The 127,035-nt window shown below is 40.1% G+C and overlaps 2 protein-coding genes across 2 annotated transcripts; both read right to left on the bottom strand.

The window, feature by feature from the left end:
* Window positions 1-8,556: 8,556 nt before the first annotated feature.
* Window positions 8,557-9,333, bottom strand: LOC149068342 (uncharacterized). The gene has a single exon (XM_089251927.1). The coding sequence runs from the start codon at window positions 9,331-9,333 to the stop codon at window positions 8,557-8,559; it is 777 nt and encodes a 258-aa protein (XP_089108053.1).
* A 3,211-nt stretch (window positions 9,334-12,544) lies between these two features.
* LOC149068341 (apolipophorins-like) lies at window positions 12,545-125,298 on the bottom strand. The gene is made up of 34 exons (XM_089251851.1): window positions 125,197-125,298; window positions 115,247-115,303; window positions 111,121-111,272; window positions 101,209-101,436; window positions 97,407-97,565; window positions 89,940-90,144; window positions 86,670-86,916; window positions 81,931-82,096; window positions 79,848-80,030; window positions 75,853-76,002; window positions 68,286-68,433; window positions 65,881-66,164; window positions 62,325-62,477; window positions 60,908-61,054; window positions 58,747-58,943; window positions 53,358-53,546; window positions 52,080-52,332; window positions 50,527-50,695; window positions 44,420-44,683; window positions 41,411-44,283; window positions 41,117-41,288; window positions 39,066-39,226; window positions 37,396-37,576; window positions 35,182-35,372; window positions 33,689-33,912; window positions 30,234-30,514; window positions 27,746-28,026; window positions 25,569-25,899; window positions 23,179-23,411; window positions 22,662-23,063; window positions 21,260-21,413; window positions 18,811-19,265; window positions 16,756-16,864; window positions 12,545-13,370 (listed from the first exon to the last, which is right to left on the bottom strand). The coding sequence occupies exons 1-34, from the start codon at window positions 125,261-125,263 to the stop codon at window positions 12,982-12,984; spliced, it is 9,855 nt and encodes a 3,284-aa protein (XP_089107977.1). The 5' UTR covers window positions 125,264-125,298; the 3' UTR covers window positions 12,545-12,981.
* Window positions 125,299-127,035: the final 1,737 nt, after the last annotated feature.

Raw genomic sequence — 127,035 nt, 5'->3', positions numbered from 1 at the left:
GCTCGGTTTTGGCGATAATTGGCAATGTCCCGTATTTTCCCGTATTTTAAATCTCAATGTCCCGTATTTCTCTCGAGGAAATATGGTCAGCCTAACAATGATGCAAAAGTGAGCAAAGTTGCCAACTAGTGGGGGGTGGGGGGGACCTAAACGAGGGTGCAAGGGGTTTGGTGCATCCTGGCAGCAGCTTATGCTTAGGTCAGACACAAAATTATTTTAAAAATTTCCCAGTAGACAAAATTGTACTTCGCTTCAGCAGTACATATACTAATATTGGAATGATACAGAGCAGTAAAAATTCACATATCACGCTTTTGAGCCATACCTTTAGCAACGAACATGTTACGAAAATTTTTCTGTATATCTTGCATGTTACGAAAACTTGAGGGATCAGACAGTGCCTATGACCGTAATACTAGAAACAAGAAGGTCAACTGAAATCGAAAGTGCTCATAAAGGCATTTCAAACTGACTGGAACAAATTGTCTCTAAATTTCAGCCCAAAATATTGCCATCGTGAGGTTGCACACCTTAAGTGAATATTTACTATGGGGTCCCTTGTCTGATAAAGAACTTTGGTGAAATGAATTAAGTTCGGTTCTACTAACGTCCGGAGTGAAATCTAATATTTAAATGTAATTGCAGTACATTGCGTTCTTGACCTTGAAATATAAACTATACTATCATGAATTTTTCAGCCGATTAAATTAACTAAAAAAATGATATATAAAATCAATCGAAATGCCACCCTGAGCCGATCACCTCATCTCTATGACGGTAGTGACCTCAAATGCTGTTAAACATGCAAACAATCAATTACCGGTTGAAGGTCTGTAGAGTCACTAATGATGATCACATCGAACTTAATTGACCTGAAAATGAACTTATGGGATTGCTCCCTTAAATCGATAAGTAATTATTTTCAATTCTCTCACGATAAGCTGTTTCTTTTGGGCACTTTTAGTCCAGACAACTTGTATTTCCCAAGGCCGCTATTGTGAATCGGCCATCGACTTGCATACTTACCAACCGATACCGTCAGGGCTGCAACTAGATGTTTGGTCAGACGTGTGGCGCTGCTTGTCTTGTACAATTTTTATATTTTTATTATATTTTTTATGCCATTCACTAGCTAGGCATTATCTAGTGTGTTCTTGGATTGGTGTTCAGTCTGGCTCCAACTGTCGACCGAACATGTCGTAAAAGTCTCTCCCTCTTCTATTAAATAACTAAAAAAAGAAAGGAGTCATGACTGTATGTTTCCGAAATAACAACCAGGCACATCCACCAGCACTAGCATCACCACAGTACTGGTGACCCGCGTAAAGCAGATGTTTGACAGCCACGAATGCGCAGACGAAACTACTCTTTCTCGCTTCGTAATATGCGACTTGCTGCATTTTTTTCCCCCTGTGTGTGGTGTGTTTGCTGACTGATTGAGGGGGCATCTCCTTAATTCTCTTCCTGGATTGTGCTGAACTTTTTTTGGATATGCCGAACGCTACCGAAGAAACAGGTATGTCTTCTGAATTAGAACTTTCGCGTGTTTCTTTTCGCGCGCCTTCGATTTGGAAATCCGATGTCGATCTTTGGTTTCTTCAGATTGAATCGAACTTTAAAATTGCCGGAATTACTGATCCTAAAACGCAATTTCACTGTGTTGTGACAGCTCTCGATGTTGAAGTGTTATCATATGTTAGCGATTTGATCAGAGCTCCTGTTACAGACGATTCTTACAACCAGTTAAAAACACGCATTTGTCAATAGTTTTCACTGTCGGAAACTTCCCGCTTACGAGTTCTACTGCAAGAGCTCACTCTTGGGGATAAGCGAACTTCTCAGTTGTTGCATGAGATGCATACATTAGCTGACAAGAAAATTTCAGATGAAGTGCTGCAACAGAAGAAGAACATCTTAGAGATCTAGAATTAGTTTTTGAACGTTTAAACAGTTTTGGTATAATTCTTAACCTTGATAAATGCATATTTGGGAAATCTGAGATAGAGTTCTTAGGATTTTTGGTTAACAGCAACGGCATTTCTCCTTTGCCAGAAAAAGTTGGCATTCTTCGTAATTATCCGCAACCAAAAACGGTTGATGAACTTCGAAGATTTCTAGCAATTCTTAACTTTTACCACCGTTTCTTAAAAAATGCAGCATCTGACCAGGCTCCCTTACACGATTTGTGCAAAGGAAAGAAGAAAAAACATAAATCTCTCATCGCCTGGTCGGGGGAAACTATTGCTGCTTTCGAAACGTGTAAACATGCTATTACCAATGTCATGCTTTTGGCTCATCCTAAACACGATGCTCATCTTTCGTTGACAGTCGACGCATCAGATTTCGCTCTCGGAGCTGTTTTACAACAAACTTCCGATGGTGTCGTCGAACCACTCTCATTTTTTTCTCGAAAGTTAACGACAACTGAAAATAATTATAGTACTTATGATCGCGAGTTGCTTGCGGTTTATAGTTCTATTAAACATTTCAGACACATGTTAGACGGCAGACCATTCACGATCTACAGTGATCATAGGCCTCTAATTTACGCTTTTCGCAAAGTCAATGATAACAGCTCACCCAGACAACGTCGTCATTTAGAATATATATCTCAATTTTTCCACGGACATTCGTTACATTCAGGGTGAGCGAAATATTGTAGCGGATGCTTTTTCCAGATTGTCCGAAATAAATTTACCTGCCTCGATTGATTACGCAGCTATTGCTACTTCACAGAGTACAGACGCCGAATTAACGGCCCTCCAACAACCTGGTGGGGTACTCGATATAAAGCCTATCAAATTCGGTCCTCAGGGTACAGAACTTTTTTGTGATTTATCCACTGGAATTATCCGCCGTCCCTACGTACCAGAAAAACACCGATATCACGTATTTACGGTTCTTCATAACCTCGCCCATCCAGGCGTTAAATCAACTGTAGACCTTATTCGTCAACGATTTGTGTGGAGTTCAATGTGCAAGGATGCCACACGATGGGCCAAGGCGTGCATCGAGTGTCAACGTTCAAAAGTGCATCGCCACACTCGATCTTCCATCGGTGCATACCCTTTGCCTCAATGCAGATTCTCGCACATTAACATCGACATTGTTGGTCCTCTTCCTCCTTCTCGGGGTTTCACCTACTGCCTTACCTGTGTGGATCGATACACCAGGTGGGTAGCTTCTTTCCCGATGGAAAACCAAAAAGCAGAGACATTCTACTCTGGCTGGATCAGCAGATTCGGAGTTCCGGAATCGGTTATCACCGATCAAGGGAGACCATTCGAAAGTGATTTGTTTCGCGCATTCGTTCGTTTTCTTGGAACTCAGAAAACACGCACGACAGCGTATCATCCGCTCTCCAATGGCATCGTTGAAAGGTTCCACCGGCAGCTCAAATGTGCCACACGCTGCCATGCCACGGAACGTTGGACTGAAGCGTTACCTACCATACTTATGTTCATCCGAGCCAGCATCAAACCGAACATCAACACTTCTGCTGCTGAGATGGTTTATGGATCACTATTGCGCTTACCTGGTGAATTCTTCCGTAGTTCCGATCCTCAGCCAACACAGCCGGAATTTCTACGGGCTCTACGAGATCACATAAACACTTTACGTCCGATCCAAACTACAAGGCATGGGACTCACAACGTTTTCGTTCATAAAGAACTAGCTGTTTCTTCCCATGTGTTCGTGCGGCTGGACACCGTACGAAAGCCCCTTCAACAACCATATTTGGGGCCATATGAAGTGATTGAACGATCTCCAAAAGTATATATTGGTGAACATGAAAGGCAAACTAGCGAATATCTCAATAGACAGATTGAAACCATCATTTTTGCTTGATTGCACTTTTAATGTGCAATCACCGTTCACTGAACCGAAACAGCCTTATGTAACTCGATCAGGGCGTACGGTTCGTATAAGAATTCCTTGATATTATTCTCATTTACATATTTTTTGAAATTAACAATATTATTGTTTTTTGCAACATTTTTTGAAATTAATATTATGTTTTGCAACATTTTTTGAAATTAATATTATGTTTTGCAACATTTTTTGAAATTAATATTATGTTTTGCAAAATTTTCATTTTTCAATTTTCTCACATGTATATATGTCTATTATCTATTCTAGTAATCGTTTTTGCATATACGTACATTTACTAATTTTTTATCATTTGCAATTTATTTTCTGCTCGACTATTAATTTGTGCATATGAATATTTCATTACTTTTGAAAAAAATTTTCGTATTGCGTATTTTTTGAATTTTTCGAACAAATTTTTTTGTACTTGTCAATACTATATTAGTTGCCGTAACTATATTGTCAAATCGTCGTACCTATATTGTCATTTTTTTTTTGTTTGTATTGTGCCATATGCCGTCCTTCAGACTCGTGGGGGAGTATTGTGGCGCTGCTTGTCTTGTACAATTTTTATATTTTTATTATATTTTTTATGCCATTCACTAGCTAGGCATTATCTAGTGTGTTCTTGTATTGGAGTTCAGTCTGGCTCCAACTGTTGACCGAACATGTCGTAAAAGTCTCTCTCTCTCTTCTATTAAATAACTAAGAAAAGAAAGGAGTCATGACTGTATGTTTCCGAAATAACAACCAGACACATCCACCAGCACTAGCATCACCACAGACGAAACAAGAGCTCATTTTGGCACCCCATTTATAATGCTGAAGGAGGGGTTGATTGGTGAAATATACGTCCCCTCTGGTTCGGCGCCCAGAGCATCAGACGCCTGCACCCCCGTAGTTGCGGCCCTGCATATCGTGGCTCAGTCTATATTTAGAGGAATTTCTGACTGGCAGGTCGTGTATATCAAAACAAAATTGTATAGGGGCAGACAGCGCCTAGATCATGCGACAGTACCAAAGTATTGATGCAAACAAGAGTTTTAGAAAAGTAATATGCACATTGCTTACAATATCCATGGAAGTGCGCCTGACACCACGATTGATGACGGGTAAATGTTCATTCAGAATATATAGGGTGTTCTGTTAATGGACCGACAAACTCAGAGGGTTGTTAGTAAGCATCAAGATTAACAAAAATTTCAATGGAGCATGGTGTCGCAAACCTCGTTGAAAGGGTGAAAATCACGAAAAACGCATGCAGGCTCTGAGTCCAGAGGAGACGAAAGGTGGATGTCAGTTGATCGGTGAATGCGTTCGTGGGTTCGATCACTATACCTGGCGTAAGCACCTTCGCGAAACGCATGCTCTGGGGTAGGATCACGCGCTGCGGACGACGTAAATTAGCGCTATCGTGGTAGTAAGTGTTTTGTGATGCGACTACATCCATTACGAACGAGAACATAACTGACACTTTAATAATAAACATCCGGCCTACACATATGTTGCCATAACAACCAAAACGATATTCGAATGCCATACTGTTGCCATTCCGCGACTCGTTATAATAATAATGATGATGGTACATTAATAACATCTTAAACATCTTCCTCCCTTTAGGAGAAAACCATAAGTTTCTTACAATTTATGAGAATAAGTCAGCCTGGATGGAGGCTTTACCAGGCGACCCGATCTTGAGACCGTGTAAGATCCATTATCCCGGGTTGTCTGTGATGACGGGCTTTGGCATTGGGGTGATACCTCATCCTTGGTTGCTGGAGATTTAGGACCACTTCTGTCTGGCTTGTACTCAGGCTCTTGAATCTCAGGTAGGGATGTCATATTGTCTTGGTGGGGACAGGCTGGCTGAGAAGCTGTTTGCTTAATTTCCATATCTTATTGGACACGTGGTTTAATGAATTGTCTGCTTCTTCTCAACGTGGAGCCCTCATTTGTAAGGATCTCATACGTGCGCGGACTGATCTGTTTTGTTACGCAGGCTTCTTCCCAAATCGGTCTCTGGTGTAGAGGGTTCCGGTGCCACACTGAAGCTCCAGGATGCAATGGCGCAAGGTCTTGTGATGCTCTATTATGTCACTGAGCCATCTCATTTTGCCTTTCTAGCAACTTTGCATGGACTTCAGGAACCTGCGGTAGAGTGAATTGTAGACGCTGGCTACTGGTCGGCAGGCTCGTCCGTGTAGGTCTTCCAAAGATCCTTTGCGCAGGACTGCACCTCAGTTGATCATCTGGCGTGTTACGTTGAGCTAATAAGCCCAGGTATGGGTCCTCTCCTGAGCGAGCACACTTTTTGAAGATATATTTCGCAATTTTAACAGCAGATTCCGCCTGTCCATTGGAGCGGCTGTTCCCTGGGCTCGACATGACATGACGGAAGCCCCAGCCATTGGCAAAATCTAGGAACTGTTTATTCTTGAATTGCAGACCACCGTCTGTGATGAGCGTGCAAGGAATTCCGTGCCGAGCAAAATGATGCTTCAATTTGTGGATTACTGTGCTAGCTAGAGTATTTTGCAAGAAGTCTACTTCTATGAACTTGCTGAAGTAATCCAACCAGGACCAAATAATTTCGCTCTTTCAACTGAAAAATATCAGCACCCAGTTTAAGCCACGGGCCCGGAGGAATATCATGAGCTATCATCGTTGGAGTTGACTGGGCTGGAGCGAAGGCAGCGCATGTGCTACATGACTCGACATACTGCCGAATATTTCCTGACATGTTCGGCCAGAAAACAACTTCTCTCGCTCGTCTGAGACATGCATTTATGCCTTGATGTCCGGCATGTATTTTTTTCTTCATTTCAGCTCGAAGTGTTGTTGGCACTACAATGCGGTCTCCTCTGACAATAATGCCATTGGAGATAGCCAATTCATCTCGATATGGAAAATATGCCGCCGCCATGGCACTGATATTCGTGTTAGTCTCTGGCCAACCTTCCAATATAAGACGTTTAACTTCCTGCAAAGTAGAACCACTCCGCGTATGCTGTTGCATGATAGGTAGGTAATGGTCAGACACTGGTAAGAAGCTGATGTTCATAGTCGAATCCACCACATCTGCCGTATGATGGAGTTGAGGGAGTGAGTCCCTTGAAGGAGCTCGTGAAAGAGCATCTGCCACAGGAATTTGCTTTCCGGGAACGAACCTCAAGTTGAAGTCATAGTGTCTTGCTCTTAGCAACAGAGATTGTAAACGCCTTGGTGCTTTGAACAAAGGCTTAGACACAATAGCCACCAGGGGTTTGTGGTCGGTGTTAACGGTGATATTCCGTCCATAAATGTAATGGTGGAATTTCTTAAGAGTCACAACAACTGCTAGCAGTTCTTTTTCAATCTGTGCGTACCGGCGCTCGGTCTCCGACAGAGATCTGCTTGCGAATGCAATTGGTTTATCCATCTGGAACATTGCAGCTCCTATTCCATAATCACTTGCATCACATTCCAGCGTGACATGTAAGTTTTCATCGAAGGTTGCCAGCGTTGTATGATCAACTACTCTTGCCTTAATCGCATTAAAGGCTGCTTTTTGTGATGGACCCCAGTTGAACATAGTCTCAGACTTCAGAAGGTTGTGCAGTGGTTCAGCAATATCAGCGAGGTTAGGTATGTACCTTCCTAAAAAATTCACCATACCCAGAAATCTCCTTAGCTCGGTGATTGAGGTTGGGTCTGGAAAGTTTTCTATAGCTTCTATCTTGCTTGGATCAGGAGAGATGCCATCTTTCGACAACCGATGTCCTAAAAATGTTAGCTGGGGTGCTTTGTACTCTAACTTGTTCTTGTTAAGTTTAATTCCGTTTTCTATGCATCTGTGTAGAAAAGATTTAAATCTTCGGTCATGTTCTGCTTCTCCTCTGCCATGTACGATGATATCATCAGCTACTGCTATGACACCTTCCAAGCCCATCAAGAGTTCGTGTATACGTCTCTGAAAGATTTCTGGAGCCACCTTGATGCCAAATGGGAGTCTGCACCAACGGAAGCGTCCCAATGGAGTCTGAAATGTTGTTAACAGTGATGACTCTTCGTCTAGCACTACATGCAGAAAACCCCATTGCAGATCACATTTTGTGAATGTGTCGGACCCTGCCAGTTCATGCAACACGTCATCTATGGTTGGAAGGGTGTAATGTTCTCTTTGAAGAGCCTTGTTGAGGGGGAGAAGGTCAATGCAAAGTCTCAGTGATCCATCTCGTTTAGGAACTATCACGAACTGATTCACCCAGCTGGTTGGCTCTACTACTCGCTTGATGATTCCTTGCTCCATGAGTCGGTGCAGCTCTTGCCTGAGTTTTTCTCTGAGAGCGATAGGCGGCTTTCGAGGAGGGGAGACCACGGGGACAACTTCCGGATTCACTTTGAGCTTGACTTGTCCCGGAAATTTGCCGACTCCTTCAGAAAAAACGCTTTCCAGTTCTGGCTCCAATATCACATTGCCAACTCTGATGACATTGCTGTGTTGTACAGATATCAAATTCATGGCTTCACATGTGGGAAGCCCCAGGAGTGGTGACAGTTCTTGGTCGACTATAACAAAGTCCACGGTGTGTCGCAACCCAGTCTTAGGGTTATGTATCTCAGCTTTACATGACCCGCTTGTGATAAGCTCCGAATTATTCCACATTTTCAGTTTGCGACGACACGGCAAAAAATTTGTATTCGGTGCTACTTTTGATCTGGGTAATAGGTTGATGGACGCCCTGTGTCTAACTGGAACACCACTCTTCGTCCGTTGACATGGAGAACACACTTTGCAGAATGTGTATTTACCGAAGACACACATTCTACATACTCCTCTTCCAGTTCAGGATAAGTCTCATCCGGGTCGTGTCCGATTTGTCGGATCTGCCTAGCTTTGGATGATCGCCTTGCTTGTATCTGACCCTTCGCTATAGACATACACATGGTCTCAAAATGATTAGCTCTTTTGCATTTTTTGCACACGTGCTTCCATGCGGGACAAGATTCTTTTCTCAACGGATGCTCAAGACCGCAATATTTGCATTCATAGCTTTTATGATTTTGCGAAACTCTGATGGGTTTTTTGACTGCATGTACCTCAGTAAGTGAACGCAGGACTGTACTCTCATGTGTGGCTTTGTATGCTGTCCTACAAACATCAATGCATTTCTCAAGCGATAGAGACCTGTGCTTAACGAGCTCTGCATAAGTATTCGAATCGCGGATTCCGACAACAATTCTATCTCTGAGTAGCGAGTTCATATATTTGTCGTAATAACCGCATACTTTAATCTGGCTTCTAAGAGCCGCCAAGAAGTTATCGAACGACTCACGTTCGTTTTGGCTTCTTTTATTGAAGAGAGCTCTCTCATAAGTCTTGTTCGTCTGGCCGATCGCGAAAGCTTCGAACTTCTCGAAGATCTCGGACACCTTTCGATCATCTTCGTCGGACGCGATATCCAGACCATCGTAGAGTCGCATGGCGTCGTCATCTAAGCACGAGAGAAAAAGCGCTACTCGATATGGTTCCGGCTGGTCGTCCAGTTGACAGAGGGTGAGGTAATTGTTCCATCTCCGGTGAAATAACTTCCAATTCGCTGCAGGTTCTTCTCCGAATGCGAGACTTGGTAGCTGCAAACCATGGAAAGGCGGCGGCCGTCAGCTGATGGTTTCACGCTGTGCTACTTCGTTCATGCTGCGGCAATTCGGCTTCTTCCTTGCTCTGAGATGGAGTTACAACACCGCTGCCACCATGTTTCGTGATGCGACTACATCCATTACGAACGAGAACATAACTGACACTTTAATAATAAACATCCGGCCTACACATATGTTGCCATAACAACCGAAACGACATTCGAATGCCATACTGTTGCCATTCCGCGACTCGTTATAATAATAATGATGGTACATTAATAACATTTTAAACAGTAAGCACATGTAGCATTTAGTTGTCTGTTTCAATGAATATCGTGATGGCTGAGTACAAGAACGAGGAATACGCTGATATGCATCTGATTTACTGTCGAGCAGATGGAAATGGACGCTTAGTACAGCGGATGCACCAACAGCAATATCCCATGAGGCGTTGTCCACACCATATTACCTTCGCCACGATCGATCGACTACTACGGGAGACAGAGACCCTCCACCCAATACGGAATGATGCAAGGAGACCGCGCAATGTGCGAACTCCTCAAATGGAAGAAACCGTGCTGCAACGGTTTGCCGATTCCCCGTCGACAAGTACACGAGCGGTTGCAGCTGAACTCCATGTTCAGCACACGGCGGTCTGATATCATACGTGGTATCTTCGAGTGCGTCCGGGAATCATTTTTACGTCGTTGTAAAATATCATTGTTACGGCCGTTAGCGGCCGCCACTTCCAACAACTCTTGTAATAACTAATCAAGTAAGAGGCCTTTCACACGGAGCGGATGCGGACGTGGGTCCGGAAGAAGTTTTAACAATTGGAATGTACTGCGCCTTTCAGACGAGCCGAAATATCTCCACACTTAGGAAATGTTCATGCGGGTCCGAACGTCGTCCGCATGTGTCAAAACCTAAGCGCGGGCTCCGCATCCGCACATAGAAGTTTTGACAATAGGTTTATTCGGGGCTATTCACACGATGCGGATCGAATTCGTCCGCATCTTTGGCTACTTTTTAACGGAATTTTTTTAATTATTTTGCCATAAATACCCTTAAAAACACTATATGAGGGTCCCTGTTCATCAAATATGATGTACCCACATACGTCTATCCCTCCGTTTCCTTCTGAGATTGAGAAATAGCAACTTTAACTGCCTTTTGTCCATATTTCACAATTTTATACAATAAAACCTGCGAACAACTGACGGGACCAAAATTATAAGCCGTTCTGTTCATTACGAATATTTAATTGACTACATACTTTAATAACTTTGAAATTTAATTTAAAAATTTTCATTTTTTCTTTTTTTAAAATTTTTAAAATTATTTAAAAACTATAAATATTTGAAATTATTTTAAATATTTATTATTTTTTTAAATTTTTAATATTTAAATTTTTTAAATTTTTAATATTTAAATTTTTTAAAAATTTAAAAAAATACTTTTATTAAACAACATTATCCACGTACGGTGTTCACTCAGGGCCTATTGGATTAAGACGTTTGAAGACCCTAGTACTTGAATATTTTTGGTGGTTTCCCCCGATACCTACAAGTTTATTTTACTCGATATTCAGTCTATAAACTTAAAAAAATGAAATTTTATATTTCAGAAATGACTAATCTAAGGATGGGATTTCACTATAAAAGGTTTATGAAAGTTATTTTATAAAACTTGAAAAAAGCAACCAATAAATTTATCGATTGCATTCGAGCAAATGCAACCGATTAGCTGATTGGTTGCATTTTTAAAAGAATTATTATAAAATTTTTATAGGGAATCTTATCTGGGCTTAAGGCCGGGATCACACTATAAAATTTTATAAAAGATCTTTTATAAAAGTTTAAAAACTCAAAAAAACCGGGGATCTTATGGGGTGAATTTTTCACGTTCTATCAAAGAGCTTTTACAAAACTTTTATAGTGTAATCCCGGCCTAAGGCTGGTATTACCCTATAAAACTTTGATTAAAATTTCTTTTACAAAATTTGAAAAATGCAATCAATAAACACATCTGTTACATTCGGGCGAACTTACCTGATCCGCCTATTGGTTGCATTTTTCAAGTTTTATAAACAAACTTTTATCAAACTTCTATAGTGTAATCCCGGCCTAAGACAGAATTGTGATGTGTATTTCTAAGCACAGACATTTTGAAAGTCTCCACCTCTTCTCCTTTTTTCATACTTGCAAATTCTTTGACGTCTCCTGAAGAATTTTTGGAACATCGAATGTTTTGGATTGGATTTTTCGAACATTGCATGTTTTGGGAATTTTTCCGAAAAGACAGATTTTTTTTTTTTTCAAAATCTTTTGAAAATATTTTAAGATATTTTCTCCCATCGACTGTTTGTGAGGATCAGAATGAACGCATCTTTATACCCATATTCTATGGGGCTCTAGATTAAACCACCAAAGAATGCCTCTAGGCTGCCTATGGGCACTGAATCAGGGGTAAAGGAGAAAAATAATCACAAAAATTGCGAAAAAATAGTTTTTATGCACGAATTTCTGCTCTTGTGAAAGTGTATGCGGATCCGCATCCGCACCGTGTGAAAGGGGCCTTAATCTTTTTGTAGTTATTATTGTACTTTTTGTCTGTCTAGCGTGACGTCGAAACCTGCATGCGCTTTCCGCGATTTTCACACTCTCAACGTGGTTCGTGACCCCATGTTCCAGTGCAATTTTTGTTTCTCTTGATGTCTACTAACAACCCTCTGAGTTTGTCGGTCCATTAACAAAACTCTCTGTATAAATTGCGTTAAGAAGAGATGCTATTGTGTACTAACGAAGGGGATATAAAATTAGTGACTAGAAGAAGTGTGCGCATACTAGTCCGTTGCATTCCAAAATCTTACGATACAAGATGTTAGGTGAATAAACAATTCAGTTACAACTTGGTATAAAATGTGAAATACGTAAACAGTGCATACATAATCGTATTATTTGTTATGAAGTCCCTTTTGTTTGGTCCTCAGAGGTGACGCTATACCGACGTCTTACTGTGTAAATTCATGTCTTCCTTATCAAGAAACACCAGGTAGTAGAAAATTTGTTTTTATTCATTCCCATTTACATTGTTTTTACAAAAATATTCATTATATAATTTTTTTGCCATCAAAAGACAAGCAGATTTGATCCTTTAATAAAGTTCATCGAAGCTCTTTATCTTTTGCTCCGTAGAATGTATGAATACTGTATATGAATATGACGATGTAAAATAACAAATGTGGAAATGAATCATGATTTTTTTTTTTTGAAACACGGTCAGTAAAAAAACACACAAAGAAGAAAAAAACATTAAATGTATCAAACTGAAACGAAAAACGCACTCACATACAGTTCTAAAACACTTACACATCCATCGTGAAACTTATTTCTTTATAACGTTTACGACTCAAATAAAGGTAGGGGGGGTTCTTGCTAAATAAGCACTTTCTCAGAATCCATTGTGGGTAAAAGTCCATGAAACTCAAATTCAAAGTACCATATTCAAAATATAAGAATAGAACGGTGTGAGAGGCGTGCGAAATTTGCACGATTTACAAACGGAAAAAGGAATTCTTGGTTCTCTGATAGTACATGGTTCACATATCGTTTTCGCCGTATGATCAGATGTGGATGTGCAATCACACAACTGGCAGGGTGAAACATTAGCAGATTTTGCTACGCGACGAGCGAAAATTTTCTTCCAGGCGTTCGTCTCCTTTTCCAACAATTCGCTGGAAAAGAAGCTGCCATCCACATCTTGAGCTAGAGCTACGCACGAATCTTTAGGCACATTCACAAACGGTCTCATACTCGGCTCCCCAGTCAGGTTCTTTTGCGATACATCCTTAACGTGATACACAGTGTCAGCGTCAACACCTGGAAAGGACAAAAGTAAAGTTGTTCACCAACAAAATACAGAGAGATCAGAAACTCCTTAAAAACTTTGAAAGTTAATGAAACAACAGCAGGTTTCCTGAAACTTGTTATTACGTAGTTTGAAGAATACGGGAGAAATGGAGAAACAGGAAAAATTCTTCAATCAAATAGTTGTGATCTGATCCAAACTGAACCGATCACGAATGACGTTGCTGTTACGTTGCTAGACATTATAGCACCAGTATATGATATAAATTGAGTGCACACCGTTGTGAGCTCGCTCTTATCTTGTTACCGATTCATTTACTAACACACAATCGTTCGGTAATCAAAGCTGTATATATTCAATTTCTTCTGGCTGTGCATTCTCGGCCAAATCTCGACACAAATCACTTTAAACAATTAAATTGTGACTTGGGCATTCATAATACTTAATCAATTCAAACAAGAAAAACAAAAGTATATTTTTAAATTACGAAAAAAATCAACTTATAAGCCACTGAAAATAGAAATTGAAATAAAAGTTGATTAAATAAAACAAAAGCATAATCCAACCAAAAGCAGAAAACTCTCTCAACCATCCCCTAAGGCAGAGGTTCCCAACTTTTTCAGTCCGCGTACCCCGAGCTGGCTCGGTTCCTTTCCGCGTACCCCCAACCCCGAATCGTCCAGACTCCCCCCCCCCCTTTTTTTTTGCCGATTACAGTTTTCTAGAAACTTCAGTCAACCTTGACCGCTTCATCAAGAACGTTTCGCAAATTTGGAGACAACGGTTTCGATGCTGGAATCTGTCTGTGAATATAACAGCCCATTTCATTTTGGGAGCGACTTCTGCCACGCGTGCACGACGGCCTGAGTAGCAACCTTCCGTGGATTTTCCCCTATCTGTTGTGAGCCCGATGCATTTTGACCATTGAATTCTTTTTTCAACGAAATAATGATTAATTGCTTCAAGTAAGTCTTTAACAGTCGTACGACCCCTTCAATGGGTGACCAAAAAGATTTACTTCAAATTCTCTTTCAAGTACTTAGCAATTACAAGTAACGCAGAATATTGCGCAACGTCGGTACTTTCATTGACTTGGATATAAAAAAAAAAAAATTCACAACTTTTCACGGGACTTATGACTGTGCTCTCAATATCGTCTGGCATGTCCTGTATTCTTCGAGACATTGCATTATTTGACAGAGACATTGAACTCATTATAAGAGCACTTTCCCCTGCAAACATGCATCTGACAGCATATTTTCACCAATAGTGTGATTTTTTTTCCTCGTCTCGCAATACGATAGCTAATGCAGTAAGAGGTCTCAGTAGCTTTGGTAGAATCACTTTTGGAAGATTCAAAATATGTATTTCATTTCGGTGCTTTAGTCCGCTTCCGCACAGATCTAGTATTTAGCCACTGATCCATAGCGCAAATCGCACGAGTAGCAGGTGCTTGGTAGAAAAGTTGAAGTAGAAAATTGTGGGAATAACACACACGCGCCTCTATACAAACGCCCATAACAAAAGTTAGATGCAACACGAATTAATTCTTTGCTTTTATGCAAAGCCCGACATTGCCAACAAATGCAAAACGCCGAAGAAAAGTGAGCCGAGAGGAAGGAGTTCACGAATTCCGATCATAGGTTGGGAGGAGGGAAGGCCAATCCTTCCAGCGGGCGCAACCCCCTCTGTTATAGAAGATTTTATTGATAGGGAAAGTCAATATACTGTATATTACAACTGACAATATTAGTAAAAACCTTTACCTACCTTTTTAAAATTATTTTTAATCTTTTTTTAATTATTTTGTTCTTTTTTTAGATGGTTGGCCGCCATTACCATTTTCTTTTCGCGTACCCCCTAACGGCCTCTCGCGTACCCCCATTTGGGAACCGCTGTCCTAAGGCCTCTGCGGTGGGGTGTACCATATTATATATATATATATATAATTTTTTTTTATTCCACATTTTTAGTTCATTTTTAAAACAAAGAAAGATTAAACTTTAATGAGGAGATTACCCTACTGTGATCCTAACCCAATTAAAAGCATACCACAAAGAATAAAGAACTACACCTAAAGATGTTCTTTATTCGGGGATGTCTATTGGCTAAAGGTGATCACATGCAAATACCAAGGCCACAACAGCCAAATTGCCCAAAAGAGATGTCTGAAAACAAGATGCCCATAAAAATTTTTAGATAAAAGATTTTATAGTGACGGACTCGCGATGCGAGGATCCGGGTTCGAACCCCACAGTGGTGGTCGGCTGAAGTTGGTTTTCTGTGGTTCCCAACTTCAAGGCTCAAATGCGAGCCGATCTCCCCGTTAAAAAGTCTCGCCACAGACAGCAACAGTCCTACGACGATAAATCATTCAATCATAACACTTCACTCATAGTTAGAAAAACTGGTGTAATCCTGGCGATCCTGGTCGTCAGTTCGTACGTCGGACAGCACTTTGATGACCGCCATTGAAATATAATTGAGAGAGGTTGTATCAGGGATCGCTTCAATGCTTCATTTATCGTTTGGATATGCTCGTTAAGGATTACCACCAGAACGATTTGATGAACACCATCTTGCTTACGTGTGTGACGCCTCACAAGGAGCACCTCGTTGGTACATCGTCACATCTTGACTGCGCTGACGCTAGGTGCCCGGTTTCTCTCAACATTTTCACACCTTGGCGATGACGAGCTCGCCAAGTGTACATGAGTGAGCTCGCCGCTGGTGTACATGACTGTCCTTTTGTACTGTAGCGGTCACTGTAATCGGTGCTTTCTGGTTCTTAACGTGCATGTACAAAGGACGTGGCGTTGAATCAATGACGATAGTGCGCCCTCAGTTCGCAACCCCTATTTGCTGCAGCGACATACAATCTCATCGATTGTTGAAAGTTTGAGAGCGATGTATTCAGCAGAATGACGTTTCGCCGACAAAAGGTACCGCTCGTTCTCTGTAGCTACAACACACACATTCTTGGGGGAGGTGTATGAGTCAATTTTGCGATCGGGGTCGAGTACGAAAAAAAGTAAAAAAATGCAAATTCATGCCTGTGATGGCATGACATATGCTACAAATGAAATTTTTTTTTACCTTACCTGGGGTGGAAAAATGTGCTAAAAAACTTGCACTTCCTTATGTGGTAAAAATTTTCTTCAACCCCCGAGCCGATAGCTAAGGTGTGTTGCAACATTGCCTAAGCATTTCGGCCCGACATGATTTACTTTAAAGACAGTGAAAATGATGTTATCGTATATGCAGTTAATAATTTCTATTTTACCAAAATTATCAACCTGAGAGAATTATTTGGAAGATTTCAAGGTTAAAAAGTTATCTTGGAGTGTATGTCATGTGTGGTTACCTCAAGTATTAATAAATATATCGCTAACTTACCAATTATCATTTCTTTTGAGGATTTTTTTGAACGAAGCTCTCGGCCACTGATAACGTGTAGCGTTATCTCGTGCTTTAGCATAATCTCTTCCAGAATAGGGTAGTATAGCTGAGAAAGAGAGGAAATAAAAGGTGAATTGCATTGACAGTAAAATTTGCAAGTTTATACATTTTTTTTAATTACACAAATACAAAAATGTGTACATACACATATCTACAATATGCAAACATATAATACACACACTCTATTGACCTCGATGGAAATGTCCTTTCCGCACGTAATTCGGATTATGCTTAGTGATATTAGTTCAGCAACAGCCTTATCATTATCGTTTGTACAGGTTCGTTATTGCTTCAGAAAGTATTATTTAAGGTTTATACAGGGTAGTTATAAATAAACTGACACTACTCAAACGTACGTAGCGCCCATTTTTTTTTTTTTTTGGTACCCAGGTCGATAAGGTACTCGCCTAAAGTACCAAAGGATGTTTAGAGGTTAGAGGTGTCGCGAGTTCGATACACGGTTCGTCCTTGTTGGAAAACATTCCTGGCACAGCATGGGTGGAGATACGGGGGGCGGGGGCGTGGAGGGGCATTGCCCCCCCCCCCCAACGTCAAAGGTGGAGTCGACTGATCTAATGTATATATGTATATATGAGCTGACATCATCATCATCATCGTGCCCTCCGAGCAATAATGACCTTGCCCCCCCAGACTTCCAAATCAATCTCTATCAATCTCAGTCTATGTGGCACAGGGGTACAACAGAAACGACGACATGACCACAGAAAGGATTGCTACCGCAGGGAGTCCCACATCGATGGGTTAGCGCACCAACCCCTCGATGAGTATAAAAATAAGCCTGCCGTTCAGAATCGGCAATAAATTGTAGGTCGCGGTCTAATTAGCCCTCGTGTGCAGAAGATGACCGTGGTGCGGCAAAAAATAGTCAAATTCTTTTTTGGTGAATTTTGATGAAACAATTTGATGATTTTTCAGGTATTTTGATGAAACTTCGTATATAGGATATATAGGAAATGGGAAAAATAAAGATTCAATATAAAAAAATAGTTCAATTTTTGACCACCAGGTGAAAAAGTAGTACATTTTTTTTTTTTTTATCACAGTTATCTTTTTCCCATGTTCCAAATAACGTATATACCAAATTTCAATGAACTACGTCCATCGAAAAGGGTGATACACAGGTCGGAGTAGTGTCAGTATAAATAACCTGAGAAGTGTCAGTTGAATTATACTGATACTACTCCGACCTGTGTTGTGCCCGTTGTGGTGGACGTAGTTCATTCAAACTTGGTATATACAGAGCCGTATTTATGTTTTTGCCGCCTGTGGGCTATTCATGCTGTGGGTTTTTCTCTGTGAATGGCCCACATATGTATACAGGATGATTCAGAAAAGATGGGAAAAGCTTTAGGCGGTGATATTACACACTAATACAAACCACTGCCATCAAAGAATGAATGCGCGCGTTTCGAAACAGACGCTCCGCAAACGTTAAAGGTAGCATTCCCCCTATTGAAATTTATCGAGAGGAAAAAGAACACCAGGCATGCAAATGTAACCTGGAGAAGAAGAAGAAACCGCATGCAAATCTGCGCAAAAAGTGAACGAAAAGGTGCGGACGCGAGCCTTGTGAAGTTACTCCAGCGTGCAAAACCGTTCCAACAGTTGTAACGAACGGGATAATGGCGCACTTTAGTAATACTGAAACAGCAGACATGCATTTCAGTATGAAAATACTTAGCGTATTTACCCAGGTTACATTTGCATGCATGGTGTTCTTTTCCCCCGATAAATTTCAACAGGAATGCCATTTTAACGTTAGCGTTTCATGTAAGACCACGCATTCTTTGATGACAATTGTTTGTATTAGTGTGTATTACCACCTCTTTTCCCATCTTTTCTGAATACCCTGTATACAAGTATATTGTATAGGAAATATCTATTTATGCCTATTCTGGGACACCGTGGAGTCCAAGTATGCTAATAAACTTAGAAAATGTTAACTAAATTCAGAAAAAGAATTTTACTTACCGATTTGAAATCGTACCCACATGGTGAACATCCAAGCAGTATTACAGACTTTGCAGCACCACTTCTGAATGGATATTTAACAGCGAGATCAAGAGCTTTCAGTGCGATTGATTTTTCTAACGCCGGCTTTTGCAACAACAACTTGACTCTTCTCGCAACTTTTTCCACGTCATCGACACCAAACAGCACTTTGCCTTCAGATGTAAAAATACGACTAAAGGAATTTCCTTCAACGTTGTTGAAGACAACAACGCCGTATAAATTATCTGCCAGCCTCTCATGTTTCAGCTCTTTATCGATCGTCCTAACCAAATCGCCAATATATTCGGCCAACATGTTATTACAAGCTGAAGCCTCTATCACAAATATGATGTCTGACGAAGACGGAGTGATATTTACGAATTCTTTTCGACTCCCGTACGCCATTTTCGATCCAGTTGGTGCGTCACAAGTAACTGTAAATAAATAAAATAGATTCTTTCTTAGAAGAGAAAAATTCTAAAACAAAGTGTTCACACCATAGAGTTATAATAGTATATAGAGAGAGAGAGCGCGAGGGGTTACAATGTGAAGAAAGGATTGGAGTCACTTGACTCCGGTCAAAATTCTGGTCAGGGAATCTCGCTGGCAATGCTTTCCTTATGGCTGTTCATACGACGATCTCCACGTGCTGTCTTATTTTTTGATTAGAATGGTCAACACTTGCGCAGCTTTCGGATGTTCTGAATGGTTTAGGAAAGGGGAACCAGTATCCTTTCACAAGCGAATACTTTTTTGCTTATTTCCCTTATTATAAATTAAAAATTGGAATATTAAATTGACGATTCAATGGATTTCTGGCGTAATCTCAGTTTTTTACGATTCCATTTTGGATTTAATTCAATTAAAGTTCCAAGTTTTGGTAAAATTCAAACGTCATGAGTCATTATTAAATGTTTTAATAGAATTTTTGGTAATAAATGATTGAAGTAATGAGTTTTATTAAGTTTTAACTGAAATATACGTCTTCGCAAGATTTGGCGAAATTTGGCGAGCTAGTGAGTAGTTCATTCGAGTTTCGCTCAACTTGAAGAAAATATGCTTTTCAGAATGAGGAATTTATGACAAATATTTTATTTAAATAAAATGTAAGGAAAAACTCACCCCCACCCTCTAAACAATGGCAGTTTTGCATAAAAATGTATAACTACCTCTAAAAATAGTAGTATTTTTACCCCTCTTCACGCCTGAGATAAAACTGTTAGAGAATAAATTAATGAAAATTATAGCGTTCGAGAACAAAAATGTCAACACATGAGTTTACTTTTTTCATTTAAATATAACATAGCTGCCAACTTTTGAAAATGGAAATTCGGGAGATTTTCGCGCAAATCCGTATTTTATGTTAAAACCACTCCCTAATAAATACAATAGGGATTTTTCCAAATAAAATAGGGATTTTCAAAACATAGAAGTTGAAGCATAGGGAATAAAATTTCTACTCAAAAACTGAAGTCAAATTAAAATACGGATTTTACACACATGGAAGTTAAACCCTTGGGAATAAAATTCCTACGCGAAAAAAAAAAGTGAAATTGGAGGCAAAACTTCAATGATGTAAAAATAAATATTGCGTTCCATCAGAAACGCTGCGAACAAACATTCTGCGCGAATGACCCCAAAATCATCGGAAGATGAAGGAAAACACCGTCAATTTTTGAAGAACACTGACTTTTTGTGACACTTGCTTGATGTTTTTTTTTTCATTTCACATGAGTGATGATGTCACTCTTTCCACCATGACTGATGTTTATGTCCGTAACACAACTTGTACAAAAAGGAAAAGTCGGCCCTCTTCTGGAACATTTGATGAAAGGAAATTCATCGGAATAAGTATCTTTAAAATTGATTAAATATGTTTTTGCTTATTGTTCATGTTTTGCTTTTGCTTTAATTCATGCTTTGTTATATCGCACGTACGTAACTTCAACAGAAGAAATTTTGACCATATACGCGTCACTATAATCTTCAATTATTATCCAGGACTATTGGCTGCTAAGCCATTTCCCTGCACGATAAGACAAACAACTTTCTTGTTACCATCAGAGGGTTTGTAAAACTTCCTTAAAAAGGGAATTCCCCCATTTACGACGTGTGACGTCATTCCGAAAGGGGAAAAAAAAGAGATTTCATACCCCACAAGAAATTCCTTAGGGATTGTTTTCATAAGCGGGGATTTTTTTTAATGAAGTAGGGAATTTTTAGGGACAATTAGGAATTTTTTGTGATTTTTTGTAAAAATTCGGGAGATTTAAGAACTTTTCGGGAGGTCGGGCGATGAAGCTAAAATTCGGGAGACTTGGCAGCTATGATATAAGATATCAATATACATTCAAATATCTCTCTGCGAATACTGCAATTACTAAGATTGAAAGAAAATTTTTAATTAAAAAAAGATGTTTATACTAACGACATTGCGATGGTAAAGAATTGATGTCGACATAGTTTTTCTCACACTCCATTACATAAGCTACCGCAACGTTACACAAGGCTTTATCTTTGTCTGTGTGCATTTGTGACTCAAGATGTCGGTAACATAATGCGAGATAATCTTCTGGATTTACCTGCGAAATAAAAAAGGAAAATATTTAAATCCTTCCGGTAGTATGTTTTCCTTGCCTAACACAATGAAGGGGATGATCGATGATTTAAAACAACGGATTAAAGTTTTGTTATAGTGACCTGTCATTTATACTTTTCTTCCAGCTATACGACGATATTTTGCGCTTCCAGAAAAAGGAGGGTAGGGAAACTATGCTATTTCATTTTTATTTGTACGACTAATTTTGCGAGTCGAGTTACCTCTCAGCTATGAGTCGCAGGAAGTTTCAATTTATTTGCTTCCCCCCCCCCCGAAAATGACGTTGAAAGTGATCTAGACCGGGGCAGGGGGTGTCCAACTACTCACTGTTCAAGGGCCAACACAATAGTAAGCGGCAGCGTCGCGGGCCGCACCAGGGACGACATTCCGGTGTATTGGCAGCACCAGTAAAAATGGCCCAGAAGACCCGCAGATTTGTATCCGCTATAAATAACATGGTAAAAAAAACGAGCAAATCAGTCATTAAAATTTACCCTGAGCTCCACCCCTTCATAAACTGATACATATTCATTGTTTATCTGGCTCTCGGCTAGTAGATGCAACACATGAAAAATTACCGTTTATTTTTTCAAACTAGTCCACTCAATTGAATCTGTAGTTTGAAAATTTTACAAAGAATTTTTTCCATATTTTTTCTGCACAATTATTCTTATCCATTACTCCTGTTATGGTAACCGTAGTGGATCCGCACGGGTCGAATAGACGCTCGAGGAATTGATTCATGCACCGGTAGACTTCGAGAGAGGAGTTCCATTATTGGGAATGGAAAACGTGCCAAAAGCCAGTCGTATGGGCAGTATTGACTATCATGGGGTAAATCCGTGATGGTACCAAAATAAAATGAACAAGCTTCGCATGGACCAGACAGACTACCTGTAGATGTAAAAGGATGCACGCACATGCACCACAATAAGCACGACTGTTATCTGCTCTAGCTGGTATCAGTTTATATCGCGGATCGTATCGTTGTAGTATCGATCCAGTGTGAGCCTGGCCTCAAGTGTTGCCCCGCAAGCCACTCGTTTGTATCGTAGATCTAAAGACTATGGTTAGGCTTTATAAATTGGTTCTAATTCCACTGATATGAGACCTCAGAAATTTTGTTACGCGTTTTACTCTAAATTGATGGGGTCGTAGATGAAGTTATTACGAGGCATCATGTGTATTGTGATATTGTCAATGCAAGAGAGAAGAAGAAACAACTTATTACTTCACTAAAGCAGGCACTCAGAGACGAAGAGGAATTGCCAAAAACTTCTTTGCAGGCCTTATAGCTAGGGCTATTTTCGTCGAGTTTTACGTCTCGGACCAAGTTTTTCGTCTTGCAAGCTTTGCTTATATCGTAACTTTTGGCAAACGTTGTTACTGAATTCGGTATCTGACCTTTGGGCCTCCTAAAGTCATCGGAAGGCTCGTAATTGTAGGTACCAAACATGCCCGCCGTTTTTCCATAGTAAAATCCTGACATCGTGGTTACACAGATTTCATAATGTATATGACACTTGATTTGATTTCCATGACGATCATCGATTACAATTTCGTTTTTTTCTCTTCTTACAGCAATATCTTCAGTTTCGTAAGGCAAATCAACTGTTTTCTCTCCTGCTTTTACCTGTGAAGCGAATAATAAAATTATTTAGTCGATATACGCCGATAGAATAAGCTTATTTTGAACTTTACAACAATACATAATAATAGTAATATTTCGTTATAAAAATACAACTCACTATTTTGTCTCCTAAATTTACCAATACAGCTGTGCGTTTCGAAAACACTCCCACAGAAATACTAGATCTTTCATCAGATTCGTCCGTTGAGAGAGAGAATATTGGAGTTGTCACCAGTGAAAAATCCCCATCTTCAAGATCACTTGCCAAGAGGTAAGCACATTGACCATGGAAATCATAAAATGTTTTGTCGAATGTAATGTAATGTACTTTTCCGACAATCATTGCGGTTTCTAGAAGTAAATCAAATCGAATCGTCAGTTTTATTTGAGGAACCATCTATTATAGTCAAAAACAAAGTGATAGCAAAATGAAAATATACATATAATAATCATCAACACAAATAAAAACTAGTAAATTAATGTACCAAATATGGTACACCGGAAAAAGTGTAACCTATCATGATCTATGAAGTTCAGTTAGCTTCTGGGAAACGGCGCCTGGCAGAGTTTTCTTTTATACACGTCCTTTAAAAAAATTAGAACACCCCCCCCCCCCCCGAGAAATTTACGAGAGCAGTTAATGAAATGCTCAAGCTAGAAAGCCGAAATTAAGGTTACGGTTGTAATTTGTATTTTCATCTTCAAAAAGTTCTTCTTGAGTATACCTGCGGCAAAGCATTTGCATAAAGTAGATTGAATGTTTCTAAAAGTGTCAAATTACTTTCTCTTTGTTTCAAAAAAATTAGAACATCTGACTTGGAACGGATTATTACATGAATATTTTCATGCAAATCTACATCAACTTGACTGAGTTCGTGTTTTATGTCTTTCCTCGTAAACGCAGAATCGTTCAAACTTCGCAATACGGATAGAAAAACCGGGCATTTCTATAAACGCAAAATTACATGTGTATTTGGTAGGTTAGTATGAGGAAACGTGCTGATATCGTACAAATGCACTGTAGTGTGGCTATCTTTGGCCTTAAACATGCATCAAGACATTGAATTGATAAGTCTCCAGCACAGATCTGGATCGTGTCTCAACCACGAATCCCATCGTCGCTATTTTAGAGCGCTGCCGGTTTGCAATTGATCAACTTTTTTTGTAGCTCGACTCCACAATCACTTGATAATATCAGCATCAGGTACAATCATCATATATCACGGAACCACCGAAGTATCGATAATGTTTGATGGACATTGCTGAATTCTAGATCCAATCTGCGTTTTCCATCTTCATACGAAGTCTTCGGCTTCTAGAACCAAAAAATAGAGACCAGTGAATCAGTAGACTTCTCTGTATGGAGGTGTACAATTACATTAGGCTCTCTACCTTTGGATTGCAGAAGTTGAAGACTTGCATGGAGATAGAAATTTCATTTTGTTATCAAGATTTTGACCATGTCCAAGAAGCTGTATCGATGCTGCGGTAATTTACACTGGAAAAATCTTGATGACAAAATGAAATTTCTATCTCCCTACAAGTCTTCATCTTCTGCAATCCAAAGGTAGAGAGCCTAATGTAATTGTACACCTTCATACAGAGAAGTCTACTGATTCATTGGTCTCTATTTTTTGGTTCTAGAAGCCGAAGACTTCTTTTGAAGATGGAAAACGCAGATTGGATCTAGAATTCTGCAATGTCCATCAAACATTATCGATACTTCGGTGGTTTCGTGATATATGATGATTTGTACCTGATCCTACCTAGAGATTATGGAGCCGTACTAAAAAATGCTAATCAAGCCCAGGAAAGTACCTTTACTGACCTCTCGTCATTAACATGAGAAACGCGACCATTCTACAGTGGGACCTCCCATAATGGACACTCCCGTTAGCGACACCTCTACTGACGGACACAATTTTGAATTACATCGACGGGACTCCTTGTTAGCGGGAAAAAATTATCGGTCCCATGGATGTCCGTTATCGAGAGATTGAAAATACCGCAGTATACGAAAAGGTGGATAGATGTTCCATTTTGATAGAAACGACTGACTTCACATAGTAATTCCTACGAAAAACATTCCCGTTTGAATAATCCCGGTTGAATTGACAGAGCTTATAGCAAAGATTTATAAACCGTTAAAAAATGCATTTCAGGAAGAAAGTGGAAATGTTTCCTTTTGAAAATGAGCTCCTCATTCGTGCCTAAATATGTGAAATAGGCCTACCTTACTTACATACATTTCAATGAGCTCAGCGTAATCGATCATGATTTTTGCGATCTGATATCTGTCTTATGGGTTTTTTTTATATTGAAATTTGAAAGATTTTAACTACACAAGTTCTTTAGTTTTCGAAGATAACCAAATTTTCACACGTTGTGTCTATTCTTTCGAAAGATACTGCACTATATAAAGTTCAAATGATAGATTTAATCGACAGAACTGTTCAGTACGAGTTAGTTTCGATTTCAGAGGATATAGTTGCAATTTCCCATTCTTACCTTTGAATGGAGGTAAAAGATTTCGAAAGTCCATTGCTCGCTTCAGTTTGACTAACGCTGATTTCAATGAACACGTTTCGGAAACCTTCTGTAACTTGTACATATTCGTAGAAGCTATACTGAAAATCTCATGCGATGCATCTATTAATATCGGAGCCACGAGCAAGTCAATATCGAAAATCCCTCGCTCAATATCGAAAGCGTTGATCTCGAAAAACTTTGGTTTTTGTTTTTCTACGAGTAAATAGGCCTCTTGCATATATTCTTTTACAATCGATCTGAACTTCAAGTACTTCTCCACGTAATCAAATGTGAAAACATCATTCAGAACCTACAAAAATCATTTTTAAAAACAGTATACATATAAAATTTGAATAAATTGAGCTAAACTGCTGAAAAACGTAATACGGCATTTAAACCTCATTAGCTACAGGAAAAAAGACCATGAAAATATGCTCTGTAATTCAAAAACATTTTCTCTAAAAAAATAAGAAAATATACTTTTTAAACAAATCTAAAAACTATGCATGTATTTGGAATTTAGTACAGACATTGTATTGAACTGCCAAAGCCCGAAGTGCAGCCGATTCGCGACGGGACTGGTGACTTCACGAATTGGCTAAGAGTTTTGGCCCAAGTCTGAATTGCAGAAATGATTCGGACTTTGGCCCGACATTTCGCGAAGTGGCCGGAGATCCTTAGCCAAAGCTCGATGTGCTGATGTAAGACAGCCAGGTAGGAGCCAAATCCATTTAATTCATCGCCAACGAGTGATATATATAGCAGCTGTGTGTTGGATAGTGACGAGAAAAAAAAAGAGTGAAATTTGAGAAAAAAATCTATAAAAATAATTATATAAACATATAGTTTTTCCTGCCAAATTTTGGAGGAAAAAACTGATTACCGCATCGTGATTGAGGTTTGATGGGTTGCCATAACTGCCGTGGACATAATTATCACGGAAAAATACGCCAACCTGACGATGATCCCGAATCATGTGTTTTGTTATCGGACTTCAGACCGGGATCATCGACCACTTCACGAGCTTCGCGAACTGGCCGGCCCCGTTGCGAATTAGAAAATTTCGGGCTTTGACACTAACATTTATACTTACACTGGATGGATACTATCGATCGCCCAATCGACCCGACACACGTGAAAAACCAACATAACAAGTTATTTTCCATTTTATGATTATACATTATTGACGAATATTTAGGGAGTTATAACGTTTTGAGGTTTTGTGACGTGTCACTTTTTTAACTGTCAGTTACGCGCCAAGCACCTAACGAAAATAAATTTGTTCCCAGCGAAGGCTTGTAGTTTTTTGAAAGAGAATTGAAATGTTAAATCCTGTTAGAAGGCAATTTAGGCTTCATTCTTTCACGATTGGCGCTTTTCTGTTGCCATGTAGCGAGATGTTATAACCTTGTTATTACGTGTTAGGTTCCCCGGAGGCACCCGAGTCCACTGGGACAATGTGATTACATCACCGAGTGTGACAGAGCACGGGTGTCTCTCGGCTCCTATCGCTATCATTATCCTTATCTTTGTCTCACTGCTCGAGTATGTGAGGTGTAGAATGCAATGTAGAATTGTATTGTAGAAAACAATACAATTGTTTTCGTCACTAGTCTCTATTATGCACTCCCGTACCTCGTGGTCGCCTTAGTCTGACTATGTATGCGTTCGATCTAAGAGCGATGGCAAGTTGCCTAACAAGTCGCTTATATGCGCAAGACCAGTATAGTAGTCCCGCGCATACACGCGCCTTGTTATCGCTCGACAAGACTGTAGCTTCCAGTGGATGACAAGCCATAATACTATTCAACAGCAGATGCATGCAAAACATCGAGGTACGTTTCATTTCCCAAATACATCATATCACAATAAGCTTCGTTGACATTCGATTAAGAAACACACAGTTGGACTGCCAATAAGCATTATCCTTTGCCGTTACTCGGTCAGAAGCCATGTTCAGCTACAGAAGAACAAAAACTATTTGCTGAGTGTAAAAAAAAACAATAATCGTAGAATAAAAGCCAGTGGTTTCAAATTGGCGACATGAGCTAAAACTAATTTTTAATTGTTAGTCTGTAGTCACATTTATGTGACTCAACTGTGCATTTTAATATCTAATTCATATCTAATACGTAGTATTTTTTAGTTTTACTTACCGCATTGTATTCTCTGTTGAAAAATGAGCGGATTTGTTTTAAATTTTCATTTCGTACAAGTTGGCTTCTTGTTCGGATACCGAACTGAACTGCTTCTTTGACATATTCCACATATTTTCCTTTCAGACTTTCACACACGTCCGAGAAGAACTCTTTCACATCTTGCATGAACGGCGATTTAAATATTTCATGTGATCTTATGCGTTCAATGTAATTAGTAATTTTCTCTTTCAAAGAACGGCTCAACTCCAAAATCTTTTCAATATATCCTCGGATGCTTTCTGTGAAGAAATATTACTACAAATAATGAGAATCTATAATGTGCGAAGAAAGATATGCCTAGAAATACAGATCATTTTAATTTTTGTATGCATTACTTGAAATGGATTTCAAAACCTGATATGGATAATTATTTTATTGTTATATCAGATCATAAAAATGAAATAAAATTATGAAAACAGCAGAAAATCATAAAGAGAAAATCGTGAGAAATGTAAAAAAGGAGAAAATCATGAGAAAATGAGAAAAGTAAAAACGGAGAAAATCATGAGAAAGTGAGAAAAGGAGAAAATCATGAGAAAGTGAGAAAAGGAGAAACTCATGAGAAAGTGAGAAAAGGAGAAAATCATGAGAAAGTGAGAAAAGGAGAAAATCATGAGAAAGTGAGAAAAGGAGAAACTCATGAGAAAGTGAGAAAAGGAGAAAATCATGAGAAAGTGAGAAAAGGAGAAAATCATGAGAAAGTGAGAAAAGGAGAAAATCATGAGAAAGTGAGAAAAGGAGAAAATCATGAGAAAGTGAGAAAAGGAGAAAATCATGAAAAAAGTTAAAAAAGGAGAAAATCATGAAAAAAGTTAAAAAAGGTGAAAACCATGAGAAAGTGAGAAAAGGAGAAAATCATGAGAAAGTGAGAAAAGGAGAAAATCATGAGAAAGTGAGAAAAGGAGAAAATCATGAGAAAGTGAGAAAAGGAGGAAAACATGAGAAAGTGAGAAAAGGAGAAAATCATGAGAAAGTGAGAAAAGGAGAAAATCATGAAAAAAGTTAAAAAAGGTGAAAACCATGAGAATGAAATCAGAACAGAAAATCATCATACTTAATTAGGAAATAATTATGAATATTTATAATTCCACGTATAAAGCCATAAAAGTCATGTTATCATGAAAATATCCAATTAAAAGTAATTACTTTTTTTAACATACATATACCGTGGCGTCGGAGCCGGTGGTGCTGTGGGTGCTCGAGCACCCACGGTAATTTTTGTCATGGGTCGCGGCACCCTCAGAAAAAAGATTCAGAAATGAAAATTTTGTATGTAAAGGCTCAACCCACGGATATACCTTTGCATAAGAATGACCAAAAGAAATAAACTGGGGACAGTGGCTTTGGGTCTGGGGGTGCTGCAGCACCCACGGTAATTTATGGCATGGGTTGATGGGATAGCACCTTGAATTGATTGCGAAGTCAAAATTTCCTATTTAAAGATCAAGACGAGCATCCACAAGTTCCGAAGATTTCCCCGACACCCTTGTACATATGTACATATATGCATTATGAAAGAGGCGCAAAAATAAAATGGTGGATCAAATGAAACTCGTCTTGGTAGATTTACAAGGCAAAGAAAAAAAAAATTGGGGTAGGCGGTGTCACAGACACGGCCGCAGGTTCTCACTTGGATACGTTTTTTGTGCCTTGAATCGCGTGTTAGGCCGGCTTTGTCTTTGGAATAGATAACAAACGATACCAGTGTCGTTTATTTTCGTTGTGAACTGCTCGAGATATAGTGGGGGAAAAAATTGTCTCGAATCAGGGCCGTGGGCCTGATGCCCAGACGGGAAGTGATATCAAAACCACCGAACTGATATCATTGGGTGCATTTTTGCCATGTGAATCTGAGAATACCATTGCTGTTGACGTAAGTTGCGTACTTTTTTGAGATATATCTGGAACTTTGGCTCCTGAGGAAAAAACTGTTTAGTTCATAAAAAAACGCTGGGATATACTATAAAAATTTGATAAAAACACTTTTATAAAACTTGAAAAATACCAGCAATAAGCTCGGACAATAAGATTGGCACCATCTTATATATAAATGTGAAAGTATGTATGTCTGTTCTTTATACAAATCTACAATTTTAGACTACAATCGTCGCCAAATTTAGCATATATATACCAAACATGGCCTGGATTGAACCATAGGCTGCTTTAAAAGTTCGTCAGAGCTGGGCAAAAAACTGTCGGGCAAACAATGGTTTCTGGGGCTCAACAATCCCTTTCGGAATGTTTACTTTGGTTACCGTGGTTTCTTAACAATCCGTTTCACACATGTATATGCCTTTACAATGGTTTGGCACTTCTTTTATGCTGCCAGTATTATGTATAATAGTTCATTATAATGGTCTGTCACGTTTTCAATCCTCCTAGGAATTGAAGAAAAACCCGGGAAGCGCCGGGTATTTTTGCTGGTCTATACATAATTGATACTCACCTGGAAGGTACAAGCGATTGAATGTAGCTTTGGACGCTTCAATAACTTTGCCGAAACCACCGTTTCTCGTTAAAGCTTCCATGAGAAGATCACATTCTTTTATTGAATTTTCACAATGAGTTTGGAGTTTCTCCATTTTTTCTTTCGCCGCTGCCAAGAACAGTTTGAAGAGCCTTTGAATTTCATCTTTCACTTCGAGCAGATATTCATTAACTCCATTCATTACTTCATCAAATGGTTTCTTGAATGTTTTCAAAAATCGTTTGATGTAGCCTAAAGACCTAGAAGAGAATGGCAAATGGCGAACATCATCGAAATGTCTTAAATCAAATAAATTCTAAGGACACGGGGGAATCTTTCCAGAAACTAACACACTTGATGCAAATACATACACAGTAGAGTAGTCTGGACTCTTCGGGACCTACAATATATATGTATAACAGACGTAATAACAGATGATTTAATTTTAATCTAATGGTTTTCCAAGACTTTATGTTTATCCCTCCTCCCCTCACGCCCAAGAATTTTTTCAGCGATCCCACGGTACCCCATGTTGAATCCATAACTATTACCGCCTTCCTGGTATGTTTATTATCCTCTTCTGGAAACATTTATTTACTGGGGGCCGTTCAAGCATTACAGTCAGTAGATTTTTAGCCATTTCTGATCCCTCCTCTGTCAGCAAAACTCTTAACACCCCATGCTTGTCAGCAAAATTTCAACAGCTCTGATGCCTCTCCTCACGCATATTGGGATCAGAGACAAACGTGAGGAAAGCGGCATGAGTCCCCTCCCCCTCAGACGATCAAAAATTAATTTTTGATTTAAATTTTTTTTAAATTAGAATATCGGAAGAAAATACCTTTGTGCATATATGTTGTTATGTTGTAGTCCCCCATTTCTGTTAATTTCAATGCTATTCCTACGGACTTTTTGCCCACCCTGTATCTGTAAATCACTTGTCATGACATGTTCATCCTTGTCAGAAAAATACGGATAGTGTATTACCACGTGCGGACAGAACACTGATAAGTGGTTCGATGATAATTATTTCGATGAATAAAGATAATACATACGTGAATAAAACTTATACACTCGTGTCAAGCCTAGCCCAATACGTTCCAAGGTTGGTCATGGGCGAGTAGTGTGGCCGGCAATGATCGCCAAATGTTGGAGGTTGGAGGGCGGGTCGAAGAATGACCAGGATTGTGGCCCCACATTTTGGATATAAGGGCCACATTTGGATTTAGGTATAACAGGGGCCCCTAGGCTGGGAGCTTTAGCGGGCCCCTCTATAATGAATTTTTTCGCGAAAAAACAAAAAATGACGAGAATCGTCCCGGGCTCCAGCCATGGAGCCCTGTCAGCCCTACCTTTGTGGGGACCATGACCAGGAACGCCGAAAGTCAAAAATGTTTGGTATTGCTCGAGTAATGAACATAATGTTCACTTGGATATGTATGAAGACCATATGTCACACATTCAACAAAAATGTCCCGTTTTTGGTAAATATCCCATCGCCCAAACTGGGGGGGGGGGGGGAGTGGGCTATATTTGAAGGATGATTGGTGTTGCTTTAGCAACACGAGCATATATGTTCCGGCGTTCCTGACCAGGACCTTCGAGCAACCACCCCAAGTCAAAGGATCCACGTTCTTTCTCTATCAAGTAACGCTATGCCAGTGTGTGGCAGAGTTGCTAGGTCATTAAAAAATTCCCAGCCAAAATCCTCTTCAAATGTAGCCAAAAAGTGGCCCAAAATACTTGAGCCTGTGCTGCCATCTATGAAACAGTAGGCTTGACGACAACACCTACAAAAGTGTGGCTTATATTTTTCTTGTTATAGTCAGTAACTCCCCCCCCCCCCCCCCAACCCAACTTTTCACTTTTACGAAAAAATATTTTTTTACCGAATAAATTGATTTCTTTGAAATGTTGAGAAAGTCAGGGCTACACATTCTCTCTCTCCTGGAAAAACGACTCAAAGATGGCCTGGAGTCGAGGCCATCTTAAAAGCATCATGGGCCCCCGGGCAAATTGATTTTGCTCAGCTGTCTATCCAGACCACAAATGCCTACTTACAAATTCACATGCTTAATCTCGCAAATCTTAACCGTATCTCTGACGTGCCCGTGTTGGCCCATGCGTTAAGACGGCACTGGTTCCTGGGCTTGAGCTCTGCCAGCTCCACGCTTGTGGAGGCTACGGTTTCTTTCACAGGCTTCTGCGGTCTAGATACTATGTTTCCCAACCGTCGGACCGGAGCTACACCTTCTATAGCAGAAAGCCTCAGCGCGAAGCTCGTGACGTCACAGAAGTCGCCTATTTCCCTTATAGTCATTGGATATACTGCAAAAAAAAGATAGATTTCGCATACGTCAGGCTCCTATATCCAATGGCTACAGGTGAAATGGGTGACTTCAGTGACGTCAAAGCTTTGCGCGGAGGCTTTCTGGGATCGGGGCCAGGTATGACAGCAATCCTACCACTGGTGTCGTCTAACGCATTGGGCCATACCCGGGGAGCCTTATGCGCAGAGGGGCCTCATGACACTAAGATCTGATCAAAATTTTCGAGCGTGAGCATGTAAAGTGGAAGGAGAAAAAATTTATAGCTAGAAAAGGGCCTAAAAAAATTACTTTACCTGAGCTGCGTACCGCATGATAATCATTCATACCTAAGAAATCTTGAAGACTAAGATCTCCGTGATACTTGCCCATTTTTAATTGGTTAATTAATGCGATATTAGGTAATTATAAATGGTGTGTAATTAAGAAGAAATCATGTCATTAAAGAAATCATGTCTTATTTTTATTAACCGACCGGCCGCGGTATCATTACCGCCCCTTAAATTATTGGGTGGCAAAGGCATTGTGGTTGAAAGTTCTGGCTTTCCCTAGTTGGGGTGAGATGCCCCCCCCCCCTCTGCCTTATCAGGAAGAAAATACAACATGAGGTGGAGACTGAAGTAAAAAAAAAAAAAAAATAGGGAGAAATTCGCCATGAGAGAACACAATTTTGGAAAAACCGCCCAAAAAACTGCCACCCGCCAAAGCCAAATTTCCCGCTGAACCGTTTTCAAACCAGCCCAATTTGGCGGGAAAACCACCAATCTGGCAACTCTGGTGTGTGGTTACTGTCGATTCCTCATTGCAGCAGTGGGGCGGGGGGGGGGCGAGCATTGGAAGCAAATACTCTCGAATGACTATTGGACTAGGCTGGACACGAGAGGATGGCCCTAGTAACATACTATGTTAGGAATAAAAAAAAGCAACGGGTTACGATTATTTCTACATTTTTAGCAATATGTGAGCGATTTTACGCACATATTTCTCTGAAATCAAAAATGCATTTTACTTCCAATTTTTGAAATAGGAAACTCAGCAACACTAATTTTGGAAATTATTAAACAGTTAAAAGCGGTTGAAAATGTTTTGAACGGGGACCATACTTACGGAAGTGTATCGTAATATTTCAAAATCATATTGTGAAGCAATTCCGTTGTTTCGTTTGTTTCGTCGTAGAGTTTCTTTATTTCGTCAGTGAAAAACGTTCTCAAAGGATCCAAGATCTTCTGTCTAAAGGCAGTGAACATGGATTTGTACTTTTCTGATAAGGATTGTGGCAAGTAAACAAAGCCAGCATCTGTGAGCTCATCGGCTAGACGATTGTATTTGAACTGAAAGTAACAAAATAAAACGATAACCATTGGAATGAAAGTGTATGCATGCTATGGTAAAAGTGATAAATGTGGTTACTATACATAATAACCGGTTATTATGAGTACTACCAACCGTCATTGGTAAATTTGATGAATTTCTCCAAATCTATCACTTATCACGATTATGCATAGTGCCTTAGCGTCGTTGGTGAATTTGATATATTTCCAATATATATTTGATAAATTTGATATATATAGATTTAGATAGATTAGATGACAACACCAGCCGAAATTTGATGATAATGTTGCTAAATTTTATGAAATAAATCACACTTTTCCAGTTTTATCTAATTGATCAGTGTTTATCACTAAACTTATGATGCAAGAGTTTCTCTTTCAAACTCGCATAGGAAAATATACCGGGTGCATAGGTAATAGCGCTTCTGAGATTTTATTGGTGAACTGTTTATCCTAGAGGCATACTTCCAATTAGGGAAACATCCAAATAAAAGGTAGTACTCAGATTATGTCATTCATGACGCAAGGAGTTGTATACTCATTAACATAAAAATGTTAAATTTTTATACGGACACCCTGTGCTCAAGACTCCAGTTAAAAAAGTTGTTGCCCTGTCGCTGAGATATTTGAGTTCGAAAGATGACGGAAAAAACAGCATTAAAAGCGGGAAAAGCATTTTACCCGCATTTTTTAAGTTTTTTTCCCCCCCCAATTTTCCTACCTTTTTCGAATTCTATTATCTCAGTGAGTATTGCCGTTAGAAATGGAATTGTTTTCGTAGACATCGAGAGAGACAAGGGCGACATCTTTGGTCACACGGGAGACGGTATGAAAAATTCAGCTTTTTATTTTAATAACTATACAACCCCTCGCAACATGAATGACATATCCGAGTACTACACATGATTTGGATACTATTCTAATTGGAAGTATACCTCTAAGGTCAACGAACGATTCGCCACTGAAATGCCATAGGGGGTCATTCAAGCATTACATCAGCATGGAGGGGAAGAAGGGTTTCGGATTTGCTTACTTTTGATGACAAGGGGAGGGGTTTGAATAATGCTTACGTCATCAACCACCCTTTTTTGAAGATGAGAAATATTCTAAGCTGCTGACGGGGGCGTGGGTCAATGTTTTGCTGACATTTGCTGACGGGGAGGCTGGTTAAAAATGACTAAAAATCTGCTGACGTTATACTTGAATGGCCCCATACGCCCTGTAACCCATGCACCCTGTATATATCTATATAGAACAGAAATATCTTACTATCAGATCTCCAAGGAATTCGGGATTGTAATGATTCCTAATATTTATTTTGTTAATTTTTGATCTAATCAGTTCAAACGAATAGTCGAACACGAAGGAACCATCATCATCATCTCTGCTCATCAGCGTCATCGAAATCATGCGAGGTCGCAGGAAATTGATACAAAGTTCAGCTTCACGTGAAGTTTGGCCTGTAACCAGAAGAAAAAAACATGAAATTCAACGAAACTTGCAGGAGTGCGCTATAAAAAGAATCTGAAAATTCATTTGCTTCACTATTGCTTCCCTTAGACCGGCGTTAGCCTGTGAAAGTTTGATAAAAAGATCTTTTATAAAACTTGCACAAATTCAACCAACAAGCGCATCGGTTGCATTCGAGGTAAATACAACCGGTGATGTTATTGGTTGAATTCTCCAAGTTTAATCAAAGAGCTTTTACAAAACTTGAAAACGCTAATAAGGCCAACGGTTGCATTTTCTCGAATGCAAACAATGGCATTACTGGTGAAATTATTCAAGTTTTATAAATGAACTTTTATTAAACTTTTATATTGCAATCCCCTAGGCCGGGATTACACTATAAAATTTTGATAAAAGATCTTTTATGAAACTAGAAAAAAATTCAACCAATAAGCGCATTGGTTACATTCGAGCAAATGCAACAGGTGATCTTCTATGTTGAATTTTTCGAGTTTTATCAAAGAGCTTCTACAAAACTTTTATAGTGCAATCCCGGCTTCAGACTAAGATTGCATTATAAAAGTTTGATAATAGAGTTGGGATACTTCCGTACCCGTCTTCAGTTGGGAGGGGGACTTTGCGAGTGTATATTGAGAAAGCGCCTTCTATCGGTGCTCAATTCTGGTTCAGTAGGGAAGAGAACTTATGTCTATGCCCTTCCCAGGGATCAAACCTGGACCTGATGGTGGCTTTCATGGTGGTATACGAGCATCTTACCACAGTACCACTCGCGCCCCAATAAGCGAAAATAGGTTTTGAACCCACGGGTTTCAGTAGTCCCCCCCCCCTTTCTACTGTCCGCAGACAGTGGGCACAAAAGCTTATAAATTTATCAGTTATCGAAATTTCCATGAATAAGGGTAACAAGTGGTTTTTCGTTAGTTTATGCCGTTCTTTCCCAACTTTTCTCCCATTTTTGGATTCAAATATTTCAGCAAATATTGCACTTGGAAACTTGGATTTTTTGTTGTTGGTCTCACAACTTTTCGTGTTGGGTTTTTGAGAGCACGGGGGTTATATGAGAACCTAGTTTATTTTTTTATGTATACGATTCCTCAAACAAATTTTGAGATTTCAAAGTAATTGTACATTATTTGAAAACTGTTGTGCAATTGGAAGTATGTTTCTAAAGTAAACGGTTGCAGAGATATCTGCTATGCAAATACAAATACAAATACAACGCCACAACAGGCAAATTGCCCAACGAGGTGGCTGACTTAAGAACATCATGGATCCCCGAGCCATTTTTTGGAGGCCCTACCTACTACTGCTACACCACAAATGCACCCTCCCCCCGCGGAACCCCCCCAACGAATCAGTACATGCGGAAATGTGCGTGTACATGTAGTGCAACCTGACGTAAAGTTTGTTTCCGTGTAATGTTTGTTATGTGTAGTGCTGCCATCTGCGACCAGTTTTTCTAACTATGAGTGAAGTGTTATGATTGAATTATTTATCGTTGTAGGACTGTTGCTCTCTGTGGCGAGACTTTTTAACGGGGAGATCGGCTCGCATTTGCGCCTTGAAGTTGGGAACCACAGAAAACCAACTTCAGCCGACCACCACTGTGGGGTTCGAACCCGGATCCTCGCATCGCGAACAATTGCAAACAATTTGGGATAGCCTGTTCAGATGATGTGTTTCCAAACAAAATAAATTGGGCTTAATAATATATTAAGCCCAAAATAAATCAGTGAGGGGGAGGGATTCCTTTAAAAGTTAGAATTTGGTACATGATACTGCACTTACGGCTGTTTTGATGATACAGCTCCACTCATGTTTTACAATGATCATGCATTTCAAAACGCATTAAAAAACATAAATATTGATTGGAATTTAATTCAATAGGTATAATGGTGGTGGTGTGTTTTTTTGTTTTTTTTGAAAGAACACGATACATTCGGAAAAATTCGAAACCAAAGCATCTTTGCAAATAGTTGTCAGAATGTAAGGATAAGACCCCAAAACACTCACCATCATTATCTATGATGATCAGTTTTTCGCAATTTCTTTCGCTATCGTGAAATATTAAAGCGCGCACTTTGGTGTCTTCATTAAACTTTATCTTGACGTCAAATTTGGAAATTTCTTCATGCAAACTTTCATACGGTTTCGGAGCAACATCGAGCCGGAAATCCAGTTTCGGAGGGTTGTTCTGGAGGAAGTAAAACAAAAAATCATGTTTCAAAATTATTTAGAGCAAAATTTACTTTTACGAGTTTATCACTTGTTGTAAGTGACGAGAATCAAAGGAAAACATAAACAACATATTGAATAAAAAATAACATTAATATATTTAACCACTGAGGTTATGAAAGTTAATGGTAGGAAGAAAGTTCATGCAGTAAACTGGGGTGACTTTTTGGTGCAAATAATTGCACAATTTTGGTATCCGTACCGTAATTGTTAAGGTTGTTGGTTCACGCAAATTTTCCAAAAAAACACATTTTCGAACTACTCAACTTTCAAATACTATGAAATTTTCGGTGTTTTTTTTCTACTTGCACTAAAAATATTTTCGAAATATTCAAATATAAACTGCTGGCAGGCATTGCACATGCTAATGTTTTCCCACTAAAATGCTCTTTTCTCGAAGTCTTTTGTTAGATAAGGAACATTTTTTCGGACACCACTCATTCAAATGTCTTGAAACTTTGTGTGTTTCTTAACACTATGGTATTACATACTTTAACACGAAGATTTTTTTAATTAAAATTATTTAAAATAATTTTTATGGCGGCACAAAATGTGGGTAAATTTTGGAAAAGTTGCAGCTTGTTGAAGTTAAAATTCGGTATTTGTGAGCCAATCAGGAAGATGCTACGCCAAAATAAGATGAAACGAAATAAGATGCTGTGTTTCAAAATGTGGCAAATTTGCTAGGTAGTCTGAATGACGTTTATGGCAAACACTGCAGAGGCCTTCTATCTCTAGGAGGTGTTTGATAATCTCGCACGACAGAAGTGAAACTTGCATAGAATAGATGGAACTCATATATTATTTCATTCTTTTTGTCGTTGAGGGAAAGGTTACGTCGTTTCCGTTTCACTTTTTCTGAACGTGCAGTTAAAAATTCGCACCCTACCAAAAGAAGTTTCTCTTCTATAAATACGGAAAGACTTTACATGAGTCGGGCAGCCTATAAGGCTCTCCGAGAAGTGGTTAGGGTTCAATAAACCTTTACACGATATTCCACATACTGTACGAGTTCCAGTGGTGGATCGTGTGGTACTTGGCAGCACACGGTAATAATCCAAATGGAACCGTACTCTTAGCTCCACGCACAATGCACTTGTGATTTTTCTGTTTGTGCAAGTTACACATTCGAGTGGTTCTTACTGAGTAGCAGGATTGATTTGCGAGTATCGAAGCTACAAGTCACTCCGAGGCTTCGCCCCCGTCCCCCTCCGCGTGGCCCAAGAGCTGGGTTGGAGGAGTGCGTTCTCAAATATATTTGACGGTTTACTTGAAAGCCAGGTTCGCTAGAACGGGGTTTGACTGTACTTGAAATATATATTTCTGATAGAATTTTTGTATTAATGATGAAATTATTATACGTATTACCCCTTGTGCATGAAATTCTCATCTTTTTTCCTCGGTGCTTCAAATTCAACGTATGAAAAGTTTCAAACACATCAACTTACTATCAAGAAGGTGAATTGCCTTTCTTTTCTTGAATATTTCGCTAAGAGAATCGATTTTTCTTTTTTGTCATCATTCGTCCATATCCAGTGCATGCCGACTAATACATGTGCATCATTAAAAGCTACTTCCGTTTTATGCTCGAAGTCCAGGTTGTTGTAATCTGACAATGTGAAACCGAAATAAAAATTTACATTACATATACACTGAAAACTCTATATAAAGATTCTCAATAAAAACTGAAGAGACTTATGGTTTAAGGATTCAGCGTTATACAGTTCGTCTGAAAAGTATAGCGAAAATGGCATTCAAAAAAAATTAACACGCGATTATTGAATACCTTTGCAATAATTTTGGAAATGAATAACAAAATTCCAGTTTGGGTTGTAACGAAAATTTTTTCAAAAGTATGGAGAAGAACGTATTTTTCAGCGATTTCCCAAAAAAAAAATTAAAAAAATTTCTGTGTATAAAGTTGGTTTCGACAGTACTCCAGGAATTCTCCAGTACCCCTCCTACGTAGTACGTACGTATTGTAATTTCAGTATAGTAATTTCAGTTTGAAAGAGACTGGGCAACCCCCGACGCTATAACTGGTGTAATAAAATATTAGGCTCCCTTGAATGGACGTAGACTGTTTTTACTTTCGAGGGATCGCTGAGAAAGAGGAGCAAATTTGACCGTTTTCTTCGTAATGGTGGACAATGTCCCCCCCAATTGCTTCATAAAATCATTGGAAAGGCAATTGAAGGCTATAAGTGTCTCAGCGACGTTTACAATCGATCCCATACCCCCCTCTTCACAATAACTCTCGCATCTTCGCGTCTTTTTCACATTCTTATTTTTTTTTTTTAAACACATCATATGCATCGATTTCTTATTCTATAATAAATATACAGAAAGGATGCTAGTACGGTTTTTTGCTAGTCTTTTTTTTGAAAACTACAATAGAATCCGGAGTATGTAATACAATACAAATACAACGCCACAACAGGCAAATTGCCCAACGAGGTGGTTGACTTAAGAACATCATGGACCCCCGAGCCATTTTTTGGAAGCCCTACCTACTACTGCTACACCACACATGCACCCCCCCCCGCGGAACCCCCCAACGAACCCCCAACGAATCGGTACATGCGGGAATGTGCGTGTACGTGTAGTGCAACCTGACGTAAAGTTTGTTTCTGTGTAATGCTTGTTATGTGTAGTGCTGCCATCTGCCCCCAGTTTTTCTAACTATGAGTGAAGTGTTATGGTTGAATGATTTACCGTTGTAGGACTGTTGCTCTCTGTGGCGAGACTTTTTAACGGGGAGATCGGTTCGCATTTGCGCCTTGAAGTTGGGAACCACAGAAAACCAAATTCAGCCGACCACCACTGTGGGGTTCGAACCCGGATCCTCGCATCACGAGTCCTGCACTATAACCACTCGACCACCACAGCGGCAGCAGGCCGGCGGAAGACAAAGGGGCAGGCCGGATGACAGAAAAGCATTATTGGCAGGAGTTCTATAAATGTGCACTTCCACCATATCATCAAAAACATAATTTTAATACTGGAAACCGCTTATATTGCTATTTTGTGACCTCTTGGTACAGGTCAGTACTTTACACATAAATGTATACATAATGTAAATGTTTGTTATGTACTGTACTGACATTTAAAAAATTTATCACAGAAAAAGAAGGTCCAAAAATATATATATATTGCTACGAAAATTGTGTAAATAGTTCTTATTTATCATTTACTACGTCATTTTTCGCCTGTAAATATTCATTATCTTACGTAAAAATGAAGTTTAACAAATTTCTTTCTAAATATTGTCAAATTGGCAACACATTTAGCGAAATTCGGTGCCAGCTCCGATGATTTGGCTACGCTATGGCGCCAAGAGACTAGTCCAGATAGTCGAGATTCTTTTGTAAAAAAAAAACATTTAAAGCATTTTTATTGTTTTTCGATAATCCGTGGCGGCGTCAGTCCCATCCACCTCGGATTATCGAGACTATACTCTACTTTTACTGAAAAATATTGTCTTCGACGTGAAACTCACCTTTATGGTAAAACAATGACTTTATGTTATACTCTCCATCAGTGACCTTTTCACAATGCATTTTAACCAATAAATTGTCCTCCGGATCCGCAGAATAATCTATCGAGAGTTCTCCTTCCAAAAACTGCGCCTTATCTTTGTTATAGTTAGCCACCATATTGATATCGATTGGCTAAGGTGAGGAGGGGTTGGGGAAAATATTTTAAAATCTCATGCATTTTTCAAGTATCAAAGTAAATTTCAGGAAATAAATACTTTCTTTTGAAAAGGAAAAAAATTTTCATAGCTGCTTACTTTTTCGAAAATAGGATGGGAAACTGTAATTTTAGTCCTTTTTGAAGACAATAAAACGATGTCCGATTTAATTTCAATCGTAAGCTTACGGTCCGGGTTTCTTATGGCATCTGCAAGAATTTCAAGCTTGACAGAAGGGGAGATATTTTTGTTGGTTGAGAGAGAAGAGGTGCTCCCGATTGTGCTTTCCACACTAACCTTCCTTGTAGGGACATAAACAGCAAAATACGCATTCCTCTTGTTCTTTTCGTTGAAAACATATTTCACCTCGTAACCGAATTTCTTGTCACCGGAACCAATGGTTGTCAATCGATGATATGAATTGCTCGTATCGGCAGTCATTCTATTCAAAGTCAGGTCAATGGTAGCTCGTTTGTAATTAAGTTGCCATTCGTATTTCTCATTTTCTCCTTTTTTATAAATCGATTCCACGTGTATACAATTTTCATCCTCATTTCTGCATAGCGATATTTTCAGAGTTTGTTTATCTTTCAAAGCGCTAACCCTGATTGTATACGTTCTGATAATAGACTTGAGTTTGAAATAGTAACTAATGACCTTCGATTTCATTTCATTGTTGATGGTCAGTGTTAGAAAGTCCTTTTCGTGGAAAGAAAATACGATTTCGCTTGAAAAACCTTTTTTGCGTTTCTTAATTTCTCCCCTACCAGTTAGCACGTCGTTTGAACCCTTTTTTACATTCAGAGTATATTTCGTTGTTGCGGAATCCGTGTTATGCGTTTTTGTGGAGAGGCGAACGGACGGTACAAGGTTCCCAATCAGATTGACGCTTCCTTCAAAGTCTATAACGCTGCGACTGATCAAAGTAGCATTAAAATCATATATTTTGTAGCTATTGATATCGAAATTAGATTCCATCTTGAGGTCTCCTGAATTACGAAAGTCTGCTATTGCATTCATACTAATCAAGTGAAGAAATTTCAGTGTCGTTTGGAAGTTATGTCTGAATGCGGCATACCTAGATGTCAACTCAACTGCCGTGAGGAAGTTTAACTTTCTACTAGGCGTGGGAATTACACTCGCTTTCAAAGAGTATTTTCCACCACCATACTCAGCGCCCGCACTTATTTCAGAGACAATCTTCCTATGAGCAGAAATCGTAGCGATGGACTTGATAAATCCTGGAAAACCCAGTTTTCTCCGGTAATCAGCTTTTCCTACGTAGCCTGTCATTGCACCCGATTTCAAACGATACTCAGCTGTTAACACCCTGCTTATTTCATTTGAGTCCACTAACAGACCTAAAAATATTTCCTTGCCATCAAACGTTCTATAAGGTGACGTCAGTAAGAGTCCTCCTCCGATTTCCAATTTTTTTTGTTTTTGAGAATATTTGTAAATACATTTTCCCGATAGATCGATTCTGAGCTTTTCGGTGTCGGTTCGTAGGTACCGGAGGAAACTCTCCATCTGCTGATTACTTATTTTGTGTTGGACTAATATAGTCATTGGTTCCACGTTTCCTGAAAAATCAGCCTGTAACTCGTGAGGTCCGTATAACAAATGTTTTCCCGTTTTTCCCGACACCTCAACTTTTATAAAATCAGCGTAATTCAAGTTTGCGTTAATTACTCTTACTCCGTCATCTACCTTCCGTGCTTGACCGCTCAAAGTAATCTTGTGGCCCCCTTCAGTGTTAGAATTTCCCCTTCCTTTAGTATCTAATGAAATTTCGACATTCATGATTATTTCATTTCCGTACACTAATTCACCTGTACCCATTAAATGTTTCTCTTCGCTGTAGGGTACGTCTCCGGAAGTCGCAATATCGACTTGGAAATTTGTTTTTCCGGACGTATGCTCGAATTTCATATTTCCTTTTGCGTATGGCGAGTCCATGATCATTTCGCTTGCGCCATCTTTGTTTAGCATGATTTCAAATTTGTACGCGCCTTTTTGTGATCTGATATTATCCGTGTAACTCGACATTTGAAGCATCTTCTCGTTTCTTTTAATTTTAAATTTTTGTTCTATAGGTAAATTGAAACCGGGAACGACGATAGTCGACTCAAGTTCGTGGAAAAATGTACTTTCATCGCTTTTAATCATATACGCGTAGTCGACATTGATTTCTTTCGCAGTAAATGGTCTGAAAACAACTCGGCCATGGAGAATATTCGGAGCTGTTTCCTTGATTTCGTCTCTGAGTAGAAATATTTTTTCGAATACCGCGAGCTTTACCTCAGCTGTGAGTTTTATAGGTCTTTCGTGCAATCCATTGAAAGATTCGAAACTGACTTCGTTTTTGATGTATTTGTCCAACTCCCATTTCATTCCGATTTCCGATTTGAACTTGGGTTTTTCCGTTAAATCATAAAAAATATTGATAAAAAATCCTTTGTCCAAGTTTAAACGAGGTATCTTGATGTCAAATTTATTCTCGAAATTGACTTCCGTGAACGAAAATACGTTCCCTTCTAATACGCTTGAAAGTTTGGACTCAATCGCTCTACTATCATCTGAAAAATCTTTGCCGTATCGTAGGCTCACGTCACTTCTGAAAAGCTTACCCGGGTTCAAACTGAAACCTAAAGCAATTTTGTTATTAAAATCTGGATACTCTGAAAGCAAAAATTCATTTTCAATATTGAAGTGGACAGGATATCTTTCTACCGGTACTTCGTCTTTCTCCGCGAAAGAACTCCTTATTTTTATGCTATTCAAAGGTCTTCCTTTTGGTTGATAGTCCAGATTCATGTCCAAATTTATACGATTGCCTACTCTCTTGTACGTTCCTTGCAAGCGATGTTTTATGGCAGCAGCGTGGATATTGAGATCAGTGAATAACTCGATTTCAGAATCCCCAGCCTTATCTGAGAGGAAAAAAGGAACTCCTTCTTTGGCGATATTGCCTACAAAAAATATAAATTAAGTTTTGATCACTTGATTATATGTTATACATAAAGTTTTTAAAATAAAGTTCTGAGAGATGATTTGAAAATTGCAGTGTTTTTTGTGAGTACATCGTAAATATTAACTCTGATTTACCTTTCACCAGAAAATCATTTTCAAAACTGGTTGAACCTATGTCAACTGATATTTGCTCTTTCCGCCCTTGAGCAAATACTAGGCTTCCAGAAAACTTGGTTGGATCTCTTTTTCCCATAGTAATCGTAAGTGTTGGCTTATATGCTGTTAAACGAGCTCCTTTCACATCAATCTCGACATCTAAATCAATACCGCATTGACGAATTTTGTTTTCAAGTAAATAGGCTTTCACCTCCAGCTTTTCTTCGGTTAGTAAACTTTCAGCTATGTAAAAACCACACAGGCGTTTATAAGATGAGAATGAAAGTATTGAGCAATATTATATTGATAAATATGCTGCACATAAAAAGAATAAACACGTCGACAGAAATAACGTGTGAGAAAATCATGCGATAAGATTCAATGGTTACTCCGTCCCAACCCCAGGCCAGACGGCAATTATGTCGATCAGACGCAACCCCCCCCCCCCCACACACACACACACGAGAGGAACGGGAGGCCCGGACACCTCGGCCCCAAATCTGACTGGAAAATTCCTCACTAGATTCCTTAACTCTCGAGCCTTTCAAGTAATACATGGCCCGGGTGCGACCGCACGACATCCATAAAATGCATTTATTACATACATATAACCTAAAAATTTCCAATTACTAAAAACACCAAAAAACCCACAAATTTATATACACAAAACAGCAGAAAAAACACAAAAATTTATATAAAATTTACACAGACATTCAAAACTAAAATAGTCCCTCTCTATTTCCTATTTCTTGCTCTTATAGTCTCTCTTCGATAAACTGGGCGAGTACATGTTGTTGCCGCATGGAGCGTCTTCTTTCTACCCTCCTTCCTACAGTTCGAACAATTTGGCTCACTTTGGCAGTTTTTCTTTAAATGTCCTTCTTTTCCACATCATTTACAGCACTCTTGTTCTTTACATCCTGCTGCTCGATGCCCATAACCTAAACATCGAAAACACTGGAAGGGTGTATCGAGATCTCTGGCTCTATACCATCTCCACCCTGCATAAACTCCCTCTTTCAGGAAGCGGATATGATCTTGTTGCTAGACTTCTAGGGTCGCATGCCTCCTTTCCCTGTTTCCTGTTAGTCACGTATTCAGGACAAGACCCTTCAAATCGTTTTGTCCTTGCAATAATCTTAAACATGCGATAAGTCTTAAAATGTGGTTTTCGATTGAATGGTGTTAAGTTGAATTAGAATGTGTTTTTCTTGTTGCTTCTGTCGCGAGGCTGAATCGCGACATATTTCCTACGAAAATATCAAGCATATGATCCGGATTGACGTTGGTCCGCATTTAAATCTATGAATTAATTTCTTAGCATTTCAAATTATATTTGAAATCATTAATCAAACGTCAATTGAAGAAAAGAGTTTAAACAGACATTGGACTGCGATTTGGTCGGGATTAAATCAAATCGACTAATAAAAAAGAAAATTTGGTTGTTTAGTTTTAAAATCAAAACACAAGTGTTGATGTTAATAAAGAGTGTCCCAAAATTCACGCAAGAAGTAATTTTGATAGAAAACACAGGTTTATAATTAAAAAATTTAAATTTCTTATTGATTCATAAATTATACAGTATAGGGTTATGTATAGTATAGGGGTTGCTGCATTTTAGAAATATATGACATCAATATTTGTTATGGGCATCTTTTTCTCAGCCTCCTCGTTGGGCATTTTGTCTGTTGTGGCGTTGTATTTGTATGTGGAATAGCATATCGGATAAAAAAAATGACCTCCGCGGTTTTGCTGCCACATACGCACTCTTTTGCTGAAATTTTACATGACCGTTTTGCATAAATGTGGCTGGATTTCGTTGATACAGCTCTCAATTTCCTCCTTCAAGGCGTGGGTGGTCGTGGGCTTGTTGGCATAAACATCAGACTTCAAAAACCTCAAAATAAAAAAGTCCAACGGCGTTAAAACACGTGATCTGGGCGGCTGATTCTGATCACCAAAACGGGAAATACGACCAGGAAATCACTCACGCAGTAATTGAATTGTTTCTCGGGCTGTAACTGCATGTGGCACCGTCTTGTTGAAACCACATGTCGTCCACACCCATATCTTGCAATTTAGGCACAAAAAACTGGATTATCACGTCGCGATAGCGAGCACCATTAACTGTTATTACCTGATCAAACGCATTCTTGAAGAAGAATGGTCCGATGATACCTTGATGTCCCTGGACTCTCAACAACACTCTCACGAACTACTTCGATGTTTTGCGTCGAAGGACAGCAAGAGTGTTTAAGATCACTAATTGATCTAGTCTCCCTAAATTTTTTAATTAATCTCTTCACAGTTGATGAAGTTAAATCACTATTCCGACCATATTTTGTACGAAAATTGCGAACTGTATAGCTGCCAAACCTTCATTATTTTTGAAATATTGCTCAACAATGAAAACGCGTTGTTCTTTCGTGTAGCGCTCCATTTTAATAACCCTGAACTGTCAGCTGCTTTTTTTTTCGTTGGCAACACTTCGCAGCACAAATGGTGCAGAATTCAAATCTTGCATGAATTTTGGGACACCCTTTGCGTTCTTTGTGCCTGCGTTTGCGTGGTAGGTACCAACATAATGAAATTTGTATCATTGGATTTCGTCTTTGGAATAGCTAAATACGATACCAATGTTGTTTGTTTGCCTCGCGAACTTCGAGATATAAAGTAAAACAATTTCGTTACAAATTCCGACCACAAATATGGGGCTCAGATCGGAAGACGTATGGGGGAACACCGGATTCGTCTAAGCTTCAATCTCTCTGAGAACAAAGACCAGTAAAATGCCGTAAACAATATGATGGAGCGTCTGTGTCCCGCATTACGGGACATGCCTGAAATTTTCATTTTCTGACTTTTATTTATACATTTGTCCCCTTTTTTTTTCAACAATTCTCAATTGAATTTGTACTAATTACTGAAGTCGTGACACATAGCGTTTTCATAATAGAAGTTGTAGGCCTATTATTATAATTATGGCAAACATTATAAATATTCATCTCGCGTATTTGTCACGTGTTCTACGTTCCCTTCCCCGTAATTTCTCAGCAATTTTAATTACGATCGGTGATAGGCAATGTCCCGTATTTTACGGATTATTATTTAAAATCCTGCTTTATACCATATTTCTTCTCAATCAATTATGGTCATTAGATCATTTGAGTATTTTTTCGTGAAATATTATTTATTTTTGTCAACTTCGATTTGTAGCAGCCTCTTTATTTTCACACCATTCAGCAATTTCAGCAGTAATCAGCAAATTGCATTTGAAGCAATAAATTGCAACTTTTGACAAAATTTAGTGATGTCTCGCATTTAGGATAGCAATTTCCTGCATTCTCCTCGATGATGCATGGTGAGCCTAAGTATGAATGTATAATTTTATTTGAGCCCGTATGGATATTACTAATATCAATTACAACGGGTAGATAATTTTATCAAATCTGACTGCGGACCACCTATGTCATCGTCGTGGACCACCTCTGGTCCATAGGTTGAGAAACACTGGTTTATGGAATATCCAACAGGGGAATGCCATTCTCTTTTGTTTTATTTGCTTTGTGGGGAAGAACATCGAAAATAAGTTCTTTACCTACCGAGCCTGGGGCCACCACCATCGAGCTTGTATTACTGGAGGGAGCATCCAGCCGCCGCGACGGCAGCGACATCAAATGCAAGAAAATCACGTGACTGGGGGAAAACAAAGTGTCCGCCTGGCAATTTGCCCATACAGGATTGATAAAGATTTAAAAAAAACGATAGAAAACTCATCTAAAGATGAAAAAAGATTAAATTATTTATTTTTCATTAATACTGGAATAATTTCTTTCATTAATACTGGAATAATTTCTTTCATTAATACTGGAATAATTTCTTTCATTAATACTGGAATAATTTCTTTCATTAATACTGGAATAATTTCTTTCATTAATACTGGAATAATTTCTTTCATTAATACTGGAATAATTTCTTTCATTAATACTGGAATAATTTCTTTCATTAATTCTAGAATTTTTCTTTCGTGAATTTTGGAATTATCTCTTACTTTAATTCTGGAATCACCGCTTTCATTAATTTTGGAATTATCACTTTCATTAATTTTGGAATTATCACTTTCATTAATTTTGGAATTATCACTTTCATCAATCTGAAATTATCCTTCATTAATGCTGGAATTACCGCTTTCAATTATTTTGGAATTACTACTTCATTAATTCTGAAATTATCTCTTTCATTGATTTTGGAGTTATCTCTAATTAATTCTATAATTTTTCTTTCTTTAATTTTGGAATAATCTCTTTCCTTCATTCTAGAATTATCTTTCATTAATTTTATTATTATCTCTTCCATTAATGCTGAAATTGTCTTTTATTAATTTGGGAATTATCGCTTTTTTATCAATGCTGAAGTTATCTCTTACATTAATTCTAGAATATTTTCTTTCATTAACTCTGAAATTATCTCCCATTAATTTTAGAATTATCTCATCGATGCTGAAATTATATTTCTTTCATTTATTGTTTTAAATTCCTGTGGATGCCATAAGAATATAACGGAGGATTGTGTTTGTTTTCACCGAGTCACGTGATCTTCAGAGATGTTGGGGACACCGTTCTCAGGACTGCCAAGGCGGAGACCGCTGACATCATACTCTCTCCAGTATTATAAGCTCGATGCCCACCACCAATGCGCGCGCCACCATGATGTGCGCCTTCATTTCCCACCACTGAGCTATAAGTAAGCTGACCATATTTCCTCGAGAGAAATACGGGACATCGGGATTCTAAATACGGGAAAATACGGGACTTCGCCAATTATCGCCAAAAACGACGCCAAAACCAAATAAAGTTGCCAAATATTGTTGAAATTACGGTAAAATCACAATGGCGGGAAATGATGCATTACTGCAAATTGCAGTGGATTAAAATGTATTCCACGGAAAAAAAAACGTTTACCAAGGCAAATGTGGGAGATTAATATCCCATATATAGTTGTAACTATCATAAAATAATTTGAGTTGAAAAATAATTTCAATCTTCGACTTTAATAAAGAATAAAAATTCAAGTAGGCTTCTTGTGAACGGGAAAAACCGGGACACTTTTGCCAAAAAGTCGGGACGGCCAAAAAAAGAGAAAATACCGGGACTGTCCCGGGAAATACGGGACGTATGGTCACCCTATTATAGCTCAGTGTTTCCCACCGAACTCCACTGGTTGGAAATTGTCGTATGGTTAGGCTGACCATATTTGCTCGATAAAAACACGGGACATTGCCAATTATCGCCAAAAATGATGCCAAAAGTAAGCAAAGTTGCCAACTCGTACTAAAATCACAGAGAAGTCGCCAATCGCGGGAAATGAAGCTCTATTGCAAATTGCAGTGAACTAAAAAAAAAACCGACAGACATATCTTAGATGAATATTCTTATTTGTAATTGTGATTGTCATAATGTAATTTCTGAGTTGGGAAGATAATTTTAATGGCTGGTTTGAAGAATAAAATGGAGAAAAAAAATCAAGTTGGTTTCGTTGAAAATACGTGAAAACCCGGGACATTTTTGCAAAAAAAAAGTCAGTACAGCTAGAAAGACAGAAAAAACCGGGACCGTCCCGAGAAATACGGTTCGCATGGTCACCCTACGTATGGTGATATGACCAGAGTTGGTGAGCGGTGAAGTAGTGTACGGTGCCTTCACTGCCAGCTACATAGAATAAACTCAAGAACCGAATCACCACCGCTTTTACGAACATCAACACAGGCATTCTGGGCCGTATCTGGGATGAATTTGACTACCATATAGATGTGTGCCGCTTAAAGAATAGAGAACACATAAAACTATTATATGTAATGGGGGGGAAAAAAACTTGAAATATCTCAGCTGTTTACGAAGTAATCTCTTCATTCTTCTATCTGTAATACTTTTGGGAAATGTCACTTTGAAATCCGATGATTATTCTTGAATCACCCTGTACATAACTTCTCATTGTTAATGAGGAAAAAATCACCTTTATTCTACGTGACGAGAAAAGAACACTTGCGGACATACGTGGAAGAACGAACAAGTAAGTTTTACTCTTACCTTCGAAATTATAAATTGGTGTGAGGAATTTCACATGGGCATTCCTTGTGTTTGGGTTGGGCTTCTCGATCACATATTCGGCTAAAATCATTTTGGCGTTCGTTTTTTTAACATTTTCTTGCACCGGTTCTGAACCGAAATATAATCTCCACTCTCTTTTCATTTTATTCTACAAGGAAATATAAAATTATTCATAATGTACGGATAAAATATAATGTATCATATTAATAGCTTAAATTTTCTTTTTTTAGGGGGGGTCATTCAAGTATTACGTCAGCATCGATGGAGGGGTTTCTGATTTGCTGACTTTTGATGACAAGGGGACGGGGGGGGGGTTTGGATGATGCTTACGTCATCAACCACTCTCTTTATGAAGATATGAAATATTCTTAATGACATCTTATACCAAATCGTTGCACCAGAAACGGAAAAAAAAAACCTTTCGATAGTTATTGGGCACCTGAACTAACATTCTCCCTAATTGGTAAGTCCCCTTACAGAGCCACTTTAGTGATCTCTAAATGTTTTACGTATCCTTCAAGTGCTCTGGAAATGTGTCCGGGTCGCTTAAGCGCTCTGGAACTGTGCCACGCATCACTTAGGTAATCTGGGAATGTTCCGCGTTTAACTTGAGTGATGTAGAACCGCACTGGGGCCCGCTTAAGTGCTCTGAAACTGTGCCACACGTTACTCGAGGGATCTCTAAATGTGACATGGATCGTTTAAGTGTTCTGGAACTGTGTCGCGGGTTAGTTAAGTGATCTTTGAAAGTGATCTTTGAATGTGAAAGTGATCTTTGAAAGTGATCTTTGAATGTGAAAGTGATCTTTGAAAGTGATCTTTGAATGTGAAAGTGATCTTTGAATGTGAAAGTGATCTTTGAATGTGAAAGTGATCTTTGAATGTGAAAGTGATCTTTGAAAGTGATCTTTGAATGTGAAAGTGATCTTTGAGGCGTACTTCAGTGATCTGAAAATGTGCCACGGGCCACTTAAATGCTCTGGAATTATGCCACGTGTCATTGAAGCAATTTGTAAATGTTCCGCTTAGTTCATTTTTACAAAATTAGGTTGGAGGGGGCAAGCCACATCAGATAACCTTCAGGACCCCATTTGGTCCGCGGGCCAAGGGTTTACCATATATGGCTTAAAGGGTGAGTCGCAATGAATTTAAAAAAAAACGTTGAGTTCTTACCCTTCCAATAGCATTGAAATTAACAGAAATTGATTATAATAACATATAAAAGGTATTTTCTTACGAAATTTTACTTTTTTTTTATAAGTTTTTTTGCATTAAAAAAATAATTATTTTCGTCGGGGGGAGAGGCGCACGAGCTCCCTATGCCCCCCTCTCGCGTACGTTTCTGATCCCACCAATATACGTTAGGAGATAGGGGAGCAGTGCTGACGAAATTTTGCTGACAAGGGGTTGTCAGAAATGGCTAAAAATTTGCTGACGTAATACTTGAATGGCCCCTTACTGTTAAATATATTAAAATATTTGGAATAAAAAGAAATCAGGGATAATGGAAAAAAAATTGTTTTTTGTTTTACCTCTCGATCAGGATAATGCAAACTGAACTTAAAGCCTTTGATTGAATCATCTACTTTGCTTAAACGGAACGAGGCATCCATGGGCCACAGCATGAAATATTCTTTCTTGTTGTCTAATGTGGGCACGTTTATCTCCCCGCAAACTTGGATGCCTGTGATTTTTCCGAAATATTTTGTGCAGTATTTGTAAGTCCTTTTTTGCGGGGTGTTGAAAGGTTTTTCACCATTTTTATCAACAACGTAAACTTCTCGTCTGGAAAATAAAATCGAATATCTAATAAATAGCAATCAAATTTAATTAAAATGATATAAATTGTTGCAGCACGTAATTATTCCGTGCAGCTCGTTGCAAAAGAAAATTATGAAATCCCGAAAGGTCGTCTCTGGACTCCTCTTAACACAACGTAACTCCACGCCACACAACGCAACATTTGTGTCTAGAGCAACAGCAGTTTTTTTGCCTCGCGACATCTCGATTTTGGTGCCTCAAAACTACGGAGCTGTTCATAAGCTCATCGAAAATGTTAGTTCAAGGACACCACGAGGATTCATAACATGGTTTGTTTAGCAGTTAATTGGGCGCGGTAGCCCGGTCGATAAGATGCTCGACTAAAGTACCAAAGCATGTTGAGGTGTCGCGAGTTCGATACCTCGTTCGTCCTTGTCAGAAAACTTTCCTGACACAGGAGTACAAGAAAGAAAAAAACGGCGACTTGACCGCAGCAAAAAATTGCTACCGCAGGGAGTCCCCCATCGAGGGGTTAGCGCACCAACCTCTCGACGAGTATAAAAAAAAAATAAGCCTGCCGTTCGGAATCGGCAATAAATTGTAGGTCCCGGTCTAATTAGCCCTCGTGTGCAGAAAATGACCGTGGTGCGACAAAAATGATCAAATGATGATCAAATAGTAGTTAATTGAACGTGATATTATTCATTCATGTTTTCCAAGTTGGGTTTTACGTGACCGAAGCTTTTCGTGACGATCACAAATAAATCAAGTGGTGGTTTTGAAATGCGAGACGTTTTCCCCGCCAAAATAATTTATTTAATAGCTGAATCGCCAAGTGTGTAGCAGGGAGTTAAGCATTTACTGTGTAATTTGTTCTACTCTGTCTGTGCGTGTTATAATTTTATTTCTCTAAAAACAACACAACAATATGGCAATACACGAAGCTTCGATCGATTTTAGTTATATTTTACTTATATTCAGAAGCTTGCTACTATTTTTAAAATCTTGTGACTGAAAAAAAAATAGAACAATGAAATAAATATTCTTACTTCATATGCAACATTTCTATGTTCGTCCCTTCCGGAAAACCGAACGTCAGGTCAACGCCATGACCTTTTTTGACGTCAATTTCAGACCGCCAAACTAGACCACCACCAGTCGTCGTACGGACTCGGATCGTCGGCTGGTAACTTTCATCAGAAAATATGCTTAAAGACAAGCCAACTGCAACAGCAACGCTGTGGGAAAAAAGATCAATCTGATCAATTCAGTTTATGTTAATAAACTCGTGTGCAAAATTAAGAGAATTCGCACACATTGTCTATTTTCACATAAAGTACTGAACGAAAGGTTCTAATAATGCCACAGAAGAAGTATGCAAATATTCAGTGTCAAATACGTAAGCGTACACGTGCGTGTGGGCGGATCTGTGACCACGGAGGGGATGATAAGGACATGAGGCGTTTCCCACGATTCGAGTGCTCGCACTCCTCGGCGACATTCGCTGTGTTTCTCGCAAGAGTTCGGTAAATTTTACAAGCTATCAGGTGAAATGAGTAGCCACAAACGTGTTCATGACGGAATGAGATGGAGAATCACAAGTGCAGGTGGCTACAAAGCTCGATGTTACGCCCAGTGTCGCCTGCAATTTGTGGAAACCGTTTCAGGACACTGGATCCATATGGAGAAGACCTGGACAAGGTCGTCGAAGAGCCACGACGAGCAAAAAAAAAAATTTTGTATAGAGATTTTATATATATATTTTGAGTCTTGTGGCATCTTTCATCGTGAGCGGACGTGTTTTTTCTCTCCGGTCTCTGAATCTTCGTTGCGAAGATTTCCAAAGGCAGCGTTAGTTTCATAACGCTACGGACTTGCGTCCTTCTTCAACCTACGGACCTCGTTTCTTCGACGTCTTCGTTACCGTGGAACCGGCGAATATCTACTGTGTTGCATCCACGCTCTTTCCGGGATATTCAACAGTGTTTCTTCATCTCCTGCCTGGTGTCAGGGTGTCAGCAAGTGCCACTCTTGATGATGTCAGTGCTTCCCCTCTCCCCCCCCCCCCAGTGTTTACGTCTGCGACCAATGGGGATCGTTATTTGGCACTTTCAGCGCAGCGTCACAAGACTGCTACAGCATCACAGCTTTCACGTAAGCTGCATGCTGCCACTGGAACTCGAGTTTCACGGTTTACTGTTGTCCAAAGGCTTCATGAGAGAGGGCTTTATGCCAGAAGACCCGCTGTTTGCAACCCGCTAACTACAGCACACAAGAGAGCGCGTTTAGCATGGTGCTGACATCAGCCGTGGACCAGACTTCAGTGGAGCACCGTGCTCTTCACAGATGAGTCGAGATTCAGCCTGGACACTGATTCTCGACGTACACTCATCTGGAGAGAGCCTGGTACCCGATACATCTCTCCCATATCAGGGAAATGGAGCACTATGGTGGTGGAGGTGTCATGGTCTGAGCAGGCATTATGTTGGACGGCCGTACACCCCCTCCATGTGTTTGGCAGAGGGTCCGTGACTGCTACGAGGTATAGAGAGGAGATCTTAGATCTATAGAGAGGAGATCTTAGATCTATAGAGAGGAGTCTTATGTTTGACTTTTCAGGGGCGCAGTTGGCCCTCGGTTCCTGTTGATGGACGACAACGCTCGTCCACATCGGGCTCACCTGGTCAACGATTACCTAAAAAGTGAGGATATTCGTCGTATGGATTGATCAGCCAGATCTCCTGACCTAAACCCTATAGAACATGTCTGGGACGCTCTTGGGAGGGCATTTGCATCTCGCCATCCCCCTCCGAGAACCATTCCGGAACTGAAAACTGCGTTGCTGCATGAGTGGGACCGACTGCCACAGGGACTCCTCAACTGCCTCGTGTCCAGTATGCCGTCGCGCTGTGCGATCTGTCTGACTGTGAGGGGGGGACCATACCCCATATTAGACTCATTTTCGCACCCTATTCTGCAAGCACACTCGTGTTTCCAAGTCACTCTTTTGATCACTCCTATGCTTACACACTGAGTCACATTTTTAGTCACTCACATGCTCACACACTCTATAAGTTACTTTTTTAGTCAATCACATGCTTGCATACGGTTTCGGTTACTCGCATGCTTGCATACTGATTTTTTCACTCTTTTGGTTGCTCACTGACATGGTTTCCATGCTGAGTCACTCTTTTATTCATTTATAAACATGCTCGAGGTCATTCTTTTAGTCATTGATATGCTTGCACGCATTCTAGGTCACTGTTTTGGTCATTCACAAATTTGCATACACTCTAAATGACACTTTTGCTACCTCGTGTGCTTGAGAACTCTCTCGGTCAGATTTTGGGTCCCTCACTGACCTAACCTCTGCCTCTCGCTGTCTGGACAGAGGCGGATTTATTGAGGGTCGTACAAATTTTGCCTCCCTTCTCCCATTCTACTAATTTTCTTTGCCAATCATTTCTCAAATTTCCTGAAGTCGCCACCCTGGGCTATAGCAATCCTTGTAAATACACCGCTGATTGTGTGGTGGTAGAGTCTTCACATTCAATCACAAGTGTGTCGATGGCAGTGGGTTTGAACCCAGGACATGTTTACGCAATATTTTTTTTTCATTTTGTGATCTAATTTCCGTATATTGCCTAGTTAATTACGCATTTTCAGTTTTTTTCTGCAAACAGGATGTTTTCTGGTTTTAGTTTGGCATTTACTTGTTTAATTTCCTTCACCTCAGTCTTGACGTTTATCAACTCGCAGACCTCACTCACTTCTCTCATAATGTTATCATCGAATTCCATCGATTTCATAAGATCAGAAATTTCTTCATGTAAAATCCACTTATCCTGTTGGTGAGTGATGGAGGAGTTGAGAAAAATCATCGTTGTGCCAGTTGAAATAAAATATTTCTTACTATAATTTATAAACTTAACAATTTCAGGACGGTTGTTATTGCGTGTTCATTCAACACCCCCTATAGATAAGATCTATAGGGGGTGTTGTGTAAGATCTATAGGGGCTATCTTATCTATAGGGGGTGTTGGTTCATTCCGCAGTGACTGCTAGCGAAAGTGTCTTTCTCGCCAAGCGAGATCAAATCTTGCCAAACATCGGCGGCTTGGCGGGATATACAACACACTTCACTCCTCAGTGGGTTTTGTGAGTCACTGGGATACATGACACACATAAATATTTCTTGAAGCTTTCATGGATTATTTGATCTTTCCATCGCAAACACGGGACGCCAGTTCGGTCAATTTTATCGGGCAACAGCTGCCCACCATGTGTTGGGGAAATTTTTTTTTTTCTTTAACAACATTTTTTAACGAATGTCTGCCATAGCCAAAGCATGATTTACTTACAAAAAAAATCTCGTGTGATAGAAATGAAACTTCTAGGTTTGACATGACTTGATAAACTGAAGAGCCAAAAAAACTGGTACAGGCATGCGTATGCAAATAAAGAGATATGGAACCAATCAGAGTACGGCGCTGCGGTCGGCAACGCCTATATAACACAACAAGTGTCTGGCGTAGTTGTTAGATCGGTTGCTGCTGCTGCAATGGCAGGTTATCGAGATTTAAGTGAGTTTGAACGTGGTGTTATAGTCGGCGCACGAGAGATGGGACATAGCATCTACGAGGTAGCGATCAAATTTTGATTTTCACGTACGACCATTTCACGAGTGTACCGTGAATATCGGGAATCCGGTAAAAAATTAAATCTACGACATCGCTGCGGCTGGAAAAAGATCATGCAAGAACGGGACTGACGAGAATCATTAAACGTGACAGACGTGCAACCCTTATGCAAATTGCTACAGATTTCAATGCTGGGCCATCAACAAGTGTCAGCGTGCGAACCATTCAACGAAACATCATCGATATGGGCTTTCGGAGCGGAAGGCCTACTCGTGTACCCTTGATGGCTGCACGACACAAAGCTTTACGCCTCGCCTGGGCCAGACAACACCGACATTGGACTGTTGAGGACTGGAAACACGTTGCTTTGTCTGACGAGTCTCGGTTCCAATTGCTTCGAGCTGATGGACGTGTACGTGTATGGAGACAACATCATGAATCCATGGACCCTACATGTCAACAGGGGACTGTTCAAGCTGGTGGAAGCTCTGTGATGGTATGGGGCGTGTGCAGTTGGCGTGATATGGGACCCCTGATACGTCTAAAAACGACTCTTACAGGTACGTAAGCATCCTGTCTGATCACCTGCACCCATTCATGTCCATTGTGCATTCCGACGGACTTGGACAATTTCAGCAGGACAATGCGCCACCCCACACGTCCAGAATTGCTACAAAGTGGCACACTCTTCTGACTTTAGACACTTCCGCTGGCCACCAAAATCCCCAGACCCGAACATTATTGAACATATCTGGGATGCCTTGCAACGTGCTGTTCAGAAGAGATCTCCGCCCCCTCTTACTCCTACGGATTTATGGACAGCCCTGCAGGATTCATGGTGTCAATTACCTCCAGCACTACTTCAGACATTAGTCGAGTCCATGCCACGTCGTGTTGCGGCACTTCTGCGCGCTCGCGGGGGCCCTACACGATATTAGGCAGGTGTACCAGTTTTTTTGGCTCTTCAGTGTACATCTCAGTTATATTTAATTTTAACTATTCAAAATTGAGTTTAGAAATTTTAAATAAGATCGATCTTGTTGATCCCTTGTTTTCCTTAAACTTCCCTTTCTCTTAAATTTGATTCACTTGATCTAATTGTCCCCTTAGACCCCAAGACGCCATCCGTCCCGTAGAATTCTAATGAGTTTGGCGTCACATGTAATCATGATTGAACCCGCTGTAAATCCCACGTGTGGCAGATTTGTTCACTAAACATTTCTGGCGATAAGCGCGGTTGGCTCTAAATCGGGGGAAGATTGGCTTTTTATCGGGGCTGAAGTCTAGTACGGGAGTGAAGAGTGAGAAAATAAGTAAATAAAGTGAAGCGCTCTGAATATATAGCGTTATGACAGCGCAGCCAATTAGGGGCTATCACTGGGACGCCACAAAACTTCCATTCGCGTACAGTATACATTAATATATTAATAGCGCCAATAGGTCACGAGAGAGAGTAGCTTGCTCCACGCATGTGCTTTAGGTATTCATTGCTTCGTGTCCCGATCCATAGCCGCTACACCACCCCCCCCCCCCAACTTTATTTTCTTAAAAGTGAGTGAGTGAGTGTGTGTGTGTTGACATCCTCCCTAAACCACCACAACCCATCTGCTTCATCACACAATCAGTTATCCTACGGAACGGGTTTTGAGGGGAAAAAGAAAGCATTTCACTTTTTTGTGTGATGATTTTGTTTCCCTCACAGATTAATCACTCCATGTCGCTGTAAAAGTTTCGCTTCGAAAATATAAATTTTAAATTTAGAATCAGTCAAGAATGAATTTGTTAATTTATACCAAACCTTTCTTTAGCATCCGCTGCGAAATGGAACTCAGTAACCCCATTTTTCTCGAATTTCAATTTTGATGCTGCAACTGCCAAAGTTGCACTTGCGTCGGCACCCAATTTATACGCTCGTCCAGTAAGACTGGGCAATAGAACTTCGTGATCTAGGAACATCAGTGTATGACCTGCGTCATATTCCTTATTGAAAGTAAACTACAAAAGTACAAATAAGAAAAATAAAATGATCAATGAAAAATAGATTAAAAGTTATTTTCAGTGTCAAAATAAAAATATCTTTCACAAAAAATGACGGCCAAGTTAAATAAGGTTAATATGGCCAGGATAAGCTTCGGTGATTTTTGCTGACGTCTGTATTATAAATTCTGAAAAACAGATAATGTTAAAATATACTTCGAAGATTGGTTGAAACAAAGAAAATAAGAAAATCTGATCTCTCTCTCCACAAGGTATACATTTAGGGGTCATTCAAGTATTATGTCAGCACAGCATCGATGGGGGCGGGGGTTTCCGATTTGCTGACTTTGATGACAAGGGGGGGGGAGAGGGTTTGGATGATGTTTACGTCACCAACCACCCTTTATGAAAATATGAAATATTCTTGAGATGGCATCCTCTTCGATGCGCCAAAAACAGAAGAAACCTTTCGATAGTTATTCGACACCTGAACTAACATTCTCCTTATTGGTAAGTCCCCTTACAGAGCTACTTTAGTGATCTCTAAATGTTTCACGGATCCTTCAAGTGCTCTGGAAATGTGTCCGGGCCGCTTTAGCGCTCTGGAACTGTGCCACGCATCACTCAAGTGATCCGTAATTATGTCACGGATCACTTAAGTAATCTGGGAATGTTCCGCGGGTAACTTGAGTGATTTAGAACCTTCCCAATCATTTAAGCGATTTGTAAATGTGCCGCTTAGTTCATTTTTACAAAATTAGGTTTGAGGGAGGGGGGGGGGGGGCAAGCCACATTAGATAACCTTCAGGGCCACATTTGGTCCGCAGGCATACAATACAAATACAACGCCACAACAGGCAAATTGCCCAACGAGGTGGCTGACTTAAGAACATCATGGATCCCCGAGCCATTTTTGGAGGCCCTACCTACTAATATAATACGCCCTGTATTATGAACAGTAAAAGCTTACGCACTATGTTTAATAAATATATATATATATATATATTTATTTTTTTCATTTTTCTGCTATGATAATCCTGTATGTATGATAATCCGATGATTGCATTGTGCTCAATGTTTCCTGATGGATTGTTTCCTCAGAATGTATATAATAGTGCATAGCTAATTAGTGCAAATTAGCGTGTATTTAATCTGTTTTCGCTGGTTTTTGTATTTTATTTCATTTCCCTCTTAGTTAATCTTGATTGTATGTATTCTCAATGTCTTCTGATGGATTGTTTCCATAGAATGTATGTTATAACTTTTCATTTGTTGAATAAATAGAAGATGCTCTCCGACACGACCCAGCCTCCTAGGAGGTGAAGAGAGGAAGTTGTCTTGCACAACAGCTCTGGGCGTGAGCGGTCATCAATCAATCAATCAATCAATCAATCAATCTCTATTAATTTATGATAGTAGTCTTTTGAGAGAATATTCTCAGTTCCCGTCTCTCTTCCCGTCAAGAAGATGGGAATATTGAAGTTTGTAGACCACAATATTAAAGTTTGAAAGCAAGAAAATGAAACCAACACGGCTGAATAACAATCATTACAGAGGACAAAAAAACTTCACGTCAGGTTTCACTACACGTACACGCACATTCCCGCATGTACCGATTCGTTGGGGGTTCCGCGGGGGGGGGGGGTTGTGGGCGGGGTGCATGTGTGGTGTAGCAGTAGTAGGTAGGGCCTCCAAAAAATGGCTCGGGGATCCATGATGTTCTTAAATCAGCCACCTCGTTGGGCAATTTGCCTGTTGTGGCGTTGCATTTGTATTTGTATTATCATACTAAATGTTTCAGGCAATGAAAACTGATTTGTATTTCGCATTATAAACAAAATTAGTAAAAAAAATTAGATAGTTTTTGCTGAAGAAAGAGGGAGACAATGAGATACAACACACGAGGGGGAAAAAAGCCATGAAGTACTGCCACGCACACATTGCAAGAAAGATGGGGGAAAAACTACACTTTTTTGTCTTACCTTTTTCTTCCAAACCGCTGCAGAGTCGAGATGATTTAAATAGTTTTCGATTGTTTGGACAACGGATATATTATCCCAGTGAAGCTCATTACCCATTATCCGAACGTAATAGAAACCATGAGGCGATCCTTTCTTTTTCAGGTTAACCTGCAGAATAAAAACAAAAGAAGGAAAAACTATAACCACAAGAAACAACCACATTTCAATAAATCATTTGGTTGCGCCAATAAACCCAAAATCCAATCCAATCCAATAAATCATTTGGTTACTTACACCTTCCGATGAATGCCTATTTCACACCAAATATAATCGAAAACAAGGGGTGATGCAAACGCAAAATCTTCGCGACGCACGTATACGCACATTCCTGCATGCGCCAATTCGTTAGAAATTCCGTAGAGGAATGTGTACGAGGTGCATGTACGGTTGAGTGGGAGTTGTCATTTCCTCGGCACGGGATGGGGGGGGGGCACGACAATTAATTCATTTTTAATTACCTACTTATATTCAGGGTGTGCTTGCTTCGTGGGCTGGCGGATCAGCGAACGAGGTGCACCCACCAGCACAGCGAGAGCCCATGACAAAATAAAAGACAGTCGCGAGATGCAATATAATTACAGCTGAACCTGTCTACGTCCTACTCCTTACATTATTCTTTTATATCTATTTTATATTAATTTCTTATTATTTTTAGTATTAAAACACTATATTTATTCTCTATAAAATGTGTTTTTTGGTATTATTTTGAGTGTCTAGAACGAATTAATTGGATTTACATTGATTAATATGGAAATAATTGCCTCGGTTTTCGTCGGTTTCGGATTTCGCCAATTGTTTTCAGATGAATTATCGACGGAAACCGAAATATCACGATATTTTACTTTTCACTACCTTTCTAGTTTTCTTAATTACGATACTGAAAAAGGAACTTGTAGTTCCTAAACGCGTCTAGCTGCTGTTCTCTTCGTGTTTTGGGTTTACTGACGTGTGTATATTATGTTCACAGTACTCTATATCTTGGACACCTCTCCATCTTGGACATTGGACACCCTCTGGGTTCTTATCTTGGACAGATACAGCTCATTGTCTGCTGATTATCTGTTTGAGTGTTGATCATCTATCTGCTGATTATCTCACCCAAAAGGTAATGTACTTCTATTGTGGACATGCTTTGCTATAGTATATAATAGCCAGTTCCATTCACAACTTCCCAGTATAGGGAGGTCCCAGTATAGGTGTCCAGGATATAGAGGTATTTAAAGTGACAGGCATTGTCAGTATTATACAGCATTTGTTCTATTATTTTCAAAAGATACGGCGAGCTGGTGATGTTACTCAAATCTGCCGCACATCAAATAAACGTCCGGCATCGCATACGTATCCTCTGCCTACAATCAATGAATAAATTGAATCATACTTTGTCTTTAATTCCACGGATTTTTTCTCTGTACGCATCAGCTGAACTTGATTGGCTGTTTTCGGATGATGCTCCGCCAAAGGTTTGTAGACGACGCTTTCGACTAAACAGTAGTTCTAGTTCACTCTCGAGATTCTCAACTCTTGATCCTACCTGGTTTGATTACAGCCAAGAAAAAAATTGAGCATGTTTCATTAGATTTTGCAACTACAGTTATATATATTCAAAGTTAACATAAATGTATATCGCATAAAAAATAATTCATATAGTGGAACCTCCAATCACGCACATTCTCCCTTTAGCGTACACCTCCGTTTAACGGACACTTTTCTTAATTCGGGTTCAACTATTTTACTACCTATTAACGGACGCTCCCCGTTTGCGGACGAAATTGGTGTCCGCTATCGAGGGGTTCGACTTTATTTTGTGTTATTTTTGAATTATATATAGGTACGTATTTATGTATTTGTGTATACGTATAAAGTATATGTTGTGGTAAAAGTGATAAATCCACCCGGTGATTATGAATAATCGCCGACCATTTCAGTTTCATGAATTTTTTTTATATAGAGACTTTTTCAAACGTTCCGGCGATTATGTATAATCCCCACCTTGTATGGGAAAATATTTATCAAATCGAAGCGTGGTGGCCCAGATCGATAAGATACACACCTACAGCAGTGGCGCTCTCAACCTTTGGAAGCCCACGGCCCGGTTGGATTCTTTTTTTAGGTGGAAGAGCCCCGGTCATAAACACGACTAATAGGAAATAAATGGGGGGGGGGGGTGAATTACTCACGGCCACGTTTGACCGATGCCCGGGCCCGGTATTGGGCCGTGGCCCATCGGTGAAGAAGCACTAGCCAAAGAATTTTTAGAGGTGTCACACGAGTTGGATACCCGATTCATCCTTGTCAAAACCATCCTGATGCGGAGTTATAACAAAAAATAATCGATTATATGAACGCAAAACGAACAAACACGTTGCTACCACAGGAAGCTCTCTACCAAGCATCAACCCCTCGACGAGGTATATGGTGGAAAAAACTGCCATTCGGATTCGGCAATAAACTGTAGGTCCCTGTTTAATTTACCCTCGTGAGCAGGAAATAACCGCGGGGCTACAAAATGATCAACGATTTCGATAAATTGTGAATAAATTGAGGTTAATAGGAAATTCGGGCTGAATGGAACTAGGATAATTTCATAAATTCCGTTAGGCGGTCCCAGTTGTAATTTTTGTTATTACTATTATTATTATTTGACGTGCAAATGTCTTTAAAATCGATCCCGGATGGCGTATAATTACAATCCTTACATGCTTAGTTACAGAACAGGCATTTGAACGCAGTGATTGGTTACTACGAGCAAGAAAGATAGCACGACGTCACGGGGGGAGCTTTTGGCGAAATCGAATTTCGCCAAATAGGCACTTTTTAGTTGAATTACGAAGAAGTCGTATCTTTGTCTTCTACGGTCTTATTCACAAAAGATGAGGGCAACTCCATTGAAAAAATTAATTTCGTCCTGAGAAGGGCCTTTTCGAAGTTAATAAAATAAATGAAATTTAAAACAAGAATCGAAAAACCACGAGAAAATAAAACGATAGACAGAAAAAAAAACCCACTAAACTTCGCCAAAGTGAATGTAAATTTTACCAAGTATTTGACTATAAATGACGTAATGGGTTCCATCAGTCATTGAGACTAATCACGATGCGTTAGACTCCTTATAATGCATCTAGGTATGTAAGCTCTGTTTATAAGCTGCCGGATGTAAAGAGGCTATCACGCCTAAATAAGCGACACTTTCCGCCAAAGAAATTTCAAACTGAATAACTCGGCTAAAAATAGAAATAGTGGTCATCGTTTTAATTCATCTTGGTATCGTTTTAATGAGAAAAAAATGGAAGTTTGTGCCAATACTAATCAGACATTCGTGGTTGCCGGAAGTTACGAACAGTGCTCGCGCAAAGTGAAACCATGATTTTCGACTTTTAGGATACGGCACGTGGTTTATATTCGGGATCATGTGTTGCAGTGGCCTTCAACCTCCTTCTAGTAGCGAGCACTGCCTTTATCCATCACCAAAAGAAGAGCACCCTTTCCGTCAAGTTTGGCCATACGAATGCATAGAATCTGACATAGGTCTAAACTTCATTGGGATACTTTCTCTTAATAAAAGAATGCCTCTAGAATCAACGATTCGCCAGTAATTTGTGGCCGGAGAACTTGTAGCAGTGTTTCTCATAGTGTGTGTCGCCAACCTTTTTCGGGGTGTCGCGGCCACCTGGAGATATAGTTTGTGCGCCTATTTATGCATTAAGTGGTTCCTTTATATGGGGAAATATCTATTTAACTATTGTGGGGAGCCGCCGATGACCAAAAGTCTGGCCGGCAACAAAAGTTTGAGAACAACTGACTTAACCTCTTTACGATCGCACGCGTAATATTACGTCCAAACTCCAGTGGAATACATCCAAATAAGAGAGTTTTCTGTGCTTTCTTTCCTCTCTCTTCACCATCGCGAAACTTTATAGCAACTCTATTTATCTGCGGAAGATTCCCCCCCCCCCACACACACATATAATGTATATTTCTACTATATACAGTGGACTCCGCTTATAACACTTTAAAAAAAAAACTGTCATAAAAAAACGTTGTAAGCGGAAAAACGCTATAAACGGGAAATATTGATGAGAATTACTTAGAGTTTGCACTACGAAAATAAGTCCTACTAAGCGGGAAAACGTTCTAAATGGAAACGTTATAAGCGGGATAGACTGTACATGAAAGAGTGAAAAAGACACGCAAGATGAGGGTAAAAAGAGGACTCTAAAAACTTTATTTATACTTCATACTTATATATCTGTTATACTTCTTCCTTTTATATTTTTTCTTTCTCCCCTTCTTCGTTTTTCTAACGCGTGTTTAGGTTAGGACAAGGTTACCATATTTATCGCTGATTCGTTAAATAGAGATAATCCGAATTTCTTGCCAAACGCTTGTACACGAAATGGTTAAGGCATCACTCTGAAGGCAACTAAAAGCGTTTACATGACTCAATCCGAGATTTCAGTCCAACCTCGTTTGACTAGAATATAAAACTCTTTTATTTCAGATTCAGAAAGTTGCCGAAAGTTGAGTTCCTCATTACATTTTCCAATAGAGGAGGGAAAAAAGTGCTCGATCTTTTTTGCTTCCCTTCTATTTGTTTTAGGCCGGGATTACACTATAAAAGTTTGATGAAAGTCCTTTTATAAAACTTGAAAAATGCTACCAATAAGATCATCCGTTGCATTTTCTAGAATGTAACCAATAACCTTATTGGTGGCATTTTTGAGGTTTTATAAAAGTACTTTTATCAAACTTTTATAGTGTAATCCCGGCCTAATCCGGGTTCTTTACAAAATATATACAACACGGGAAAGAAAACAAAAACGAGATGACGGTGATGACAGGGTTGCAATATCCCGCCAGTGGTGCACCGAGAAGAAAGGATAAAACACACCGTTACAACAGAAAATCACCTGCAATAAGAAGTGTTAAAGACCCACCTCGAACAAATTCAGGTTGTGTCCAAAAATGTTCACCGTCAAAGCCAGGTTTGCAGATCGTGGCAAGAAAGAATCCCTACTGTGGATTACGTTGCTTTTTGCTTCGTATCCAATGTTGAGTTTGTCGATGAACATAGATTTCGATATATGTCTGGAAAATTTGAGCATATCGGTGGAGTACGGCTGTTTCAGGAAGATTTTCGAGGCGGCATATTTTGCTGTGCGTTTCAGTGGATCGGATGTTTCTTGGAGGCTTCTCAAGTATGACCAGGTAAATACTTCCACTGTAAGAGATTGAGAAGAATTTTTGGATGTGAGATATATTTCATACCAATGCTGAATCCGATCACAACAAAGAGAAAGTGTAAAATCTTGGAAGAAGACTTTGAATAGCTTTTTTATTTTTGAATTTTATAAAAATGATGTTTGTGTAAGTATGCATGGTGCTGCACAATATGCTGTCGCAAATTGTTTTCACAGCGAATATCTCTACAAGCGTTGACTTTGGATACGTACGTTGAGTATGGGTTACATTACAAAGAGTTTTCAAATGACACGCGGTTACCTAATTCACATTTTACCAAACATGAATGAATGAACGACGGGGGGGGGGGGGGGTCTATTCAACACCACCTATAGAACAAGACGTTCGCACGAAGCTCGTGACGTCACTGAAGAAGGTCATTTCACCTACTGCCATTGGATATAGAAGGCCGACGCATGCGATGTCTTTACCTTTTTTTTACAGTATATCCAATGGCAATAGGAGAAATGGCCTTCTCCATTGACGTCACGAGCTTCGTGCGGAGGCCTTGTTCTGTAGGTAGTGTTGGTCTATTACGCTCACGTCACTGTACAACGAGGTCGTTAGTGGCGTCACGCCCTTAACGCGAATTCTCAACGACCATCGTTAAAAACTTGATTTTTCTCAGCAGCCCGTGGTATGACTTTATCGATTTTACGAAAAACTCCCTAGGCCGAGAGTAGCGCTAAGTCCGAAAGGGGTGGACCAATTAGATAATTTTCTCCGCTGCTTGTAATCATCATCACTATCAACGAGTGCTGCAGAACGTGCGTTATTATTATTGCATTTTTATTTATTTTGTGCGCGTTTATGTGTTGATTGTCCCTAATTTTCGCGTAAGCTACATAATATACAACCTCTGACAATAAAGTTCGGTGAATAGTCCTGTAACATTAACGTAGATGAAATGTTAACGAAAATTACCTTATTGTTCTTCGAAATAGTCACCTCCCATTACTATGCACCGCTGAGATGTCCTATACATGTCCTGGAAACTTTGCAAGAAGTCTTCTTTTGGGATGGAGTTCAAAAGCCTCGTCACGTTTCGTTGGATGTCAGGAATATCGTCAAATCTCTTTCCTTTCAAAGCGAGTTTGAGTCGTGGGAATAGGAAGAAGTCTGGAGGATTGAGATCTGGCGAGTATGGTGGATGTTCAATTTGCCCCACCCCCCTTTTTCGCCAGGAACTGTTTGACGATATTGGCTGTGTGAGGGCGAGCATTGTCGTGAACAAGAAACCATGAACCTTGTTGTGCGTACTGAGGTCGTACCCTGCGTAGACGTTTCATGAAACGGGTCAAAATTTCAATGTACCTTGCATCATTCATCGTCGTTCCCTCAGGTAGAAATTCCTTGTGGATAATGCTTTGACTATCAAAAAGGTGATTAGCATCGTTTGATGCGTGATTTTTCTGCTCTGACCTTTTTCCGACGAGGTGATGCAGGAGAACGCCATTCCATGCTTTGCCGTTTCGTTTCAGGGTCGTACCTGAGACACCAGGACTCATCCTCAGTGACAATACAGTTCAAGAAATTTGGTGACTAATCCTGTTCCCAGTTAAGAACCAACGCACTAAACAAGCACTTTGTAAAACAAGTCTTTCACGGAACACAAACGACGCTCAACTGAACAACGGTGGCGGCAGATGGTCAACACCTGCCGCTACACATGTGCAGCGTTTTGCCTTCGCCAGTGTTGCCAGATCGGCCGTTCTGACTTCATTCACCGAACTTTATTGTCAGAGGTTGTATTTTTTTAATTCATCCGGATTATTTACATTTTCGTCAAATATTTGAGAAAGAGGTAGGCTATGCACGCACATGAAACTTGCACGGGGAAATTTTCTAAATTATTATGTTTAAAAAATGATGTTCTATTGAAGTTCAATGACGTTATATGAATTTCTCAAAACGACTAGCTAAAATATCACCATCATATATTCCCATGCTTTTAACATATTTATCTACCGTCTTGATATTAAGACAACATCAAGAACAAATAACCTTTTATTTACATCATTAATTTTATTACATCGTCTAAAAAGCCTTCATATGCATGAAATGACTGCGACAAACTGATATTTAGAATATGAAACCATACCTTGCTTGCTTTTTTCATTCTCAAGAACGTTTGCCATTCTCTCGATAATAGCAGGGGATGGACATTGTGACAATGTTACTGCTGCGGCAATCCTAACCTCATCGTGCTCATCCATGTTTTCAAAAAATTCTAATAATTTATTCGAAATCTGAAAAATAATTCAATTTATGAATATTTTCATTGAAAAAGAAACACACAAGCATACACTCACACATGAATATACGGCAACAGTTTTTTAGACCGAAGCCAACCGTTTACTTTTTCTAGTCGCGAGCACTGCCTGTACTCATCATCAAAGGAAGAGAAACCCCCCTACAACAAATTTGACGTACGAATGCATGAGATTAGGATGATTTCAATCCTTGAATGCAATGTGTAAAGTGTGCTTAATTGGAATTGTTGATCAAGTGCTCGCGAGCACGATATCGGGCACGAGCATCGAGCGCTCTGGGAGGTTCAGGAAGCGCCGTGGTGCTCGCAAGCTCAACCGGTTGAAGATGCGTGCTTGGAGAAGGGATTCTTAACCTATGGGTCGTGACCCACACTTGGGTCTCCGGGGTTTCCAAGATGGGTCGTTTAGATTTACTGACATCCAGGGGTTCTTGAGTTATGGGTCTCGATTCGAACTTGATTCACGGGGGCTCTCGAGATGAATCGTACAAATGAATTTACAGTCAGCGACTTATGAGCTATTGGTCACGAACCAAACTTGATTCGCAGGGTCTTCCGAGAAGGGTCGTACGAATCCACCAAAAAAGTCAGTGACTCTTGATGTATGTCTCCTGATTCAAACTTGATTTGCAGGCGGAGGCACCAACGTGAAGAAAACATTGGGGGAGAGGGTGCTAAAAGTTGTTGGTCGTCCCGGATATGCGGGGCTCAAGTGCGTACGCAAGAGAGGGAGGGTGCATTGCATTGTTATTTTCAGAAAATATTGGGGGTGGGGGGGATGGCTCAGCCCCTTACAAAATTTATTAGAGAGTCCCAAATGGCCTAAGCCCCTAGGTTCCGGCGCCTATACGTTCGCAGGGCTTTCGATACGGGTTGCAAAAATACACTTGCAGCCAGGGATTCTTAAGCTATCGGTCACGACCCGAACTTGATTCACCGGGGGCTTGCGAGACGGGCCGTACAAATCTACTTAAAGCCATTGATTATTGCGCCATGGGTCACAACCTAGACTTGATTCGCGGGGGCTTTTCGGATGAGTCTTACAAAACCATTCACGGTTGCGTTAGAAATGCCCTTATTGCATCACTGCTTTTAACAATTTAAAAGAAATAAAAATAGTTTCATGGGTCGCTAAACACTGATCTCGTTGTTGATTTTGGGTCGCGACTGAAAAAGGTTAAGAACCCCTGCTTTAGAGGTTTAAAAATAAAGGTGAATTCATACAAGCCCCGTTCACATGTGCAATAAAACATCCCGGGAAGTTCCCGGTAACGGGGATTTTCGCTACAAACCATTCACATGACGTTTAGTTTATGCCAGTAATCCCCCCTCTTCTTTCCGGAAGTCGTCACTGGTTACGTGGGTGAACGGAATTGGTTGATTCAAGATGGTTGACGAAGGAGCTTACAGTAGTTTTCGTGGCGCAAAGGATTATGGGAGAGAAGTTCGGTGTCGACCTCCAATCCACCCCAAGAAAGATTTGCTTTTTTTGATGAGCTTCTCTCCCACCTTTATCTTCCCTACGAGGGGAAAAAAGTTGTCATGCCGGTAATTATCACCAAAGCGATCCCTAATCTTGCACATGTGAACGGGGCTACACAGACACGGGTCGTTAATGACACGGCCAGGCAAGGTACTCATATCTACAAACACTCAATGTGGTAGACACGGGCACAGAGATGCTATAGCGACATTTCAATATTATCTTTCGTGCCTTAACACTTAAAATGTACATTTAACAAGGTCTTCCGTGATAGAGATGGGAAACGGGTTTAAGTGAAATTCAATTCACAGCTTCCGAAGATGCTAGAAATCAAAACATATTAGAAGCAAATAGGCACCGCGAAAATGTGGCATAATAGATCAATCAAATCCCATTTCAGCCCTTTAAGCGGCTTTTAAAGTTTTCTTGATCCGCATTGTCGCTGTCACAGTGCAAATCACCGAACCTTCTAGAAATTGCCACCAATCTTCAAGAAAAATTATTTTTTTCCGTTTGCGTGAGCTGATAAATTCCCCTCCCCCAACGCGAAATAGCGATAATAAATAATAAATTAATAATAATAAACAAAGGAAGGGGAAAAAATTGTAGTTTTTTCTGTTATTTATGCTGTACGCATATTAATAATAGTATACTACCTCTCGAAGGGAAAAGAAAAAAAAATCTCTCTCCCCCTTCTGCTATCAGACTTTGAACAAAAGCCGACCTCGCTGATTGGCAGTTGATTGGCAGGACGAGGGGGGGGGAGGGAAAGCGTGTTATCGCGGGCAAAGCTCTCTGTACAAAGCTAGCCGGGCCAGCAACTCCTAGAGATAGAAGGTCTCCGTACGGGTTGCCATAAACGTCATTTAGACTACCTAGCATATTTGCCACATTTTGAAAGACAACATCCTATTTCGTTTCTTCTTATTTTGCGTAGAATCTTCCTGATTGGCTCACTAATACCCCATATTGATTGGATGTGGGGCATAGAAATCGCCAATTCTGAGCCCGATCAATTCTTTTCCTCAGAACGATCATACTGGCACGAGCAGGGGCTTTTTTCCCACTGAATATTCTGAGGGAAAATCGACTACTTACTGACGTCACAAGGAGACTGCGGAGGCCTTCTATTTCTAGGAGGTGCTGGCTGGGCTCGGGATTGCCGAAATGAGAGGGTTTTAAGAAGATGAGATATCTTGTGTGATTGCCGCTGCAAGTGTTATTTCAAGATTAACCATTCATTTAATCACTCATTAGAAATCAGCTGATTAGGGGCCTCTGACAAAACATGATGCTGTTATAAAGAAGAAAAAGGACATTTAAATGAAAAAGGCACTTATAAAATGTCGATCGAAGGAGCGAAGCTGTCATCGGGCTTCCAAAGGTGGTGACGGGCTGAACGTAACGTAGAACGGTGGTCAAGAGAGCGACGGCAGCTGACCGAACATCGAAGAGAGAGTGGGGTTCATTGGGCCCGTCCCTGGGTTTCCAGAGACAAGGTGAGCCATTCTTGTTGGTTTCCGGTACTGCAAGGGAGGTGATGGAATTTATTTTCGGTTTTAACCATTCGTTCGTTTGGAAAATGGCCCGGTCATGGTTCCCCGCGCCATTCAGCGTGCTTCCGACATACGCACGAGAAAAATTTACTTTCTTGACACGCGATTTTCCTTCCTCGCGTAGGCTCTCGACCTTTCCAGATTTCTCATTGGCCGTGGGTGATTGGGTGACCCACCTGCGTGTGCGATTACGACTTGGTCGTTGGACTACAATTTTTGATCCGTTTGGCGCGTGTTTTTCTGTTGACTGTTGGTTGGTGTGCCCGAGTGGCGCAGTGGTAAGATGCTCGTCTTCCACTGTGAAGGTTACCATCAAGTTCCATGGGTTCGAATCCGGGCATAGAACGTCAGAATCAAGTTCTTTACCTAACCAGCTTGGGGTGACCAACGTTGGATGGAGTCTTCATTTCCTACAAACTCTACTAGTTGGAAATTGCTGTCCCCTCTCGTACTGGACACGAAGCAGTTTAGGAGTCCCTGAGGCAATCGGTCCCACTCGTGCAGCAAAGCAGTTTTCAGCTCCGGGATGGTTCTTAGAGAGGGGAGAGATGCAATTGCTCGCCCAAGAGCGTCCCTGACATGTTCTATAGGGTTTAGGTCAGGAGATCCGGCTGGCCAATCCATACGCCGAATATTCTCACTTTCCAGATAATCGTTGACCAGACGAGCGTTGTCGTCCAAGAACATTAACCGAGGGCCAACGGCGTCCCCTGAAAAGTGGAACATGGGACTCTATCTCCTCTCTGTACCGCCTAACAGTCAGGGACCCTCTGTCAAACACATGGAGGGGTGCGCGGCAGTCCAACATGATATCTGCCCAAACCACGACACCTCCACCACCATAGTGGTCCATTTCCCTAATATGGGAGGGATGGGTATCGGATCCCAGTGTTCTCCAGATGAGGGTACCTAAATAGAACACAGTGTGCAAATTCTCTTAATTTTGCACTTATTTCGTATACTTTAATTTTATATTTAATTTTAATGTTTTAAATTTTAGTAAAATTCAGATTTATTACATTTAATTTCTTTCTCTGACCTATATCTCGCTTTTATCAACTATTTCTAAAAGTTTTGAAACAATAATTTAAAATAGGGGGTTTCGGTCTTTTCATCCGATAATAATTTCTATTCTGACACTCAATACAACCGTATTGAGTGTCAGAATAGAAATTATCTGTATAATATTCTTCTTTACAGAATCAGCTCTACTAAACGTTTCCGAATTCATATTCATAGGATTTAGATCAATCTACGAAAACCATGGGCATTTTTCTAGATATCAGAAAAGCAGTTGATAGTGTAAATCATAACTTCCCAAACTTTTTGTTCCATCGGCCCCTTTATGAGCAATTTATTTCCTCTCATCGCTCCCCAACTCAAGTGAACCCATAGGATCCTATGTCAAGTCCGTAGCTTCTGTCGCCCCCTCCCCCGACTATTCCATCACCCACCAGGGGGTGATATTGCCCACTTTGGGAAACACTGGTGTAAATCATCATAACGTATACCAACATAAGCAATACCACCTGCAAATTGTAAATTTCCCTCCATTTTTATCGTAAGCTTAGAGTGCAGACAATGCTTAGAATTATCATGCTCATTAGTTTGTTATGTACAAACGGATTTTTGTGAGCGTGGAAAACAAATATTTGTTGTTGTTGTTTTAATTAAAACTAAAATATCCTGCCAAAAAAAAAAAAAAATTCGATGAGATAATTTTGTTTTTCGCAGTGTAGTAGATGAAGGGTTAAATTTACACTTGAAGTTTGTGGGGGCGCGGTAGCCCAGGTCGATAAGATGCTCCCCTAAAGTACAACAGGATATTTAGAGGTGTCGTGAGTTCGATACTCGATTCGTCCTTGTCAGAAAAATTTCCTGACACAGGGGTACAACAAAAATGGCGACCTGACTGCTGGAAAAAATAGCTACCTCAGGGTGTCCCCCATCGAGGAGTTAGCGCACCAACCCCTTGACGAGTATAAAAAAAAACAATCCTGCCGTTCGGAATCGACAATAAATTGTAGGTCAAGGTCTAATTAGCCTTTGTGTGCAGAAAATGACCGTGGTACGACAAAAATGATCAAATGAAGTTTGTGCTAGTTGTGCTAAATTCAGTTAGCGCATTTCATTCCAAAGAAATACACAAGTTGACACACATCAAGACCGCCCAAACTCTGCACAGTCAGATTCCTCGCTTGGAATATATAAAATACCCAAAGAACGGTATCTGTACGACCCATAGTTTTGGAGAGAAATGCGAAAGAAAAGTATGACGTCATATCCGGTGCAAGAAAAGAAAAACTTTCCACATCATTCCACGGCGCGCGCATGCATGCCTCGATATGTGCGATGGATATTTTGAACATCTTCCTATATGAACATATGCAAATACCGATGTTCATGTTTCCAATGCAGTTTTCTTCTTCCCTTGCACCGGATATGACGTCATACTTTTCTTTCGCATTTTTCTCGAAAACTATGGGTCGTACAGGTACAGTTCTTTGGGTATTTTTTATGTTTTTTATGTATTCCAAGCCAGGAATATCTCTGGATATGCAGAGTTTGGGCGGCCTTGATGGGACACTCTGTAGTCAGATTTGTCTACTAGATTCTGCGTTTATATAAAGCAAGTACACTTTTTAGGCAATGCAAGTTGTGTGACTTTGCTGATAACACATCTAGAATCCACACACACAAAAAAAAAATTCCAAACGGTTACATATAATGTAATGATTATGTAATGAAATACATAATCATTACATTATGCAGCCGTTGAACTTACTACATCTGAACATATTAATGTAATGAACTTACTACATCTGAACATACACTGGTGTAAGAAATTAAGAGAATTTGCAGACTTGGTCGATTATCTCTAGAACTACTGTACCGATTTTAATGAAATTTGATATGTACATACATTGATACAATACAAAACAAATAACCATTCAATAATTGTAATACACACGCATGATCTTGCGTAACACTCGTTGGAGTCGGAAGGTATGAAACAGCGGTTGCAGAATAAACAAAAAATGGGTTAATAGGGGGGGGGGGTATGGTCCCCTCTTACAGATATACAAAGGTCTCGCAGCGTGATTTCATACTTGAAATAAGGCAGTTTATCATTTCCTGTGGCAATTGGTCCCACTCGTTCAGCAACGATGTTTTCATTCCCTGGATGGTTCCCGGAGGGGGCTTGCGAGTTGCAATTGCCCTCCCCAGAGCATCCCAGACATGCTCTATAGGGTTAAGGTCTGGAAGTCTGGCTGGCCAATCCATCCGGCGAATATTGTCACTCTAGAAAATCGTCGAGCAGAAGAGCTCTATGTGGCCTCGAGTTATCATCCATTAAAATGAACTCAGGGCCAACTGCACCCTTGAAAAGGCGAACATTGGGCTCCAAGACCTCACCCCTATACTTCACACGAGTCACAGTGCCTCTTTCAAAGACATGGAGAGGTGTGCGGCCATCCAACATGTTGCCTGCCCAGACCATTAAACCTCCTCCGCCATAATGGTCGACATTGGAGGGTAGGTAGCGGGTCCCTGGTTCTCTCCATGTGAACGTACGGGGAGAATCGGTGCTTAGGCTGAACCGGGACTCATCAGTGAAGAGAACGGTCGTCCATTGATCCATACTCCAATCTCTATGCACCATGATAAACGGATTCTCCTGTCCGTAGAAGTGAGCGGGATGCAAACAGCAGGTCTTCTTGCAAACAACCCTCTCTCATGAAGTCTTTTGGAAACAGTCACCCTTGATACACGGGTTCCCGTGGCTACATACAAGTCACGAGAGAGCTGAGAAGCTGTAGTACTCCTGTTACGCCTCGCTATAATCGACAAATGTCGATCTTCTCTGGCCGTCGTGGCTCTTGGACGACCTTGCCCAGGCTTTCTCTCGATGGATCCGGTATCCTGGAACTGTTTCCATAAGTTACACACGACGCTGGGCGTTAAATTGAACTCTCTACAAATCTGGACTAGAGATTGGCCTGCTTCTAGCCTTCCTACAATTCGCCATCTCATTCCATCATCTAAACGTTGGTGGTTACTCATTTTTACTGTTACAATTCGAAATTAACCGATTGCTGCAAAATAACACCAAGAAATTCGCCGAGGTGTGCTAGCGAACGAAATGCGTCTCTTATAAAGCCTGTTTCTCTACGGGCTCCGTGTACGCTTACGTATTTGACGTACAAGATTTGCATTTTTGTCTAGAAGCAGTGGTTTTACATTCAGTTCAGTTCTTTTCATGAAATTCGATAAAATATGTAAATTCTCTTAATTTATTTCACCAGTGTATGTAATGAACTTACTACATCTGAACGTATTAATGTAATGAACTTACTACATCTGAACATGGACTTCTACGGAAAGCATCCAATGCTGCTATTCGAAGGGGAATGCTGTTGCTTGTTTTAGAAACACAATTCAAAATGGAATCTTTTGCGGTTTCGACGTAGCCCAAATTTCCAAAGCCTTTCAGCGCGTGAATAATCTGGAAAAAAGTAGGCATATGATTAGCTTCGTGTATCAAAATAAATGACTTTGAGCAATCAAAAAGTTTCAGATGGATTAAGCTCTTTTTCCCCCTCAAAAACTACTTGTATAAACTGGCCCTCAATATACAGAAAATGGTGTAAGTATTTATAAAATTAAATGTTACATGTAGACGAACAATAGGAAGGTGATTATCGCCGATGTCTCACTTATGCGTCGGTGCAGTGGAACAAGAAGAGGATTAAAAAATGCACTTGAAATACGTATATATAACGTGGAAACTGATACAGGTTCGGTTATAGAAAAAAAACTACATTACACAGACGTATGTAGTACCCATTCTGATGGAGGTATTTTGATGAAACTTAGAAAAAGGATGCACATAAACCATGGGAAAAAGAAAGATTCGATAAAAAATAGTTCTGTTTTTGCCCATCAGGTGAAAAAGTGGCACTTTTCACCGCAGTTATCTAGCATGCCTCTAGGCCAGTAAAATGCGGCAAGAAATACTGAATTAACCGTTTTCCCTCAAATGCACGATATTTTTTGCTCATTTGCGTAAATTAAAAGATTACTCATTCAAGTTTTTACAATAGCAAGCGTTTAACTGACAGCAGTTCAGCATAAAATACTGTAGCTTCATTAGATAGCCTAAAACATTTTTGTTACATTTATTTCACCATTTTTGAATAAGGGGCCATTCAAGTATTACGTCAGCATCGAGGGGAAAGGGGTTTCCGATTTGCTGACTTTTGATGACAAGGGGGGAGGGGGGTTTGGATAATGCTTACGTCATCAACCACGATTTATGAAATATTCTTAATGGCATCTTATTCGGTGCGCCGAAAACGAGAAAGAACCTATGGATAGTTTGTGGGCAGTTAACGTAACATTCCCCCCTATTGATAAGTGCCCTACAGAGCCACTTTAGTGATCTCTGAATTGTATCGAGGGTCACTTAAGTGGTGTAGAAACACACTGGGGGTCGCTTAAGTGCTCTAAAACTATGCCGCATGTCAGTAAAGGGATCTCTAAAATGTGTCACGGATCGCTTAAGTGTTCTGGAACTGTGTCCCGGGTTATTTAAGTGATTTGAAAATGTGCCACGGGCCGCTAAAATACTCTGGAATTGAGCCACGAGTCACTTAAGCAATCTGTAAATGTGACGCTTAGTTCATTTTTTTACAAAATTAGATTTTGAGGAGGGCATGGGAGTCATCAGATAAACCCCAAGGCCATATTTGGTCCGCGGGCCAAGGGCCTTTATGCAATTTATCATTATATGGCTTAGAGGGTGGGTCGCAATGAATTTATTAAAGATAAATTTTGAGTTCTTAGCCTTCAAATAACATTGAAATTAACAAAAATTGATTATAATAACATATAAAGGTATTCTCTTGTGAAATTTCATTTAAAAAAACATTTTTTAGCATTCAAAAAATAAATTTTTGATCGTCGGGGGGGGGGGCACCAGCCCCCTATGCACCCCCCCCCCGTGTACGTCTCTCTGATCCCAACAATATGCGTTAGGATTCAGAGGGGCAGAGCTGATGACGAAATTTTGTTGACAAAGGGCGGAGGGGGGGGGGGTCAGAGGTTTTTCTGACTTTTGCTGACAAGGTGGGTATGGAGTCAAAATGGCTAAACATTTGCTGACGTAATACTTGAACGGCCCCTAATATAAATGCACACCCGGTTGAGTTATTAATACGAGAACCATCCGTATATATTGTATTCCCATACTGAGTTGGGCTATGACCTTGACGTGCGAAGGGGGGGGGTTCATTTTTAAAAGGAGGGGAAACGGGGGGGAAAAGAATAGGAAAAACTCAAAATACCGACCTGCTCCTTTTCCCTGCGACCTCTTTACCGAAAGAAGATAAATGGAATCGCCCATCGCGTGACGTTTCATGACGTAGAAAGAGGCCAACTCAGCGTGGGTATACAATACCCTCCACTCATTTTGATCGCATTCATTCTTATCATACGCCATACAAATTATGACAAGGTGCTACGTGTTCAAATACGTTTTGCCATCATATGTCATTCTTGAAATATCAGAGTTATGGATAGAAATATCGACATCTTGGCTAAATAATAGCTGCATTTCTTTCTGTGCTCAATTTTTCACAGCCAGTGAGAACTTGTAACGTTTCATTAGATACCGAACAATTACATTTTGTTATAATTTAGGGGGAGTTCTCTGAATATTTCTAATTTTTCATCGATATATGAAAGGTCTTTGTACGGTTATTTCGGCAGCATATAAATTAATTCTTTCAACACATTTTTTAAACATAATTTCTTCATCACCAGTAAAATACAGGGTGTTCTTAAACTATTTAGAAAAAATTGGAGAGGGGGGGGGTGATAGTATAGCCATCACAACTAGCAATATTTTCAATGGAACCTACGGTCGCAATCCCCTCAGAGTGTGACAGAAATGTGGAAACTCCGAAACACATCCAATAAGCACAAGTCCTCACTTCTGACGTCATTTCTGCTCAACCGAACAAGTAGCACTTCTCCAAAACATAACAGTTGATCATTTGCTGTGAGAAAATTTGGCGAATGACTGACCAGGACTGGTGCTCGTTGGACGTGTTTCTAATTTTAGCTTTTCTGACACTCTGTGATTAGAGATGAATCATAGGTTCTACTGTAAATATTGTTTGTCTTGATGGGTACTATCACCCCCTCCAATTTTTGTTCTGAAGTTTACGAAAATTTTTCTAAACGTTCAGCGCACTCAAGCTCTAAGGACAGACTGAGATTCGTAGCCTTTGTGGTCACGTGGTCTAGGGCGATCACCAGGCAAGTGATTCTAATCCACACAAAAAGAAGGCAGGTGAATTTTCATTCTTTCCTGGATTCAGCCAGCTGTTGAAAACCTTCGTATGGATAGAGGAGGGTGACATCATCCTCGGATAAGTCACCATCTGGTGGCAGTGTCAGCAATTGTGAGCTTCGGCCAGAGTTAGGTCCGACCATCCATGTACCGTTCAGTGCACACAAGCTCCAAGGAAAGATTGAGGCTCGTTGCCTTTGTAGTCCAGTGGTCTAGGCCGCTTACCCGGTAAGTCAGAGGACGTGCCTTCGATTCCCCGCGGTTGAATTTTCTTTCCTGAATTCATCTTCGCATCAGACAGCTGTTAAAAACCTTCGTATAGTTTACGAACACCCTGTATATTAGTGAGTTTTTGGAAAGAAAAACAGCCAAGTTGGGTTGACAATTGAAACCGGCGGTCAATTTTACAGAGATGATTCACTTGATTACAAATACAACGCCACAACAGGCAAATTGCCCAACGAGGTGGCTGACCTAAGAACATCATGGATCCCCGAGCCATTTTTTGGAGGCCCTACCTACTACTGCTACACCACACATGCACTCCCCCAACCCCCAACCCCGCGGAACCCCCCAATGAATCGGTACATGATTTGTTGGGGGGGTACAGATTATACAGTGATAGTGCAGTGCCGTCTTAACGCATGACAAGGGGGCCTCAAGAGAAGAGGGGCCTCACGAAAATGAGATCTGGTTGAAATTTTCTAGGATTTACCAGGTAGGGCCTTCGAAAAACCAGGGGGCGCATGATACTCTTAAGACGGCCTTTCAATAGTGACGGGAAAAAAAATTACCCTGGTCAGTGCATAAAAAACGTATTACTTTATACTTCAATGGATGATTTTTTTTTATGCATTTCTGGAAGTATAACTGTGTAATATACTGAATTACCCGTTTTCCTCAAACAAGAATAAATGCACATGATATTTTTGCTCACTTGCGCAAATTATAAAAATTACTCGTCCTCAAGTTTGTACAAAAGGAGTAAAAGGTACCTCTTCTTCTTTATCTGTTGACGATGGCTCGCAGTTTCCTTCGATGTAGCTCTCGAGGTTCGAAATGACATCCTTGATACATGGTTTCGTTTCGCATTTATCGTGAGATTTGCAAAATTTGTAGGCCATTGCTGGAACATTGAGAACCGCTCGTTTCATGTTGTGCTTTTTTTCTATCAACGGCTAAAATGAAAATGTTAAAAGTAGAAAAAAAAAACTATTTATTTCAATTATTTAAAAATAATGCATCTGTATATACATAGTGATTCAGAATTCATAGGACAAACTTCAAGGATTTGTAAAACACTCGTTAACAAGTATTTTTCGTCATGGAGTATGTATGCAATGTGGTCGAATATGGAAGGTTGGGATACTAATACTGTAATAAAATACGTTGGTGGGTCATTAATGTGTCACTAAGTTTATCGAGATGAAACCCCAAATGTTTCAATGGGAATCGCGTACACAATGTCCAAAAAATGGACCCGCAAAGTGAAATCGAGGGAGAGAGGAGAGATCATGTAAGACGGGTGTCCATGTAATTTGCTCCCCCATATCCAATCTGTTACAGTGGAAATGTAGTGTTTGAGTGATTTCGTATTTCCCTGCAAAAATTGAAAAAATATATATGTGTTTTGTATGTATACAGTCGGATACCGTTATAGCGAAACTCTCGTTTTATAACGAACGCTTTTCTAATCCCCCAAATACGTTAACATTGGAACAATGCTAGGTAACCGTGGAATTCCTCTTTAACGAAGTGATTCCGCCGGTCTCTTGGCGTTCGTTATAACGGGATTCGACTGTATTAACCGGGGGGGGGGGTGGCGCATGACGCCTTTGGTGTCCAAACCCTTACCCGCCTGCAACAATACACCTTGCTACTCGTCACATCAAGCCGGAATAAATAATCACTCAATTGCTGGTTTCCTACTTCCGATTTGGAAGACATGTATGGTTCTGTCATTCTCCTTATTCATTATTCGTACAGAGATCATAGTAATCGCGTGAGTGGATAAGATGAATAATCACAAGCATTTTATGTCATACCGTACACCGCCCGGGCTTTATCGACCATTGTCAATGTTAGCCTTTACCCCGGCTGAGGGGCTGAACGGTGTCGGGTGCTTTATTACGCATGTATAAATTACATATGTGCACACACACACACGATCATAGGCGTAGAATGTTACAAAATTTGCTAAACGTCTCAAATATTGCCGCCGCCACGCGAACAGAGGCAACACACACACCAGCTAAAGCAGATGTTGCAGATCTGCTTTAGCTGGTGTTGACGGAGGTCTCATTGGGCGCGGTTATATGCTTTTCAACCATGCCTCGACGTTGTCGACGGCCAAAGGGACTTGTTGTTGCGGGCTCCCAGTTGAGCCTTCATTTCTCGGTTGAGCTTTTGCCGCCTTATTTCGGAGTTGCAGACCGGCCCAAGTGCCGGCCAAAAGGACTTTGTGTTGCGGGTTCCCAGTTGAGCCCTCAGCGCTCGGTTGAGCTTTTTCCGCCTTATTTAGGAGTTGCCGAATAAGCGGCAAAACATCTGTTGCTCTTGCTTAAACTTCTTTTCATTATGAATCATCATTTTATGAATGTGTTTAAAAGCACAATCAGGCTCGGATTCCACTTTTCGCCCTCAATGAGGCAAGTGGGACCAACGCCCCACTAAAATACAAAATTAATCTTAATTTGAAATTAACTAGCCCTGTACATAATGCTGGTAGTATTAAAGAAGTGACAAACCATTGTAAAGGCATGTGCATGTCGGAAACGCATTGTTAGAAAACCACGGTAACCGAAGTAAACATTCCGAAAGTGATAGTTGAGGCCCAGGAACCACTGTTTCCCGACGGTTTTTCGCTCATTTTGGGCATTTACCCAGCTCCGACGAACTTTTAAAGTAGCCTGTCGTTCAATCCCGGTACTGTTTGGTATATATATGGAAAATTTGGCGACGATCGTTCTAAAATTGTAGATTTGTATAAAGAACATACATACATACTTTCACATTTATATGCTGTCACTGTTATTATATATAAGATGTCTCGTACAAAAAAGTACACTCATCACTTACCGCTACTGCTTCCAATGCACCCTCATCCGGATTAGAAACGAATGGGATTGCTGCCAGCCAGAGTAAAGTTTCAGTTTCTGAAATTCTGTTGCTCAACGCGAGTTTCGCCAACATTTTCATTGCACCTCCGGTCGCTGCAGCTTTCAAGGAATCCACGAATATGCCCCTTTGTAGAGAAAAATATACAAAAAATTAGTTGAATTAAAATTACATATTTTATCAAATATAAGATGAATTTTCTTCCATTCACGCAGCGTAAAAAGACGCAAATTCTGTTTCAAGTAATGCAATACGTAATGATCAGTTGCTAGTGATCGTTCCACATGGAACGAGCCTCTCGACCACTCGCATCTTGCTCCGTTAATGTAGCGTCCAACGATGTCTGGAAACAAACATCGTCTTAGCTTAGATGGCAGAGCACGCGTCCAGCAAGCGAGAGACCGGGGTTCGGGTCCCCGTGGGGGCAGTGATGAATTTTCATCCTTGTAATCTTCATCTCCACAAATAACCAGTCTTTCAATAAGTGGAGAGGACATTTCTACATACCATATAAAAAACATTCTGCTATCTCAGCGATAATCCCATGATCACGCCCATATCAGAAATGTGAATTTTTTTCACAAAAAATCACGCTACTCCGAAATCGCGTGACTCAGGGCGGCGTAAATATCTATATATATAAAATTTATGACATGAATGTCGCTCTCCACTTGTTAATACAAGATATATAAAAGACTGGATGTTGTGAAGATATTTATTATTTGAGATGTTACTTTTTTAAGGAAGGAAAAAACTCATCTCTGCCTCTACCGGGAGTCGAACCCGGGTCCCTCGATTGCCGGACAAGTGCTCTGGCCACTAAGCTACAGAGGAGATAGAGATTTTCCTTCGCTAGAGCGTGGACGAGTGCTCTGGCCACTAAGCTACAGAGGAGAGAGCACTCGTCCACGCTCTAGCGAAGGAAAATCTCTATCTCCTCTGTAGCTTAGTGGCCAGAGCACTCGTCCGGCAATCGAGGGACCCGGGTTCGACTCCCGGTAGAGGCAGAGATGAGTTTTTTCCTTCCTTAAAAAAGTAACATCTCAAATAATAAATATCTTCACAACATCCAGTCTTTTATATATCTTATATATAAAATTGATTTTCTGTCTGTCTGTGTGCGTGTATGTTCTCCATACAAATCTACAATTTTAGATCGATCGTCGCCAAATTTTGCATATATACCAAATGGGACTCGACTTGAACGATAGGCTACTTTAAAATTTCGTCAGACCAGGGCAAATGCCCCAAATGGGCAAAAAACTGTCCGGCAACAATGGTTTTTGGGCCTTAACAATCACTTTCCGAACGTTTACTTTGGTTACCGTGGTTCCCTAGCAATGCGTTTCAGACGTGTATATACCTTTACAACGGTTTGTCACTTCTTTAATCCTGTTAGTATATCTATAATAGTTTATGCCTTTATAATGGTTTGCCACATTTTCAATATACTTTCAGTAATGAGGCTTTTTGAATAGACGTCATAATCATCATCAGCATCGCTTTGAGAGTCAGGAAAAGGGTGATCCTCATAGAAATCAGTGCTAAAATTGTCGATTTTACTGTAGAAATGCGGAAATTAGTGGGATTTTCCGCACAATCAATAATTTTAAAAATTGTATTGAATTCTCGATTTTTGAAATATTCAGTTCGCTTAGAGATATACGAAGCCCAGGAGATTAAATATGAAGTAGTAGTAGCCAAACCTATACTTTTGAGTTGGATATTCGAGCAATATCATTGATTTCATTTATATCTTCTCAAGTATGAAAATGAATGTCTCCATATTGTCTCTTTTGATATTTATTTGCATAAATTCATGTGGGTTAGGATATTTTAAAATTAGTTATGAGCCCGTGAAAAGTGCATCGAAAAAATTCCACAGCTTTAACTAAGGATTTTTGGAAGCTGTAACAGACAGATGGATAACTTGAAGTTCAGGGGGGGGGGGGTCGAAATGCCTAGCACCCCTTAAAAAAAGAAAAATATATATTCATTTCTACGTTTCTGTGTAAATCTAGATTTGTTTATTTCATGAATCGCGCAGGTCGCCATATTGGTTAACTTGGACACGGTTTGTATGTCCCTCAAGAAAAAGAGAGGGAGATATCACGTGATCCAAAAAAGCCTCATTGAAGAAAACCCGGGCAGCGCCGGGTATTATAGCTAGTAAATATATATATATATTGTCTATTCAAATCTAATTACGTGAGTGACTAGGAAGAAAAATTAATCAAAGATTATACAGTAATATCAATATAATTCACAACTTTCCCCCAATATCCTTCTCCAAACAAGGTATCCTAAAACTATCGAAAAAACTGAAACCCTATTCTTTTGAGCCCGACGACATCCCAAATTCTATTCTTAAATTCTGTGCTGATGAAGTCACCGACTATCTTTTAATCCTGTTCAATGTTTCACTAAATTCTGCTACTCTCCCGAACGACTGGAAAATCAATAAAATTATTCCTATCCACAAATCGGGTTCACTTTCCAATCCCCTTAACTTCAGGCCAATAGCAATCACCTCCTCCTGCTGTAAAATCTTCGAACATGTTATAGCAAAAGAAATCCGTACCCACTTGGACTCCATCAACTTTTTTCCCCCAACCAACACGGCTTCAGACAATCTCTTTCTACTACCTCCCAACTGACCCTCTTCATCCACGACCTCTCGGGAGCCATTGATATAAACTATACAAACTGATATCGTTTTCCTAGATTTCTCCAAAGCCTTTGATAAAGTTCCCCATGATAAACTTCTCATCAAACTCTCTTTCCTGAGCCTTAACGTACAATTACTTAATTGGGTGGAGGCTTTCCTAAAACATCGCAAACAGTTTGCCTATTTTAATGATCATAACTCCCCATCCGCCCCCGTAAAGTCTGGGACACCTCAAGGATCGCTCCTCTCCGTTACTTTTCTTAATTTACATCAATGACCTTCCACAATCCCTAAAGTGCAACACTAGATTATTTGCTGATGACTGTGTCATTTACCGTATCATTCACCATCAATCTGATCAAGAACTTCTCCAACATAACCTGGCCTCCATCGCTGACTGGTGTTCCCTATGGCAAACGCCAATGAATATCTCAAAAACGGTTCACATGAAAGTCACTCGTAAACTACTTCCTCTTGAATACTAATACTCCATCAATAATTTAACGTTATCCCTTATTTATTATTATTTATTTTAGTTTCTCATATCAAATACCTTGGTGTCATAATTTCAGCCGACCTACGTTGGAACAAACATTTTTAAGTCTTAACAAACTTTTCTTCCTCCGCCGCAATCTTAAACACTCCACTAGGGATATCAGACTTCTCTGTTACCAAACTTATATCTCCCCCGTCCTTTCCTACGCCGCTGAAATTTGGGACCCCTACACCTCCAGTAATATAGACAAACTCGAATCAATCCAAAATAAATCCGCCCGATTTGTTCACGACTGCTGGTCATCCTTCGTTTCGCTACTCTGTTTTCGTCTCATTTCTCGATTAACATCTATATATATAGTGTGTGTGTGTGTGTGTGTGTGTGTGTGTGTTCTCTATACAAATCTACAATTTTAGATCGATCGTCGCCAAATTTTGCATATATACCAAATGGGACCCGACTTAAACGATAGACTACTTTAAAATTTCGTCAGAGCAAGGCAAATGCCCCAAATGGGCAAAAAACCGTAGGGCAACAATGGTTGTTGGGCCTCAACAGTAACTTTCCGAACGTTTACTTTGTTTACCGTGGTTATATGATGCAATTAGCCGGACCTACTTTTGAGTTGGATATCCATGCAATAACATTGATTTCAACTTTTTATTTATATCTTCTCGAGCATGAAAATTAATGTCTCCGTATTGTCTTTTAATATTGAACTGCATAAATTTATATAGTTTAGGTTGCTTTAAAATTAATTATGGGCCGTAAAAAGTACATTGAAAAAAATTCCACAGCTTTAATTAAGCATTTTTTGAAGCAGAAACAGGCAGAGATGGATAACTTGAAGTTCAGTGGGGGGGAATCGAAATACTTAGCGTCCTTAAAAAAGGGGGGAAAATATATTCATTTCTACGTTTCTTTAAATCTAGATTTGTTTATTTCATGAGTCGCGCAGAAAGTCACCATATTGGTGAACTTGGACACGGTCCAAGTTCATTGGAAAGGGATTGTGGAAGGTCATTCCTCAAAGAAAGAGGGAGATATCACGTGATCCAAAAAAGCCTCATTGAAGAAAACCCGGGCAACGCCGGGTATTATAGCTAGTTATTTTATAAAATTTATCATGATCATCTCAACATAGATAGTTCTGGTATCCTAGCCAAACCATTCCACATCTCTAGAAGACTCGACCATTCCCTTAAATCAAAACCTATTTTTGCTTCCACTGACTGCTTTAAATACAGCTTCTTTCCTCATACCATTGGTGAATGGAACAAACTCCCAAGCTCTATTGTCGAATCTCCTACTATCACCAGTTTTTTGTCCAATATCAAACAATATCTTTGTCATTTTCAATCGCGTCCTCTTGTATAGGCTCCAGGGACAACAATATTGTATAAATAAATAAATAAATGTAAAAAGTTACTGAGGAAGGTTAAATGATTTTGTGCGATGGTGTCAAAAAGTTGCAAATAAACCTCAGATGGTGTGCACGGAAAAACAAAATGACTGCATTGAAAGAACCGAACTCACTTCACTTTGGATTCCTTGCATAGAATTTTCTTTTCCAATGAATCATAAATGGTTTCGATCGAAGTTTCATCAAGGCCTCTTACGTTATGAATAAGTTGGTTGACGACCAGACCTACATCATTTTCTAGTAAATCTTTTGATTTGCCGCATAAATCTTGAATGAGTCTCTCTGCATCCTGAAGAGTCGTTTCTTTGACTTCCGGCTTATAAGTGAACGTAAGCCTCTCTGTTTTGACATTAGACTCCCCTAAAACGAAAATTTGTCAGGAAAAGGAATTATGTTAGTAAATGTATATATACAGGGTGGGGAAAAAAAAGTCCATAAAAACTTTAAAAATTCATAAAAACCGGAAAAATAACCGAAATAAAAACGGTTTGCAGGGTTAGCATCGCTAGGTCACGGTAATTTTTTTTGAGACAAGGAAAAAAAAAACTTTAAAAAATAGCCGATAGGTGGTGCTGACGTACACAAGTCAAAGAAAAGATTCGCAAATAACGAACAGAATGCCTCCAAATCGTTTATTACAGAAGTAACTGTTCCACATGGCCACCACCGCGCCATAGGGGTTAACACATTGCAGGCGAGTCACAAATCCAGCAACGGCAGAGTGCAGCAGGTTCACACATGCACGGTTTAATACGTGAACTGGATTAGGATAATCATCTCATTTGCATATTTCCACCGAAGTCGCTCGTACCAGCGCCACCTATCGGCTGTTTTTTATGGAGGGGGGGGCGGGTTTCCTGTCTTTAAAAAAAATTCCCGTGACCCAGCGATGCTAATCCTCCAAACCGTTTTTTTATTTCGGTTATTTTTCTAGTTTTTATGAATTTTTAAAGTTTCTACCGACTGTTTGCCCACCCTGTACATAAAATGTATGTGTGTACACACATCTGAACACAAATGGATTGAGTATAAAACAAGAAACCATGTTGTCAAATTTGCAGAATAGTATTTCTGTTTTGGACCAATTAGAAAATGGTTGCCCTGTTTCTCCTGATGTCAAAGAAATTCCATGTTTGTGCAATATTCACTGATATAGTGGAATTCAAAAAACAGTGGAAAGTTGAGAAAAATAGCTCTAAATGCGGAAAAACCGTTTCACCCGTATTTAACGATGTTTCCCCCCCCCCCTAAATTTCCTCCATTTTTTGAATTCGAATATCCGAATGAATATTGCATTTAGAAACATGGACTTTTTTTTTCTTTTGCGTTAAGGCAGGCAGGGCAACAACTTTCTACGACGGGGTTTTGAGGTGCACACACGGGAACTGTATAAAAAGTTGTTTTTTATTTCATTATCTATACAGCCCCTAGTAATATGAATGACATCTTAGCATACCAGAAACTTTTTCTTATTAGAAGTATGCATCCAGGATAAACGGTACACCAGTAAAATGCCATACCCCCCTGTTTGGTTATGCATCCTGTATTATGTAGTTTTTCAACCTCTCTTTCTGAACCCAAGGAATGTCTTAAGTAGAATGTCTGAAACTATTTGACGAAACTCTTGTGTCCCGTATTACGGGACATTCCTTTAATTTTAGCTGTTCAAATTTTTTTATACAATAAATATTGAATTTGTAATTCATGACTAACGTCATGAATACGTGTCGTTTTCATAATATGTAAATTATATTGTGATAATTAATGCTATAATTCTCACATTTCTGCAGGGTTTTTTTTTTTCTTGCAATTTTTCAGCAATTTTAATAACTCCTGGCTGCGTTGCTGATGACAATTGGCATGTCCCGTATTTTACCCTATTTAAGATCCCAGTTTAATGTATTTTTCCTCAATGAAATATGGGCATCTTTGTTTATGGCGATTTGTAGCAATCCTTCGTTTCCACGATCTTGCGGCAATTAGAAAACTCCATTTAAGGCAATAAATTGGTTTTTTTTAATTAAATTTAGTGATACCCCGTATTTATCACGTCCCGTAGGATCGCCATTCAGCGCCTCCTAGAAATAGAAGGCCTCCGCACGCTGTTTGTGACGTCAGTAAGTAGTTCATTTTCCCTCTCAGAATATTCAGGGAAAAAAAATTCCCTGCTCGTGTCAGTATCATCATTGTGCGGGAAAAAAAGTGATCGGGATCAGAGTTGGTGATTTCTATTCCCCACATCCAATCGCTATGCGGTATGTGTGAGCCAATTAGGAAGATTCTACTCCAAAATAAGAAGAAACGAAATAAGATACTGTGTTTCAAAATGTGGCAAACTTGCTAGGTTGTCTGAATGACGTTTATGGCAACCCTTGCGGAGGCCTTCTACTTCTAGAAGGTGCTGGATTAATACGTACGTCCAAATGTTTAGTTACATTACATCAACTACGAAATCATTAGTCAATGCATTGGGCCGGTTCTTCCAGCCCAATGCATGACTAATGACTAAGGCAAGAATCAATCATCCTGCATTTTATGAATATTTGTCACAAAATAACAAATACTAGCATGTATTTTAAGACAACGACCAGGTTACAGAGATGTTCACCATGATATACAGTACTATGTTAAAAAAAAGGAAATTCATTTTTAAGGGGTCTCACATACCTTTTAACATGACGAAACCTATGCTCTAATAGAAATATCATTAAAAATACTATTTAACCATCGATTTATTCCAAATTTTTTACACATATTCTTGATTGTATGTGCTATCCTATGCTGGTATACAGTTTTGCGTATCTTAGATACTTAATTTGTTTGTAAATTTTCCAAAAAAATGCATTAAAAACAGCTTGCGCGCATGATAAAATACCATGGGCATCAATGTAATTGAATAAAAATTGTTTAAAAAATAAAGGAAACTGTTCAATTCATGAAAGGAAGCAAAAAGGGTTGAGATTTCATTGATTCGATCTTATTTGAAATTAAATTTTAATTTAAAAAATTTAGGAATTTAAAATTTAAATTTCAAAATTTAATTTCAAATAAGATTGAGTCAATGAAATCTCAACCTTCCGCTTTATTTCATGAATTGAACAGTTTCCTTTATTTTTTAAACAATTTTTATTCAATTACATTGATGCCCATGGTATTTTATCATGCGCGCAAGCTGTTTTTAATGCATTTTTTTGGAAAATTTACAAACAAATTAAGTATCTAAGATACGCAAAACTTTATACCAGCATAGGATAGCACATACAATCAAGAACATGTGTAAAAAATTTGGAATAAATCGATGGTTAAATAGTATTTTTAATGATATTTCCATTAGAGCATAGGTTTCGTCATGTTAAAAGGTATGAGACCCCTTAATGACCTACCTAATGAATGTGTTGCTGGACTGGTATCTTTAGTCGAACGGTACTGCAATTTCACTGCACCGTTGGCTCTGATTGCGTATCCCATATGAGGAAACGGTCCAAGTGAATGATTCTCAGAGCAAGAAACTTCATGAGTAACTCCGTCTTTTACAACGTAATCACAATCGAAACTTTCATTGCTCATGATAGGCAAGTGTTGAAATATCTAGATACATAATGTAAGATACAAACACATAAGTTTATAAAGGGACATGCAAGTTACACTCTCAGAAATATGCGTTTCTTATGCTGATAGATGTCAAAAGAAAATTTATACATCGAAGTCACAAATGACCGGTGCTTTCGAGGTTTGTGCTCCTTTATTTCATCATTGTATCTGTATGTATAAGGTATGCATATGTTCAAGAAGTAGTTCCCAAACCTTTCTAGACCAAAGAGTACTATTTAGGGGAAAAGTTCACGAGACGAAACACTCATTTTCTCCTGCACCGTGCACGTTTTTTATTCAATGAATTTCCATGGAAATTGAGATAAGCAATGGTTGTGTAAACCTGTGTTTCTCGACCTTTCTGAGCCCAAGAACCAGTAAAATGTCTAAAACAATTCGACGGACCACTTGCGTCCCGTATTACGGGACATTTCTGTATTTTTAGGGGTTCTGAATTCTTTTTTGAAATGCATTTGTGCCGCTTTTTTCAATGATATATATTTGAATTTATGATTTTCACTAAAATCGTTTAAAAATATCAGTTCTTTTGTGTTGAAAATATCAATTCTTTAAGACTTTCACTATCGGACTCCTAGTCGGAGAGGGATAGTCCCCAACCTCTAGCGCATAGTTTCCCAAACTTTCTATTCCATCGCCCCCTTCTTCAGGAATTCTTTCCTCTCAAGGCCCCCCCCCCTCCGCACTCAAGTGAACCCATGGGATCCTGTGTTATATCTGTAGATTTTATCTCCCCCCCCCCCGACCATTCCATCGCCCACAGGGGGCGATGTTACCCACTTTGGGAAACTGCTCTACCGTGTCGAGACGAGGGTACGGGGGCCGACACCGTAGGGACAAAGCTCTCACTGTAGTGTGCGATTATCTTAGACCATCCTAGAGTAATTCAGACAGATCGTGCCCAAATAATAGTGACTCGACGCATGGACATTCACTGTCCGAAATCGATAGAAAATGGACGTTTTTTTACGTTCGAGAGTGTCAATTTTGACCTGAATATGTGTTATAAATCAATGTGATTCAGGAGCGTCACGATAATAGGTCAGATTTTAAAGCAAAATAACTTCAAACCATTGGTTCCCAACCTTTTTTAGTTCATTTCCTCAACACAAGGGCTGGCCACGCGACATCAACGGGCTCATCAAAGCAAACTAGCCAGAAAAATGACTGCAGAAGTGGCCCAGCACCCGGGCTGACCACACGAATCGACGGGCCATCTCATCCAACTAGCCAGCATAGCGATAATAAAAAAAGTGGCACAGCGCCTGGGCTGGTCACGCAGAACTGACAAACTCACTCGAGCCATCTAGATAAGGACATACAGTGAAGAAAAAAACAATTCAAAACATATTGTACATATCCGAATATCAAACAATGCACAAAGGCTCTGTCTCCCATGATAATTTTATATTGGTTGAATAAAACATCCTGAGGGGACTTCTGGGACCGGGATGCGGGGGTGTGACTGGTGGCCCCTAGGCCGTCACTCGGGTTTGTGAGCCCGGGATGGGGGGTGCGGCTGCTGTCTCAGAAGAGAGACAACCTTGAAGACCAGGCTTCGCGCTTGCAGCTAGGAATTTTAGACAGAGAGTCGAAAGTGTAGGGAGGGGGCGCTTGCTGGTGGCTCACCTTTGGGCACCCCGGCTCTCCCCAGCACGATCCAACCCACAAGGGTAAAAGGCTTACATCCCGGAAGGGACAGAGCCTGGATCGTATCTGGTCTGACGGAGTCATTACACACACACACACACCATATAAGAATTTCTTGAATTCATTTTCATTTATTGTTTGGTTAAATGTAGAAAGCTCTTGGAATTGTTACTAAATACTAAATTCACCTATAATTGATTCTATAGGGTGATTCAGAAAAGATGGGGGAAAAAGGTGATAGTACACACTAATACAAACAATTGTCATCAGAGAACGCATGGTCTAACATGAAACGCAAACGCACTAGCGTGTTTCGAAACGGCCGCCCCGCAAAAACGTTAAAACGGCATTCCTGTTGCAATTTATCGGGAGAAAAAGAACACCACGCTTGCAAATGTAACCTGCGGAAGAAGAAGAAACCGTATGCATCGGTTCTGGCAGTCCTTGTACAACCTGCATCAGACCGGGAAGCAAGAAAGGATCCCGTTTCGCACAGCTGCCGATGCATGCGCGCAAATGTTTTCGGATTGGGCAACCGTCTGGGGGGGGGGGGGAACGCACGACGTACAATCCTGCTGCCTCTGTGGTACTTCCGTTTGCAGCTCAGCAAAAATGAAATCCATGTCTGTTTTTTTTTTCAGTATTACTGAAATGCGACATTATCCCGTACGTTATAACTGTGAAAACGGTTGGGCACGCTGGAATAACTTCACGGGGCTGGCGTCCGCGCCTTTTAACGGGAATGCCGTTTTAACGTTTGCGGAGCGGCCGTTTCGAAGAAACGCGTTTGCGTTTCATGCTACACCATGCATTCTTTGATGACAATTGTTGCTATTGGTGTGCACTATGGGGTCATTCAAGTATTACGTCAGTATCGGGGGGGGGGGCGGTTTCTGATTTGCTGACTTTTGATGACAAGGGGTTTGGATGATGCTTACGTCATCAACCACCCTTTATGAAGCTATGAAATATTCTTAATGGCATCTTATTCGGTGCGCCAAAAACGAGAAAAATCTTTCGCGAGTTTGTGGGCATTTGAACTAACATATTCTCCCCTTACAGGACCACTTCAGCGAGCTCTAAATGTTTCACGGATCCTTCAAGTGCTATGGAAATGTTTCCGGGCCGCTCAAGTGCTCTGGAACTGTGCAACGCATCACTCAAGTGACCCGTAATTATGCCACTGATCACTTAAGTAATCTGCAAATGTTTCGCGGTTAACTTGAGTGATGTAGAATCGTACTGGAAGCCGGTTAAGTGTTCTAAAATTGTGCCACATATCACTCAGGGGATCTCTAAATGTGCCACGGATCGTTTAAGTGTGGAATCGTAAGATCGTTCTGGAACTGTGTCGCGGGTTACTTAAGTGATCTTTGAGGCCCTTTGATCTGAGAATGTGCCGCTTAGTTCATTTTTAGAAAATTGGGTTTGAGGGGGCAAGCCACATCAGATAACCTTCAGGGCCACATTTGGTCCGCGGTCAAGGGTTTACCATATATGGCTTAAAGAGTGAGTCGCAATGAATTCCTTGAAGAGAAATTTTGAGTTCTTACCCTTCAAATAGCATTGAAATTAACAGAAATTGATTATAATAACATATAAAGGTATTTTCTTTCGAAATTTTAATTTTTTTAATGTTTTTTTTACATTAAAAAAATTTTTTTTTCGTCTGTGGGAAGGCGCAAGAGCCCCTATGCCCCCTTAGCGTACGTTTCTGGTCCCACCAATATGCGTTAGGAGGTAGGGGGCAGTGCTGATGTGAAATTTTACTAGCAAGGGGGGATGAGGTCAGAGTTTTGCTGACAAGGAAAGGGAGGTGGTCAAAAATGGCTAAATATTTCCTGACGTAATACTTGAACGGCCCCATTTACCTCTTAAAGTTTTTTCCATCTTTTTTCTGAATCACCCTGTATAAACTTTGTTTGTCATCATAAAGGAAGATACAAGTGAAGTGATGAATGGAATTTTTTTGTTTTTTAACTTTTAGCCTACTTCTAATTTTTGTTTTTAATTTCGAAAGTGGAAAAATATCCTAAAAATGCCCTAAAACCTCAGAAAATGCCTTAAAAGTGAAAAAGTATTGAAAAATGCAAAAAAATAAAGGAAAAAAAGCGAATATCATCAACATACGAGCCCTGTGGTTATGACTCTTCCATAAAGAGGTTCCCACGAAATATTACGATAAATGGTAAAAGTACACGTGAAAGTTGAAATTAGGTAAATTATATGCATTAAAAATTCATTTTGCATAAAGATGTGAGCTTTCTATAAAAGAAATGAATTTCGAAGAGAAGGTAGGAGAAGTAATTTTAAAAAAATCGGCAGAATCTCAATGGCTTCATTGCAGTATAAGTTGATGTACAGGGAAAACAACTTAACATAGTCCAAAGCTCCACAAGCACGCGTACATATTATCGTCGGAAAATAAACTGAAGAGCCAAAAAAAACTGGTTCAGGCATGCGTATGCAAATAAAGAGATATAGAACCAATCAGAGTACGGCACTGCGGTCGGCAACGCCTATATAACACAAGTGTCTGTTGTTAGATCGATTACTGCTGCTACAATGGCAGGTTATCGAGATTTAAGTGAGTTTGAACGTGGTGTTATATTCGGCGCACGAGAGATGGGACATAGCATCTTCGAGGTAGCGATGATATTTTGATTTTCACGTACGACCATTTCACGAGTGTACCGTGAATATCGGGAATCCGGTAAAAAATTAAATCTACAACATCGCTGCGGCCGGAAAAAGATCATGCAAGAACGGGACCAACGACGAGAATCATTAAACTTGACAGACGTGCAACCCTTATGCAAATTGCTGCCGATTTCAATGCTGGGCCATCAACAAGTGTCAGGGTGCGAACCATTCAACGAAACATCATCGATATGGGCTTTCGGAGCGGAAGGCCTACTCGCGTACCCTTGATGGCTGCACGACACAAAGCTTTACGCCTCGCCTGGGCCAGACAACACCGACATTGGACTGTTGAGGACTGGAAACACGTTGCTTTGTCTGACGAGTCTCTGTTCCAATTGCTTCGAGCTGATGGACGTGTACGGGTATGGAGACAACCTCATGAATCCATGGACCCTACATGTCAACAGGGGACTGTTCAAGCTGGTGGAGGCTCTGTGATGGTATGGGGCGTGTGCAGCTGGCGTAATATGGCACCTCTGATACGTCTAGATACGACTCTGACAGGTACGTAAGCATCCTGTCTGATCACCTGCACCCATTCATGTCCATTGTGCATTCCGACGGACTTGGACAATTTCAGCAGGACAATGCGACACCCCACACATCCAGAATTGCTACAAAGTGGCTCCAGGAACACTCTTCTGTCTTTAGACCTAAATTAGGCCACCTAAATCCCCAGACATGAACATTATTGAACATATCTGGGATGCCTTGCAACGTGCTGTTCAGAAGAGATCTCCACCCCCCCCCCCCTCTTACTCCTACGGATTTATGGACAGCCCTGCAGGATTCATGGTGTCAATTACCTCCAGCACTACTTCAGACATTAGTCGAGTCCATGCCACGTCGTGTTGCGGCACTTCTGCGTGCTCGTGGGGGCCCTACACGATATTAGGCAGGTGGCACCAGTTTTTTTGGCTCTTCAGTATACGTTAAATGTAATATTGAAAGAGTTGTTAAAAGTTGAACAGTTCCTGCAGAAATTTCACGAGTCTTCTCTGAAACAAATCATGAATAAAATCAATATATTTTCTGTGTACAGTCGCCCTTCGATATTCGCGGGGGTTCCGTTCCGGGGGTGACCGCGAATGCTGAAAATACACGAATAACCCAAACCATAAACTTTTGTTTTTTAAGCATCTCGTTTATACAGTACTATTTGCTTTGTGTGGAAGAAGTGGGGGACTCCAGTGATTTTAATCCACGTTTCCCTAAAGAACAATATAATGTCTGTTAATTTGTTACCGTATAGCAACAAAAGTAACATGGTTTCCTCTGCCAATTTTTCTACCGGTAAAACACGTACCACAGATGGGTCTATTTTTCATGAAACCAATCCTTTGCTAATTTAAACTTATAAAACCCTTTACTGTGTTTCTCGCAATGAACCTTTCTACTAATTTTTAATCTTGATCATCTTGATGGGGTTCAGAAATAATCAGCTCCTTTGATCCCTCCTGAGTCGATATCTGAATCGCTGTTAATTGCACGGTATTTTTCTAATCTCTTCTATGCCTACATCAGCAAACCCTTCTCCATTAACAATCCAGAAAAGGTGTTTGTTTTCGATGTCATAGTTTTTCTATTATTACATGAAAAATACTGGAGAAACCGCGAGGCACCCAGGCTCTGTCGCATGAAGCAACGTAAGCACTTCGCCCTCCCCCGGGAGGAGGGGGGGGGGCATCTCTGGCAATAGTCAAAGTGGGCAATGTCGCCCCCAGTGGGGGATGGAATTATCCAGGGGAGATAAAGGCTACAAATATAACATAGGATCCTACAGGTTCGCTTGAGTTGGGGGTTGGTGGGGCGTTGAGAGGAAAGAATTCCTGGAGAAGGGGGGCGATGGAACAAAAAGTTTGGGAAACTATGCGTTACAGGTTGGGGACTCCCCCATAAACCCCCTCTGACTAGTAGTCCGATAGTGCCCAAATCTTAGAGAACAACACAAAAGAAGTAATATTTTCAAACGTGATAATACACGATCAGTTAGTTTTTTATGTCTTATGATAATAAATTAATAAGGGGTCTCAGGGGAGTTTATGTTGGTTAATTAATCCATTAAAAACGGTCTCTTACTGTTGGGAGTAAATTAATTATTTACAGTGGTTAATTAATTCATTAGGTGATTATTAAACACAGTAATTATTAAATAATTCTAACTAGTGGACCCTAGGTTGTAGTTAAATTTATGAGTTTTAAAGGGACGGAATATTTACTGTTCTTTAGTTTGGAAGTGCTATCCAGGGGCGTACGAAAGATCGACCTTTTGAAGGGGCACAAAAGGATTGAAGGGGGGGAGGGGGCACACACAAAGGTTTTCTCTCCGAGAAACTTTGAGTTGTTACCACCCTTCAAAAAGCGTTCAAATTAACAGAAATCGGTCAAAATAGCATATACAGTCGACGCTCGATATAACGATCCCCTTCGTCCTGTCGAAAACGGTCGTTATATCGAAAGTAAAACGTACGTGATAGCAGTTCTATGAAAAAAAATTTGTGACTTATCCTACCAGTCGTTATAATGGAATGGTCGCTATGGGGTCGTTATAACGACCGTCGACTGTAAAAGGGGTTTCTTTTTTCGATGTTTTTACCGAAATATTTCTTCTCATTGTTAGTTGGCTTGTGACGGCCCCTTCCCACACACTGCATACGCCTCTGGTGCTATCCACTATAGAACGAACACTTCGCATATAAGTGCAAAGATGCAAGGAATTCGTTTCAAAGTGCAAACTACAATATATTCGAATCATAGTTCCATGTACCAAGTGCAAAGTGTTCGAATTCAAGTGCACTTAATGTTGTTACCCAATCTGTTTAGGCAAAAGTACTATTTTGGTGCTCATTTTTCCACGAAAAAACCAAAAAACCATAAAAACAACTTACAGATTCAGAAGATTCGTACGAGTCGAGAAAAAGGAGTCCTGATTTGCCAGTGATATGATCGGTACATGACGCAATATTTTTTGTCTTGCGAATCGTTATCTTGCCATTATCGATGCCTTTGAAAGTGTAAAAGGTTTCACAATTTCCCAGAATATCGGTCTGCAAATACAAAACACAAAACGAGATGTTCTTATTATGCATATGTCTTCAAAACCGTATACAGTCAAACCTCGTTAGTAGGTCACCCGGATAACGCTTCACTTCACTTACCGGGTCACTTTTTTTATACAAATACAAGGCCACAACGTGCGAAATGCCCAACGAGGTGGCTAAGAGAAAAAAAGATATCCACAGCAAATATGGATGCCATGTATTTCTATCATAAAGCAACTCCAAATTTTAAAAAAAAATTTAATTATAAAAACTAAAAACTATATGTATAAATGATAAAATATAATATACTCAGATTTATGGGTTTTGCCGCCTGTGAGGCTACATGAATTTTGCCGCCCTTCCTCCATTCTAGTCAAAATTTCTTGACTACTCTTTCCTCGAATTTTCCGTCCTGTGCTAATAACCCCCGCTTGGTTCCCTTCCCCTCTCGTGCAAGTACGCCTGTGCCTCTAAGTCACTCTTCTGGTGACTGCTAGTTTCACTCACTCTTTAAGTCACTAAAGTTCTTCACGTGCTTGCACACTGTTTCGGGCACTCACGTGCTTCCACGCACTCTGTTCACTCACCGACGTGGTTCCTTGCTTTACAGGTCACTCTTTTGATCATTTACACGTCTACAGATGCTTTAGATCGCTCTTTTGGTCATTCGCATGCTTTACCACTCTCTTGGTCACTCTTTTGTACATTCACATGCATGCACACGATCTTGGTCACTCACTGACCTGGTCCCTTGCTCTGTAGGTTACTCTTTCGGTCATTCACATGCTTGCTCACGCTCCAAGTCACTCTTTTGCTCACTCACGTGATTGATAACTCTTAAGGTCACTCTTTTGATCACTCATCAACGTAGTCCCTTGCTAGTCTGAGTAGAGGTTGAATTATTGAAGGTTATACAGATTTCTTCCCTTCTACTAGTTTTTTTAGCCACTCATTCCTCAAATTTGCCGATCTGGGCTATAGCCCGCTAAGCCCCCCTGTAAGTACGCAACTGAATACACTACCCATAAAAAAAGTTTATGGCTGTCTTAACTAAGTATGAATATCTGCTCGATTTATCCCGCTATGTCTATCGCACTTCTTTTTATACGTGTCAATTCACAACCCCCGGAGGTAAGCGGTTCCACTTATTAACAACCCTATTATGGAAAAACTCCCTGGAATTGTCCCTTACTGATGTCCCCTTGTAAAATCATTCGATTGACGTTGTAACAATAATTCATGGTCCATCCCATTTATCCCGTTGAAAATTTTGGACACTTTGATCATTTCCCCCAGGCACCTGCGTTCATCCGATGTAAACATATTCAAAAAATGAAGTCTCTCTTCCCGTGGGTTGTTCGAACCAAAATGAGCGACCATGCACTTATCAACGCTAAACGTCATGCTCCATTCATTTGCCCATGCTGCAATCCTGTTTAAGTTGGTCTGGAGCAACTCCCTATCGTTTTGATTCCCGATTACCCCCATTAGCTTTACATCATCTGCGAATTTGCTAGTAATCCCATCGATACCCTGATCGAGTTTATCGATAAAAAGTGAACAAGTATGGCGGGCCAAGGATACTTTCTTGAGGAGCTCCACTTATTTCACTCGTCCAATCAGAGAATACCCCGTTTTACAATCTCGATTGTCTTCTTTGGCATTCTTTCACGTTTTTAAGCTCCCGATAATGCGTCTCCATACTCCGCTTAAAGGGATCACACCTTTGATAAATTTCCACGACATCAGAAACACTTAATAGAATGTACACACACGTAAACTCTGGCCCTTGCCTAACTGGAAGTATCGCCTACCTATTCACACCAAAATATTATTATCACGAGGGCTACTTATGCTCTTGAGGCCACGAGTGAGCTCATGCGTTGAGATGCATGAGTGTCACCTGGAGGTTGTGTCATATTACGGTATATATATAGTCACTCTTAAAATAATAATTATATGATGACGTTCTATTCAATACATTTCTGATCGGTTTTTCATCTTTGGGCAGTTGCTGGATGACCTATGTGTACGCCATTCAGGTTTTTCCACATGGGGGACATGCATTTGCATCATAAAATTACATGTATACCTATGAATTCTTGAGAAGGGAGGATATATAGGCTCCCTTACAAAGTTTATCGGAGAAGCAGGGGGGTCTTTAGTCCTCAGGTCCCGACGTCTATGGCCAACATGTGGTGTAGGTTAGACGAACTTCTACCGATGTACGGACATCACATAATCTGCATCGCGATCATCGAATTTACGAATCAAAGTAAAAACAATTTAGAACTCGAAAGAGTGACGAACTGAAAGTTTCTACGAAAATAAGACGACAGCCGAACAATGTTTTTCGGTAACGGAGAAAATGTCAATGTGTCCCGTGAAAACAGCACGCATGGTCTGCATGTTAAAATTCGTAGATTTGCATCGAAAATGATCTTGACTGTCGCCCAGGTTAACCACCCCCGTTGTAATGAAAGCTTCCGAAACTCTTCCGTGCTAAACTCTTTATAAACGAATACTCTTTGCATCTCTAACACATTAAAAACTCTACCTGCAAATCTATCGCGCAATAGAGGAAATTCTCGTTAAATTCCATACTCGTTATAACGGAATTTATCTGTATTTCATTATCATAATTGGAAAATTTTCTGTATTTTCTCATCCACTTTTCTCGAATTTATTTTTCTAATCACTTGGATGATTTTGGTCGATATACAGGGTGGGCAAAAAGTACGTAGAAACTTTAAAAACCGGAAAAATAGCCGAAATAAAAAATGTTTTGCAGGGCTAGTATCGTTAGGTCACGGGAATCTTTTTAAGACAGTAAAAAAAAATAACTAAAAAACCCCGATAGGTGGCGCTGGTACGAGCGACTTCGGTGGAAATATGCAAATGAGACGGTTATAAGGACTTTCACCCCTAATCCACAACCAGTTCACCGTTGCAAACCGTGTATGGAGACCTGCTGCACTCTGCCGTTGCTGGATTTGCGACTCGCCTGCAATGTATCATCCCCCTGTGGGGATTGTCATGTGGAACACATATTACTGTAATAAACGATTTGGAGGCATTCTGTTCGTTATTTGCGTATCTTTTGACTTGTGTACGTCAGCGCCACCTATCTGCTGTTCTTTTCCTGTCTCAAAAAAATTCCCGTGAGGGGCCATTCAAGTATTACGCAAGCAGATTTTCAGCCATTTTTGACCCCCCCCTTGTCAGCAAAAGTCAGCGAAACACTGCCCCCCCCCCTCCCCATCCCCCGTCAGCAACTTAGAATATTTCATATCTTCAAAAAGGGGTCGTTGATGACGTAAGCAACCTTCAAACCCCCCTCCCCCTTGTCATCAAAAGTCAGCAAATCCGAAACCCCACCCGCCCCCCCCGATGCTGACGTAATACTTGAATGACCCCTGACCTAGCGATGCTAACCCTGCAAACCGTTTTTTTTCCGGGTTTTATTCATTTTTAAAGTTCCTACGGACTTTTTGCCCACACTGTACATGAACACACATTGTTTGTTATTATTTTAGAGACGACTTCTCTAAAGAATCTTTGAGATCCTTGTTTCCATTTCTGAAATAGAAAAAAACATGAATTCCACACATAATATTTAAAAGACAAAATTTATATTTTACATAATTACCTCTCTCATAATTGAATCGTGCATGAGGGTCTTCATAGAGTTCTGCAAAGCCGACAGAATCGCTTTTTGGATATTTTTCGTGTGTTCTGAAGCGGAGGGGTGAGGACATATCACGGGGATCGCTCCATCGTTGAAAGAAAAATGCAATGGGAATTGCATGATGTTTTGCAGGTATGAAGATGTCGGTGCAACGTCAATTCCGTCATGTTTCGCTGCTGCTTCCGTTATCTGCAAAAAAAATTACTTTTTTCAATTCGTTTGTACGCACTTGAGTATACAACACTGTGCGGTTCTCTTCATAGATAAAAAACATATACAGCATATGAAGAATGTCCAAATTACATGCATAAGTGGCTCATCATCTTGATTGTTATGAGGATCTCAATGCAAAATACACTCATGTCCATAAATTAAGGAAAATTCAGAATCACACGGAAGTCGAAATCTAAAGTAAAAATTTCACCTGTAGAATTATCACACACATCTGCAAGAATGATATGCAAATTTCAGGAAGCCACCAGAGGATGCCGATAGTACGTCACAATGACGAGAGTGTAAGAGGGGGGTACATAAGGAATGGTGGCAAAGAAGTAAAATTGTTCACAAGGGTTCTGTAAGGCGCTCAGTGCCATAAGCGAATAGTTATGACACAGAGAACGCATGTGGATGATTTTTTACGTGGTAGAATTATCGGCCGCCTGGAATGTGGGCGTACTCAGATGGAAGTATCCGAGGAACTTGGAATTGCCCAAAGTGTCATCTCTAGGCTTTGGCAACGATTCCAAGATAACGGAAATGTCAGTAGACGTTACAGTACAGGTCGCCCCCGAGTTACAACACCGAATAAAGACCGGTATTTGGCAGTAACTGCCAAAAGAAGCAGACGGAGCACAGCATCCGACCTGTCTCGTCAGCTATCTGGAGTTACGGGTACCACAGTTTCAAGGCAAACCGTGTACAGACGTTGGGAGATATTGGTCTATATGCTCGCAGGCCTGTCAGATGTGTTCCGCTCACGGCAACTCACTGTCGGCAGCGATTAGCCTGGAGTGGAGAACATGCAATGTGGACATGGTCACAGTGGGCGGACTTTCATATGGAGAACGCCAGGTACCCGTTACCACCAAGACAACATCATTGAACGACACCGGTGGTGCAGCATTGCTCGTTTGGGGTGGAATTATACTGGGTTCCAGAACAGATCTGCATGTTCAAACCGGAACCATGAAAGCCCAAATTTATCGGGACATCATTCTGGAACAACATGTACGTTTGTTTAGGGTGCCACGGGCGCAGAATTTGTGTTTATGGATGACAACGCCCGTCCTCACCGAGCAAACATCGTAAACGAATGCCTTGAATCTGAGGATATAACCCGTATGGAATGGCCAGCATTCTCACCTGACTTGAATCCGATAGAGCATGTGTGGGACATGCTTGGCCGACGAGTTGCAGCCCGTCAACCCTCTCCTACATGTGTACCGGAACTTCGGAGAGCATTGCTTGCTGAGTGGAGTGATCTTCCCCAAGATCAGATCGATAATTTGATACTCAGCATGCCTAGGCGTTGTACGGACTGTATTTCATCGCATGGGAGACATACAATGTATTAACCATCATACCAACCATGTAATAGTAAGTTTTTGTAAAGGAGATATTTTTGCAATTTCTCCAGGGAGCAAAAATCGTAGTTTTTATGAATGGTATCATACATACACCATCGTTTTTGTTCTCTATCTTTTGTTTAATAAATGGGCTTTATGAATAAGTAACGTTTGTTTTCTTTCTGAACCTTTATTTGCCGTAGCTGGCATTATCCTTAATTTATGGACATGAGTGTATGTTTGAATTTGGTTCTTTTCATATACCGGAGAACTTGGTTAATTTTCAAATTTTCGGATAATCCAAATTTTAGGATTCTCAGATTGCAGTTTTTGAGCTCATCCGTAAGATTTAAAGAAAACTTGTTGTTAGGAACCATCGAGGCGATTTCGACTCCTAGTGACTCTATAGATCAGTGGTTCTCAATCAGTGGTACTGGGATGTTTCAGGGGGGGGCCCAGAAGAAAATAGAGAAAGGGGGCCATGACAGATGGTTTGGAGGGCTGCAGAGGGCTGAGGAGAGAAATTAAGGTGTAAAGAAATAAAGCTTTCAAGTTCGTGACTATACACGTACAGAATCCAACAAAACCACCCATAAAACCAGGGCCGTCTTAGGTTCCCTAGGATTAGGGCCGAAACTAGATGCTTGGTCACCCAGGGCAAGCGCGCATTTTGACGCCCCTTGTAATGTTGAAGGACAGGTTTCAGAATGCAATTTGTGCTCCCTCGGGTCCAGTGCCCGGGACACGAGACCTGCCTGCTCCCCCCCCCCCTAGTTACGGCCCTGCCTGGGATGGGGTTTTTGAAGCCCCCACCCCCCCGGCTACATTTTTAACAGACCCCTCCTCTATATTAAAAAAAATTATGAAAATCATACCAGGTCCCAGGCTGCAGCTCTGTCAGTCCCACTTTTGCAAGGGGTCATGCCCGGGGTCTCATGTCCATAAGTGACCCCACCTTATGATATTTTGTATAGTACAATAAATTTTTAAAATAAGTAGGAAATATGTAGGCTCTTTATTTCCAGGGACTACCATAGCATCACTTTGCCCAGGGTGCCAATGCTGTTGAGACGGCCCTGAATAGAACTTGGACTATCGGGGAGCTCAATAAATTCTAGGCCAGTGGTCTGGAGGCCAGTCGTATTGGCAAAATTTTCGTTCAGTATAAATTCACTGAAAAAATCAATTCAATACGTATAAAGCTTCTTGATTCTAGATGAGGGTCGCAAACTCTGGGTAAGAAGGGGGCCACGGGCAAAAAAAGGTTAAGAAACACTGCTATAGATCATGGCTCTCCAACCTGGTCCGTCATTCACAACATGTCTCAGTTGTGCTAGGTTCATTCCGGTGCTTTGCAACACCTCTTCTATCCATCTGATGTGCTTGATCTTCCTCTTCCTCCCTGCATTCTTCCAAGCATTACCATTTTTTCTAGTTAGCCTTCTGTACGCATTACATAACCAAAGTAAGATAGTTTCTGTTTAGTGACTGTTGCTTCTAGAGAATAGTCAACCTTGACTTCTTCGATAGCCGATTTGTTAGTCCTCTTAGCTGACGGACTCGCGTCGCGAGGATCCGGGTTCGAACCCCACAGTGGTGGTCGGCTGAAGTTGGTTTTCTGTGGTTCCCAACTTCAAGGCGCGAATGCGAGCCGATCTCCCCGTTAAAAAGTCTCGCCACAGAGAGCAACAGGCCTACAACGTTGCTAATATTCAATCATTACACTTCACTCGCAATTTGAAGTATAGATGGCAGCACTGAAATATCTCTCTCTCACACACACACACACACACACACACACACACACACACACACACACACACACAACACTAGCTACACACTCAGACTGTTAGGTGCACTCACTTTGTTCCATACTCTGCCGCGAAGCTGGGCTGGAAGAGATCTCGGCAACGGGATAAGTCCGGTGGCGGAGACCCTGGCGTTCATTCATTCGGTCCTCTTAGCTGTCCATGGAATTCTAAGCATCCTCCTCCAGCACCACAATTCAAAGGAATCAATTATTTTTATCTGCTTTCCGTAGTGTCCAGCTGCCGCTGTGGTAGTCGAGTGGTTATAGTGACGGACTCGCGATGCGAGGATCCGGGTTCGAACCCCACAGTGGTGGCCGGCTGAAGTTGGTTTTCTGTGGTTCCCAACTTCAAGGCGCGAATGCGAGCCGATCTCCCAGTTAAAAAGTCTCGCCACAGAGAGCAACAGGCCTACAACGTTACAAATATTCAATCATTACACTTCACTCACAATTTGAAGTATAGATGGCAGCACTGAAATGTCATACACACAACACTAGCTACACACACTCAGACTGTTAGGTGTACACACTCACTTTGTTCCAGACTCTGCCACGAAGCTGGACTGGAAGAGATCTCGGTAACGGGATAAGTTCGGTGGCAGAGACCCTGGCGTTCATTCGTAGTGTCCAGCTTTCACATCCATACATTAAGACGGGAAACACCAATGAATTTATAATCCCAATTTTTGTTTTCATTGAGACATCTTTGTCTTTCATTATTATATTAAGCTTTCTCATGGCTGTTTTACCCAGAACTACTCGTCTTTTTATTTCTTCTGTGAAAGATCCCTCTTTTACAATTCTTGATCCTGGGATATCAAATCTGTCCAAAATCTCAAAACTTTCGCCATCTAGTTGAAAACTGTGAATATCTGCTGTAGTCATGATCTTTGTTTTTTGGGGGTTTTTTGGGTATTTAGATAGAGTCCAAGCTTCTAACTTTCTGTTTTCACTCTTTATATAATGTTCTTCAGGTCCTCTTCAGATCCTGCCATCAGAGTTGCGTCATCAGCATATCTAAGGTCGTTGATCACTCTATACCTCCAATTTCAATACCTGCTTCCAATTCCTCTAAAATCTGATATACTCTCATTATAAATTCTACATAGAGAGTAAATAAGCTTGGGGGAAAGAATGCATCCTTGCCGAGCCCCTCCAGAAAACTACTGCCCCAAAAAATTCTGAATTTTTGCAGAAAAGTTTAGCAGATATGTGTTAGTAGAATAGACCTCGGATTTAGCAATCAACTAATGGGAAGTATTTTTTTAAAAAATGTTGAATTTTTAGATTTTTGAAATTTCAAACTTTAAAAATTCATAAAATTCTAACGAATGGTCAGATATATAAAAAAAAAAAAAAAAAAAAAAAAAAAAACGCCGAGGTCTATTCTATTAACACATATCGACTGCTGTGGTGGTCGAGTGGTTATAGTGACGGACTCGCGATGCGAGGATCCGGGTTCGAACCCCACAGTGGTGGTCGGCCGAAGTTGGTTTTCTGTGGTTCCCAACTTCAAGGCGCAAATGCGAGCCGATCTCCCCGTTAAAAAGTCTCGCCACAGAGAGCAACAGTCCTACAACGGTAAATCATTCAATCATAACACTTCACTCATAGTTAGAGAAACTGGTGGTAGATGGCAGCACTACACATTACAAGCATTACAGAGAAACACTAAAAACTTCACGTCAGGTTTCACTACACGTACACGCACATTCCCGCATGTACCGATTCGTTGGTGGTTCCGCGGGGGGGGTGGTGCATGTGTGGTGTAGCAGTAGTAGGGGGGGGGGTGCATGTGTGGTGTAGCAGTAGTAGGTAGAGCCTCCAAAAAATGGCTCGGGGATCCATGATGTTCTTAAGTCAGCCACCTCGTTGGGCAATTTGCCTGTTGTGGCGTTGTATTTGTAAACTTTTCTGAAAAAGTTTGGAATTTTCGGTGGTAGTAGTTTTCTGTAAATCTTACGGATGTGAGCTCAAAAACTGCAATCTGAGAAAATGGTGTTCAATGTGTTTTTTTCTAGTATACGTTCACACTACAATCCAGTATTTCTCTCTTTATTACCAAGGAACAAATTAACCGATTGACGCGAAATTTTTAGTATTTTATTTGCAATGGAATGAAATATTTTCTGAATTCATTTTTGAAAATTCGACTTTTTCAAGTCGAAAGAGTAGTGAGAAATCGTCCGGCAATACTGGGTACATCCTAAGAAAGTTGCGCAACGTAATGGTTTAAACGCTCGTATCTCAGGAAGTATTTAGAACACATCAGTGTTTTTTTATACCTAGAAAAGATCATTACACCACGAAATAAAGGAAAAGTTGATTTTGGCATTTTGCAAATGACAATCAAATCGAATCAAATTTCGAATTATCCAAAAACTTACGGAAGAAAAAATCGAATTAAACAAGCAATTTTAACAATAAATTGAACTGAAACCTCAAGGGGGAATTCCTAAAATTCGAATTATCCGGAAATTTGAATTAACCAAGTTCTCCTTTCCCAAGTCGAAAGAGTAGTAAGATCCCCCTTTCCGTCAAAAATACAAGAGCCCATAGCTTTTTTAACTGCTTTTTTTAACGGTTTATGCGGAAAGTTTAATGTAATCGCATTGTTGAGAGCTGTAAGCAATTATTAAGAAATAAAAAAAACACGTAAAATAAATTATCAATATATGGTACATACATAATCAGCATAATTCAGTACACAGGGTGTCCTGTAAGTGCTAACGCAGCCTTTATCGCATCAACCGTCTGTCATAGAGGTATGGTTTCAATGTAAAAAATGCTCAAACGACGTTGAAAAATTACCCTGTACCAGTTTTGAGAGTGAAAATACAGTGCGTCACAAAATAAAAAATTATAAATTTTTATACGGTCCCCCCTGTCCTCTAATAAGGGAAAAAGGCCCATAAGCCCACCGGTTTCCATTCGAGGATTTGTTAGTATGAGGGCTCTACAAGTGGAGAAGTTGGATACCCGTGTAGTCAGGCCAATGGAGCCCCTGTACGTGAAGGAGAATGAGTCTCGTGCGGACTGGCCACAGGGGCCCTGTACGTGAAGAAGACGGATAGCTGTGTAGCCAGGCCAGAAGGGCCCTACATGCAATGCAATGAATATCTGAGGACAAGGGCGTAGCGAGGTGGGGGGACTTGGGGGTCTGGTCCACCCCCGAAATGTGAGAAAATGACCGAAAAAAGGGAAAAAGATGGCCAAATCCATTGTTCTGTCACTTTGGTCCCCCCCCCCCCGAACGAAATTTCTGGCTACGCCCCTGTCTGAGGAACTGTTGAGAATTGACAATAACGAAACGGATGCGCCGTAAAGGCCAGTGTCGTGAAGCATTCAGATGTCTGCAAATATGTTTTGTGTGTAACTATTTATTGTTTTGACTTAGAATGAAGCTCCGGAAGGGGTGGGATGGTTCTGGGGGCGGGAGAATTAGGTCGTGGGGAGTGACGTGGGTTTTTGGGTAGTCGGGTGGCGGCTGTTGTGGGACTTGGCTGAGGATGTTTAGTTGGGGTTGGGGGCGCGAACGTCCTAGTGGTGCCGGGCGGAGATGCTGGGCTATTGTTGGGTTGGGAATGTGAAGGAGGCAGGGTGACGAGAGAGAATTGGTGAGGGGTGCCCTGGGGGGTTGGGTTGGCTTGGGGTGGCTTCGCTTGGCTGATACACCAGTAGGTTTTCCCGGTACGTCCGCGGTCTTATGACCACTGTGCTTAAATTGCAATAGCGATAGAGTCTGGACGTGCTCGGTTCATTCTGTATTCTGTCCTCTAACTTCCAATGCAATATTTTCCGAGTGCAATATCCGTAGTGCAATTGCAATTCAAAAAAACTGAGAAAAAGGATAGCATAGAGATGAGGGAAAGGGGCGTTGCTCGTTAGTTTTTCCTGTTCTTCGATAATCCTTTCTCCAATTTTTGAATTTAAATAACTTAGCGCTGCAGCGTTTCTCGATTTTCCAAGTCCAAGGACCAGTAAAATGTCTGAAACATGTTTACGGACCACTTGCGTCTCGTATTACGGGACATTCCTGTAATTTTGGATCTTCGATTCTTTTTTTGATACATTTTTCCCGCTTTTTCAAGTTTATTTGGATTTTCAATATTTGCATTTCAATATTACACTGTAAATGTTTACGTTCAAAAACTCACGGATCCTTTTCCTTATTTGTGCTGTCCTTTCCCAACTTTTCAATTCGAATGTCTTCGTGAATACGTATTGCAGTTATGAACATGGTACAGGGCAACAACTGTCTAACTGGAAGTTACAGGACAACGGGACCATATAAAAATTTAGATTTTTACATTTTGTCACATACTGTATTTTCACCCTCAAAACTGGTACAGGATAATTTCTGAACGCCTTTTGAGCATTTTTTAAATCGGAATCCTATCTGTACGACGGACGGTTGATGAGATGAAGGCCGCACCAGCACTTACACAACACCCTGTATAAATACCATAACTTGGAAATAGGAAAAGAAACGGGTATCAAATGTGGTGTTTGGTCAGAACACGATAACTTCAAAATCGCATTTTTGAGATACCGTCGAATCCCGTTATAACGAACTTTAAGCGACCGGAGGAATCACTTCGTTACATCGAAATTTCGTTATAAAGGAATTCCAGGTTACCTAGCATTGTTCCTATGTAAACTTATTTGGGGGGGGGGGATTAGAATAGTGTTGTCTTTAAAACGAGATTTTCGCTATAACGGTATTCGTTAAAACGGGATCCGGCTGTATAAGCAATTTCATTGTCATTTAAAAATCAAAAATAAAGAATACAAACAGATACAAATATCATACATCAGCATTACGTGTTTGTGCCTTTATCTCACTTCTAATTACAGTAAAACCTCGATAAGTCGTCACCTCATGTTATCGGAAACTTATGACGGCTTAAGCGGCGTGACGACTTAAACGAAACGCCGTCAGTTTAAGGTGCAATACTGTAAAAATCGTATATAAATGTAAAGTAATATAACATTTTTTTTTTTAATATGAATTAAATTTACAATATTAATAAAATTTATGGCTTGCAGAAGAAAAAATTGGCATTTTTACCCTTTTTCTGAGCTCTTATTACTTATTATAAACTGGTACACTTTGATTTATACTAGCAATTTTTAATTTAGACTAATCCCACTTTTCACTTGGGGGGGGGGGGGGGCAACAAGCACACGTTAGAAGACCTCAACTTTGCCAAAAATGTCTGGTTGGTTTTTCAACAAAGGTATTTTGTTTAAGGAAACTGACTACGTTCAAATGACGTTTTTTTCGAAAATTGTCGAAAATGATTTTATAAATTCATTTGGAGGAATGTTTTACACAGAATCCAAAACTATTTTATTCTTGCACATGCAATAAGTAGCAACAAAGTTATGGTTGATTTGAATCACCTGGAACAATGGTTTCGAAGTCAACAAACAATTTCCAAACGCGTTTTTTGAGGATTCATTTAAAACACAGTTTTTCGTTACTTTATTTCACGCGAAACCTAATTTCTCAAACACTATGCAAGATATTCTCATGAAATTATTCAACAGTGTTCCAGATAATGTTAGCTGTGCAATGAACTGGGATCTCTGCCATGTGTTTAGAATTCAATATTTTACAGCTGTTTGAATGAAAAAAAATTGAATTTTTTTGTGGAAATTCACGTATTGTTTCACGAAAACTGCCATATATCTCAGAGAATATCTTATGTATCTTAAAATTTTTAGTTCATTACACAGGCAACAGTCACAGAAACATACATGATAAAAATTATTCAAGTAAATTGTGTGGTTGTTAGTGTACAATGTTTGGCGTAAGTACTGAAAATGAGTCAATTTTGAGGACATAATTTAGAACACATCTCAAAACGTTTTAGAGGTATTTCAGAAATTTCACTGGATTTCTTTATTTCATACAGTACTTTTATTCAAACCCCCACTTGTTTTGTGAAAATCACTGTGTTTTCAAAGAAAGTGTCCCGCACGTAGTCAGTTGCCTTAAATTTGAAGCCCTAAATTGGTGGGGGGCCCATGCAGAAATCAGGTCTAGCTCGAACTGTATCAAAAACTTGAGGTCGGCAAATGAACTTCCCCAGCTAACTTTCGTTCTTTGAACTGTTTCGTTTTGGTACATAAGGCTTTTATGGCGACTTTTAAGCATATGACAATGCTATTAACAAGCTTCTTTTTTAAATTAATCTATTCCACTCTTTCACACTTTTTCCATACTGACGGGTTAACCGAAATTAGCGACGAGTAAACCAAGGTTTAATAACACTGTCGTCTATGAAAACTAGACGGGCTTGAAGAAAAAACAACGACTTAACGAGGTTTTACTGTAGTTATGGTTAGCAAGACTTACTTTTAGATCAAAAAGCCATTTTTTTTTTTTTTTGGAGATATCGTGTTCAGACTAAACACCACAGAATTGAACAAAAACTGTACATAGTCTTACTTTTCCACATTTAGTTGTAAAAAAATAGCTTAGTTTTTTACCTTTAAAGCCATTTCACACGCAGATAACCGTGTAATTTCTACTGTACATTCCAAGCTCGTAGACATCTTCTTTTCGCTACCTATTTCCAGAACATTCGCGGCTTCGAACGAATACACGTAAGTTTTTCCTTCAGTGTAATGGAATTTGGAATCTAATGAAATGAAAAAAAAAAATACATTATTATTACTTGTGATAGAAATATGGGAGTTAGGGGTAAGCAGTACAATTTTATTTCAAAAATTCCTATTTTCCTAAGACGAGAAAATTTCCGTTAGAGAGGGTGGTCACTCAAGTACTATTTCAGCAGATTAATAGAAATTTTTGATGTTAAATTTTTATGTTAATGGGTCATGATATATTATGGCTTCCATACTCATAAAAATTACAGTAGAATCCAAACTATCCGGCGTAATGTAGCGGAGGGGCGGGTCGGATAACAGAAAAGTCGGATAGGCCGGAGTTCCAAAAATGCTCACTTCCTACCTCCTCCATCAAAAACACTATTTTAATACCGAAAACCACTCCTATTTTGTGACTCCAGAGGTCAGTAATTTATACATAAATGTACATATTTGCGTATAAATATTCATGCGTAAATTATACATAATGTAAATGATTCGTAAGCATTCTACTATATATTTTAGATATTTATTACAGAAAAAGGAAGTCAAAGAATATAAATATTAATGCGAAAATTATGTAAATAGTTCTTATTTATCATTTCTTTCTTTTTTTTTGCCTGTAAATACAGTCGAATCCCGTTATAACGAACGCCAAGAGAGCGCAGGAATCACTTCGTTAAAACGAAATTTCGTTATAACGGTATTCGTTTAAACGGGATTCGACTGTAGTCCTTATCTTATGTAAAAATGAAAATTATAGCGCATTCCTCTGTAAACATCGCCAAATGTGCAACAAACTTGATGAAAATTGGCGAAAGCTCTGATAATTTGGTGACGTCATGGCGCCAAGAGACTAGGCCGGATATAAAAGGTGGTTGATGACGTAAGCATCATCCAAACGTCCCTTTCCCCCCTTGTCATTAAAAAGTCAGCAAATCGGAAACCCCCCCTCCCATCGATGCTGACGTAATACTTGAATGACCCCCCTTATCAGCTAATTAAAATATTTTGCAACAAATAAATACCCAAAAGCGCATTTTTTGGTGACACTAAGAACGTCGGTTTAGAAAAGATGACAACAGCAGCATAAATTCGATGCCACCTGATGATAATGTTCCATTCTCGATATAACGATATAGTTCCTAGTTTCTCTACAAAGATATTTTTCTCGGTCCGGTATCGTTATGTACATTGAGGTTTCACTGTATTTTATGCAGAACTTGAAAAATCCCAGAACATCCGATCAATTCCTCACAATCTCTATTACCAGTAACCTGTTTTTTTCTTGTAGCAGGTTATATATATTCATGTTCCTCATATTTCTTTTTTACTCCCCCCTCCCCCCCCCCCCCACCAGTGATGGTAGCCCCGTCAAGCAGACTTTCCCTTGAAAATTTCCCTTTTGACAAAATTTTTCCCTCGCATTCCGAAAATTGTGCTGCCATCTATCGGTGGAAATATGTAATCAAGTATTTTGCACTAGAAAAGGATTGTGTTTTTCATTTATACACTTTTTTCCACAAAAATTGTTTTGTTTGACGAACTCACAAAATTTCCCACCAACGCCAAGAAATTTCCCATATGAACCAATTTTGGCCAATTTTTCCCACGAATATGGGAAATTTCCCACGAGTTACCATCACTGCCCCCTTCACTGTTCTACTGAATCTACGCGCTGAAGAGTGAAGAAAGTATCCGCAAAGCCAAAACTTCCCACGTGTTCTACCTATTCAGTAAAGATCATAGGTTATTTGCCTTGTTCACCCTGTCACCCCGGGAGCAAATGTTTAAACTGCCTTATCAGCTAGCAACAACCTTAGCCTTTGTCACACATCTCCTATTTACAAATGTTTTCCAACCTGATAGTGTCACATTTGAACAGAAAATCCGAAAAGGTATTTATGATGATGCGTGAAGATTATAAGGTTACCCAAGGAGAACTATGAGCTCTGAGTGTATTGGGAAGGGAAAAAAAAGCACAAAAACTTGGTTTCTTTTTCAGCTCTTATCTATAAGGAAGTGGCCGCGGACAGGTTGGCTGTTGACCACATACAAAGGTGGCCGCGGAATAGTGGTTGTTTTTGTATTATGTCTATGGAGTATGACGTCAGCGGTCTCCGCCTTCACAGTGCTGGGACAACACCTTCTAGAGCAAGCTTTAGAAGGTATTGGCTGGGAACGGTGTCCCCCAACCTCTTTCGTCGGAAGATCACGTGACTCGGTGAAAACACACACAATCCCTTCCCCCCCCCCCCCGTTATTTTCTTATGACATCCACAGGAATTTGAAACAATAAATGAAAGAAATAATTTCAGAATCAATGAAAGAAATAATTCCAGCATTAATAGAAGAAATAATTTGAGAATCAAGGAAACAAATAATTCCAGAGCATTAATGAAAGAAATTAATCCAAAATTGATGAGATCAATTATTGCAGAACTAATGAAATAAATAATAAATAATAAAGGAAATAATTCCAGCATTAATGAAGGAAAATTCCAGAACTAATGAAAGAAAATTAAAGAAGGAAAATCCAGAATTAACGAAGGAAAATTCCAGCATTGATGAAAGAAATGATTCCAGTATTAATGAAAAATAAATAATTTAATTTTTTTTTCATATTTAGAAGAAGTTCTTCTCTATCCTTTTTTTTTTTATCTTTAAAACCCAATATTTAAAGACCGAACTGCACATTTCTATTGGCAAATTTCTGGGCACGAACTTTGTTTTCACCGAGTCACGTGATTTCCTTGCATTTGATTTCGCTGCCGTCGGCGGCGGCTGGATGCTCCCTACAGTAATATAAGCTCGATAGCTCGATGCATACACGTCGTGGCAAGTGTTTTTGTATCATAGTGAGGGAAACAAAAGTGATGGGAGGAGTGAATTTTCTTGTTGGGGAGGGGGAAACAACAGTTATCAGCTCGCAATCGGGGAAAAAAAATTCTTTTCGAAAATGGATGGCAATTTGCGAAGGATTCGCAATTTCAAGTGTGGTGGTTATAATGCGGATCAGGAAAATTTTAAGAACCGATTAAAGGGTTAAGCCAATGGCGGTTCTGCAGTTCAAGTCACAGAGAAGGACTTGTTTTTTTTTATAATGACGGCAGTTTTCCGTTGATGGCGAGAAATAATTACTGACCAAGAGACCATTTCTAAAACGAGAAAATTCCCGATTTCGACTTTAAACTTTTCTCACTCACATACTCGTGCATGCACGTCATAAAACACTAACATTAAGCGATCTTTTCTTTTCCGACCTCTTCTTTGAGCTTTAAAAGTAAGTTCGTAAGCCGCGTGATGGCATAGCTAGGAACCGGCATAAAGTTACATTCTGGTCTGGTAATTCAACAAGTTGCCCTTAATACTAATGCAAACGCTTCAAGAGTTTATCTTGTTGGGCATGATCATAGGATATGAGACTGGTTACGCACGACCAGAGCTGTCTTCAAGGCCAGATTAAGACATATGAAGGCTCTAAGCACTCGAGTGGGTTTGGTGCCCCATTCCCGTCTCACTTAACCTTAGCGCACTGCCATCTTAACCACTTAACGCATTGCCCCTACCCCATGAAAATTAGATCTGTTAAAATTTTCGAGAGTAAGTGTCCAAATCAGTAAGCAGGTATTTTTAAGTGGGAGGTGTGGGGAGCTTCAGAAAAATAACTCAGCCCTCTCCAGCACAGACCAACTCAGCCGAGTAAATGGCTAATATCCCTAGCGGGACAGAGCCAGGTCCCTGCCTGGTACTTTTTAGGTGGTGCCCATGCATCAAGACGACATAGCGCACTACTCACCCTTCCTGAATTCATGCTGGTTTTCCGACAATATACAATACCAATTCCATAGTTTTTTTTTGTTTTAAGATACTTCAAATTTTCTCACACTGGGTAGAGGCAGTGCATCAATGACATAACGTGAGACTTCTCAAAACAGTGAAATTCGCATTGAAAAAAAATTCTCAGTTTATATATATATTTAGTGTGCATTAAATATGTACTCACCACGAGAGCATTCAACTGGAAGACATGATCTCTCAGCTGCGCCATCTCCAACTGGTACTAAAAGAAAACAAAGTATGTTGTTTAATACAGGGTGGACAAAAAGTCCGTAAAAACTTTAAAAATTCATATAAACCGAAAAAATAACCGAAATAAAAAACGGTTTGCAGGGTTACTATTTAACATAGGTAGGTCACGGGTATTTTTTTTGACAGGAAAAAATTACTCAAAAGAAGCCGATAGGTGGCACTGGTACCAGCGACTTCGGTGGAAATATGCAAATGAGATGGTTGTAAGAATTAGCGCTCCTAATCCACAACCAGTTCACCGTTATGAACAGTGCATGAGGACCTGCTGCACTCTGCCGTTGCTGGATTTGCGACCCGCCTGCAATGTGTTATCCCCTGTGTGGTGGCGGTCATGTGGAACACATATTGCTGCAATAAATGATTTGGAGGCATTCTGTTCGTTATTCGCGTATCTTTTCTTTGGCTTGTGTACGTTAGTGCCGCCTATCGGCTGTTTTTGAGTTATTTTTTTCTCCTGTCTTAAAAAAATTTCCGTGACATAGCGATGCTAACCCTGCAAACCGTTTTTTATTTCAGTTATTTTTCCGGTTTTAATGAATTTTTAAAGTTTCTACGGACTTTTTGCCCACCCTGTATTTATTGCAATACGATCTGGCTATTTAACACTTGAATAGCAAAAGAAATAAAATTTCTTTTAATTGCACCGATTCTGAGAAACAAATTTAAATCTTATGAACCGACGTAGGTTATTCATCCATCGTAGGTGACTACGAGCGACAAACAAATCACGCGCAGTCGTTCGTATTCGCGAGACTGATTACAACGCGCAGAAAGTAATGAGAGAATGTCGTCCATTGTATATTGTATGCCCATCCTGAGTTGGCCTCTGACCTTGACGCGTGAAGGAAAGGTTCATTTTCCAAGGAGAGGAAACGGGTGGAAAAAAACTCGGTAAAATAGCGCAAAAGACGCTAACGGAAAACACCAACCTGCTCCTTTTCCCTGTGACCTTTTTACCGAAAGAAGATAAATAGAATCGCCCATCGTGACGTCTCATGACGTAGCCAGAGGCCAACTCAGCGCGGGTACACAATACCAACTTGAGTGACCGACTTCCGGTGTGACTACAGGTGTTAACCGCTTATATCCCTCTTTGGGACAGAGTGGGAGCCATGTTATGGTTTGGTGGTGGTGGTGGTGACTCCAGGTGATGAGTGACCGATTGCGACCGAATGGGATTTCAGTCGTGTAGCCACTTTCTCTTGAAGGTGCAAATGCGGTGGTTTATCTTATTTTTTCTATCTATTCGTGTGCCCCACTCCCCCCCCCCCCCCAATCTTCGGTCGAAATAATTTTCCAATCCATGCGGATATAGCCGTATGGCGATATATGACTGGAGTTGGTGTACGGTAAAGGAGGTGCTTCAGTCAAATAATTTAGAGGAATTTGAGGAGGATATAACATCACTAAGGGGAAACTAAAAAGAGAGAGAGCTACCGACTCATCAAAGTATGGCTTTAAAGAAAAGTGCCGTTCTTTCCATGAGTAGGCACGTTTCACCAGGCGTATCTTCCGGGTATTAAGTTTAATTTTGGGAATGAACGTAGCAGTAAATCATGTTTTGCATGTCATTGCACATGTTTTGTGCAATTTGAATTGTTTGTGCCCAATGGTGTATTTACGGGGAAGGCTAAGCGATCTATAGCCCAGGGCGGCAAGTTTGAGGAATAAGTGGCACGAGTAAACCAGTAGAATGGGAGATGGCCAGCAAAATTTGTGTAAAACTAAGAAAAATCCGTCTCTGCCCAGACAGAAAAGCACTAGGTTACACCAAAAGAGTTACTTAGAGAGTTCGCAAGCACGTGAGTGATCAAAACAGTGACTTAGAGCGTGAGTTAGAGAAGGCGAATGTCCAAAAGAGTGACATAAGAGCGAGAGAGAGAGATCAGGTCAGTGAGTGACCTAGTTCGTGTGCAAGCATGTGGATGACCAAAAGAATAACCGAGAGCAGCAGTTCTCGACCGGTGCTCTGCGGATCCCTTGGATCCCCGTGTGTACTTCCCAGTGGCTCCGCAGCCACTCAAAGAAAATGGAATAAATCAGTAAATTTGAAAAAAAAAGATGGGGGGGGGGTGCTACGGTGCTCGCCATAAAATTATATACTTTGAAAGCGATCCATGAGTCAATGAAGATTGAGAACCGCTGACATAGAGCATGTGTAAACTTGCAAATGATCAAAAGAGTGACCTATAAAGCAAGGAACCATGTCAGTGAGTAACCCAATGAGTCACCTAGAGCGTGTGCAAGTATATGAGTGACCAAAAGACCGTGCAAGCATGTGAGTGAACAAAACAGTGTGTAACATGTGAATAACTAATAGAATGACTAAGGAGTGTGAGCGATCAAAAAACAGTGAGGCATGCGAGTGGCCAAAATAGCGTGGCATGCGAATGATCAAAACATTGTGCAAGCATTTGAGTGACCAAAGTCAGTGTGCAAGCATTCGGGTGACCAAAACAGTTTCCCAACATTTGAGTCATCAAACCAGTGTGCAAGCATGTGAGTGATCAAACCAGTGTGCAAGCATGTGAGTGATCAAAACAGTGTGCAAGCGTTTGAGTGATGAAAACAGTTTCCCAGCATTTGAGTGACCAAAACAGTGTGCAAGCATGTGAGTGATCAAAACAGTGTGCAAGCATTTGAGTGATGAAAACAGTTTCCCAGCATTTGAGTGACCAAAACAGTTTCCCAGCATTTGAGTGACCAAAACAGTGCGCAAGCATGGGGGTGACGAAAGCAGTGTGCAAGCCTTTGAGTGACGAAAGCAGTGTGCAAGCCTTTGAGTGACCAAAACAATACAGTTTCCCAGCATTTGAGTAACCAAAACAGTGTGCAAGCATTTGAGTGACCAAACCGTGTGCAAGCATGTGAGTGACCAAAACAGTGCGCAAGCATGGGAGTGACGAAAGAGAGTATGTGAGCATGGGAGTGTCTAAAAGAGGGACTTACAGGGAATTCGAAAAAAGATTAGTCAAGAGACTAGAATGGGGGAAGGGCGGCAAAATTCGTGTAGTCCACAGGCGGCAAAACAATAAATGCGCCTCTGTTTGTGCCCTCTTAATTTTTCACCTGCTTGAGTAGGTCAGTTCCCAAGGCCGTCATTTCAACTTTTTCCGGGGGGGGGGGGCAGAGCACATGTACTCAATGTATGTATATATATATTTGTATATATATACCATTTTTAGTGTATTTTCAAAAGCCAGCCCCCCCCCCTAAATAACGGGCCAATCGACCCCATCTGTAGTTGCGGACTGCCCCATTTTACCTTTTCTGTGGGAACTATGTCCAAATTATATAACTTTCTTTAGTAACGCGCAATACTGGGTACGGTTGGCTAAAAGCAATTTCGTGTTATTGTCAAGGGGCAAAGGAAGCAGCAAGAAGAAACACCAGCTGATCTTTTATTAAAAGGGCGAAGGTGGCTGTAGTCGAAGCTTTGAGTCGAAGGTGGCTTTAGGGGTTTGAATGAGTGGCTGACTGGAATGGATCTTTATCGGAGGTGACGGGCGACGAATAGCACCCTTTTTCACTCCTTATTAGTACTACTAAACCAGACGTGCACCTCGTCCATATTCCTCTGCGGAACCTCTAACGAATTGGTACATGTTGGAATGTGCGTGTACGTGTAGTGAGAAACTTGGCGTGAAGTTTGTTCTGTGTAATGCTTGTTGTGTGTAGTGCTGCCATCTGCCAACAGTTTTTCTAACTATGAGTGAAGTGTAATGATTGGTACTGCACTGTGCGTGCTGGGATCTCCGTAAAGGAAAAATTTAGTAAAAGTCCTGAAAGAAAAATTTCGCACCGCAGTGCTATCTTCAGTCAGTGCAGTCTTCGTATCGCTTTTACGAAAAGTTTGTAATTTTGAACTTGCCATTTCGATGAAGCGGAACCTGGATATCGTTCGGGAAAAACCGTTAACAATGCCTGGACGGGCCCGTTAGTAACTTTAGTCTTGTTAGTTGGGAGGCAAAGGGGTAAATAAAAAGTCCTTGGTTCTCGAGTTTTTCATGAGAAGAAGTAGAGCTAAAAATAGCCAAGAGAGTCCAAATGGCGAAGCGCCATTGGACGAAACTGTCCCTGCTTCCGTATTGGCCGAGAGCGCGTTCAAAGCCGTTGAAATGTTGTCGAGAGAGGAAAAAATTACAGAAATAAAAAGAAAATCACACACAAAAGTCCAGAAGTTGAAAGAAAAAACGAGAAGAAAAAGAAAGATTTTAAAATTTTTTGACATTTTTGAGATTTCTTTGGGGTTTTTTTTTGAAATTTTTGGCAGAATTAGTTACGTTTTAGTTAAAAATAATCAGAAATGTTAGTTTGTACAAAAAAACACAAAAGAAAAGCGATATTTCGTCGATCATCAGGATGTCAGTGTTTCACGCGTGTGATAAGTGGTAGAACCTGCGATGATAACTACATGTTTTTTTTTGGGGGGTGGGGGGGTAATTGCGGCCACAACGCACACCTTGTTGCGAACACCATAACGCTACCATATTGATTGAAGTGAAACGTGCACACTGGTTAATATATTTAACTATTTAAATATACGATGTGGTTTAATAATTTACTATTTAATATAAGGATGATGAGTACAACAATAATTTCAAATTAGACGGAACATTGTTTGCGTATTTCGAAGGCGGCATTGTGCGCCGTAGTCGAAGTGTACGACTCACACGCATACTCACACAGTAGTTAACGAGATAAGTGGAAACGGATTTTTTTTTCCTTATTCCCCTATTCGCCAGACGGTACCAGGCGATAAGAGACGGTGCCATCTCTTATCGGTTTGATCAACTTGATTGTTGTCTCTGTAGTACTCCCCGACCGTTTGTGCGGAGTAGCAAGCATACCACTTCACCGCCAGTGACTTTAGTCACGATTGGTATCGATTAGGAAATCGAACTTTTCTCCCACTCGGAGTTATATTTCCGGTGGTCGTCGTCGCAGTTTGAGAGATTCCTGGCTTGACAACATTTTTTTTGCAGCAAAAATGCTGGCTTCAGTTGATCTATAGACACCGTTTCGTGTTTTCCTTTGATTATGAGCACGAAGTACTTTGACGTCTGTCGAATTACCTCGAATGGGTCATTGTATGTACTCTGTAGTGGAGGCTTCACGGCATCTCTGGGAATAAACGAGCGAGAAACTGACTAGGAAAGGGTCCGAAAGTGTCATCCTCAGATGATACTAGACCATCAATTTTATTCATTAAAATATCCACAATAGTATAAAAATATCCGGCGGAATTATTATGAGCCACTGAAAAAAAAATTGTAAATATTAATATTTTGAACGACCAATATTTAGACCAAGAATGAAGTTAAAAACCCCGCAAACCCCCCCCCCCCTTACAGTAACGTCATTCAAACAACGCAAGATACAGTACAGACTATGAAAGGAGGAAAAAAAAAGAGAGAGAAATAACTAGAGAGAGATTCTAGGGGAAAAAAGCTGGAGGAAAGAACGAGAAGTCGCTTCTGAGGAAAGAGAGAAAAAAAGGGTTTTTTATAGATAATCGTCAAGAGGCTGCTTCACCAAACCTGGCCATATCGCTATATTGCAATTTACTGCCATTAGTGAGATGGGTTGGAATTGAAGGCGCTGTCTATCGGTGGTCGCCTCGAGTGCGGTAGGGAAAATATCTTATCTATATCCTCCCTTGGGTTCGAACCCGGGACGCTGACGACGACCTTCACGATGGTAGACGAGCATCTTACCACCATGCCACTCGGGCGTCAAGAGGCACGAGAGGTGATGAGTAGCCAGTTACTACGAAGGTTTCGGCAGCTGGCTGATGCAAAGACAAAAATCCAGGAAAGGAAATCCAGCTGGCTTTGCGGGGAATCGAATCCAGGAGTCAGGTCTGGCTGTCCATGTTCGGCCCCGTTCAGCGCACACGAGCTCTAAGGATAGAAGATTCGTTGGCTTTGTAGTCTAGTGCAGTGGTACGCAAACTTTTCGAATTGCGACGCCCGATTGACCAAAAAAATTTATCGGCGACTCCTACATAGGCTGATCATATGACCGGTTTTCTGGGAGATTCCGATTTTTTGCCAGTAAACGTTCTGTCCCGAAAGCCCTTTTCGGAACGCTTGTTTCGATTTTGAACACATTCCAAAAACATTCCGTTTTTTTTAAATGTCATATAAATATTTACTTTGTTTTTTGATGTACTTGGTGTCCCTTATGCAAGATGGAAGTGTAGCGAGGTGTATGGTCCTTGATTTTCGTATACAGGGTGATTAAGAAAGAATCGTTCGATTTAAAAATGATTCTACACTTGAAATCGACCATTAAAAAAATTGTTCATAAAACGTAGACACGTTTCGCCCCGTATATTCACCAATCATTCTATTCTGTGTTTCTAATTTTTAAGAAATATAGCATTTTGAAATCGGTTGATTCTCTCTAAAGTCATCCTGTAAAAGCAATAACTTGGTATCGTCCACTGCATGCCAGAAGAACGAATGTACAAATTTTCCTTTTTTTATCTGCTGTTTGGATTACCTTGTTTTGCTATCTAAGTTGCTCCCGAAACGTGTATACGTTTCCCTATTGAAACACACGTTACAAAAAGCATTTTAGGAAAATAACTTCCATAGAGTGGCATGGGTATAGTATGGCATTCAAACGTCATTTCCACCGTTCTTTTTTTGCAAGAACATTGCACATTCGTGATTCTGGCGTGATGGAGCCGATATATTGATTATCGTGCAAGTAGAATTTGATCATGCGCACCAGTTTATTGGGGAGACGGGAGGGGGCCCCCCAAACAGCCTGGGCCCTCAGGTTCCAGTACCTATGTCCAACATATTGTAGACAAGGTGAACTTCTATCAGTATTCATAGTAATCGAATTTACGACTCACAAATGAGAACAGTTTCGAATTCAAAAAGAGTGACGAGATGAACATTCGAATACAAGACGTCAGCTGAATAATATTTTTTGGAAGGTGAGGGAAATGCTCGTGGCCCGTAAAAACAGGAAGAATTGTCTGCGTGTTAATATATTCGTAGAGTGGCACGCGCATCGAAAATAATCTTAATTGTGGCACGGCTTGGAAAAACGTTGGCTACACCACTGGATTTATAGGAAAGAAGGTTCCACTCCCCAAGTATCCCCAACAGAGAAGGGGCAATTCCTACTCTTCATTTCTTTCCCTACAAGGGAAAAATGGCGTCAAGCGGGTGCTAGAACTCCCAGTGCTACCGCAATATTGCACATGTACAACAGGGCTATATAATGTCAGTTAATATTTCTGGGGGGATATTATTGCATTGTGAGTTTTCTACGTACCAAAGTTGTTAATTAACACTGGAATTTTTCTGCATATCAAAGTTGTTAATTAACTTTGTATACCAGAGGGCAATGTGTTTAGGCTTTTTATATTTTTATAGTTCATATTAATTTTTTCCCCCTCTGTTTCCTTTGAGCTTTCATTTATGATCATTTTGTGAATGATTTTAAAGCACAATCAGCCATAAGTTCCATCATTCATCGAGGCAAGTTGAACCCTTCGCCGACTAAAAATGAAATTAGTCTTTTTGAAATTAGTCACAACAACATGGCAAATTTGCCTTTTTGTACTAATTTGTCAGGTTGTTGTCACAAAAAAAAGTTAACTTTCCCGACGTACCTATGCACAGTGTGGGCAAAAAGTTCGTAGAAACTTTAAAAATGAATAAAAACCGAAATAAAAAATGGTTTGCAGGGTTAGCATCGCTAGGTCACGGGAATTTCTTTTAAGAAACGAAGAAAAAAAACCTAAAAAACAGCCGATAGGTGGCGCTGACGTACACAAGTCAAAGAAAAGATACGCAAAAAACGAACAGAATGCCTGCAAATCGTTTATTACAGCAATATGTGTTCCACATGACAATCACAATAGGGGATAATACCTTGCAGGCGAGTCGCAAATCCAGCAACGGCAGAGTGCAGCAGGTCCACATACACGGTTTACAACGGTGAACTGCTTGTGGATTAGGAGTGCGAGTTCTTATACCCGTCTCATTTGCATATTTCCACCGAAGTTGCTCGTACCAGCGCCACCTATCGGCTTTTTTTCAGTTACTTTTTCCCCCCTGCCTTAAAAAAAACTCCCGTGACCCAGCGATGCTAACCCTCGAGGTACATGTGTGGTATAGTAGAAGTAGTAGTAGTAGTAGCAGCGATGCTAACCCTGCAAACCGTTTTTTATTTCGGTCATTTTTCCTGTTCTTATTCATTTTTAAAGTTTCTACGGACTTTTTGCCCACCCTATATTTTGTAGTAATAGAAAATATGCGGTTACATTTACATCTTATCTCATTTTCTCAGTAATTTTATATTATCTGATAAAGATAAAACAAAAGTTTTAAAATGAATTATAAAAATATGTTGCTTTTTTTTCAATCTTTTAGATACACGTATAGTGATTCATATCAACTCATATGTTAGAAATATTGTCTCAACTCGATGAGTTAGAAGAGAAATATTCATCCTGAATAATTTGAAACTATAGTCGAGTCCGGATGCAAAGTAATGAAGTCACGCGGGAACGTGAGAAACATGCGAAGTATGCGATATTCGTTACAACTGATATACACGATAAATACCAGAGCTTAATTAGAGCAGGGGGTTCTTAACCCTTTTCAGCCGCGACCCAAAATCGACAACATGATCAACTTAGCGACCCATAGATCTATTTTTAATTTAAAACTTCTTGTTAAATATTTCTGATTAACTACATTTTTATTTTACTAAATTAGTCAAACAAGTTCATGGTGTTTCAATAGGTTGGCCAACAGGGCCTGAGCCCAGGGCCCGAATGAATCGTAGGAGCCCTCAAATTTTCGAAAGCTTCCACTTATTCTGAAACTATTTTTTTCATGAATTCTGAATTTTTATTCATTCTGGAACTATTTTTTTTCATTGATTTCACAAAAAATTTTCATTGATTTTAGAATATTTTTCCATTAATTTCAAAACAGTTTTCCATTTATTTTAGAATAATTTTTCATTAATTCCGTACACGTGTTGTTATTTCATCAATTTCAAATTCTTAGGAAGCCCCCAAAAATGCATAGGTTCCGGCCCAGGCCACTAAAACGTAAAGCGTTAAGACACCGCTGAAACCAGTGGTGCAACAAATGAATTTATATTCGGATCGTAAGTGGACTCGCATCATCGTACGACACATCTCAGAAGCTCCTGCGACCCAAGTTTTGTTCCCTACCCATAGGTCAAGAACTCCCGAAATTAGAGGAATCCACTTGAAGCGACGTTTCTCAACCTGTGCTCCACACACTAAAGATGGTTCTAAGACATACTTGAAAATTTAATTATAATTGAAATGCAAATTATTCAAGTGGGTCATAAATGTTAACTATATTCACATAAGTTTGAATAAAATATTCGACCAATATACGGTAAGTCAGTAGTTCTCAAAGTGTGCGTCGAAAGTCTTATGTCAGAGGAAAGCCGTCGATATTGGAATATGCCTGTTCAGTGCTTTGGTGCGATTCTTTATTAGGCAATTAACACACCCATAGCCTTTCTCGGAACACTACATTTGTACTACATAATCAGACTGTTTCAGAAAGAGAATTTATGATTTTATGGAAGTTAACCCTATAAAGAAAATTTCCATTCCTGCAAAAAACTTCGTTATATCCGACATTCATAAATGCAACAATTCGTTGTAAGCGATATTTCTAACACTAACGGTACTGCAGTTTCATTGGGATTAACAAGCAATTCTTTATAACTGATACTTCGTAGTATCCGGTTCCGTTACAAGCCGGCTCGAGTGTACAAATTCACTTTTTAGTTCAAAATATTTCATTTTCTTATACGAGATTTTCACGATAGTTCCAAAATACTTACTTGCCGAATGCAATGTGAAAAGTGTCGAAGCACAAAAAAACAAAATTATTAAAAGTTTTAGTCTCATTTTCGTATGAGATGCAAAGCGTTTGCCGTCAAAAATACACTAGATATATATGTGTATGACCTCACTGACCCTCTGAAATCTCGGTCAGCGGAATCAACCTTTGGACATGTGTAACGTTAGGAAGAGGGGACCGATGAAGGAAGATCTACTGATTACATATTTACTTTTCCAATTTTCTGTATCAGATTTCTTTTATGGACGATCTATGCGGAAGCATTTAAGAATCTTGAAACCACGTATAAGCACGTACTCGAAAGAAGAAGGAGGGAAAAAAATTGAAGAAATTTTTTTTTTTTCTTCAATGAATTTTGTTATTTCATCTGGAAGAAATTTTCAAATCAGGTCAAAATGTTATTGAAGAATAGAAGCAAAAGAAAATCAGTCTTAAGATAAAATGAATTCTTCGTCTAAACAGCAATGATAATAAAAGAAAGTTTGTAAACTCTTTCTTTCAAATTAACAAATCGTATGGCAGGCACTCTCTACTGTGCAGTTTTTATTACCCAATCATCAAATGAAATGACTGCCATCACGCAGTGCCGTCATAACGCATGGGGCCCACCAGGGCACCTCAAGAGAAAAGGGGCCTCACAAAAAATGAGATTCGGTAAAATTTTTCTAGAATCTATCCGGTAGGGACTCAGAAAAACCACTTGGCCCGGGGGCCCATGATGTTCTTAAGGCGGTTCTGCCGTTACGACGTTACAGTTAAAAGCACAATGGCAATGAAGATATACAACTCACTTGGAGAAACAACGTGCACGGACAAATTACACACGGCGTCCATTGTATATTACGACACATAAGAAGAAGCAAATCGGTGACGATCCGTTGGCAGGTTACAATCCTCGGCAAGGCAAAAAATGCTACAATACTAAGCGTGACGTCACAGGGCATCGTCTATGTATGCTCTGCATACTTCCCCTCCTGGTGTCAAAGAAATTTTGTGGTCGAATGCCTGTCGGGAAACTGTACATGACAACCGGAGTGAATCACGGTTGCTGGTACTTCCTGTGATATAGCCGAGCACACACACATGTCTAAAACACTTTTACGCCACCGCTTAAATCAGTGGTTCTCAAACTCTTGCCACCCGTGGCTTCCTTGCCAAATCCATGGCCTTCTGCGGCTCCCCACAATAGTTTGGTAGATATTTTCTTACATAAAAGAACAGCTTCAAAGCATAAATAGGGACACAAATAAATATCTCCAGCTCGCCGTGACACCATAAGCATATACAGGTAGGGAGAGGGGTTGCGGCGATAGCCACTTTTCCTCCCCCCCCCCCCTTTCACAGTACAACCGTTCCCATGTTCGAAGAGCCTGCATCCGCTTATGCTTAGGAGCCGCGACGCACCACTGACTGAACACTGACTTGAATGAATAAAAAAAATTGATAAAGCAAATTTTCAGCCCCCCCCCCCTCACCGTTCCTGATCTAATCCGATTAATGAATATGCAAATTCACAGAAAATATCGATATATGTTTACAATTTAGACTTGAAATATTACAACCAACGATTACGCGTCAAACACGCACCACAATTAGTGGCTATACGCTACACCCGTATCTTCAGCCCGTCGCTCGCTAGCGCCACAGTGCTCCCTGAAGTACACAGAGTGCTTGATGCTCGTGTTCGATTTCGCGCTCGCGAGCACTTGATCAACATTCCAATTAAACACCTTAGAGGAATTGCATTCAAAAATTGAAATCATCATTTCATGCATTCGTATGTTAAACTTGCCGTAAGGATGCTCATCTTTTGATGATG

Source organism: Pholcus phalangioides, unplaced genomic scaffold (assembly GCF_987345545.1).
Source record: "Pholcus phalangioides strain wild (caught in Gottingen) unplaced genomic scaffold, Ppha-v1.0 ptg000027l_1, whole genome shotgun sequence".
Classification (NCBI taxonomy): domain Eukaryota; kingdom Metazoa; phylum Arthropoda; class Arachnida; order Araneae; family Pholcidae; genus Pholcus; species Pholcus phalangioides.
Note: the sequence above shows the minus strand (reverse complement) of the source record. Positions and strands in the feature narration are given on the sequence as shown.

Excerpts from the sequence above, each read along its gene's own strand:
- LOC149068342 (XM_089251927.1), bottom strand. The coding sequence starts at position 9,333 with ATGCGACTCTACGATGGTCTGGATATCGCGTCCGACGAAGATGATCGA.
- LOC149068341 (XM_089251851.1), bottom strand. The coding sequence starts at position 125,263 with ATGAGACTAAAACTTTTAATAATTTTGTTTTTTTGTGCTTCGACACTT. Across the intron at positions 50,696-52,079 it reads TGCATTATCCTGATCGAGAG|AATAAAATGAAAAGAGAGTG; the intron begins GTAAAACAAAAA and ends ATTTCCTTGTAG. Across the intron at positions 44,684-50,526 it reads ACCAATTTATAATTTCGAAG|CTGAAAGTTTACTAACCGAA; the intron begins GTAAGAGTAAAA and ends GTTTTTACATAG.